Source organism: Schistocerca cancellata, chromosome 6 (genome assembly GCF_023864275.1).
Source record: "Schistocerca cancellata isolate TAMUIC-IGC-003103 chromosome 6, iqSchCanc2.1, whole genome shotgun sequence".
Taxonomy (NCBI): Eukaryota; Metazoa; Arthropoda; class Insecta; order Orthoptera; family Acrididae; genus Schistocerca; species Schistocerca cancellata.
In genome coordinates this window covers 174,091,213-174,235,391 of record NC_064631.1, presented here as the reverse complement: position 1 = coordinate 174,235,391, position 144,179 = coordinate 174,091,213, and the positions used below count along the sequence as shown (strand labels likewise).

Genomic DNA, 144,179 nt, shown 5'->3' with positions numbered 1-144,179 from the left:
AAGTAACTGGCACACTTACCTAATATCGTGTAGGGCCCCAGCGAGCACTCAGAAGTGCCACAACACGACGTGGCATGGACTCGACTAATCTCAGAAGTAGTGCTGGAGGGAAAGCACAACATAATCCTGCATGGCCGTCCTTAAATTCGTAAGAGTGAGAGGGGGTGGATATCTCTTCTGAATAGCACGTTGCAAGGCATCCCAGATATGCTCAATAATGTTCATGTATGGGGAGTTTGATGGCCAGCGGAACTTTAAACCTAGAAGTGTTCCTGGAGCCACTCTGTAGTAATTCTGGACGTGTGGGTCGTCTCATTGTCCTGCTGGAATTACCGACATTCGTCGGAGTGCACAATGAACATGAATGGATGCTGGTGATTAGACAGGATGCTTACGTACGTGTCACCTGTCAGAGTCGTATCTAGATGTATCAGAGGTCCCATATCACTCCAACTCCACACGCCTCACACAACTACAGAGCTTCCACCAGCCTGAATAGTCCCTTGCTGACATGCAGGGTCCATGGGTTCCTAACATTGTCTCCATACCCACACACGTCCATCTGCTTGGTACAATTTGAAGCGAAACTCGTCCGACCAGGCAACATGTTACCAGTCACGAACAGTCCAAAGTCGGTGTCGACGAGCCCGGGCGAGGCGTAAAGCTTTGTGTCGTGCAGTCGTCAAGGGAACACCCGATTGGGCCATTGTCTCCTAAATCCAATGACCTTTCGTAGAATGTTTCGCACGCTGACACTTGTTGATGGCCCGGCACTGAAATCTGCCGCAATTTGTGGAAGAGTTGCACTTCTGTAACGTTGAACGATTCTCTTCACTCGTCGTTGGTCCCGTTCTTGCACGACCTTCTTCCGGCCACGGCGATGTCGGAGATGTTTTACCGGATTCCTGATGTTTGAAACGTCCCCTTAGAACAATTTATACAGGACTGTGCTTAACCTGACACACAATATTTTTAGCGCAACGCAATCTGACTATCAAAAATCCCTGCAAAAGAATGGCCCTGAGTAACATTAAACTATACCTTTCAGAAATCACTTACCTCACAAAAATCTTCATTACTCGAACTACTGCAATACAGCGAGCGCCACTACTGCCAGCTAAATAAAAGATTCAAACTACTGAAGGCACTAACTACTGATAGGGATAGTTAGCAAATGAAAGATATTAATAGAGAACAAACAATGTATTTACCTTAATATTCATAATTGACATCCAGTATTACAAATTATCAAAACTCCGCCATCTCTCTCCCCACATCCACCACTGCTGGCGGCTCACCTCCAACTGCGCAACGCTACGCGCTGTTCACATCCAGCTATAGCAGTTCATGACAACAATGGCAGACAACAATGCAAACTAGCCACAGGCTGCACACAGCACAGCCAGTGATTTTCATACAGAGAGCGCTACGTGGCGGCGGCGTTACCAATATAAGAACCTAAACAGCCTACTTATATAAAGAAAACATAAACAGCCTACTTACATGTTCACGGTACACTCGTGAAATGCTCGTATGGGAAAATCCCCACTTCATCGCTACTTCGGAGATGCTCCCTCGTGCACCGACTGTAACACCACATTCAGACTCACTTGAATCTCGATAACCTGCCAGAGCCATGTTGCACGGCTCGTGTTCATGCGATTTATTGTTTTTCATCTTCTATTATTGTACTGCCGCCTCGTTTTGTTATTCCATTTAGTGGCGTCACTAACTTCCTGCCTTGCTTGCCAGTGAGCGGCAGCTGCAGCGCATATCAATAAGCGCACTGTCTCGTACCATCTCTGGAGCGACCGATAGTATTTCCGGGTCGTCATGTGTCTGACTAGTCAGTCAGTTCGGGACGGACCAGCAGTGAAGTCGGGACGCAGCAGTAGTGAACTCGGGGGACGGATAGCCGATGAGGCGCCGACAGTGCTCGCCGACCGCTGGCGACACACTTGAACTGTCCCACGGATGGAGATTGGAGCGTGACGACCGTTGGTTGGTCGTTCGGTTGGTCGTCTTGTCGGCCGACGTATACTTGGTCCTTTCACCGTTTCCGGGCCTGGGAGTCGGTCGGTTGGCGTGGAGCATCAGGGAATTCTCCGCGGGCTGTAGTTGACTGGGGCCGCTGGAGATCTCAAAATGGTTCAAATGGCTCTGAGCACTATGGGACTTAATATCTTAGGTCATCAGTCCCCTAGACTTAGAACTATTGAAACCTAACTAACCTAAGGACAACACACACATCCATGCCCGAGGTAGGATTCGAACCTGCGACCGTAGCGGTAGCGCGGTTCCAGACTGAAGCGCCTAGAACCGCTCGGCCACATCGGCGCTGGCGGTCTCCACGCGTGTCGGAGTGTATGCGGCTGTTCCCATTGCTACAAGGCCCGTATCTCACCAACCCTGGACATGAACGTTGAGTTTTGATTTAATCTACCAGCAAGTCAAGACTGTTCACATTTTGTCGTTTGGAGTTCGTTGTCCGCCGTTGGGATATTCCCGCGAGCAACAACGTGGTTTCAAGTTGGAAAATTCTAGCCACCCTCCTGTGGAGTTTCACTGTATTTGGTTATTTAAATTGAAGTGCACCAGCGGAATATTCTGCCTTGTGGCTGTTAACGTTCCGGTTACGTTACCTGCCCTGGCCGTTGACGCAAATCTCAGGCAGTGTCGCTTCCTCATCGTGTTGTTGCTGTCCAACACGGTGTTTAGTTTGGCAGCTCCATGTATGATTGGTTGTGGGTGCCAACATCTCCTATGTTGCTCCTTTGAACTCCGTGTTGTGACCTGGTCGGGTGAGGTGGAATTTATCCTGTCGGTGGGTCCGTTGACTGTCGGTTGGTTGGGCTGTCATCGGATCGTGAATGGTTGGACCGACTGCCTGTCTCACCTAAGCGAGCGTTAGTGTTGGAATTGCAGGTCTTCCCTCGAACGTCTGAGCGCTCTTGGGTGTACTGACTTTTTTTATTTGTTCTTGTTGTTTATACTTGTATGGCTTCTAGCCCATTTTTTAAAAATTAAAGTTGTTTCTCCCTTAAGGCGTAAGATTCTTTAGGCCTTCAGTCTATTTTGAAAAACTGTTTCGCATAAGACCTTTGGCATTTTAAAAATTGTAATGTCGTTAAATTTTAAGTGTTGGGCCTTCAGCCGATTTTGAGTTTGAGCTGTTTTGTTCTTAAGGCCTTCAGCCTAGTTCAAAGAGCTGTTTCACGTAAGGCCTTTGGTATTTAAAAAAAATTAATGTTATGGAGTTTTAAGTGTTAGGCCTTCAGCCGATTTGAATTTAGCTTGTATGCTCTTGAAGTGTCTCTAATTCTTTGGGCCTTCAGCCTAACTGAAGAACTGTTGTAAGATAAGGCTTGCCTTTTAAGTTTCTGATTATGCTTGCGTTTTAAGTTATTGGCCTTCAGCCGTTTTTTAATTAAAGTGGCTTTTAGCTGGTAATTAAGTCCCAAAGATTAAACCTGTGTGTTTAAAAAAAATTTTTTTTGGGCTCTTGTAATGTGTGATTAAATAACAAAGTTGTATGTTCGAGTGTAACTGACAGCCCCTTATTTTGGCCTCTTTCCACAATTTAAAGTACCTGGGCTGTCCTGCGGTTTAAGCGGGGCGCCTCACTGCCATTGTAGCAGCAGACACTTGTTTTATACAGGCGTTGCCGACCGCAGCGCCGTACTCTGCCTGTTTACATATCTCTGTATTTGAATACACATGTCTTTACCAGTTCCTTTGGCGCCGGGTTCGATTCCCGGCGGGGTCAGGGATTTTCACCTGCCTCGAGATGACTGGGTGTTTGTGTTGTCCTCATCATTTCATCATCATCCAGGAAAGTGGCGAAATTGGACTGAGCAAAGATTGGGTAATTGTACGGGCGCTGATAACCACGCAGTTGAGCGCCCCACAAACCAAACATCATCATCATCATCATCATCATCCTTTGGCGCTTCAATGTATCATCCTCCGTACAGTCCCGACTTGACCCCATTCGACTGGCATCTGTTTCGAAAAATTAAAGATTACCTTCGAGCAATTCACTTCCATAATGACGAGGCGGTGCAAGCAGTGGAGGGGTTGTAGCTCAGTCAACCAAGTCAAACGTTCTACAGTGACAGTATCAACAAAATCGTCTTTCATTGAGACAAATATGTTCATCGCCGCGCTGACTAAAATACGCAGACATGAATAATAGAGAAGTAGAACGTCAATAAAGTTTGTTTTATTCAAAACGTTTTAAGAGTTTTGACACAATAATTTCGGGGGCATTACTTTTCAGTGCTGCCACGTACGTGAATAAATGTGCCATTTGAACGGATTTTTTAGTTAGCTGAATTTGTGACACCTCCGACAGCAACATGCCGAAGATGAACACTGAAGCGTCAGTTTAACACAGTCAGAATTGCGAAAAATTATGAAGCTGCAACAAAGCATGTCGTCTGCTTTCACCGGATAACATTGTAGGGGTTTTTTAGCGGCTCAGTCACAAGTGGTGGTAACTGCGTCACAAGACCTCCTTCCATGCAAGGGGATCTATGATAATGACCACATGACTTCACACAGCTTTTGGCAGCCACCTCAAGCATATCATCGCCAGCTACGCTAAGCCACTGTCTTCGTCATTGGCGCTGTTACTGGACTTCCCGAATGTGTCTCCGCTCCTGTGAACTTCCACTCTGCCAGCAGCGCTTTATCTCGCCCGATCAGATAAATCTCGCCCACTTTCATGTTGTCATCAGCAGAGCGATAAGATTACCTGTATCTAATGAGACCAGTTTCAAAGAGTACCCTGTTGTAGTGGAATGAATAATACAAGAGCGAGGTTGGAATGAAGACAGGTGAACAGGCAATACACATTACATTGCAGTATATTACAAACAAGGTAAAAAACCGAAGTTTGAAAATTTGTAGCATTTAGGTAGAATCTGAGAAAAGACAGGACAGTCAGGTGACCCTCCATTCGGAAAGTGGGTGCACTCAACGACTCTTACGTGGGTTGTAATTATAGTATTCAAAGAAATGTGACTGACGCCCGAACAACAGGGACTTACGTGCATTGAGAATGGCTAGCTACTAGCCGAAATCTGGATTTGTGTAAAAAAATATCTAAAAAAGGACGACTGATTGTTTCACTCTATCATTTATGACAGGACAGTGTTATAAAAGCAACAATGTGAAAAAAGTTTTTCACACAAATAATGCACGGAAAAGTAAGATATTATAAAGATAAGAAGTATATATGTGAAGAGGTGGTCTCATATAAAATTGATTGTGATCAATGTGTCCAAATTTAAATGGGAGAAACATGAAGAAAACTAGATTAGATTCAGTGAGTGTATTAACTTCAGTCATAATTCTGCTTTGAGTGTCCACCTTGAACAAAACCGCTAACACGTAATATGGGATATAGAAAAAATAGAAAAATCTTAAAGGGGTAACAAAACTTGAGAAACCAATTATCTGGACAATACTTACGATGAAAAGTTAGATAAAATCAAGTTTGAAAGTTTGCTGGTGCTTAAGCCAATGCTCACTAATGAGTTTGACCTATTGTTAAAGTAACATATTGTTTCATGGGTTGGCTAAATAGTATACAGTAAGCTAATGTTTTCTATAGAGTAGCTTTACATTACAATATGCACAATTAACATAACAATGCATAGTGCCTTGGCAGCAAGGTTGTCACCTAGTAAAATTTTTAAATATTTTCGTGGAATATAGTACTGTATACAGGACGATTCAAAAGCAACGGTATACATTCCTTGGGTACAATGTTTCCATCACAGTAAAAATAAAACGATAAACAAAGTTTTGTCTGAAATTGCCTTATTTCACAGTTTTGCAGTAGAGTATGGACCACAAGTGCAATACAAACAAGAGTAAGTTACTTCCTGGCAGATTAAAACTGTGTGCCGGACCGAGACTCGAACTCGGGACCTTTGCCTTTCGCGGGCAAGTGCTCTACCAACTGAGCTACCCAAGCACGACTCACACCCCGTCCTCACAGCTTTACTTCTGCCAGTATCTCGTCTCCTACCTTCTAAACTTGTCCGCGAAAGGCAAAGGTCCCGAGTTCGAGTCTCGGTCCGGTACACAGTGTTAATCTGCCAGGAAGTTTCATATCAGCGCACACTCCACTGCAGAGTGAAAAACTCATTCAACAGTAAGTTAATTTTTCTCAGAAAGCAACGACACGAAAGGGTTCGAAATTCAACTCAACTACGTTCTATACGTTTACCCCAGGACAAGTTCAAAATAATGTCCATGTAGACGAAGACATTGACGTGTTCGACTTCTTACGCACTCAGAATGTTGCAGGCTCCGTTCGTTTTAGTCTGCACAGTCCCAAAACTATTTTCAGTTCGCTACCGTAATTGTGCTATATTCTCAATTGGAACAGCACGCATGAGCTCCTAGAGACGGTGTCAATAGGAGAAGTCCAGGAGATGATCCGGAGATCTGGCGGGCCAAGCAACTGCTCCTGCAGGACCCGCCCACTTGCCGGGATAAGCAACTTTGAGATACTTTCTTACCTTCCTACAGAAATGAGCAGGGGCACCGTCGACAAATCAATACTAACCGATATACAGGCGAACACGACTCGCTAAAAGCCTGTGTTGTCCAGTGGTGTAATGCGTACCACAAATGACACTATGCAGCATATCTCGGAAATAAAGCAGTTGCCGTCAAAACTTTATTTAACATTTTAGCCTTATTTTGATACATTCATTACACCCACGAAGTATGTACAGTTACTTTCGAATCCCCCTATAGTATGACCAGTGTACAAAAATTTTCATTACACGCATTTTAAAAATGGATTTATCTATAACATTGTTCAATGCTTCATTTAATTGTATAATAGGTTTCTACTGTTGTATATTTTCGAGTGGTCCTGGGCACTTAATCCAAAGCAGGTAAGTGAAACTCCTACAGTTTGATACAAAATAGAAACTTTCATCGTATGCACAGTTCTTTTGTTCGAATCTGAAAGATTTGTAAGCGCATTAAGCCCAGGTTCTACTACTAAAAATTATTTCAGAATTAACAAACATCTGATAACAGGTTTATATTTATACACTATTTTTGTCTTTGAAAATACATTGACAGAAAATACAGGGTGGTCCATTGATAGTGACCGGACCAAATGTCTCACAAAATAAGCGACAAACGAAAAAACTACAAAGAACGAAACTTGTCTAGCTTGAAGGGGGACACCAGACTACGCTATGGTTGGCCCGCTAGATGGCGCTGCCATAGGTCAAACGGATATCAACTGCGTTTCTTTAAATAGGAACCCCCATTTTTTATTACATATTCGTGTAGTACCTAAAGAAATATGAATTTTATAGTTGGACCACTTTTTTCGCTTTGTGACAGATGGCACTGTAATAGTCACAAACATATGGCTACAATTTTAGACGAACAGTTGGTAACAGGTAGGTTTTTTAAATTAAAATACAGAACGTAGGTACGTTTGAACACTTTATTTCGGTTGTTCCAATGTGATACATGTACCTTTGTGAACTTATCATTTCTGAGAACGCATGCTATTACAGCGTGATTACCTGTAAATACCACATTCAATCAAAAAATGCTCAAAATGATGTCCGTCAACCTCAATGCATTTGGCAATACGTACAACGACATTCCTCTCAGCAACGAATAGTTCGCCTTCCGTAATGTTCGCACATGCATTGACAATGCGCTGACGCATGTTGTCAGGCGTTGTCGGTGATGATGATGATGTTTGGTTTGTGGGGCGCTCAACTGCGTGGTTATCAGCGCCCGTACAATTACCCAATCTTTGCTCAGTCCAATTTCGCCACTTTCCTGGATGATGATGATGAAATGATGAGGACAACACAAACACCCAGTCATCTCGAGGCAGGTGAAAATCCCTGACCCCGCCGGGAATCGAACCCGGGACCCCGTGCTCGGGAAGCGAGAACGCTACCGCGAGACCACGAGCGGCGGACGGGGGCGTTGTCGGTGGATCACGATAGCAAATATCCTTCAACTTTCCCCACAGAAAGAAATCCGGGGACGTCACATTCGGCGAACGTGCGGTCCATGGTATGGTGCTTCGACGACCAATCCACCTGTCATGAAATATGCTGGTCAATACCGCTTCAACCGCACGTGAGCTATGTGCCGGACATCCATCATGTTGCAAGTTGGTTCAAATGGCTCTGAGCACTATGCGACTTAAATTCTGAGGTCGTCAGTCGCCTAGAACTTAGAACTAATTAAACTAACCTAAGGACATCACACACATCCATGCCCGAGGCAGGATTCGTACCTGCGACCGTAGAGGTCGCTCGGTTCCTGACTGTAGCGCCCAGAACCGCACGGCCACTCCGGCCGGCTCATGTTGCAAGTACATCGTCATTCTGTCCTGAAGTGAAACATCTTGTAGTAACATCGGTAGAACATTACATAGGAAATCAGCATACATTGCACTATTTAGATTGCCATCGATATAATGGGGGCCAATTATCCTTCCTCCCATAATGTCGCACCATACATAAACCCGCCAAGGTCGCTGATGTTCCACTTGTCGTAGCCGTCGTGGATTTTCCGTTGCCCAATAGTGCATATTATGCCGGTTTACATTACCGCTGTTGGTGAATGACGCTTCGTCGCTAAATAGAACGCGTGCAAAAAATCTGTCATCGACCCGTAATTTCTCTTGTGCCGAGTGGCAGAACTGTACACGACGTTCAAAGTCGTCGCCATGCAATTGCTAGTGCATAGAAATATGGTACGGGTGCAATCGATGTTGATGTAGCATTCTCAACACCGACGTTTTGAGATTCCCGATTCTCGCGCGTCTGATGTGCGGATTAGCCGCGACAGCAGCTAAAACACCTGCTTGGGCATCATCATTTGTTGCAGGTCGTGGTTGACGTTTCACATGTGGCTGAACACTTCCTATTTCCTTAAATAACGTAACTATACGGCGAACGGTCCGGACACTTGGATGATGTCGTCAAGGATACCGAGAAGCATACATAGCACATGCCCGTTGGGAATTTTGATCACAATAGCCATACATCAACCGGATATCGACCTTTTCCGCAATTGGTAAACGGTCCATTTTAACACGGGTAATGTATCACGAAGGAAATACCGTCCGCACTGGCGGAATATTACGTGTTACCACGTACTTATACGTTTGTGACTATTACAGCGCCATCTGTCACAAAGCAAAAGAAAGGTCCAATTAATAGATTCATATTTCTTTACTTACTACACGAATATGTAATAAAAATGGGGGTTCCTATTTAAAAAATGCAGGTGATATCCGTTTGACCTATGGCAGCGCCATCTAACGGACCAACCATAGCGTAGTCTGGTGTCCCCCTTCAAGCTAGACGAGATTCGTTCTTTGTAGTTTTTTCGTTTGACGCTTATTTCGTGAGATATTTGGCCCGGTCACTATCAATGGATCACCCTGTGTATGAAAAACCGAGAAGGAGTTCTGCCATATAAACGAGAGTTCGTAGGCGGAAAGACAGTGCCTATTCACATTTCGCACCATTCGCAAAGCAGCGGCATTAGTAGGATTACTGTGAGGGTGCAAATCAGGTTTGCTTTAACTACGCGCTGAAATGGCTCTAATTCGCTGCCAGCGATGGCCATTTGTTGGTTGCCTGCAACCAACCTGTCTGCGTTCTAGAGACTCTGGACCCATACCGAGAGTTGTGGCCTAGGGAGCGATGACAGCCCGAACATTCTCGTGGTTGTACTACGCACCCTGCCTGCAAATTAGGACGTCATTCTTGTGATTCGACATGGTATGCAAACTCGCAGCTAGCGGACGATGGACCTTAGATGAAAGCCACAATGACAGCGTGAGAACGGCGATTCAATTTGAAATGCTCAAATTCCTAACGCTTTTTCCAAAATTAATGAGCAAACATGTTAATAGTAAAAACAAATTAATACTTTCGGTGCAGTAGCAGATCATGCTCTGGGACAAAGGACCCACCCAATTAGTTTCTCCGATCTATTGGCTTTATAGAGATCCAATCGTTACTATGCCACGATGTACGGGTAAGCCTTATAAACTGAAAAGCACACGAACAGCTTCGCGAGAAAGGAAGAAAGATTGAAATTAGATATGTTACCGGCTGTAGGGCTAAATAAAGCAAATAGCTCCAACTCTTCTGCACAACAACCTCCTTGACACGACAACATTCTCCGATCTCAGGAAGCACTCTGATATTGCAAGCCAACTGTTGCGACGACTGTTGCGACGATACATGCAAACAGTTAGACTTGCTGAGCTCGTTTTAGCTTTAGGCTACTCTCTGAGCTTTTATAGCGAGGCCCACGAGAAATACGAGGTGCATTCAAGTTCTAAGGCCTCCGATTTTTTTTCTAATTAACTACTCACCCGAAATCGATGAAACTGGCGTTACTTCTCGACGTAATCGCCCTGCAGACGTACACATTTAACACAACGCTGACGCCATGATTCCATGGCAGCGGCGAAGGCTTCTTTAGGAGTCTGTTTTGACCACTGGAAAATCGCTGAGGCAATAGCAGCACGGCTGGTGAATGTGCGGCCACGGAGAGTGTCTTTCATTGTTGGAAAAAGCCAAAAGTCACTAGGAGCCAGGTCAGGTGAGTAGGGAGCATAAGGAATCACTTCAAAGTTGTTATCACGAAGAAACTGTTGTGTAACGTTAGCTCGATGTGCGGGTGCATTGTCTTGGTGAAACAGCACACGCGCAGCCCTTCCCGGACGTTTTTGTTGCAGTGCAGGAAGGAATTTGTTCTTCAAAACATTTTCGTAGGATGCACCTGTTTCCGTAGTGCCCTTTGGAACGCAATGGGTAAGGATTACGCCCTCGCTGTCCCAGAACATGGACACCATCATTTTTTCAGCACTGGCGGTTACCCGAAATTTTTTTTGGTGGCGGTGAATCTGTGTGCTTCCATTGAGCTGACTGGCGCTTTGTTTCTGGATTGAAAAATGGCATCCACGTCTCATCCATTGTCACAACCGACGAAAAGAAAGTCCCATTCATGCTGTAGTTGCGCGTCAACATTGCTTGGCAACATGCCACACGGGCAGCCATGTGGTCGTCCGTCAGCATTCGTGGCACCCACCTGGATGACACTTTTCGCATTTTCAGGTCGTCATGCAGGATTGTGCGCATAGAACCCACAGAAATGCCAACTCTGGAGGCGATCTGTTCAACAGTCATTCGGCGATCCCCCAAAACAATTCTGTCCACTTTCTCGATCGTGTCGTCAGACCGGCTTGTGCGAGCCCAAGGTTGTTTCGGTTTGTTGTCACACGATGTTCTGCCTTCATTAAACTGTCGCACCCACGAACGCACTCTCGACACATCCGTAACTTCATCACCACATGTCTCCTTCAACTGTCGATGAATTTCAATTGGTTTCACACCACGCAAATTAAGAAAACGAATGATTGCTCGCTGTTCAAGTAAGGAAAACGTCGCCATTTTAAGTATGTAAAACAGATTTCATTCTCGCCGCTGGCGGTAAAATTCCATCTGCCGTACGGTGCTGCCATCTCTGGGACGTATTGACAATGAACGCGGCCTCATTTTAAAGCAATGCGCGTGTTTCTATCTCTTTCCAGTCCGGAGAAAAAAAATCAGAGACCTTAGAACTTGAATGCACCTCGTACAGGCCGCGGCGCGTACATCACGATGGTAGGCCTCACCTCGTTCGCTCGCTCAGCTCAGTCGACTGCTGTACACATGCGTTTCTAAAGTTGTTAACTTGCAGCTGGGTGTGTATGTACTAACGAGTATTGAATCTGAAGTCTTTATTATTACTATTATGAAGTCTTACTGATTACCAGTACTACAACAAAATTTAAGATCAATACTCGATATACACACATCAAAAAAACTTTTGCATCACCTCGGTTCCGAGAGGTCCAGAACCTGTAGAGAAAATTGGAATAGAGATCAACTTAAACATCATTTCCGCTCTTTTTATTTCTCATGAAAACCACACATTGCATGTTGTACCACCTTACAGCGAAACCTTCAGAGGTGGTGGTCCAGACTGCTGTACACATCGGTACTTTTACTACCCAGTAGCACGTCCTCTTGCATTGCTGCATGCCTGTATTCGTCGTGGCATACTATCCGCAAGTTCATCAAGGTATTGTTGGTCCAGTTTGTCCCGCTCCACAACGGGGATTCGGCGTAGATCCCTCAGAGAGGTTGGTGGATCACGTCGTCCATAAACAGCCGTTTCAATCTATCCCAGGCATTGTCGATAGGGTTCATATCTGGAGAACATGCTGGCCACTCTAGTCGAGCGATGTTGTTACCCTGAAGTAAGTCATTCACAAGATGTGCGCGATGGGGATGTGCTATTGTTTGGGACGTTTCGGAGATACCGTCGCCGATAGGATAGCCCCAGGTATCATATCAGTTGGCACCCGTCGCCGGAAAACTTCCAGAGCAAAGTCCTGGCAAAAGCTGTGGTGGGCTGCTAGTCTGTTATGTCAGCACACTTTTGCAGTCACCGTCGGGAGTTGACGGGAAGGATTGGTATTGGCACCTAGGTTTGTGGAGTACGGTAATGGGAGTCTAGACGCAATTGTTGCAAGGCCATGATTGGTGAAAGCTCTATTTGTCGGCCACAATAGGCCGAGTTCTGGCACAAGCGGAGCGGTCGCTCTCTGGGCGCGAAAGAAAATTTACAGAGTTGGTCGCATTCTTTGCCGCTCATCTAGCAGAGTAGTTTCATTCGCTGTTTCCCTTGTCCAGCCACCCGGACAAACTGTTCGCTTTTTTTCGCGCTCGTGCTTCGATCGGTCTCCAGGCAGTGGAGCCGACCACTGGAGTAGCAGCCGTCATGAGCAAGACGCCATGCGCCACACTGTCCGATAACATACACGGCCCCAGCCAGTAGGATATAAGTTGATTTTTTCAGCCGCCAAAAATTGGAATAGAGGTTCCTCAGCGGAAGTATGCGTAGAACCACTTTGCTTCCTTAACTGATATCGTTGTACTGCATCAGATCATCCACTCGTTTATTGATATTGAACATTTCACTTGTTCTCTTTGCTCCTCCTTCTCATAGTATAGAAGCACATTAGATTTCATTAAGTGTCGTTTGTACTAAATTCTTGCCAATACCTCTAACTATTTATACATTTGGTTTACGTAAATGTACATGAGTGTTCCTTGCACAAATTCATGAGCAATTTTGTGACGGTGGTGCTGAGGTCATCGGTCCCTAGGCTTACACACTACTTAAAGTAACTTAAAATAACTTACGCTAAGGACAACACACACATCCTTGCCTAAGGGAGGACTCGAACCTCCGACGGGGGGAGCCGCACGAACCGTGGCAAGGCGACACTGACCGCGCGGCTATCACGTGCGGCTGAACGATTTTGTGTTCCGTTTAAAGAAAATAAATGTAATTGTAAATTTTTAGGACAGCATTTGTCAGTTGAAAACTCACACTTCCCAGAACCCTTTCCCATCACCACTTATTATTTTTGTAAGGGGGAGTTCGATTAATTAATTTAATGATAAATCGTATGAGACGGCAGCCACCACACGTAGAATTTATATCAGGGCCATTGTAAGATCGCATTATACACCTAGTGCAGATTCAGTTTTAAACATTTTGGTGTGTTTTGCATAAAATCGCATTTCTACCTCCTAATTGGCATATCAGTTAAGAGTCCCATGATAACAAGCACGCGGCTGATTTCCAGGACAAGTGAGAAAAATGTAAAACTATCGTACCTACTTACAACTGTAAGGTGGTGCTTATTCTATAAATGAGAACAACTGTGTAAGTTGAAATGACAAGTTTAATGTCGGAAATTTTTAGCGCAAAATTACAGCTTTTACACAGTAACAGCTCGACAACATAAAAACAGCGCAATGGATAATTCATCTCGCCAACATCAAAAAGTGAAGTAATCCTATACACAACACTATTAAATATTAACTCTCTGAAAGAACATTAATCCTAAACACAATAATACGAAAGTTTAATTGGAATTATATTTACAAAATTGCTCCTACACACACGTTATGATGTTGGTCAGTACTACGAAAATCGTCCGATTCCAGTTCAAAGTTCGGTACTATTTAGGATGACAATCAAGTCTACTGTGGATCGTTAGTTATGTGACAGATTTGAGCCCAAGATTACCCAAGGCCGTTCGAATTTACAGTGGACGCAAGCTGGTGAACCAACAAAGTTTACACCTCTGCATGCGGTATTTACCTTAAGCTACGACGAGCTGCTGTCTAAGGTCGCTCTCTCCCACTGAAATTCCTATAAAACTAATCTGGCCTTTGCTGAACTTTCCAGCAGAAACTTTTCCTATGTTTCTCTTTATGCGAGAAAACATGTACTCAGCCCTAGTCTTAGTATGTGGCGATATACGCGTGCATGGTTGGAGCAGCGTGCATATTATAGTGCCCTCTCAGTTCTCGCAAGAGCAATTAACTAATTTGGCTGGTTCGTTTCTTCACAGTTGGAGCTAAAAGTTGCTACAGCTAATCTCTAGCTGGTTTGAGCCGCTGTGAATGCACTGTCCACACAAATTTCTTCTCTGTATCGTACAGAGCGTTGAGCGCTTTGTTCTGCACTTGATGCCAGTTCAGAGAAGAGTCCGTGAAAATTTCTCTCTTATCCTACTCACTTCACAACTTCCTCCCCCACTTGGGTTCATTCGTTCTTCACATCATGGCCTTTTTCGCCCAATTGGAGCATTCCTCCTATTCTATAGAAACTCTCTCTACGAATCGCAATGTTTCTTCTATTAAACTGCGTCGAAACTTCAGTATTTTTCTCCTTCCTAGTGCGTTTCCACCAATCGGACGATTTGTGCCCATTCTAGACGTCTAAAGTACATTGACATTTACTTGTGTCACACTCGCTGGACACGTGATCAACATGTGCCATTGGTTTTTGTTCGTATCACGTTGGAATTCCGAAATGCAGATTTCTAAAGCTTTTTCGCTGTCCCTTTTGCAGATGTGCCACTACACACGGTCCTCCAGCCTCTGTCACCTGGTTGGGGTCTCTGACCTTTCTCCCACACCCCTTTAAGTGGTTTCTGTCGTAACCCCTGCAGCGCGCCTTCGCTACGCTGTTATCCGCCTGGCTTTTCAAACTAAAAACGACTCTCGTTGCCTGTTCCACCTTCTGCTCAAAGCCATGCATTGTATAGGAACAGTGTGTTAATTACAGTCAATTGGCTGTCATCTCTTTTTGCATTACATACTGATAGGCAAATATTCTCATAACCGCCGAATTACGTTAGGTGTCATATGCACCTTCTCATTACAATGTATAAAGCTCTCATGTAAAGTACGAATCTGACCGTTTATTCTTCCACCTTACTCAACAACTCTGGGAGTGCACTTTACAAGTAAGAAAAATGTAAAACTATTGTACCTACTAACGATAAAATAATGACGAATTAGTGGAAGAAAAATGAAACAATATCGCTTAACGATATGTGACGGTAATGTTACGATATCAAGAGGATCTCATTCAGTCTTACTGGAGCCTAAGACAGCGAGGACGAGCACAACAGCCCGCGAACTTAGTTTGAACTGTAGTGCACCCTGGAGATGACTGTCGCTGTGCTACACCATGTTCGAATACCAGTGCTAGGATACCCCTAAGGGTTACTTCCTTTTAGCGTAACACAACCAGAGGAATTCCATAGGACAAGGATGGGTTTCAGTTGTCTTACCTCTAAAGTTACTCTGACACTGTTCTGCAGAATTGTCTTATATTAGATCTTAGTAATAATGTATTGAAAATTCTTGCTCTACACTATGCTTGACGCCAGAAACCATAGCAGTCAACAATAAAATTTAGCTGGGTACATTTGTATGCGACACCATCGTAACTATAGAATTTATCAGAATAAGTTTGGAATCATTTTTTAAAATATAGCTGATTTTGTGTCCTTGCTGCTTCGACACGAGGCCTATATAGATGCAATCTCAAACTGCTGCTTGGACAGTTCCTCATTTATAAATTACACACACTATACTCACTGATGATAGCTAGTAGTTTGCTGTCGTGATCTTTTTCAGTTGACCGTAGTTATTAGGGGCTAATATTCGGTAGCTGCGGCTTACATGAATTCACAGCATGATCGAAATTGGATTCAAGGACGTCTGCACAGCGGCTGCAGCTGGAGGTGGAGCGATGCTCAGGTGCATAGCTCCAGCTACACGGGAACTAACTCACAGCAAGCCTAGGGGCAGGGAGGCACTCCTATTTTAGGAATGTGGGTACTGCTTACTTTGGATCAGAGGAGATTCTCTCTGGTTTCGAGCGGCTAACAGAAGTTGTAAAGGCTGCGAGTCTTGCTTGTAAGATGAAAGCAGAGCTGACCATTTGCACCGAGCGAGGTGGCGCAGTGGTTAGCACACTGGACTCGCATTCGGGAGGACGACGGTTCAATCCCGTCTCCGGCCATCCTGATTTAGGTTTTCCGTGAATTCCCTAAATCGCTTCAGGAAAATGCCGGGATGGTTCCTTTGAAAGGGCACGGCCGATTTCCTTACCCATCCTTCCCTCACCCGAGCTTGCGCTCCGTCTCTAATGACCTCGTTGTCGACGGGACGTTAAACACTAATATCCTCCTCCTGACCATTTGCAGCATAGTCGACAGGACCAATTGCGGACCTTTGGTACAGAGCCGAGTGGAGGGTCTGAATCAGAGGCTCAGACGGTTCTGCGACCGTGTAGGCTGCAGATTCCTCGACTTGCGCCACTGCAGTGGCATTCTGTGAAAAAATACAGGGTGTTACAAAAAGGTACGGCTAAACCTTCAGGAAAAATTCCTCACACACAAATAAAGAAAAGATGTTATATTGACATGTGTCCGGAAACGCTTAATTTCCATGTTAGAGCTCATTTTAGTTTTGTCGTCAACCTACGCTCAATGGAGCACGTTATCATGATTTCATACGGGATACTCTATCTGTGCTGCTAGAACATGTGCCTTTACAAGTACGACACAACAACGGGTTCATGCACGATGGAGCTCCTGCACATTTCAGTCGAAGTGTTCGTACGCTTCTCAACAACAGATTCGGTGACCGATGGATTGGTAGAGGCGGACCAATTCCATGGCCTCCACGCTCTCCTGACCTCAACCCTCTTGACTTTCATTTATGGGGGCATTTGAAAGCTCTTGTCTACGCAACCCCGGTACCAAATGTAGAGACTCTTGGTGCTCGTATTGTGGACGGCTGTGATACAATACGCCATTCTCCAGGGCTGCATCAGCGCATCAGGGATTCCATGCGACGGAGGGTGGATGCATGTATCCTCGCTAACGGAGGACATTTTGAACATTTTCTGTAACAAAGTGTTTGAAGTCACGCTGGTAGGTTCTGTTGCTGTGTGTTTCCATTTCATGATTAATGTGATTTGAAGAGAAGTAATAAAAAGAGCTCTAACATGGAAAGTAAGCGTTTCCGGACACATGTCCACATAACATATTTTCTTTCTTTGTGTGTGAGGAATGTTTCCTGAAAGTTTGGCCGTACCTTTTTGTAACACCCTGTATAATGTGCAATAGTGTAATGTCAATCAACAGCTCCGCCATCACACCAGTAATACAAGTGAAGCAGCAAGAGGGTGTAACTGTAGGTGATCAACTGTCATATAAAAGCCTTTCACACTATTTTCGTAGCACATTGTTGTTGTGGTCTTCAGTCCTGAGACTTGTTTGCTGCAGCTCTCCATGCTACTCTATCCTGTGCAAGCTTCTTCATCTCCCAGTACCTACTGCAACCTATATCCTTCTGAATCTGTTGAGTGTATTCATCTCTTGGTCTCCCTCTACGATTTTTACCCTCCACGCTGCCCTCCAATACTAAATTGGTGATCCCTTGATGCCTCAGAACATGTTCTACCAACAGATCCCTTCTTCTAGTCAAGTTGTGCCACAAACTTCTCTTCTCCCCAGTCCTATTCAACACTTCCTCATTAGTTATGTGATCTACCCATCTAATCTTCAGCATTCTTCTGTAGCACCACATTTCGAAAGCTTCTATTCTCTTCTTGTCTAAACTATTTATCGTCCATGTTTCACTTCCATACATGGCTACACTCCATACAAGTACTTTCAGAAACGACTTACTGACACTTAAATCTATACTCGATGTTAACAATGTTCTCTTCTTCAGAAACGCTTTCCTTGCCATTGCCAGTCTACATTTTATATCCTCCCTACTTCGAGCATCATCAGTTATTTTGCTCCCCAAATAGCAAAACTGCTTTACTACTTTAAGTGTATCATATCCTAATCTAATTCCCTCAGCATCACCCGACTTAATTCGACTACATTCCATTATCCTTGTTTTGCTTTTGTTGATGTTCATCTTATATCCTTAATCAAGACACTATCCATTCCATTCAACTGCTCTTCCAAGTCCTTTGCTGTCTCTGACGGAATTACAATGTCATCGGCGAACCTCCAAGTTTTTATTTCTTCTCCATGGATTTTAATACCTACTCCGAATTTTTCTTTTGTTTCCTTCACTGCTTGCTCAATATACAGATTGAATAGCATCGGGGAGAGGCTACAACCCTGTCTCACTCCCTTCCCAACCACTGCTTCCCTTTAACGCCCTTCAACTCTTATAACTGCCATTTAGTTTCTATACAAATTGTAAATAGCCTTTCGCTCCCTATATTTTACCCCTGTCACATTCAGAATTTGAAAGAGGGTATTCTAGTCAACATTGTCAAAACCTTTCTCTAAGTCTATAAATGCTAGAAACGTAGGTTTGCCTTTCCTTAATCTTTCTTCTAAGATAAGTCGTAGGGTCAGTATTGCCTCACGTGTTCCAACATTTCTACGGAATCCAAACTGATCTTCCCCTAGATCGGCTTCTACTTGTTTTTCCATTCGTCTGTAAAGAATTCGCGTTAGTATTTTGCAGCCGTGACTTATTAAACTGATAGTTCGTTAATTTTCACATCTGTCAACACCTGCTTTCTTTGGGATTGGAATTATTATATTCTTCTTGAAGTCTGAGGGTATTTCGCCTGTGTCGTACATCTTGCTCACCAGATGGTAGAGTTTTGTCAGGACTGGCTCTCCCAAGGCCGTCAGTAGTTCTAATTGAATGTTGTCTACTCCCGGGGCCTTGTTTCGACTCAGGTCTTTCAGTGCTCTCTCAAACTCTTCACGCAGTATCATATCTCCCATTTCATCTTCATCTACATTCTCTTCCATTTCCATAATATTGTCCTCAAGTAAATCGCCCTTGTATAGACCCTCTATATACTTCTTCCACATTTCTGGTTTCCCTTCTTTGCTTAGAACTGGGTTTCCATCTGAGCTCTTAATATTCATACAAGTGGTTCTCTTTTCTCCAAAGGTCTCTTTAATTTTCCTGTAGGCTGTATCTATCTTACCCCTAGTGAGATAAGCCTCTACGTCCTTAAATTTATCCTCTAGCCATCCCTGATTAGCCATTTTGCACTTCCTGTCGATCTCATTTTTGAGACGTTTGTATTCCTTTCGGCCTGCTTCATTTACTGCATTTTTATATTTTCTCCTTTCATCAATTAAATTCAATATTTCTTCTGTTACCCAAGGATTTCTACTAGCCCTCGGCTTTTTACCTACTTGATCCTCTGCTGCCGTCACTACTTCATCCCTCAAAGCTACCCATTCTTCTTCTACTGTATTTTTTCCCCCATTCCTGCCATTTGTTCCCTTACGCTCTCCCTGAAACTCTGTACAACCTCTGGTTTAGTCAGTTTATCTAGATCCCATCTCCTTAAATTCCCACCTTTTTGCAGTTTATTCAGTTTTAATCTACAGTTCATAACCAATAGATTGTGGTCAGAGTCCACATCTGCCCCTGGAAATGTCTTACAATTTAAAACCTGGTTCCTAAATCTCTGTCTTACCATTATATAATCTATCTGAAACCTGTCAGTATCTCCAGGCTTCTTCCATGTATACAGCCTTCTTTTAAGATTCTTGAACACATAACTAATGCAAATCTATCTGCATCCGATACAGGCTGTGGTATACATAGTCAACAACAAAGAAGAAAACCAGCATAAGACATCACTGACTTCGATTTCTAGATATACACTGCTCCCCTCCTTCCCCCCAATTGCCACACCAGCAGCTACAGTAAAAAACGAAGTGTTCTAGATTAATCTAGTTTAAAACTGTTTATTTTTAAGTAACATTTCTCGATGTATGTATGTATGTACAAACGCTTGAAAATGAACAAAACATGTTCGAAACGCGTTGCATTATGTTAGATTAAGCTAAAATAAAAAGTGACTGGTAGCAGAAACCGCCGGCTGGAGTGGCCGCGCGGTTCTAGGCGCTACAGTCTGGAACCACGCGACCGCTACGGTCGCAGGTTCGAATCCTGCCTCGGGCAGGGATGTGTGTGAAGTCCTTAGGTTAGTTAGGTTTTAGTAGTTCTAAGTTGTAGGAGACTGATGACCTCAGAATTTAAGTCCCATAGTGCTCAGAGCCATTTGAACCATTTTTAGCAGAAACTTGAAATAAATGTTTAAAGTTTAGTATCTGACGGTAAATTATACAAGTAACACCCAGCAACGAATTTCCAAAATCTAAACGGTTCTTCCGATTTCGTCGATCAACGTGTCTTTAGAAAGCTATTAGTGTAAACCTAAATTGGTATGAATTACAGGCATGTAACGTGAATAGTAGATGAGCTTTTGGAGGTCAAAGTGGCCGATTACTAACGATCGCCTCAGGCCCTAAGTACTCCACAGTTACATGAAAAAACGGTAGCAGCATGCTTATAAATATATTTATCATCTATGTCTTTGTTCGATATAAACTATTCATGAAGAAATTGGTTAAATATTTACTGTGTTTTAGAAAGCACAGAGACATTAGGCTCCTGGCCTACCTTTTGCTCCGTTTCTGTTGATATATGTTTATTTAATTGTTTATGTATTTAATAATGTGTGTCAGAGCGTGTTTATGGCCCAGCCGTAGGAATATTTATTTAATTTCATGTATTTATCTGTAGATCCAGTATTTCGTATGTGCTTTAATATGTTTCTGGGTGCGTTAACTTGAACACATGACGCGAGCGCTCTAGCCAATCACAGCGCTCGTGAATGAGAACACTGGATGGAGCGGGAGAAGAGCATTGTTTCGAGAGAGGACAGGATAGTGCTGAAGAGTACGGCACTGGACACGGGAGTGAGTGCTGGACGTGGACAATATGGCGCGGCAGACGCACAGTGGCGGGAAAGACTAGGAGTGGAGCAGTTTGCGCGTGATCGCGAGAGACAGAAATGTTTCGGAGTGCCGACCTTTGCTCTTGTGTGATTTCCGTGGCTTCTGCAGTCAAGACGTAGTGTGCGTTTAGAAGTGAATGTCTCGCGAGCTATGTTGTTGTCCATAACTAATTACGTGCTGTAGGAATCTATTGTTTCCCTGTACGTCAACTTATATTTTATTTAACTGCTGGACCATAGACACCAGTAAGTAAGTGTTGCAGAAATACACTGCATTCTCAAAAGTACTTCTAGTATCGTACTCATCATTTAAAGACGTTAAGATAGTACCTGCAGATTTTATTTATTTGCAATATTTCATTTATAAATTTATATGTTACTTTCATAATTCGCAATTGCAGAGTGATAGAAACTTTCGACCATTCGATTCATGTGTGTATTCTTATCGTATACTGTAGACTCAGCAGTATTTGGCTTGTAATGCGGCAACTACGTAGCCCAGCCCCTAGACAATGAAGCCAGCCAAAACTTTTAATATTTCACCGCTGAGTCGGAGGGTGCGTAGTTATTTTGAAAGCCCGCATCATTCAAGAAGGAACGAAAATCAAAGCACCGCAAAAAAGGTAAACTCTTTGCTGTAAACTGTTCGAAATGAGTTGATCTTTTTGGTAACCAGCTCTTATGTTGCTTTAGGATCCATCTCTTTGTACTCTTTAAAGAAAGTGTCGTATGCCTGGTTTTTCTTGTCTCGGTTGCTGTAAAGGTTCAAATGGCTCTGATCACTGTGGGACTTAACATCTGAGGTCAGCAGTCCTCTAGATGGCTCAAATGGTTCAAATGGCTCTGAGCACTATGGGACTTAACATCGGAGGTCATCAGTCCCCTAGAACTTAGAACTACTAAACCTAACTAACCTAAGGACATCACATACATCCATGCCCGAGGCAGGATTCGAACCTGCGACAGTAGCGGACGCGCGGTTCCAGACTGAAGCGCCTAGAACCGCTCGGCCACCCTAGCCGGCGGTCCCCTAGACTTGTTGTTGTTGTGGTCTTCAGTCCTGAAACTGAATTGATGCAGCTCTCCATGATACTCTATCCTGTGCAAGCTTCTTCATCTTTCACTACCTACTGCAGCCTACATCCTTCTGAATCTGCTTAGTATATTCATCTCTTGGTCTCCCTCTACGATTTTTACCCTACACGCTGCCCTCCAATACTAAATTGGTGATCCCTCGATGTCTCAGAACATGTCCTACCAACCGATCCCTTCTTCTAGTCAAGATGTGCCACAAGCTCCTCTTCTCCCGAATCCTATTCAATACCTCCTCATTAGTTATGTGATCTCGACTTCCTGACATTTAAATCTATACTCGGTGTTAAATTTTTCTTCTTCAGAAACGATTTCCTTGCCATTGCCAGTCTACATTTTATATCCTCTCTACTTCGAGCATCATCAGTTATTTTGCTCCCCAAATACACTCCTGGAAATGGAAAAAAGAACACATTGACACCGGTGTGTCAGACCCACCATACTTGCTCCGGACACTGCGAGAGGGCTGTACAAGCAATGATCACACGCACGGCACAGCGGACACACCAGGAACCGCGGTGTTGGCCGTCGAATGGCGCTAGCTGCGCAGCATTTGTGCACCGCCGCCGTCAGTGTCAGCCAGTTTGCCGTGGCATACGGAGCTCCATCGCAGTCTTTAACACTGGTAGCATGCCGCGACAGCGTGGACGTGAACCGTATGTGCAGTTGACGGACTTTGAGCGAGGGCGTATAGTGGGCATGCGGGAGGCCGGGTGGACGTACCACCGAATTGCTCAACACGTGGGGCGTGAGGTCTCCACAGTACATCGATGTTGTCGCCAGTGGTCGGCGGAAGGTGCACGTGCCCGTCGACCTGGGACCGGACCGCAGCGACGCACGGATGCACGCCAAGACCGTAGGATCCTACGCAGTGCCGTAGGGGACCGCACCGCCACTTCCCAGCAAATTAGGGACACTGTTGCTCCTGGGGTATCGGCGAGGACCATTCGCAACCGTCTCCATGAAGCTGGGCTACGGTCCCGCACACCGTTAGGCCGTCTTCCGCTCACGCCCCAACATCGTGCAGCCCGCCTCCAGTGGTGTCGCGACAGGCGTGAATGGAGGGACGAATGGAGACGTGTCGTCTTCAGCGATGAGAGTCGCTTCTGCCTTGGTGCCAATGATGGTCGTATGCGTGTTTGGCGCCGAGCAGGTGAGCGCCACAATCAGGACTGCATACGACCGAGACACACAGGGCCAACACCCGGCATCATGGTGTGGGGAGCGATCTCCTACACTGGCCGTACACCACTGGTGACCGTCGAGGGGACACTGAATAGTGCACGGTACATCCAAACCGTCATCGAACCCATCGTTCTACCATCCCTAGACCGGCAAGGGAACTTGCTGTTCCAACAGGACAATGCACGTCCGCATGTATCCCGTGCCACCCAACGAGCTCTAGAAGGTGTAAGTCAACTACCCTGGCCAGCAAGATCTCCGGATCTGTCCCCCATTGAGCATGTTTGGGACTGGATGAAGCGTCGTCTCACGCGGTCTGCACGTCCTTCACGAACGCTGGTCCAACTGAGGCGCCAGGTGGAAATGGCATGGCAAGCCGTTCCACAGGACTACATCCAGCATCTCTACGATCGTCTCCATGGGAGAATAGCAGCCTGCATTGCTGCGAAAGGTGGATATACACTGTACTAGTGCCGACATTGTGCATGCTCTGTAGCCTGTGTCTATGTGCCTGTGGTTCTGTCAGTGTGATCATGTGATGTATCTGACCCCAGGAATGTGTCAATAAAGTTTCCCCTTCCTGGGACAATGAATTCACGGTGTTCTTATTTCAATTTCCAGGAGTGTAGCAAAACTCCTTTACTATTTTAAGTGTCTCAATTCCTAATCTAATTCGCTCAGCATCACCCGACTTAATTCGACTACATTCCATTATCCTCGTTTTGCTTTTGTTGATGTTCATCTTATACCCTCCTATTAAGACACTGTACATTCCGTTCAACTGCTCTTCCAAGTCCTTTGCTGTCTCTGACAGAATTACAATGTCATCGGCGAACCTCAAAGTTTTTAATTTCTTCTCCATGGATTTTAAACTGCTTAAACTTAACTAACCTAAGGTCGTCACACACATCCATGCCCGTGGCAGGATTCGAACCTGCGACCGTAGCGGTCGCACGGTTCCAGACTGCAGCGCCTAGAACCACTCGGCCACTCCGGCCGGCCTGCTGTAATGCTTAGGGATTACTTGCCATACGCAAGGGAAACTTTTGTACAGCTTTTTGCACTCCGTGAAAAATTCGTGAGACTAGCGCCCCAAGTCTACCATTGCCTTTCGTCACCACACACACTGAAATGACTGTTGGAACCTCTAGCGTCGCCGAGAGTAGACTGCAGCTGAGCGAAGTTTGAGCGATAAGACTGACGTGCGGTTTGTCGGCAGTCTTGGTGTAAACAAAGCTCGAGGTCATCAGTCTATTACAACTAAGTCAGACTTCATTTTCATGCAAGACTGTCAAACTTCTGTCCACAAGTAACGTTTTATTTGACACCTCTGGCACGAGCATGCAAGACAGACGACAAAACGTGAAGTGTAAACCGGGCATCAGAATCATTCTTGGGAACATGAAAAAGAGGGTACGTCTGTACTGCGCGACCTGTCTCTCCATCAGTTCCTTTATAATTACTCCTTTATTTGTCGGTTACCGATTTTCTTCTTAATTATCATTAACTACAATAATCGGTTGGGTGGAGTCCATTGAGCACAGGTGACTGGAATGTTACCTTTTGTTTAGTACAGGGTGACAGTTATTGAGTCATACGAAAAAAAAACGTAAATTAGTTACAAACTACGGCGCGCACACATTTTGTTCGACATATAAACGTCACTACAGATATTAGGATTTGCGTTATGATATGTTCGATATGCCTGCCATCAAAATGGTTCAAATGGCTCTGAGCACTATGGGACTTAACATCTGAGGTCATCAGTCCTCTAGACTTAGAACTACTTAAACCTAACTAACTTAAGGACATCACAGACATCCATGCCCGAGGTAGGATTCGAACCTGCGACCGCAGCAGCAGGGCGGTTCCGTACTGAAGCGCCTAGAGCCGCTCGGCCACAACGACCGGCATGCCTGCCATCACTGGCAATGATGTGGCGCAGACCGATAACGAAATTCTGCATGATCCGGTGAAGTGTCGGAACATCGATGCTGTCGATGACCTCCTGAATGGCTGCTTTCAGCTCAGCAATGGTTTTGGCATTATTGCTGTACACGTTGTCTTTAATATAAGTTTGAATTAAATAAGCCCTTGGTCAGACTTTTTATGCTTTTGGACCAGGTTTCAACACTTCTAAGAGTGCCTTCATCAGAATTTAAATATTTAAAGTGGCCTATAACATAATTACAGATTTATGGTAAAAAAATTTTATATAAAAGTGTAAGTACTGACTAACAGTACCAGAAAGATACTGTACTTATATGTCACGTAAAAGATAAGCCAGAAGGGCTTTAGTCCCAAAAATTTTTAAGAGAATTTATTTTATTCGTGACATGTAAGTACTTCCTCTTTCTTGTACTGTTAGTCAGTACTTATACTTTTATATAAAAAAATTTCTTTTCACATCAATTTGTAACTATATTATAGGCCACTTTAAATTCTGATGAAAGCACTCTTAGAAGTGTTGAAACATGGTCAAAAACACTAAAAATTGTGACCGAGGACTTATTTAATTCAAATTTAATTTATAAACGGTCACTGAACCAAGCAGCCATGTTTAAAACTCTATCTTTAATATAGTTGCACAAAAAGGAGCCACATGAGTTCAGATCCGGAGAATATGTGGCCAATCGAGGCCCATGCCATTGGCCTCTGGGTACCCTAGAGCCAGAATGCGGTCCCGAAAGTGTTCCTCAAGGACATCAAACACTCTCGTGCTCCGATGGCGTCGAACTCCGTCTTTCACGAACCATTACGCGCCGTTCGGTCGTCACCGTGCCATCGAAGAATATCGCACTGATTATTCCGTGACTGGACAATGCACACCACACAGTCAGCCGTTTACGGTGAAGAGACTTCTTGACCGCGAAATGTGCATTCTCAGTCCCACGAAATACGCCAATTTTGCGTACTGACGAACCCATCCAAATGAAAGTGGACTTCGTCGCTAAACCAAACCATACAGCACATACTAATTTCTATCCTGCCCCGCGGCCAACCGTGCAGTTTGAACGTCCTAACGCAAACCGTTCAGAAGTTATGACGATTTTATTTCATATAGTTGAATAATTGTCACCCTGTATAACCGTTGTTCGAACGGATGATTGAACTATAGTTACAACAGTATGGCACGGGATTCGGATAAACTTTCAACTTTAATGAATGCGTTAATCTTAGACGAGATCCACTATTCGCGAATTACGGTTCAGTGTTCTTGTAACACATCGTCTAACAGGCGACCGCAAAATTCATTATACTACTCGGCTACTGCTAGAATTCTTTCTCCGACAGAATTTTCGTTACAGACCTCATCTGCAATCCCCCTTTTAACGACTCACGCACTAGCGAGCGTTCAAAACAAGCAGCCGCAGAACTCGCAGTTGAGTCCACGGACGTTTTAACTCACGCTGTAACAACTCAGAGAGGTTGTATCTGCCCTAATAGTGATCGATATGTAGCAACGGTGACCTCACAACTGCGGCTGTGGCGAAAAATGTCTGATTTTGTATCTAGTATAGCAGTGACAGCGCTTTTCAACTTGCCCTTGCTTATATCCTGCACCACACAGCCGGCGGTACATCGCGCAGTACAGATGTAAAAGTAGTTGCCGTAGAACAAGGGGAAATTCTTCATGTCAGCACAAGTTGTTCTCTACATATCTCTGACATTAAGACACAGTTACTTTGTAGTGGTTTTTGTAATTTAACCTGTCTACATCAGGGGTGTACAGACGTGCTAGCACCGGGGGCTGAAAACCTCTCATTGTGATTACGTAAGGGGTGCAGAAAGAAAACAAAACATAAACGTAAGCAGTTCACATAATTTATTTCATAAATATTAATTTCTTATTTAGAATTTTATACACTGACGGAAAAAATCCCAACCAAGGAAGAACTGTGCGAGATAAACGGAAGCTGCCAGGCGTTTTTCTACACCGGAAAGATGTCTTAGTGACGCCAACCTCTGAAGCCCAAAATTCCCAACTGGGTACTCCAAATGCCCATTTTCTGTGTAAAGTGTCCTCCCTTTTCTGTGTAAAATGTCTCACGGAAAAAAAACGAGCCCGAGGACCGAGAGAGAGAGAGAGAAAGAGAGACAGTAAGTATGACAAAAGAAATAAAGACCTACGATTCCACATGCAGGACGATAAACTGCTAGTAGCGTTTAATGTGCCCAACTACAATATTTAAAAAAAATTTCAAATGTGTGTGAAATATTATGGGACTCAAATTCTAAGGTTATCAGTCCCTAAGCTTACAAACTACTTAACCTAAATTATCCTAAGGACAAACACACACATGCCTGAGGGAGGACTCGAACCTCCGCCGCGAACAGCCGCACAGTCCATAACTGCAGCGCCTTACATCGCTCGGCTAATCCCTACAATATTTACTAGCGCCCTTGCAATACTACATAATGTAATATAAAATCAGGACTTACTTTACTGGAGTGCTTGTTTCTCCTTTCAGTAGATACAGCTTCTACTCCCTCCCTCTTTTAGTCCTTATCGCACGCTTAAACTTTCACTTGACACAAGTTTTTCTTCAAGTAAAGACTGAGATGTTTTTGTTCCGCTCCGTAAGTTGTGCAGTCTATTCAGTTTGCTTGAAACTAAGATCTCACAGCACACATGGAATTTAAGTTCTCACCTCCAGTTCTGTTCCGTTTCCTTGTTTTTACATTACTTGCAATAGAAAATATTCTTTCGGCTTCAACATTAGAATGTGGAAGTGAAAGAATGTGCTTAGCAAGTTTTCTGGCATTTTGAAAACACAGGTGATCCTGGAAGTCTTTCAACTTTGAAAGTTCACTCTACGTACAATCCACGTCCATTTCTGACTCCACGTACAATCCAAGTACATTTCTGAAAGTTCCTTCTCCCTATCCTCAGGCACAAGTGGAAGATTTCTCCATTCAACTGCTAAGGTATAGATCAAATCCTCCAACTTTGATGCAACATACGATATATCCTTTATCTGTGATCTTTTGTCAGCTATTATGCAATATTTGGCTCTTCAATTTTAAGTTTCCAAAAAATTCATCCCGTATAGATAGGCGTTTCTTCGTTTCTTCGGTTGCTGTGCGATATAGAAATAAAGGGATTTAAATATTAGTTGATGAATTTCCTTTTCACACTCTCTAGGGGGAGTATGCAATATCTGTTCACTTTCGGGGCAAAGATACACTGATTCCGATGGGAGATATTGTATTGTGCATTTCAGTAAGGACTCTAGGGTTTAGAAAGTTTTGACCAAATTATCGAAACATATGCATGGAATCTTCTGAAAACTTCTGAATTAATATTTTCATCTGCTGGAAAAGGGCGTTAAAACTGTTTAAGTAAACCAAAATATACCTTAGAAACAACATGTAAGCTTTAGCTAAAAATCACTTCTGCTGACTTTAATTGATCTTAAACAGTTGCTAACTCAAAGTAGTGCAAAAATACATCCCAGTTTTCCAGCAGACGAACAACACATGCATGTACAAGAAGCCATCGTGCACTTTTTTACGTTCGACTCCAAAAACTTATTGAAATTCTAGTAAAATACCGCAGTGCTTTGCACAGCCAGATATGTAGCACGGCACGGAACTTACTAACGCGCAACAGGACCTAAGAATCTTCTCACATGCCTTGCTTGCAACTAAAGCGGATGGATGGTATATACGTTGAGAACAATCAGATTTGGTACAACATATCTAAATGTGGTTATGACAGACTTACAGCTTCTCACCGTTACAGTTGCATTGTCACAAGCCATGCCAATTACATTTGTAAGTGGAATATCCTTCTCTTTCAACATAATCTCCAGACCTTCTAATGAATGCCCTTACTACTTAAATCGATTTTGCTGAAAGTCTTAAGTTACATGAAATCAGCCTATTAAAATCTCTGGTGGAGCCCTTCTTCTTAATATTCAGCGGCTGGCTTGCTAGAAAAGATCTTCACATACGTTATTATTATTAAGCGCTGCATTCAGTTGGGAAAAAATCGATCGTTTTGAACACTTCGTTCAGTTTACGACAGATCTACAATTTCAGATGTGGACGAAGCCTTTTTGGACGATTTCAATGAAACTCAGAGATTGCAGGCTCTCTTCGTCACAGCTGAAACTTCCCAATTAATTACAGGCCCCAGACAATCATCAACAATTCAGACAGAGAACGCATTCGTCATTCACTCTAAAATGAAATGGTCACAAACCTTATTTCTGAGGAAAATTGTATATTGAATCCATTTCCGTACATGTTCCGTTTCCTTCGGATTTTTAGTCTCATGAAATTTACTTTTACAAGTCCTTCTTTCTCTTTGTCTACCCCGCTAGCGGCACAAACTTTCCTGCCTCGCTTTATCGCGAAGAAGAGTAAATAAATCTCCTTTTGCAATACGAAAATCTTCCAACCGATACTTTCCGAAGCTGTTACTTTCTCTCTCTCTCTATCTCCCTTTCTATATCTATAATGACCATGGAGCATACCCCTGTGTACCTCTGTTGTTCCAAAGAATAAACGTACTCGAAAAATACCTTGGCGTCGACGAGCTGTCGGCGCATATATTACTAGAAAATCTGCTCAGATACTTTTCATACGTAAATAAATGTGGATGATTTGATTGACCATTATTAATTATTGCGTGGTAGAGGGTAATTTTCCGTGGGGAGATTACAACCTGCAAATAGGTTTTCTGCCGAGTAGTCTGTCGCATCGAAAGGGATCAGTTCCAAAAGTTGTATTTTCACACGCCCTTCACTTGACGACACATATTTCACTGAAACGCACATACGTGTGCTGTGTGATACTTCCCTCTTCTCGTCCACCAGAACAGAAAATTTAATGTCCCTCAGTAACTGAATCGTTTTATCAGTTTCCTTCTTTGGAATAACATTTTGTAATACCTAAGGTCACCTCTGAAACAATTATGGAATCAGGGAATACTTCTCTTAACGCAGGAACGGGTTGGTCCATGATTGAAAACTCAACAATACGCTCCACGAAAAAAATTGCTTATCGTATTTCAGCTACCTTCACTTTCCGCGCATCCTTGCATTCAGCACACACTTAAAAAACAATCAACAACCCGTTCTGTTACTTATGAGATTTGATCCGCGGTCTATGCACCCCTGGTCTAGATCGCTAAATAAATCTCTTCAATCATATGTTTTATGTTTACATATTTTGTACAGGGTGACATTGAATTATATGAAAAACGTAAATTAGTTACAAATTACGACGTGCACACACTTTATTCAACATGTAAACGTCACTACAGATATTCGGATTTAGGTCATGACGTGTTAGATATGCCTGTCATCATTGGCGATGATGTGGCGCAGACGAATAGCGAAATTCTGCATGACCTCCTGAAGTGTCGGAACATCGGTGCTGTAAATGACTTTTGAATAGCTGTTGTCAGCTCAGTAGTCGTTTTGAGATTATTGCTGTACACCTTGTCTTTAATATAGCCGCATAAAAGGGAGTCGCATGATTTCAGATCCGGAGAATACGGCGGTCAATCAAGGCCCATGCCAGTGGCCTCTGTGTACCCCAGAGCCAGAATGCGGTCCTCAAAGTGCTCGTCCAGCACATCAAACACTCTACTGCTTCGATGTGGTGAGGCTCCGTCTTCCTTGAACCGTATCTTGTGGAAATCAGGGCCATTTATGATCACAAGGATGAAATCATCTTCCAAAACCTTCACGTACCGTTCGGTCGTCACCGTGTCATCAAGGATTATCGAACCGATTATCCCGTGACTGGACATTGTACACCACACAGTCAACTGTTGAGGATGAAGAGACTTCTCGATCGCGAAATGCGGAGTCTCAGTCCCCCAAATGCGCTAATTTTGATTATTGAGGAACCCATCCAAATGAAAGTGGACTTCGTCGCTAACCCAAACGATGCAGCGGTTATTACGAGATGCATTCAAGTTCTAAGGCCTCCGATTTTTTTTCTAATTAACTACTCACCCGAAATCGATGAAACTGACGTTACTTCTCGACGTAATCGCCCTGCAGACGTACACATTTTTCACAACGCTGACGCAATGATTCCATGGCAGCGGCGAAGGCTTCTTTAGGAGTCTGTTTTGACCACTGGAAAATCGCTGAGGCAATAGCGGCACGGCTGGTGAATGTGCGGACACGGAGAGTGTCTTTCATTGTTGGAAAAAGCCAAAAGTCACTAGGAGCCAGGTCAGGTGAGTAGGGAGCATGAGGAATCACTTCAAAGTTGTTATCACGAAGAAACTGTTGCGTAACGTTAGCTCGATGTGCGGGTGCGTTGTCTTGGTGAAACAGCACACGCGCAGCCCTTCCCGAACGTTTTTGTTGCAGTGCAGTAAGGAATTTGTTCTTCAAAACATTTTCGTAGGATGCACCTGTTACCGTGGTGCCCTTTGGAACGCAATGGGTAAGGATTACGCCCTCGCTGTCCCAGAACATGGACACCATCATTTTTTCAGCACTGGCGGTTACCCGAAATGTTTTTGGTGGCGGTGAATCTGTGTGCTTCCATTGAGCTGACTGGCGCTTTATTTCTGGATTGAAAAATGGCATCCACGTCTCATCCATTGTCACAACCGACGAAAAGAAAGTCCCATTCATGCTGTCGTTGCGCGTCAACATTGCTTGGCAACATGCCACACGGGCAGCCATGTGGTCGTCCGTCAGCATTCGTGGCACCCACCTGGATGACACTTTCGCATTTTCAGGTCGTCATGCAGGATTGTGTGCACAGAACCCACAGAAATGCCAACTCTGGAGGCGATCTGTTCAACAGTCCAACCGCGTGACCGCTACGGTCGCAGGTTCGAATCCTGCCTCGGGCATGGATGTGTGTGATGTCCTTAGGTTAGTTAGGTTTAAGTAGTTGTAAGTTCTAGGGGACTGATGACCTTAGAAGTTAAGTCCCATAGTGCTCAGAGCCATTTGAACCATTTGTTCAACAGTCATTCGGCGATCCCCCAAAACAATTCTCTCCACTTTCTCGATCATGTCGCCAGACCGGCTTGTGCAAGCCCGAGGTTGTTTCGGTTTGTTGTCACTCGATGTTCTGCCTTCATTAAACTGTCGCACCCACGAACGCACTTTCGACGCATCCATAACTTTATCACCACATGTCTCCTTCAACTGTCGATGAATTTCAATTGGTTTAACACCACGCAAATTCAGAAAACGAATGATTGCACGCTGTTCAAGTAAGGAAAACGTCGCCATTTTAAGTATTTAAAACAGGTTTCATTCTCGCCGCTGGCGGTAAAATTCCATCTGCCGTACGGTGCTGCCATCTCTGGGACGTATTGACAATGAACGCGGCCTCATTTTAAAACAATGCGCATGTTTCTATCTCTTTCCAGTCCGGAGAAAAAAAATCGGAGGCCCTAGAACTTGAATGCACCTCGTAATTCCTATCCTGTCCCGCGGCCAGCCGAGCAGTTTGAATGCCATAACGCAAACCGTTCGGAAGTGATGACGATTTTATTTCATATAGTTCAATAACTGTCACTCTGTATTTGTATATTTGCTTAGCAAAGAAATTTGTTTAGCGAATTTGACATTTTTGTGAACGGAGGAATTTATTCAGCGATCAAGACAGCTTGGTTCACAAGACAAGTCACAACGATCGCAGACTCATGTAGAAAAATGTTTTTCCCCTTTAATAAACTTTGTAGTTGTGTACGGTACGGTAATGAACCTGTTGTCCGCACTTTGGGAGCCGCGTAGATATTAAAGTGCGAGAACCGCAGACACTGTAGAGGCGTATTTCAGGAAATATCGTTATGTATCAGCTTCTTCACTGCGTGATAACTTTATCAGGAGCGATGGATGGTATCTACAGATATGCCGACGTTGTTAGGTTAGTGTACAGTGCATGTCGCGGATGTTATTGTCTCCAGGTCGACGACGAGCAGAGTTAATGGACGTTTGTATGCAGTTCTTCCCGTCGAGACACACATAAAAGGTGAGCTGTAATTTACGAAGTGGTCTTGAAGAGATGTGAACACAGTTAGCGGTAGTCACATGAACGAATTACTCTGCTTACCATGTCAGGTAAGAAAGATGTGTTAGGTTAACTGGCGTTAAGGAATCTTTGTTTCATCATTTCTCTTGAGCCGTTGGGCTGATGCTTACGAAGATCTGACTTTTAAATCAGTGCGCAGCTAATCGCACGGATGGCGGGGAGATACGCAGCATAAAAGGGCCACATGACACTGCAGCCTATGACAGTCTTCCGCCATTTAAATTTATTCCGTGCGCTTCAGGATACGTGTTGAACATTTAGAGTTTATTTTCACCACAGTGCACCTATGGTGATTATTTCGCCATTTTAATGTTGTCCTAGGGTATCATTAATGGAAAAAGCTGCCCAAAACCTATAGCTTTCCTATAGCACGAATTTATCGAGAGAACTTCGGAAAGAAAGGTAGTGTTTACTTGTTAACATGTACTGAAGGGCCATGAGAAGAGAACTATTGATGCAAGTAGTTTTGGACAGAGATTTGTCGATTCCGCGATGTGTTTCCGCCCGAAATGCATCACTCAGCCAACCTCTTACAAGGAACCCCTTGAGTGCGAGGTCGCAAAAGGCCAATGATATTTATGGCATTCGAAGCCCCACATAGTCTATCATGCAATCACAATATGGCAACAGGAGGCGGGACTGGATGAATCCAATGGTGAGCACAGCATGAAGCTACGGAGCGTAGTCAAGCTGTCTAGACGACGAGCAACGCACAACAGTGCTGGAGCGCTTGTGGTGTTGATACAAAGCAGAGCCATGGCAACGACAAACATAGCAGTATCTCCCATCTACAGGAGCAGTTGCGGAAGTTGACATTTCGTCAGAAAGGAACATAAGGAATTTCACAGACTGAGAAAGAAGCGGCAAATGAAGTATTAACATTTCTGCAAGACGAGTCAGTAGAATGTGTGATGTGTACGCTAGACTATGCGAACAATTTATATGAAGAGAATAACGATGACGGTACGTGCTTGACAAGTGAAAGTGGTATTGAACAGGCGTCGAGCCATATAGTTCATCATCGTTGTCGGCCAGTGAGTCACAAGTTTACAGTGAAACGTAGTAAAGGACAATCGTTGTCCACGGAGCGCGTGCTAAAGATAATTACATACATGGAAGATCATCCGTAGCATAGTTAAAAAAACGATTATTAACAGATTTAGAATAAGACCGCAGCAATATGACAGTGTAGCGTATAAGAAAAAGTACGGATATTCCGTGGAGGGCAAGACGCAATTTTTACAAAAACTGGTGTTTGCGCGTTTCAAGGATGCTTGATACAACCTGCAGGATGTGCATGATAATGACCTACTACATTATACACATAAAATTGCACGCGACATAGGATTACAGTGATTTCAGGGCAAGCAGTGGATGGCTGCTTAACTTCAAACAGTGCTGCAGAATTGGAAGAGGTAAGATAACGAAATATCAAAGAAAGCGTCGACTTGATGATTCACAGCAGACTACAGAATCGTCGCGAAAATCTGTAGATGTGATAAACAAGCTTATCCCATTGTTCATTTAGGGATTTGTTTTCAATTCCAATCAATGAGGATTTGAAGAGAAAATTTGTAATGAAAGGAACCCTTGAAATTATAGGTACCAAGAATGTTGTCCGCAGCTCGTGGTCGTGCGGTAGCGTTCTCGCTTCCACGCCCGGGTTCCCGGGTTCGATTCCCGGCGGGGTCAGGGATTTTCTCTGCCTCGTGATGACTGGGTGTTGTGTGCTGTCCTTAGGTTAGTTAGGTTTAAGCAGTTCTAAGTTCTAGGGGACTGATGACCATAGATGTTAAGTCCCATAGTGCTCAGAGCCATTTGAACCATTATGAACCAAGAAAGTTATTTCAAGACCGTCTAACATCGATGCCTTAACGCATTCGCATACAATTATACCGACTGTTAACATGGATGGTAAATAGGCTGGGAAGTTATTTATTGTGCTACGAGGAGTTGGAGGTGCTCTGCCCCCTGCGATTCTTTCTCGTGTGCGTGATCTTACAAGGGCAGTAGGGAATATTTACGTCACAGCAAGTAAGAGGGGGAAAATGGGCGTTAAGAGAACAACTATGGTATGAGCGCTGCTTTTGGCCAATAGCTGTTCCGGATACCTTGCTTTTGCTTGATTTATGGTCTGGCTGTAAACATCATACCAATTCTGCGCAACTTCAGAGCAAACTATCCCTCCTGAAAAGAGTGTGACATTGCAGATAGTACCGCCTGGAAGTACTGGACAAATTCAGCCTCTGGATTTGTTTTTTTACTGGTCTATAAAACGTATTATCGCAATATCTGCAGCTATGTCTTAAAGGATAGTCACTTTCACGATAAACTCCACGCCAACCTGCTTCGCTATTCGCTTGCATGCCATCACATTCCATCAGTTCTCAACGCCACGTTACACCGAAATGATTCCATATGCGTTCTTTAAGAGTAGAAACCTAGCTGAGTGTGCTGCACGGTTTGTGGCTCCCAGGAAGTTCGCCCTCGATCCTGATGGTGCGAATCTTTGTGATCACTGTGATACGCTATTTTTCAATCGGTGTAAACACTGCGAGTTAATGGTTTGTTTTGAACGTTTCTTGAACGTCAACGATGTCGATTTTGTGAAGTTTAGTACATACATCCCATAGAAAGTTGATCTCTGCACCTTCTGGACACTCATTTTCTGTCGCCCACCTGATGCAATGGTGTGTCATTAGCACCTAATATTTGTCTTGTCATAGCTATTAACAAAATACTTCCAAATGAGCCTTACTAAAGATTGAACTTGCGACCTCGCACTCAAGGGATTCTTTGTTAGTGAAACTACTCTAGTCGAGATGCACATCGAGTTTCATTATTACGCACGATACGTCCAAGGACCCCCCCATGAACCATGGACCTTGCCGTTGGTGGGGAGGCTTGCGTGCCTCAGCGATACAGATAGCCGTACCGTAGGTACAACCACAACGGAGGGGTATCTGTTGAGAGGCCAGACAAACGTGTGGTTCCTGAAGAGGGGCAGCAGCCTTTTCAGTAGTTGCAAGGGCAACAGTCTGGATGATTGACTGATCTGGCCTTGTAACAATAACCAAAATGGCCTTGCTGTGCTGGTACTGCGAACGGCTGAAAGCAAGGGGAAACTACGGCCGTAATTTTTCCCGAGGGCATGCAGCTTTACTGTATGATTAAATGATGATGGCGTCCTCTTGGGTAAAATATTCCAGAGGTAAAATAGTCCCCCATTCGGATCTCCGGGCGGGGACTACTCAAGAGGATGTCGTTATCAGGAGAAAGAAAACTGGCGTTCTACGGATCGGAGCGTGGAATGTCAGATCCCTTAATCGGGCAGGTAGGTTAGAAAATTTAAAAAGGGAAATGGATAGGTTAAAGTTAGATATAGTGGGAATTAGTGAAGTTCGGTGGCAGGAGGAACAAGACTTCTGGTCAGGTGACTACAGGGTTATAAACACAAAGTCAAATAGGGGTAATGCAGGAGTAGGTTTAATAATGAATAGGAAAATAGGAGTGCGGGTAAGCTACTACAAACAGCATAGTGAACGCATTATTGTGGCCAAGATAGATACGAAGCCCACACCTACTACAGTAGTACAAGTTTATATGCCAACTAGCTCTGCAGATGACGAAGAAATTGAAGAAATGTATGATGAAATAAAAGAAATTATTCAGATAGTGAAGGGAGACGAAAATTTAATAGTCATGGGTGACTGGAATTCGAGTGTAGGAAAATGGAGAGAAGGAAACGTAGTAGGTGAATATGGATTGGGGCTAAGAAATGAAAGAGGGAGCCGCCTGGTAGAATTTTGCACAGAGCACAACTTAATCTTAGCTAACACTTGGTTTAAGAATCATGATAGAAGGTTGTATACATGGAAGAACCCTGGAGATACTAAAAGGTATCAGACAGATTATATAATGGTAAGACAGAGATTTAGGAACCAGGTTTTAAATTGTAAGATATTTCCAGGGGCAGATGTGGACTCTGACCACAATCTATTGGTTATGACCTGTAGATTAAAACTGAAGAAACTGCAAAAAGGTGGCAATTTAAGGAGATGGGACCTGGTTAAATTGAAAGAACCAGAGGTTGTACAGAGTTTCAGGGAGAGCATAAGGGAACAATTGACAGGAATGGGGGAAAGAAATACAGTAGAAGAAGAATGGGTAGCTCTGAGGGATGAAGTAGTGAAGGCAGCAGAGGATCAAGTAGGTAAAAAGACGAGGGCTAGTAGAAATCCTTGGGTAACAGAAGAAATACTGAATTTAATTGATGAAAGGAGAAAATATAAAAATGCAGTAAGTGAAGCAGGCAAAAAGGAATACAAACGTCTCAAAAATGAGATCGACAGGAAGTGCAAAATGGCTAAGCAGGGATGGCTAGAGGGCAAATGTAAGGATGTAGAGGCTTATCTCACTAGGGGTAAGATAGATGCTGCCTACAGGAAAATTAAAGAGACCTTTGGAGATAAGAGAACCACTTGTATGAACATCAAGAGCTCAGATGGAAACCCAGTTCTAAGCAAAGAAGGGAAAGCAGAAAGGTGGAAGGAGTATATAGAGGGTCTATACAAGGGCGATGCACTTGAGGACAATATTATGGAAATGGAAGAGGATGTAGATGAAGATGAAATGGGAGATACGATACTGCGTGAAGAGTTTGACAGAGCACTGAAAGACCTGAGTCGAAACAAGGCCCCCGGAGTAGACAACATTCCATTGGAACTACTGACGGCCTTGGGAGAGCCAGTCCTGACAAAACTCTACCATCTGGTGAACAAGATGTATGAGACAGGCGAAATACCCTCAGACTTCAAGAAGAATATAATAATTTCAATCCCAAAGAAAGCAGGTGTTGACAGATGTGAAAATTACCGAACAATCAGTTTAATAAGCCACAGCTGCAAAATACTAACTCGAATTCTTTACAGACGAATGGAAAAACTGGTAGAAGCCGACCTCGGGGAGGATCAGTTTGGATTCCGTAGAAATGTTGGAACACGTGAGGCAATACTGACCTTACGACTTATCTTAGAAGAAAGATTAAGGAAAGGCAAACCTACGTTTCTAGCATTTGTAGACTTAGAGAAAGCTTTTGACAATGTTGACTGGAATACTCTCTTTCAAATTCTAAAGGTGGCAGGGGTAAATTACAGGGAGCGAAAGGCTATTTACAATTTGTACAGAAACCAGATGGCAGTTATAAGAGTCGAGGGACATGAAAGGGAAGCAGTGGTTAAGAAGGGAGTAAGACAGGGTTGTAGCCTCTCCCCGATGTTATTCAATCTGTATATTGAGCAAGCAGTAAAGGAAACAAAAGAAAAATTCGGAGTAGGTATTAAAATCCATGGAGAAGAAATAAAAACGTTGAGGTTCGCCGATGACATTGTAATTCTGTCAGAGACAGCAAAGGACTTGGGAGAGCAGTTGAATGGAATGGATGGTGTCTTGAAGGGAGGATATAAGATGAACATCAACAAAAGCAAAACGAGGATAATGGAATGTAGTCGAATTAAGTCGGGTGATGTTGAGGGTATTAGATTAGGAAATGAGACACTTAAAGTAGTAAAGGAGTTTTGCTATTTGGGGAGCAAAATAACTGATGATGGTCGAAGTAGAGAGGATATAAAAAGTAGACTGGCAATGGCAAGGAAAGCGTTTCTGAAGAAGAGAAATTTGTTAACATCGAGTATAGATTTAAGTGTCAGGAAGTCATTTCTGAAAGTATTTGTATGGAGTGTAGCCATGTATGGAAGTGAAACATGGACGGTAAATAGTTTGGACAAGAAGAGAATAGAAGCTTTCGAAATGTGGTGCTACAGAAGAATGGTGAAGATTAGATGGGTAGATCACATAACTAATGAGGAAGTATTTAATAGGATTGGGGAGAAGAGAAGTTTGTGGCACAACTTGACCAGAAGAAGGGATCGGTTGGTAGGACATGTTTTGAGGCATGAAGGGATCACCAATTTAGTATTGGAGGGCAGCGTGGAGGGTAAAAATCGTAGGGGGAGACCAAGAGATGAATACACTAAGCAGATTCAGAAGGATGTAGGTTGCAGTAGGTACTGGGAGATGAAGAAGCTTGCACAGGATAGAGTAGCATGGAGAGCTGCATCAAACCAGTCTCAGGACTGAAGACCATAACAACAACAACAACGTCCAAGGAAGGACGCAAGTAGAGCTTGTTGAGCAACTGACTCTCGTGAGGCTGATGAAATACGTGGTTTGGAAAATGTGAGTCGCCATACAGACTGCAGACCTTGGAATGCATTCTGTTACGGGCTTGCTGGTCGTGAGTGAGCGGAGTCGAAAAGAGTATTAGTAGATGAGGTGATGCCGTATTCTAGATGACAAAATACTATCAAATAATTGCAGTCTGCTCGCAGAAATGTAGCCCTTTGTATTTTATTTTGTGTATCTTAAATATTATTACGATACTGTCTGCACAGCTAATAAAACACAACTGTTCCCTATGAGAAACACTTCACTTCACTCATAGAAAACATCGTCAGTGGTCGTAAAATTTAACCGTTACGAATTAGCTAGGGCCCTTTGTTAAGCTGCTGAACTGACGTTATTTTGTTTACTGCGTTTTCCTCGTCTATTTCTCACCTACCTCCACAGCGCAGTATATTCATAAGTTCAACACGCATCATCTTTATAAGCATATTTCCGCCTGTTTTCTGTTTGTGGCACTACGAATTACTTGATTATTATGCATTCCCTCAAAAATCTGCATGTATTAGGATTTTCGCTGTTCCATTCGCGTACGGAGTGCGGGCAGAATGATTGCTCAAACGCCTCTTTGTCAGCGTAATATATCTTTGCGTTCGTGTCCCCTAGGGGAGCAAAACCTAGGTTTTATTGTATTTCAATATTCCTCACTAATTCGGGTTCGGGAAACTTTGTAAACAGGCTTTTATGGTCAAGTTGGCGTCTATCTACGAAGGCGTCGAATAAATAACTCAGCACATTTTTTTTCTTGGCCAGTTTAGTTTGAAACAGGGGAATTTGTAGTGAGACATCGTGAAGTATTCCCGCCTCAGTCCCTATAGTTTGACGAATTTCCGATAGCTTGCGGTGCTATACTTTGCCTTCAAGATGGCGTTAAGAGCGGAGGTGCGCTCCAAGCAGAAAACTGTCGTTTGAGTTTCTTTTAGCATATATTTATAAGTACTTGCAGAATGTCTCCGGAGACGTGGCAGTGGACAAAAGCACGGTGAGCCATTGAGCGAGGAGTCTGTCATCATCGTAACAGGGATTAGTGTGAATAAAACGGAGAATATACTTTATACTTGGAATTCCGGGGAACATTCTCAAGTTCGTGTGAATAAAGCGAGTCTGAAAATATACTTCGCCCGAGAATGTTCTCAGCATGAGTAAGAGGGTGAGAAAGTTGCTCAAATATTCTCCGATTTCGTATGAATAAAACTAGAGGCGCTTCTTACAAGCGGAGAACATTCTCCGTTTTCGGAAGTGAGCTTCGTTAGCATACTTCGAGACGAGTAAGTCCTATTGAGGTCGTGTTTTACTGTGTTTTTTTAGTAAAAATGAGAGAATTTGTGTTGCTTGGAGGGAAAAAAAATACACTGCTGTCCATTAAAATTGATACACCAAAAACAAATGCAGATGATGAACGGGTATTCATTGGATAAATATATTATACTAGAACTGACGTGTGATTACATTTTCACGCAGTTTGGGTCCATAGATCCTGAGAAATCAGTACCCAGAACAACCACCTCTGGCCGTAATAACGGCCTTGATACGCCTTGGCATTGAGTCAAACAGAGCTTGGATCGCGTGTACAGGTACAGCTGCCCATGCAGCTTCAACATGATACCCCAGTTTATCAAGAGTAGTGACTGGCGTATTGTGACGAGCCAGTTGCTCGGCCACCATTGACCAGACGTTTTCAATTGGTGAGAGATCTGGAGAATGTGCTGGCCAGGGCAGCAGTCGAACATTTTCTGTATGCAGGAAGGCCCGTACAGGACCTGCAACATGCGGTCGTGCATTATCCTGCTGAAATGTAGGGTTTCGCAGGGATCGAATGAAGGGTGGAGCCACGGGTCGTAACACATCTGAAATGTAACGTCCACTGTTCAAAGTGCCGTCAATGCGAGCAAGAGGTGACCGAGACGTGTAACCAATGGCACCCCATACCATCACGCCGGGTGATACGCCAAAATGGCGATGACGAATACACGCTTCCAATGTGCGTTCACCGCGATGTCGCCAAACACGGTTGCGACCATCATGATGCTGTATACAGAACCTGGATTCATCCGAGAAAATGACGTTTTGCCATTCGTGCACCCAGGTGCGTTGTTGAGCACAACATCACAGGCGCTCTTGTCTGTGATGCAGTGTCAAGGGCAACCGCAGCCACGGTCTCCGAGCTGATAGTCCATGATGCTGCAAACGTCGTCGAACTGTTGGTGCAGATGGTCGTTGTCTTGCAAACGTCCCCATCTGTTGACTCAGGTATCGAGATGTGGCTGCACGATCCGTTACAGCCATGCGGATAAGATGCCTGTCATCTCGACTGCTAGTGATACGAGGCCGTCGGGATCCAGCACGGCGTTCCGTATTACCCTCCTGAACCCATCGATTCCATATTCTGGTAAAAGTCATTTGATCTCGACCAACGCGAGCAGCAATGTCACGATACGATAAACCTTTATCAAAGTCGGAAACGTGACGGTACGCATTTCTCCTCCTTACACGAGGCATCACAACAACGTTTCACCAGGCAACGCCCGTCAACTGCTGTTTGTGTATGAGAAATCGGTTGGAAACTTTCCTCATGTCAGCACGTTGTAGGTGTCGCCACCGGCGCCAACCTTGTGTGAATGCTCTGAAAAGCTAATCATCTGCATATCACAGCATCTTCTTACTGTCGGTTAAATTTCGCGTCCGTAGCACGTCATCTTCGTGGTGTAGCAATTTTAATGCCCAGTAGTGTACGTAGCCCGAAAAAATAATGAAGAGACAAACTGTAGAAGTTTATATGGGTTTAACAGTAAAAACAATATTTGCCTGGTGAACTTCCCGAAAATCATGAAAGAAACGGGTGACCTTTCGGACGAATGGAAAACCAAAACTTAGCAGACCGAAGTTTTCAGAATAATGTACGAGAAGGTTTAGGTATACTCCAGACAACCGTGTCACTGAAATTTTCAAATGTTCATCATCATATCTTCTCACAGCATAAGTCATAAATTTTGTTATGCTAGAAAAAAGTAGGCAGATAAGTAAAACTAATAATTGGTTTATTACAAACCTAGGGTTTTTCTCTCTCTCTTTTTTTTTGACATAATGTCTTATGGGATAACCGCAATCAGTGAATTTATAATGTTACTTAAAATCCGTCTTGATTGCCAATTTTTTTTTTATTATTCATATGACCGGTTTCAGTTCATACAGAACCATCTTCAGATCTGATACTTCAGTTACAGGAGTAGCCCGTCCAAATCCAGCAACTTTCACATGCTACGTCACATCCATGTGACTTTTAAGTGCCTGGCTGAGGGTTCACCTTCACAATTCTCTATTATTCCTATCTCGTATATTGCGCGGAAAGAATGAACACCTATATGTTTTCGTACGAGCTCTGATTTCCCTTATTTTATCGTGGTGATCGTTCCTATGTAGGTCGGTGTCAACGAAATATTTTCCCATTCGGAGGAGAAAGTTGGTGATTGGAATTTCGCGAGAAGATTCCGTCGCAACGAACAACGTGCTTGACGAGGTTCGAACCTTCGACCTTCTACAAAGCAAGTTTGTTGGGTTGGTTGATTTGTGGGAGGGGACAAAACAGAGAGGTCATCGGTCCCATCGGATTAGGGAAGGATGGGGAAGGAGGTCGGCCGTACCCTTTTAAAGGAACCATCCCGGCACCTGCCTGAAGCAGATTTAGGGATATCACGGAACTAAATCAGGAGGGCCGGATGCGGGTTTGACCGGTTGTCCTCCCGAAAGCGAGTCCAGTGTGCTAACCACTGCGCCAACTGGTTCGTTACAGCAGGTTTGTGCACTAACAAATATGCACTGTGGAAGTTCACAGCAAAGGTTTATTGTATTTGTGACTGGTGTGCCAGGAGCAACGAATAATTGGCAACCTTCAAAAATTCGGCTTCACGCAATGTCGTGCAAAGCTTATCTAATGTAAGCCGATCTCTGTGACTATAATAACCGTATAATAAATGAGGCTGAATCGCGTCTTGTGCGGAAGGATACAGTAGTGTTTGGTTAGTGCTTAGTATGAAACTTGTGTATTTAGTTAGCTCGTTAGCATAGTTTTGTGCAAGCGGTCACGCGCGCGTGCGTGTGTGTGTGTTTGTGTGAGATGAAATACGAAATAAAAGAGCCAGAACCAGGATTTGAGATCCAAACATAGCAAGAAAGAAAGCCGGACAAGGACCAATTGTAGTAGCAGTTCAAAGACCTTGTAAAAAATAACTAGACTCACTGATGGCGCTGCAGTCGCGGGATAATTTGAACATTCGCCTGGACGCCATTATAGTGATTGTAGTCTGATGTGTTGAGTAGTATTGTTGTTTACGAAAACCCTGATTCAACGTTGTATATTTGTTGGGCCGTACATACAGTATCTGTTACTCGTAATTCTACTGCCTGTACGTTCCAATCAAAAGAAGTACAATAGTGCAGAGTTGTGCAGCGATTAATTGTACAAATAAATTCGAGAAAGGAACGATACGTTTCACACGTGTATTGATATTTTAAGTTGTTTTGTATGTCAGTGCACTTGCTTAATAAATGTATTTGTAATACGGTATTAGCATAATGTCTGTGCACCTATTTGCAGGTTTCCTTTCTCAAAACCACAGCTGTTACAAAAAATGGTTACACGATGTCAGGAGGCAAGATTTCCGACCGACAGAATACCATTTTATATGTTCTGATCATTTTGAAGAAAGTTGGCTGATCGGTAGTGTTTTTATGGTCTAGATTAGGTTGAAACTTGATAATTTGGTCGTGAGTTGCCGAAGGACTATGCCATATATAACGCACTTCTCGTCGTAAAATCTAAAGCAAGGTAGAGTCAGAAAATATCTATTAATATACTGGGCAAAACTTCTAGTATTTTGATGCATTTTGCGTACATCTGTCGTAAATGAACTACGAAAAATGCTAGGGGTCCAGCACATAACTTTCAGCTACAACAGATTCCATGTAGTACGTAAGATAAATTCATGAACAGTGACTAGTTGCTATTTGTTCATAAATTAAAAAGTATATTGTAGTAACGTATTTAAATGCGGCATTTTGTTTGTGACCTAACTCAAGGGAAGGCATTTTATAACCAAAAGCGATGTATAAACATTCGAACTCCGCGCGTCAGTTTACCACTCTAATGGCCGCCGGCCAGCTATTCAATTTGTCCGCTCTTCACAGTCGACCACTCGTGCGGTTGTGGGGGCCTGTAGCAGTTCGACAACGGCGAGCGATTCGGGCGTGACCTTGACCGCTCTGATTGGAGGAAACGAGCTCCAGCGGGTGAAGTGTCAACCACCAAGTCAGTTTAATCGGACTACAAACGAAGTTACACCGGCGTTCTACCCCACGCCCCTCCTCCATCGAGAAGACAACTCGTCCAGCCATGGACAATTGGTATCAAAATCGTGAAGAAATGATTTACTCTTTAATTACGGCTAGACGCCCAACTTGGTAGTCCACCGCGCTTGTGGCGTGTTATCTTAGCGGCGCGAGGTGCGTGTTGTTTGTTTCGGCGCCCAGACTTCCGTAGCTGGCGCTGTAGTCGCTTCAGAGTCCGCGCGGCCTTCGCAGCATACTTTCTCTGCAGTTCCGGCTGAGATGCCGTTCGCGACGTGTCGTGCATTCCGCTGCTGTCACGTGCTGGCCGAGGTTTTCGTTGCAGCCGTCGTGATGATGCTGCCGCCGTGACGCCACATCATCATGGCGTAACTGTCGCCTGTTCCACCTGCGGGGCAGTCTTCGATGCCATCCCTCGGCGTTGTCCGACCACGTCGACACAGCCGTCGTCGAACGCCTTATCCTAAGTAAGTGCCCGACCATTTGTAACGGTGTCGACAGCGCGTTCGCAGTCTTCAGCTCTGGGTGAAATCAGCTCGGCGAACTCGTCATGACTCTGACCGAGCAAGCTACAAAATTAACTGAAAAAAAAATGACGGATGGTTTTAATGAACGGTGTGACCGACGTTACGCTACCTTTCACGGGTCAGCCACACGAAAATACATTGGGCTGATGCATAAGTTCGTACCGCTTTTCCCTAAGTTCAATAAACACAACAGATGTACATAACGCAGACTTTAGTCATCAATAATATATTCTCTTTCACTATCTACAACAGTCTGGCAATGATAGGGCAACTTTTCGATTCCCCAAACTGTATAAATCACTTGGTTTTGAGGCGAAGAACTCGAGCCATGTCCGAAGCCCGTTTACTACATCTACATCTACATGGATACCCTGCAAACCACTTTTAAGTGCCTGGCAGAGGGTTCACCTTCACAATTCTCTATTTCCAATCTCGTATAGCGCGCGGAAAGAATGAACACCTGTATCTTTCTGTACGAGCTCTGATTTCACTTATTTTATCGTGGTGATCGTTCCTCCCTATTAAGTCGGTGTCAACAAAATATTTTCGCATTCGGAGGAGAAAGTTGGTGATTGGAATTTCGTGAGAAGATTCCGTCGCAACGAAAAACGCCTTTTTTTTAATGATGTCCATCCCAAACTCTGTATCATTTCTGTGACACTCTCGCCCATATTTCGCGATAGTACAAAACGTGCTACCTTTCTTTGAACTTTTTCGATGTACTCCGTCAGTCCTATCTGGTAAGGATCCCACACCGCGCAGCAGTATTCTAAAATCATCTGGAAAGGAAACTGAGTGAAGCTTGTTCGGTAGTGAGAGGAAAAGGTGAAAATCTGAGGGCTCAAGAGAATGTGAATAAGTTGCGTGCAGAATGACTTCTCAACCCAACTCCCGTATACTTTTTTTACAGTCTAGCAGAGTGAGTGGGGGGGGGGGGGGAGAGAGGAGGTATAGTGGAGTAGCTCACTTCACGTAGTCTTCCTGGTCGTTGTTCTTGGATTACGTCTGCAAGACTTCTCAGTTGTTGATAATAAGAGTCCTGAATGATGGTTAAAAAAAACAATGACCTGAGATCATCAGTCCCCTAGAACTTAGAACTACTTAAATCTAACTAACCTAAGGACATCACACACATCCCTGCCCAAGGCAGGATTCGAACCTGCGACCGTAGCGGTCGCACGGTTCCAGACTGAAGCCCCTAGAACCACTCGGCCACTCCGGCCGGCTAATGATGGTTACATCTCTGGAAAGCAATTCGTACTAGACCACACCGTTGCTGTACCACCAGATAAATAACATTTTTTGTGGATGTGAACAGGTCTTTTTGCTATATAGCTAGAGAAGGAGGCCGAAATGCACGCGTCAACTCACGCAGGTGGGCGGTAGGTCTGAAACAGGATACGTAATGAATGCTATAAAGAAAAGTAGGTAACTGCTGGAATACTCAACTTTAATCCATCATTTGTATACAGCATTCTTGATGATACAAGTGAGACTCTCTCTAGATATGGTTAATGGCGCCTTGCTAGGTCGTAGCCATGGACTTAGCTGAAGGCTATTCTAACTGTCTTTCGGCAAATGAGAGAAAGGCTTCGTCAGTGTAGTCGCTAGCAAAGTTGTCGTACAACTGGGGCAAGTGCTAGTACGTCTCTCTAGACCTGCCGTGTGGTGGCGCTCGGTCTGCAATTACTGACAGCGGCGACCCGCGGGTCCGACATGTACTAATGGACCGCGGCCCATTTAAAGCTACCACCTAGCAAGTGTGGTGTCTGGCGGTGACACCACACTTTGTACGGCGAGTTTCTTCTTTCTTCGGATCCTGCCATTCCTTTCTTTTCGTTATGTTAGCCCAAAGGCACAATTTCTCATCACCAGTAACGACACAGGATAGGAATGATCGGTGTTGTTCATGAGCCAATTGATGACGAGCAAGCAGAGATGCACAAATGGTCACCCATTGATTTTTGTGATTTTCGCTTCGAATATGCGGTACCCATTCGCCCAATTTTTAACCTTCGCCAATGCATGCAAATGTCGCACGTTGGTGGAGTTACCAGAGTTCATCACATTTTCCAGTTCTCGAGTACACTGGCGGGATCATTGTGGATGAATGCGCTTAAACGATCTTCCTCAAACCTCGAAGGTCTTCCTCAACGCGGAGAATCGCCAATGTCGAAACGACAGTGATGTGTGTTATGTCCTTAGGCTAGTTAGGTTTAAGTAGTTCTAAGTTCTAGGGGACTGATGACCTAGAAGTTGAGTCCCATAGTGCTCAGAGCCATTTGAACAACAATGTACGTAACTAAAACTCTCTCCAATTCTGAATATAAGCCGGAGAACTTTAGTCCTCCACGTTTGTTTAGTTGATGTTGGTCTAACAGCATGACAAGCGGTTTAGGGAAACATCGCTCGTTCTCAACCACAACCACACCCCACCTGTTCCTCGTGTAGATGCAGTAAATAGCGGACGATAACCGGCTGCCGGCCGTTGTGGCCGTGCGGTTAAAGGCGCTTCAGTCTGGAACCGCGTGACCGCTACGGTCGCAGGTTCGAATCCTTCCTCGGGCATGGATGTGTGTGATGTGCGTAGGTTAGTTAGGTTTAATTGGTTCTAAGTTCAAGGCGACTGATGACCTCAGAAGTTAAGTCGCATAGTGCTCAGAGCCATTTGAACCATTTGATAACCGGCTAAACTGAACGGAACGGTACCGAACCTGAATGAACACATCCCAAAAGTGACGCAGAAGATATGATCTCCAGCAGGCGTAAAAATTCGGCCCACTTATTCTCGCCGTGACCTATTTGGCATTCTGGCACGTCAACGCCGTCGCCTCCAGGGTCTGTGATTGGGGATGGAATACTGGGCCGCAGCAAAATTACAGAACCGCACAGAGTGTTCACCACCAACGACAGTGTGCTCAATTGCTTAATTCAATTTTCCAAAGTTATTGCCTCGATCACTGGAGGAGGGGGAGGGGAGGAGGAGATTGGTGTTTAACGTCCCGTCGACAACGAGGTCATTAGAGACGGAGCGCAAGCTCGGGTGAGGGAAGGAAATCGGCCGTGCCCTTTCAAAGGAACCATCCCGGCATTTGCCAGAAGCGATTTAGGGAAATCACGGAAAACCTAAATCAGGATGGTCGGAGACGGGATTGAACCGTCGTCCTCCCGAATGCGAGTCCAGTGTGCTAACCACTGCGCCACCTCGCTCGGTCGATCGCTGGAGTCGCAGCTTTCCCTGTAGCTTCGAAATGATCATTTTTAGGTGGCTAGTTTCAATCTGTCTTAGTAATCCCCGGTTCTGGTTCCCTGGTTCAATGTGATTTTAACATGCTCGCACATATCTGCTCATCTAATTTCAGGCCAGCCCAACTTTTACTAAATGTGCAAATGCATGGATACGAGATTCTGATTTTTCATACAGAGAAACTGCAGTGTGCAGATTATGAAGGTCCGAGTAACGACGATATTGTTGCAAGATTCGTCCTTTCAGAGAGACAAACATGGAGTAACGACGATATTGTTGCAAGATTTGTCCTTTCAAAGAGACAAACATGGCCAGCGTAAAAGTTTACACATTATTTCACTCCGCATGAATTTCTGACTTGTTATCTTGTTTTTAAATTACTGAGACAGGGAGTTAGTCGAACGTTCGTAACAAGTTCTAACATTACACTGAATAGCTGTGATTCAAAAAATTCATTAAAAACCCTTGTTATAACATCATTACGTATTAGAATCACTCGTTTTGCGAAACTTCTGGCTAAAATATCATTCAGGCACGATGCATTCATCCGTCACTGAACTCACTAATGCACGCTGCATTCTGAGTAGCAGAGAAGAAAACGCTCTGAATGCAATCGTCCTGTTGCACATGTCTACCCATGTTTCAAGCGAGCTTGGTGTGATATCACGAACGGCCAAATAGGAGCCGAAATTACCACAGCGCCTTGCTTGTATGTTTCGAGAAGTATTACAAGGAAGCGCCAACGCAGGTGCACCATCGCTTTTGCAGCACAGGAACTAGCGGTCGGTTCAGAAGAAAGAAAATACGCACTGTTAAACAGATGCTATATTATGATTTAGTAACGAATATTTGTGACCCACACCACGACGTAGATGGCGGCTGTCAACTGAGCAGGCGCTACACCTCCACAAACGCTAACTTTATACAAATAAAGAAAGTTTATTGCGGTTGTGTTTGTTTGTATTCAATTTTAAATAATGAATAATCCGCTGTACTCCAGAGAGACATGTTCTCAAATATTACTATTTGCGACTTCACGACGCATATGTTTAACAGAGCACGCAATGCATGCATTGGACTCGCGGAGAACACGCCCCTGTGGCGTATCACTGTCTCATAACTTTTATCACCTTAGCGTAGCTAATGAGTTCCGTGCCTGTTGCCACTGCTGTACGACTGGATTCGTGATTCAGAAAGGTCACAGCTCGTAGTAATAGATGGAAAGTAAATCCGGCGTTCCGCAAGGATGTGTTATAGGCCCTCTATTGTTCCTGATCCAAATAACGACGTAGGAGACAATCTGAGTAGCCCTGTTAGATAGTTTGCAGATGATGCTGTCATTTACCGTCTTCTAAAGTCATCAGATGACCAAAACGAACTGCAAAACGATTTAGATAAGAATCTGCATGGTGCGAAAAGTGGCAGTTCACCCTGAATAAAGAAAAGTGTTATTCACATGAGTACTAAAAGAAATCCGCTAAATTTCGATTACGCGGTAAGTCACGCAAAAAAATACTTACGGATTACAGTTACAAACTAACTAAATTGGAACGATCACATAGATAATGTTTTAGGTAGAGCAAACCAAAGACAGCGATTCATTGGCAGAACACTTAGAAAGTGCAACAGGTCTACTAGAGAGATTGCTTACACCACGCTTGCCCGCCGTATTCTGGAGTATTGCTGTGCGGTGTGGGTTGGGTTGTTTTGGGGAAGGAGACCAGACAGCGAGGTCATCGGTCTCATCGGGTTAGGGAAGGACGGGGAAGAAAGTCGGCCGTGCCCTTTCAAAGGAACCATACCGGCATTTGCCTGGAGTGATTTAAGGAAATCACGGAAAACCTGAATCAGGATGGCCGGACGCGGGATTGGACGGTCGTCCTCCCGAATGCGAGTCCAGTGTCTAACCACTGCGCCACCTCGCTCGGTGTGCGCGGTATGGGATCCGCATCAAGTGCGACTGCTGGATGACATCGAGAAAGTTCAAAGAAGGGGAGCTAGTTTTGTGTTATCGCGAAATAGGGGGGGGGGGAATAGGGCCACAGACATGATACGTGAATTGGAGTGGCAATCATTAAAACAAAGGCGTTTTTCGTTGCGACTTTTCCTCAGATTGCGAAGACATTCTGTTGGCACCCACCTACTTTGAGAAAAATGATCAATAAAGTGGGAGAAATCTGGGCCCGCACAGAAAAATTTAAGTGCTCGTTTTTCCCTAGCGCAGTTCGCGAGTCGAACGGTAGAGAAACAGCTTGAAGGTGGTTCATTGAACCCTCTGCCAGGCACTTTATTGTGAATAGCAGAGTAATCACGTAGATGTAGATGAAGTGTGGTGAGGAAGGACATAACTACTCCAAAGCAGGATGGTAAAGGCAGAAACCACAAAATAAAAAGCGAGGAAGGCGCGCACTTAGCCGTGCCGCAATTCCAAAAAAGCTGCGCCAGGAGAAAGAGAGATGCAGTCAAAAAACCGCCTCCTCGCCCCCCACCTGCCTTACCAACAATAAGGTGTTTAACTGCTTTCTGGGAACTGTCTTAAATGCGTAATTATGTAATTGTATGTTTCTAACGTGCTTTTTTTTCCTCTTGAGTTTCAGTAGTCTTTCATAAAAACGGAAATGAATATCATATAATTTGAAAGCCTGCTAAAAGGCTCCATTTAAGTCATGTGATGCCTGTGACGTCAGTGGCTAGTTCGCTGCCATAGTACTAATTCGGCCGGCCGCTGTAGCCAAGCGGTTCTACGCGCTTCAGTCTGGAACCACGCTGCTGCTACGGTTGCAGGCTCGAATCCTGCCTCGGGCATGTATGTGTATGATGTCCTTAGGTTAGTTAGGTTTAAGTAGTTCTAAGTCTAGGGGACTGATGACCTCAGATGTTAAGTCCCATAATGCTTAGAGCCATTTCAACCAATACTAATTCACTTCGATGTCTTGTTTTGGAATTTACTGTAGAAATACATCTCTAAAAACTGCTGAAATGTTGTTTTTAAATGTTCCAGAGAATGAGAAATGCGTATATGTGGTTGCACTCTACTGGCAAATTGCCACTTCCAGTTAACATTACTTTACCTGCGTGACAAGCTCTCCCCCTCCTGGAAGGAAGGATAGCGTTATTCTTCAGAGTTTAACTCATAGCAAAAATTGTCGTTTTACCCAACTATAAATAAATTCTACGGTAGTTCAGTTGTTAAAACCGTAGCGTAGACCGTTTAATTTTAGATGATGATGTCCATAATACATCGCTGGTTCCCCAATGCGAAAAAATATCTCAATTTACTTGTAATACGGCCCTTCAGTCCTTTCATACGAAAACCAAATCACAATTACAAAACTTCACCACACCGATCAGGAACAGAATATTATTGTTTTTTCCTTGGCGTTTATACGCGCTTACTTTTACAATAGCTTTTCACACACGTGACGTTCAAACAAATATTTTCTACATCTACATCTACATCTACATGGATACTCTGCAAATCACATTTAATTTCCTGGCAGGGGGTTCATCGAACCACCTTCACAATTCTCTATTATTCCAATCTCGTATAGCGCGCGGAAAGAATGAACTCCTATATCTTTCCGTACGAGCTCTGATTTCCCTTATTTTATCGTTGTGATCGCTCCTCCCTATGCAGGTCGGTGTCAACAAAATATTTGCGCATTCGGAGGAGAAAGTTGGTGATTGGAATTTCTTGACAAGATTCCGTCGCAAAGAAAAAGCCTTTCTTTTAATGATGTCCAGCCCAAATCCTGTATCATTCCTGTGACACTCTCTCCCATATTTCGCTATAATACAAAACGTGCTGCCTTTCTTTCAACTTTTTCGATGTACTCCGTCATTCCTATCTGCTAAGTATCCCACACCACGCAGCAGTATTCTACATCTACATCTACGTGATTACTCTGCTATTCACAATAAAGTGCCTGGCATACGGTTCAATGAACCACCTTTATGCTGTCACTACCGTTCCACTCTCGAACGGCACGCGGGAAAAACGAGAACTTAAATTTTTCAGTGCGAGCTCTGATTTCTCTTATTTTCTCGTGATGATCATTTCCAGTTAATGTCACTACATTTATAGTCAATGTGACCACATTTCTAGTTACTGTGACCACATAGATGTTACATTAGAAGAAACAATGTTTTTTTTATCTTTTTACTGCCCAGCTAGGATCCTTACTGTTTAAGCTTTTTCAAGTTTCATCGTCTTACACAAGATGAAGTTAAGTCTGCTTCAGACACGGACGTTAGTTTCCACTCACAAACAGCTCAGCCCTTACGTTTGCGTTAACTGCATGTTGTACATGCTTTATATCTCACCGCATACAAAACCCCATGGTCCTACACCCCATTATGCTGAGGCAGTATGGTGATATCTTCAATAGCAGCAATGCTTTCCAGAAAACGGTAATTGTCTGAAAGCAAAGTAGATGCATTATTCTCATTTGTCCATTTCTCAGACTAAAATTAATGTGAAGCTATATACAATGCGTCCCACAATCGAAACAACTACTACTGTGAGTTCTTGCTTACACTATTTTCGCATTTCGTGTAAAACTTTCAAAGATTCGAACCTGTGTTCTTCTTATCCGTAGTTAGACGCGCTATCCATTACGCCATAGAACCCGTGTTTCTTCATGGACCTCTGCTAAGTATTGCGTATAGTGGAAATCAGCACAAAGATTTGCCAAGAATAATTTTATTGTGCTTTGGGTCGTTTCATGACTGATAGTCGAAAATGTAGATATAAGATGCGGACCCATTTACTAAAGTTCCAAAGTTCCTCAGTTTTGAGCGGGTTTAATGGTATTGCAGAGAGCAGGGAAAAGAATGTCCTTCCTTGCAAATATCGCCGCCCTAAACGAGTAGAGCATAAACGCATCAATTTGCGTAAGGTTTCCACTATCAGCTTTCACAAAAATCTTTTCTATTGTTACTTAAAGGTGGTAAATGCGTTTTCCATCGCTAAATAGCTAAATTATTTGCAGAAAAAGCTTCGCCTTACTGTAGTCTGTGACGTCACCATAGCGTTTTCAATCACGTGACCAACTCTTGATATTTAATGATTTTTAAGCTTTAATTACATCAACAGATTTTTGAGAGAGTATTGACCGTAATAGCAGTTTGAATATTATAATCACTGCGAATAACAACAATCCGAACCATATTTGTAACATAAGGAAATACCCCAAGGTGTAGCCTAGCCGTCCCCGACAGCCACAGCACGGGCAGAAAAATGTAGCTTGTCTACCACGCAATGACTATGAGGCCACAGAAATTATAAGCGAAGCTGGTGAACACTCTGTGCGGTTCTGTAATTTTGCTGCGACCCAGTATTCCATTCCCAATCACAGACCCTGGAGGCGACGGCGTTGACGTGCCAGAATATAGGTCACGGCGAGAATAAGTGGGCCGAATTTTTACGCCTGCTGGAGATCATATCTTCTGCGTCACTTTTGGGATGTGTTGATTCTGGTTCGGTACCGTTCCGTTCAGTTTAGCCGGTTATCGTCCGCTATTTACTGCATCTACACGGGGAACGGGTGGGGCGTGGGTGTGGTTGAGAACGAGCGATGTTTCCCTAAACCGCTTGTCATGCTGTTAGACCAACATCAACTAAACAAACGTGGAGGACTAAAGTTCTCCGGCTTATATTCAGAATTGGAGAGAGTTTTAGTAGCTACGTACAATGTTGTTCAAATGGCTCTGAGCACTATGGGACTCAACTTCTAAGGTCATCAGTCCCCTAGAACTTAGAACTACTTAAACCTAACTAGCCTAAGGACATCACACACATCCATGCCCGAGGCAGGATTCCAACCTGCGACCGCAGCGGTCGCGCGGTTCCAGACTGTAGCGCCTAGAACCGCTCGGCCACCCCGACCGGCGTACAATGTTGTAGTGCTGATATTGATGTATTGTAGGGTGTAGTATGTGTCTTTTTGTCTTGTGTCCTAACATTCAGCAGAATAAATTATTAAGTGATTTTTCGTGGTTAGCACCATTGTGGACGATTTTTCTATGGCTTTTGGTTATAGTTGTTCTCCATCTTTCAGTGCAAAATTACTTTACCCACATTTTATATGTATCTGCATTTGAACTGCGTGTAACTAGCTGTCGATGATCCTTCTGTATGGCAAGGTTAAGAACAGTTTTTCAGCATCTTGCCTTTCCATTTCTGGGAGATATAGTTCAAACCATGTTGGATGTTCCTCTGACGTCACCTATGTTTAACTATGTTCGTAATGCTGTGTCCGTTTGCCGCGCTATGATCTGCTTTATTTTGTATAATTGGAACAGAGACTACTACTGGCAGTATAAGCCACATTGTCAACGAACACGTGGAATGTATTATTATGGAGAGAATAATTGAAGAAGCACCAAGAGTGCACTCACATTTTGTTTACTGTTGTAAGGACAGAATATCGTGCACAACACACGGATGCGTGCGGCAGAATACATGCAGATATATTGTCACGCTATGGAGATGCTTAAAAACGACTATGCATCCCATTGCGTCGCATAGATCTTAGTTTCGCTCAGTGTCATGATTCTTGGGGACATGTGCATCCTAGGTATATACATTGAGTTGAGATTTAAGATTATTGTTTACTGAGGTTATTGAGTGAATGTTGTTGGTCGGACTCTTTGTATTTTTATATTTTGTAGCACTACGTAGAGTTGTTGATGCTTTATTATGAACGGAGAGTTTTCTTGCCATTCTCGAACTTGAGCTCAATAAAATATACTGTTGAAGACTTAGTTAAGCAACATTGGTACACACATTGTAATGTCTTATACAGAAAGGTAATGGTAACGTATTTTTCGCAATGGATTTTTCCACCAGAGGCCTAAACCTTACGCATGACTTACAGTGTTAAGGCGCGTTTACATTGAGCTCAGAACATGTTTTGTTCGGAACATTGTGTGCAACTTGTCCCCTCAACATGTTGGCAACATTGTTCGTTGTTCGCATTCCCGTTTACATTAGCGACCAACATTTCTACGTATTCGCATAGTCTGCTGCGATGAACTGGTAGGTTACTTTGTGTATTCACATCAAGAGATACGCTATGTCAAGTGAAGAGGAACAATTAATGACATTTGGTGCTGCATTAATAATACTTAACGAAATTAACAGACGAAGAAAACGACGTAGTCGTCGTTGGTGGACCAAAACATACTATAGAAGACGTGGCGGGAATGACATGCTTTGTGAGCTGAATAACTTTCGTAACTTCGCTAGGATGTCACCGTCAGATTTTGAAATGTTGAATATTATAGGACCAGTTGTTTCAAAGAAAGACACAAATTTCAGAAAAGCAATCCCTGTGAACCAAAGACTTGCTGTTACTCTTCGTTTTCTGGCATCAGGAGACTCCTATCAAATCCAGCCATATCTCAAATAGTTCCATATCATCCAGGAAACGTAGATATTTAAATCCAAACCACTTCGCTTCGTAAAGTGTGTCAGTACCACATCCAGATTTTTTACTTTCCTCTATTTTTCTTTTCTCTCGTCGGTACTGAGACAAGAGAGATTTAATTTTTTTGTCCACGTCTCTGCTGCTTGTGACAAGCGCCGCAGCAACCTTTTGCAATGAATCATGTTTGATTTTAGTGTTTTTGTAACCTGCGCAATGTACATTCCACAGGCACTCCTCTGCCTCACAGAGCGATATCAATTGGAAAATGTTGTCTCGTGACCACTCCATTTCAAATAAAAATGAAGGGACATAAAATAAACGCACCACTACACTCCAGCAGAACAACCACCAAAACACTCACTCAGAGCAAACGAATACTAGCGCTGCGTAGCTGAATTTACTGGTGGTAGGCCACGAACAATGTTTCTTTGATCTCTACCGACGCAGCCGTGGAACATTGATTTTGTGTTGCGAACATCGGTAGTCCATTACTAGCCACTAACAATGTTGCGAACAATGTTGTGAACAATGTTGCGAACTCAGTTTAAACGCGCCTTTACAGGTCTCTCCACGAAAGGTATACAAACGAGGAGCTGAAGTTTTCAGAAAATGTGACAATGTCATTACATCGATGCACTGGTATTCTCGATATACATCATCGCGTGAGTGAATTTAGACTTGTAATGAATTTTGTCGTGTATGAATTACAAATTTACTACGTAGTAAGTACTAAAGCTGTTTTATTTTATGTTTGTTGATGTCATATTATATGAGTATGATAGGAAGAGTAGACTTTGAGATGTATTTAGGAGAGTAATATATTTTTCGCTAGTACCAGAGCATCGTGTTTCATAAAAATGAAATCACTGGAGCCTATAGTCCATTCACAGTATTTCCAAAAATGTTCACATGTGTATGAATTCCTAAAGAACCAAAGTGCTTAGGTCATCGGTCCCTAGACTTACACACTACTTACGCTAACTTATGCTATGAACAACATAGCGAAAAGCGTTGTTTACGTTAGAAGCCGCCAGTTGATTACTTAACGATGTAAGAAGTACAAAGAAACCCTTGTTTTAAATTTGTTGCTATAGATCGAGCGAAAACGTTGTATTGCCGCAAAATTTATGGGGAAGTTTGAGTTGCGCTAGACGCCAATCAAACAATGTTATTACGAAACTCAGTCCAGGGCTCCGCATCGCATCCATTACTGTTCTCTTGCCCACCAGGAAAAACACGCCGGTTTGCGCACGAACACCAGCTCTTGCAACAGCACATCACGTGAGAGGAAACTTTGCGGAAACTGACAGATATACACGCCGCTTACTTAGGCCATCTTAGCAGGCCAGCTGACGCTCCACGATCGCTGGAGCCTGTAGTTCACTCACAATATTTCCAAAAATGTTCATACGTGTGTGAATTCCTAAAGTACCGAACTGCCAAGGTCATCTGTCTCTAGACTTACACACAACTTATGCTAACTTATGCTAAGAACAACATACACACAGTGTTTCCAGTAAAACCACGCCTGTTGCAGTAGTGTTTCAGCGTTAATTCACCCTGTGTTTTGCTATCGTATTTGTGGAATGTTCCGTAATCCAGGCATATCACAAGTATTGTAACTTCATTCCATATTGTTGTATCGTGTACGCTTGTCTCACCTTACGTAGTGAGCTATAATCTTCTACGATGATATTTTAATTATATATCTTCACACCAGCTCTACACTGACCTTGTTTATCGGCTTGACAAAGCAGCCATTTACGTCTTTGATTTAATCCCTAAAAAATGGCTCTGAGCACTATGGGACTTAACATCTGAGGTCATCAGTCCCCTAGAACTTAAAACTACTTAAACCTAACTAACCTAAGGACATCACACACATCCATTCCCGAGGCAGGATTCGAACCTGCGACCGTAGCAGTCGCGCGGTTCCGGACTGAAGCGCCTAGAACCGCTCGGCCATCACGGCCGGCTGATCTAATCCCTATGCTGAAACATACACACAAGAGATCTGATATTCATTGATACTGCCGATGTTGTACAAGGAATTTCGGACTCTGTTCATTAAATGATCATGTTGAGTACAAGTGTGCCCACAGGGTCACTTGGCGTATTAACTTCGTTGCACACACGCTCTTACCGGAAGTCTTGATCAGGTTTTGTGAGTAGCCTAGCTTTATTTTGGCATAAGGCCATCCAGTCTGCGCGATTTGTATGCGAAAGAGAACGATTATACAGCAAACTACGATTACCTACTTTGAAAGCACTTTAGCCACAGTTTATAGTCTCATTCTTTGTACCAGTAGCGGTTTGTGGTTTATCAAGTAGTGCTTTGTGAAGAAACACGTTAGGGTATACTTAACCCCGGCCGAGTTACTGAAAGCGTAATCAAGCGCGAACTAGTAAGAGAGCCATTCCGCCTGGCCGAGCGTACGTCACCTCGCTGCACAGTTACGGCAAACAGCTGCAGTGGAACCCGAGTGGCAACACTGCCTTGACCTCGCCCACTGCTCCTACATCAGCGCTGACGCCGCTGTTCCTATCTCCGGCCGCATCCGCCGTTGTGTTGCAACAACCATTCTCAATAGCCAGCAAACGCCCCAACGACACCTACGCCGAATAAAAACTAATTCATTTTCTACTTTAATAACTTTACGTTGGAAGTCATTAATACTTCTATTCTACAACAACTTTAACTTATAACAAGTTTGTTTGCGTGGCCATTCCCCGCAGCAAGCATAGAAATGCGTTTTATCTACAAAACAAGTACTTTAACTTATTTTCCACTTTTCTAAAACCGCTATTACCTTACATTCCCAAAAGTTATTACTTCTAATACTTCAAGAATAAACCACTAGGCATGATTTACTGCTATCACAGCATCGAAATATCTGAGAATACGAAACTGAACATGAATATCTTGCTGCCAGCGAGATCCAGATACAGTGACTCACGTGGTTATACGGACAGACATGATATTTGCCTTCGTATTAGTGATTTCATTAATAATAAAGCACTGGTATAAAGTAAATACTAGTTCCTGTAAGAAATATAAAAACAAAATGCCCATCGTACTTCGAAAGAACACCGCAAATACAAACATAGGAATTGAAAACACGATCAAAAACAAAAACCAATATTGCACAAAATTATTCGGACACCTTTCTTTCTACCTACGGTCCAAGAGTTCAGTATCTGGTACACACTCCTTTCATCTTAATTACTTCTCTGAGACCCCTTGGAATGCTCTCCACTAATTTCTAGGTGTACTCGGGAGATTTCTGCCTCTCTTCTCGCAGTCTGTGGGCGAGCGGTTGTAGGTGCTTCAGTCCGGAACCACGCTGCTGCTACGGTCATAGGTTCGAATCCTGCCTCGGGCATGGATGCGTGTGATGTCCTTACGTTAGTTAGGTTTAAGTAGTTCTAAGTTCTAGGAGACTGATGATCTCAGATGTTAAGTCCCATAGTGCTTAGAGCCATTTGAACCTTTTTTATTGGTGTTTTCCTTAATTCTTTATCAGTTTTGTCCCAAAGATCCCCAATCACATTCAAGTCGGGTGATTGAGTGGGCGATAAAGGACCTTTCGACAGTTAAACAATAACAACATCTTCACATTCCGGGCCGTGTGTTTCTAGTCGTTGTCTTGGTTAAGCTTAAAATATTACTCAGTCCTCATGCTTTCGGCACTCATTTGCAGACTGTCCCTCAGTATTTTGAGATACTGAAAGTGGCTCATTTTACCTTCAATAAAAACCAATTCACCAACTCCATTCACCGACATACTTCACAGTTGCTTTGAGATTTTTCTCTTGAAGCTCACAGAAAAGTCCCCATCGCATCCCACTTAGATTTAGTGGTAAGATGGCCCCAGTGGATAGCCCGTCGTAAACAGAACACAGATCAAGCATGAAACCAGGAAGAAGTATGCTGAACTGTGAAGAAAAAGTAAAATAGAAACAGTGAACGATCCGAGAACAAAAAATGCGATGAAGAGCAAGCTTTAACAGCAGCAGTGTCGTGGGTAAGTTGTCATGGACTGCCAAACAGGCGAGCCGTCTTCAAAACTGCCTTATGCCTTTTTCTTCATATCATTATGAACTGTCGGTCCGGTCATTGAAATGTTTGTTCTCTTTCTGTAGTCTTGGCAGTTGTCATACTATACATTAATTACATGTGATAAGAATATGTTGCCGTCGCAAGTAAATCTGCTGAATAGTGACAGATACCACATAGACGTCTCACGGAATTAAAAACAACAAGTAAACGGGTGTGAACTATGTTATAACAAAGGAATTCAAGAGTCAACCCTTCCAAAACGAAACGCAACTTCAGAAATTTATCTTTTTATAGAGCACAAAGAAACTGCATGTTTGTAAAACTGTTGCACTGATTTGCTGCGCAGCTTATGTAACAAACTATTATGGTTTCCGATTTCCTTTGGAATGATCACATTAACATTCATGCGAACACCTATATCGTGCAAAGAGGCATATCTCACTTACCAGTCGTACAAAATAGATGCGCTGATAAGATTCCTATCACATGACACGTACTGTCACTAATGCCACGTATGACACACCAGACGTGTTTCCCGGTGGAGGATCCGGTTTAACAGTCGCCTTGCAAGGGGCGATTCTAGAAGTTGGTCAACTGTTAATTCTTTATCTGATTTTAATCTGTGTTTTAATGTTTAATACCTTCTGTTGTTGATTCTGCACTTGTCAGCCTATTTTTATGCTGCTGCATTTGTTACTCTCTGTTGCGGTCACAATACATTGAAAGTGTTTTATCTCCTTCATCACGCGTGGTGTCTGTTTCGTAGCACATCTTTCGACAGAACACCACTCCTATCTAAACAAAGTACTCTATAGGTTTACTACTTTCAAGTAACGAAACGAAGGCAGGCTGCCAAAAGAACATTGCTGCGAACTCCGAAAAGTCCTTTTACATGTCAGGAAAATATTCTTCCATATAAGTTTCACACGTAAACAGTTAAATTGTTATCAAAGGGGTTTGAACGCAGGGCCTTTGGTACACCGACCTCAAGCTCCTCCAACTTTTTTTGTTGTGTAAGTAGTTTTTTTTAAAAAACCTACTTTTTTTAAAAAAAAAGCCTACTTACAGTTGCATTTGTTCGGGCGTACGTCCCATGACACTCGTTCAAGTTCATCAATGATCCATTCTCTTTTTTTTTATTGTAGAGGGCAGCTAACCCTCTGACCGAACACGCTGAGGTACCGTGCAGGAACCAATTCAACATCACGAGATCTGCTAATCAAACATTCACAGATACGCTTTTCCTGTCCTTCGTTGTTCTGGTGTTACTTTTAATTACCGTTTACGCACCTTCTACTGGACGATAGCACATATCACGAACTAAGTCGGTGTTTTGGTTGATACTATGTCGACGTACAATGTTTGGTACGGATCTGAGTATGACTTCTGGAGGTTTGGATGTAAGTAAAAAGCTTAGCTCTCTTAATCAGTTTTTCAGTGTACGTGACTTTGTTTTAACAGGCTTTCGCGCTCGTGGCAGTGGTAACATGTTTACCTGCGTTGTTTCATTGTTGAGATACGGATAGAATTCGTGACATATCAAAAAATTTCCTTCCTCATGATATCTGTTGCATGATAAGATAAATTAACTTCAGTTGAAGTAAAATCCATTTCCTGCAGGCTACACTATTGTAACTTACTCGCACGCCAGAGCTAATGCTCTATAATCTGATTTTGGGTTTATGAAGGAGAAATACTTTCAAGAACACTAACAAATGCACCGATTTACTGCAAAGTCTGCTTCGCAGTTTCAGGGTGCATGTCCTACTCACACTTCAAAATCTTAAAAGTTATAATAATAGTGATAACCAGTTTTTGAATAATGATGTGTACAAAATAGACATTATGTTGTGGAGAAACCAGGAACGGAATTTTCCGCTAATGCAACTGAGAATAATGTTGCTACGGAACAGAGCAATGGTTGCAAACTGTATATACTCTAATCAAAATATCCACGGGTGTACTGCCGGTCTACAGTGTCCAGCGGGCACAATATTTCGGCGATCATACATGTCGCCATCATCAGGTGAACTGACGGACTGAGCTCCTGGCGGCGGCCGATTTAAATACCCTCCGCTGTCCGCGCCCCGCGCCACGGTCGCGCGGTGGAACAGATTGCGACGGCGTCTGAGATGACGTCGGAGTGATGGCTCTGTCCGCCGTGGTCGTCACAACTATACGTTTGCTCGATTTACTCTTGATTAACCCAATCGCTGGTTCCCAAGCCTTGCTAAGATTATAGCCACAGTCACGGTTTATGAGGTCGTCATTGGTGCGAATTTCGATGGCCTCTCTAACAACGCTGTCCCAGTATCTCGACGTCTGTACCAGAATCCTCGTGCGTTCATACTCCATAGCGTGATTTTCCGACAATGTTGAGCGACTGCCGACTTGCTCGTGTACATGTCGAGTGTGCCTCTGGTGTTCACAGCATCGATCCTCGACGGTACGCATCGTCCGACCACAATGACACGGAATCTGTTACACGCCGGCCTTCCTCAAACGCCGGCCGGTGTGGCCGTGCGGTTAAAGGCGCTTCAGTCTGGAACCGCGTGACCGCTACGATCGCAGGTTCGAATCCTGCCTCGGGCATGGACGTGTGTGATGTCCTTAGGTTAGTTAGGTTTAATTAGTTCTAAGTTCTAGGCGACTGATGACCTCAGAAGTTACGTCGCATAGTGCTCAGAGCCATTTGAACCACTTGAACCTTCCTCAAACCGAGGTCATCTTTGGCGCTCCCCACCAATGCACGAGTTTTATTCGGAGGACAAAACACAGCGATTTTCCCCGAGAGTGCGTCTGTATATGGAATAAACGCAGTGCCTACTTCCTCCCTCGTGATTTCATCCATCTCCACAGGTTGTGCTGTAGTGGTTGGGCGGAGAGCACGTTGAATCTGCCACTCTGAGTACCCATTTTTTCGAAATACAGGTCTCAGATGTTCCAATTCCTGGGGTAGACTCTCTGCGTCAGAGATAGTGCGCGCCCTATGTACTAGAGTAGGAAGGCCGGCGTGTACCAGATTCCGTGTCAAAGTGGCAAGTCGTATATTGGTCAGACGACGCGTACCGTCGAGGATCGATGCCGTGAACACCAGAGGCTCACTCGACATTTATACGAGCAAGTTGGCGGTCGCTCAACATTGTCGGAAAATCACGCTATGGAGTATGAACGCACGAGGATTCTGGTACAGACGTCGAGATACTGGGACAGCGTTGTTAGAGAGGCCATCGAAATTCGCACCAATGACGACCTCATAAACCGTGACTGTGGCTATAATCTTAGCAAGGGTTGGGAACCAGCGATTGGGTTAATCAAGAGTAAATCGAGCAAACGTATAGTTGTGACGACCACGGCGGACAGAGCCATCACACCGACGTCATCTCAGACGCCGTCGCAATCTGTTCCACCGCGCGACCGTGGCGCGGGGCGCGGACAGCGGAGGGAGCGCGCCGCGGGCGGAGGGTATTTAAATCGGCCGCCGCCGCGACCGAACCCAGTTCTCTCTGAGCAACCATAGCGTACGGATCTCCTTACCGTCATGTTCACAGGAGCTCAGTCCGTCAGTTCACCTGATGATGGCGACATGTATGATTGCCGAAATATTGTGCCCGTTAGACACTGTGTACCGGCAATACACCCGTGGATATTTTGATTATAAAATACGCCGGGATAAACTCAGAAATTGTTTATACTCTACTCCTTTTATTCGATATAGCGGAAGGAAAGGAGGCAGGTTTGGATTAAGCTTCCCTTCGAGTATGGTGTCATATGTTCGGACTGGCGAAATATTGGGAAGGAAATCGGCCATGTCCAATTAAAAAGAACCATCCCAGAGTTCGCTTTCAGCAATGTGGGGAACTGCAGAAGACATTTATCTGCTTGACAGATATAAGTGGTGCTGGCGTTACAATTGCTCTGGCACACCAGGCTGCTAATGTCTGCTACTCCTTCGTGTCCCTCGTTAGTTACCCTCATCACAATGTTTGCTAGGCCTGGTCCAAAGTCCTTTCCAGTATAGGGTCCCGAACCCAGTTGCTGGACAGACTCACTTACTGGTAGTCTTGGGAGGCAGATGAATACGAGTATACAGGGTGTTACAAAAAGGTACGGCCAAACTTTCAGGAAACATTCCTCACACACAAAGAAAGAAAATATGTTATGTGGACATGTGTCCGGAAACGCTTACTTTCCATGTTAGAGCTCATTTTATTACTTCTCTTCAAATTACATTAATCATGGAATGGAAACACACAGCAACAGAACGTACCAGCGTGACTTCAAACATTTTGTTACAGGAAATGTTCAAAATGTCCTCCGTTAGCGAGGATACATGCATCCACCCTCCGTCGCATGGAATCCCTGATGCGCTGATGCAGCCCTGGAGAATGGCGTATTGTATCACAGCCATCCACAATACGAGCACGAAGAGTCTCTATATTTGGTACCGGGGTTGCGTAGACAAGAGCTTTCAAATGCCCCCATAAATGAAAGTCAAGAGGGTTGAGGTCAGGAGAGCGTGGAGGCCATGGAATTGGTCCGCCTCTACCAATCCATCGGTCACCGAATTTGTTGTTGAGAAGCGTACGAACACTTCGACTGAAATGTGCAGGAGCTCCATCGTGCATGAACCACATGTTGTGTCGTACTTGTAAAGGCACATGTTCTAGCAGCACAGGTAGAGTATCCCGTATGAAATCATGATAACGTGCTCCATTGAGCGTAGGTGGAAGAACATGGAGCCCAATCAAGACATCACCAACAATGCCTGCCCAAACGTTCACAGAAAATCTGTGTTGATGACGTGATTGCGCACCTGTGTGCGGATTCTCGTCAGCCCACACATGTTGATTGTGAAAATTTACAATTTGATCACGTTGGAATGAAGCCTCATCCGTAAAGAGAACATTTGCACTGAAATGAGGATTGACACATTGTTGGATGAACCATTCGCAGAAGTGTACCCGTGGAGGCCAATCAGCTGCTGATAGTGCCTGCACACGCTGTACATGTTACGGAAAAAACTGGTTCTCCCGTAGCACTCTCCATACAGTGACGTGGTCAACGTTACCTTGTACAGCAGCAACTTCTCTGACGCTGACATTAGGGTTATCGTCAACTGCACGAAGAATTGCCTCGTCCATTGCAGGTGTCCTCGTCGTTCTAGGTCTTCCCCAGTCGCGAGTCATAGGCTGGAATGTTCCGTGCTCCCTAAGACGCTGATCAATTGCTTCGAACGTCTTCCTGTCGGGACACCTTCGTTCTGGAAATCTGTCTCTCTACAAACGTACCGCACCACGGCTATTGCCCCGTGCTAATCCATACATCAAATGGGCATCTGCCAACTCCGCATTTGTAAACATTGCACCGACTGCAAAACCACGTTCGTGATGAACACTAACCTGTTGATGCTACTTACTGATGTGCTTGATGCTAGTACTGTAGAGCAATGAGTCGCATGTCAACACAAGCACCGAAGTCAACATTACCTTCCTTCAATTGGGCCAACTGGCGGTGAATCGAGGAAGTACAGTACATACTGACGAAACTAAAATGAGCTCTAACATGGAAATTAAGCGTTTCCGAACACATGTCCACATAACATCTTTTCTTTATTTGTGTGTGAGGAATGTTTCCTGAAAGTTTGGCCGTACCTTTTTGTAACACCCTGTATATGGAACATCAGAATTACAATGCACAACAGAATTAAAGGATGACTTTTTCGTAACCCCTTAATTGACTCCGACTGCGACGCTTTGGCTCAAAGGTGCTTACAACCCTCCTCTGTAATGGTAGAAAACCTTGGCGCCCTGCGACGTTTCAAACAGCAATGTGTCGATACATGTGAAAAAAAAGTATACAGCTTGGACGTCTTTGTGAGCTTTAAGTAGGGTAATGATGCCACATTCGGACCAAATTTGAACGTAATTCTACCAAACGCCGCCGTGGACGTGTTACACGATGAGAGGGTCGTCATAACCCCTCTTACCAACGCTTCACACCTCCTTTCGCTATCTCTGTGATGGAGGTCAGAACTGCGACATCCGGCGTTGCGAAAGCGCTTTTTTACTACGGGTGGCCGAAGAAAACGTTTCAGATACAGCACCGCTCAGAATCTACACAGAAGGGTATATAGGGCGTCAATGAACCTGCACCTATTCCTGAGGCGTTGGCCCTCACAATTCGCTGTCGAAAATGAGAGTTCGGAGTGCGACGAGCAACAGCAAGATGTTCTTCAGATGTTTTGACACTATCGCTCATTTCACGTCTTCTCTATGGACATTGTGGTGCTTCATCCTCATTGAACCTGATGGCATCCGTTTGGATCGCAACGCGACCGCAGTTTTTGCTCTCGTTTACAGGTTGGAACCACTAGGGACCATTCAATCAAATTCGACGAAATTTGAAAGTGATTCAAAGAAGGAAAGCGTACTTACGCTTTTCCAACACTCCAGTTTCTCGCCCTCTTGTGGCGTGATCTCACCGGAGTGCAACGTTATCATGTCCGTGAGTAAAACAGCAAAGGGACCGTTTAAGAGGCTTCAGTTCGGCAGCGCCCTCGGTGCCACCCACACGCCTTTGTTGAGCACGTTAGAAACATACCTTCATAAAGTTGGACACCAAATCAGCCCCGCAGCTGCTCTAGCGCTTGTGAATTGGGCAACCCCTTTGACACACCTTTGGTGGGGTTTGCCTACCCTCAGGCGCTAGAGGAACCGTCGGGCTCCATTGGTCAGTTTCTGACAGGCACATTTGTAACGTACCCAACGAAGCTGCGTGGGTGGCACCGCGTTGTTGCCAAACTGGGGGGTGGGGGCTGTCTTACCCCTTTGCCGTTTTATTCACGCACCTATTGATGTTGCAGTCCCTCGTGATCACGCCACAGCAGGGTGGAAAATAGGATGGCTAAAAGAACGTAAGTACCCATTGCTGCTTCGGTTGCCGTTCAAATGTGAACGGTTTGAACGGTGCCTAGTGGTTCCAGCTTGTACACAGGAGCAAAAATTGCGGTCGTGCTGCAATCCAAAGGGATGACAACACGTTCAGGAAAGATGCAGCCCTACAGTGTCCTTACAGAAGGGCTGAAACGTTCGAGGGTGTTAGCAGTGTCAAAAGACGTTCGAAGTCCGTGGTTCCGCGTAGCGCCCCAGTCTGCTCTCTCATGATGTCTACTGAGGTCGCTGATATGGAGTACTTGGCACTAGGTGGCAGCACAAATCACCTAATATGAATAACGTATGTTTTGGGGGTGTCCGAATACTTTTCATCACATAGTGTATCTGGGATGCCTTGCAACGTTCTGTTCGGAAGAGATCTGCATCCCTCGTACTTTTACGGATTTATGGACAGCCCTGCAGGGTTCATGGTGTCAGTTCCCTCCAGTACTACTTCAGACATTAGTCGAGTCCGCGCCATGTCGTTTTGCGGCACTTCTGCGTGCTCGCGGGGTTCCTACTCTATATTAGGCAGGTGTACCAGTTTTTTTCTTTCTTAAGTGTATATTATCGTACTGATTAATTTGAGTCCGGATCGTTGTGCCGTGTGTGTGTGTGTGTGTGTGTGTGTGTGTGTGTGTGTACGTGAGCGGGCTGGGGTAGGGGACGGTTGAGGCTTGGCGACGGATATCGGCCAATTACTCCAAAAGCATGTTTATGTTTTTATAAGTGTAACCTTCAAAGATATACACAAAATGTGGCTTCGTGGTGGGCTACGTCAAACTATAGTCCAAAAATATGCGTACCCTTTGTCCGTGCTTAGCCTCCATCGTACCGGCTTGCTGAGATCATCTTGAGTAATACAAGACGTAGCGACTGTAGTACACGCTGGAAGACATGGTCATTAATACAATGTGCTGCTTTTCAATCTTTCATCTATATACCAAGATTTGTCAATCGACAATAGAACATCCTACATCGGAAGCTAGAAACGAGAAAAATAACAGGAAGTTTTCTTCAACTTCGTAACAGTGTCATCTCCACGATTTGACAGCAGATACAACACTTGGCACGGAGAGATAGCATTTCAAAATTTCGCAGCACTCTGATACGGCAGCTCGGCAACATGTCAAACTGGACGCACGAGCGCTGTCGTTGCTCGATTCTAGGGTTTTTTTGCCTGTTCACGGTGTCTGTTATCCAGTCCTTTTAGTTTATATTTCTCAGAAGAAAACCATCCAGGCTCCAGAGAGTTTCTCTCTGGCTTCAAAGTATCTCTGATTGCAAATATACACATTAATAAATGTTAGGAAATATTAAATGTTGAAAAACATTTACACCAGTGTCATAGCCCCTACTAAGCTACCAACAGCGTCCGCATATGTCATTATTACAAGAAAAATAAATGTAGAGACATTTTGCACCCTAAAATGCAGATCGTCTCAATCTCCAGCGCACGGAAAGTGGGATACAGCAGTCAGTCATGTCGAGGTGGGCAGGGTCCTTCGTTACCAAAAGTGTAAACGTATGGTCTTTTCTTTCTTCACGTTCTTCATTTAGGATCCATGGACATGTCACACGAGTGTAAGAGTCCTCGTCACAGCCAATCAGAAGCACCTGTGCCCAAGAAGTCCTCTCGGAGCATCCTCTTCGTGTTGGTGTTCCTTTAATATTGCATCAGCTCCGTCGTTTATTCTTTCGTAACGGCGCGGTGGGCAGTGGTCATGATGTTTTGACTTATCAGTGTCTGTGTATTTACTAGAATGGTGACTTTGTCACACCTTTATTAAATAATTATCGTGTTTGGTTTGTTTTTAGGTCACAGCCTGTGTCTGAAGTCGTGGTACACACTGAAATCGCCGCACCACAGTACCGTAGCGCGCCGACACAGAAGCCAAAATAGCGCTGCCCATCTCCACTTTTTGCATTCTGGCCCTAGAAGGGCCAGAAGTTTAAATTTGCTTCTTTTGCCGAAACACAACAGAGTTTATACACGTCCGAAAGAACAGATACCATCTTCATATAGATAAGGCTTACCGGCCAATGATCTTCTTCTTTGCGGGTGCACTCACATTGCCCGAACTGCTACGGGAATCGGTAGATTGACTGCCGCGACTATTGAGTATAGTGGGCAGGGGCACTACAAATGTAGTATATGGACAGTAAGTTGGAAGTGTGGGCCCCACGGGGAGCGTGCCAGAGATAAGTCACTGCAGTCGCACAGTCCTCTGTGTCCTCGGTTTCTCAGTCGGGTAGAGATCTCTGGTTCGAGTCCCGGTCGGGGCACACATTTTCAACTGTCCCCATTCACATTTATCAAGCAGTGAAAGGTCATTGCAATTTCATTCACTAACCAATTGTGCAGTCATAGTTGTTGGAGAATTCTGAAACTGTGGCTTATTAAGTGAGGAACTAAAGAAAATTAAGGTAAATACCTTGTGAAAAAGCACGTCCTCGGTACAGAAATAATCCTGTGATGTCTCTACTTATGCTGTTGCAAAACCCACAGCACTTCTTGTTTCGCCAGCTACCGATCGCCCTTAAAAATTACATTCCTTCATTGTAAACGTCTGTAGTTAGTGGAATGCATGGTAGATAATGAAGTTTTGCCTGGTAACTATGTGGCAAAATGTTCTCCTATAATTTACCAATGTCTCATTTCAGCATCTCAAATCGTTTATGAAATATGAGAGATGTTGTGGTTATTTCGTTCTGGCTTTATTGCTGACTCGCGCAATCGCAAATAAGTGAGCTACGTCAGATCAGTTTTCTCCAGACTAGTAACAGATAGAGATCTCTACCCAAGTTTCAATATCTTCGCTATATTTCATATTACGTAGTATGGATCAAACACAAAATCATGGACCCCTATTTTTCATTGCAAACTTATTCGAATTCCACGCAGTGTTTTACTTAACTGCATACATCACAATAACTATGACCATTAACGAAATGATGGGCATGCCATCATGAAGTTCACATATAAAGCTATAAACAACGCAAAAATAAATTTTTTTACCGAGTAATTTTCTGTAAACTCGTTTAAGAAAGACTGCAGGGCGTGAACCTCGATTCTGTCATCACAGCGCGTCGCCGACTGCCCGATAGGGAGCAAACACTGTTGGCCTCCCATCCCTTACAAACAAATTATCTCGTCCAGCGCACTGGATGAAAACTGGTAACTGCACAGCAGCCACCGTATCCTGCGCGGACTCTACTGGGAATCGAACCCGGGTCCTTCGCATAGAAGTCACTGCTCTGACCACTCAGCTGCGGAGGGCGACCTAATGTATGAATGAACTGTGCTCTTTTGTTTGGTCTCACCTAGGGTTGTGCTACAGTACTGCGGATTAGGGATTTCAATGTGTACCAGTATTGTGAGCGTATACTATCAAAGGGACAATCTAAGACAAAGACAGCCCATAAGAAAATTGGCAACACTGTACCCTTTTCTTGCAGGTGGAGGAGCCATAAGAAAATTGGCAACACTGTAGCCTTTTCTTGCAGGTGGAGGAGCCATGGAAGAGGGAGAAGAGCGCAGAGGGACTCTGGTAGACGACATGGTGGCGCTAATGTCGTCTGGGCACGCTGCTGACGTCACCATCATGGTGGACGGCTTCTGGCTGCCCGCACACAGAGCTGTGCTGACGGCGCGCAGCACTGTGTTCGCCGCCATTTTCCGAGAGCAGGTGCTGGAAGTTACTGGCGGCAGCATCACTGCCATCGATATGAGCCACGAGGTGCTGGGGCAGCTCCTGCAGTTCATGTACAGCGACGAAGCGCCCCTGCTGGAATGTGTCGCCGCAGAGCTTCTCGCAGTTGCCGACAAATACTGCGTGTCCCTGCTGAAGCAGCAGTGCGAGGAGCAGATGATTTTCGGACTGACCGTGGATAATGCTGCAGACAGCGCCGTCCTCGCCTTTGAACATACGTGCCCAAGGCTGAAGGCGGCGGCCATCAACTTCATCAGCTCGCACTATAAAGAAGTTATGGCTACAGAGGGATGGACGAACGCCCTGCGGCACCACACTGAAGTCAGTGTGGAGATCTGTCGTCTGCTGGGGGACGCTACAACTCTAGAGGCAGAATGGTATGACTTTCTGTGTGTGTGTGTTTTTTTTTTTTTTTTTTTTTTTTTTGCTGTGAGCTATTCCTTGTTTTTCATTTTTTTTATCGCAATAGCACAGTTATGTAACGTACTATATCCTTGTGCAGCAGCGGCAAGGTTGCAGAGATGTTTAAATTGACAATAGCGCAACTCTGTAGGGTGGGGCCTGATGATACAGCACACCCAGAACAAGTCCTTGCTACACAGGTGTCTGCGCCGGTCTCGGTGGCCGAGCGGTTCTAGGCGCTTCAGTCCGGAACCGCGCGACTGCTACGGTCGCACGTTCGCATCCTGTCTAGGGCATTGGTGTGTGTAATGTTAGGTTTAAGTAGTTCTAAGTCTAGGGGACTGATGACCTCAGATGCTAAGTCCCGTAGTGCTCAGAGCCATTTGAACCATCTGAACAGGTGTCTGCATGAGATTTAGAAATTCTGTTGGCGTTTGACCAGAGAGTTGCATCACAGCAGTCGTTGGAATGAAGTAATCAAATATGCTTTTTACAGTAAAGTAACATTTAAGAAAATCATTCAGCATCTCACACTGGAAAATATTATCAACATTTTTAGTTAAATACTTCAGCTGTAGTTTTTACTATGACATTTTACTTCAGCATATCCACTTGTCCTGTTACTCTATAGTGGTATTCAGCTTCGCCCCGATAGCTGAGTGGTCAGCGTGACGGATTGCCGTCCGACAGGCCCGGGTTCGATTCCCGGCTGGATCGGGGATTTTCTCTGCTCAGAGACTGGATGTTGGGCCCTGCCCTTACTTCTCCAAACGTACATAATTGGGGAGACTCCGGCGACCTGGCTGGCCAAGGTAGGGTTTGCCAAGCACGAACACAATGAGCAGAAATTGTCGCCATGTGCAGACAGCAACCATCTTACTGAAATGTAGGCCCAGGATGTCTTATCATGAAGAAGGGCACAGAATATCATCGACGTATAGCAATGCTGTAAGGGTACCACGGATGACGACAGAAGGGGTCCTGCTATGAATTGAAATGATGACACTCCAGACCATCACTCCTGCTTGTTGGACCATATGGCGGGTGACAATCAGCTTGTTACCCACTGCTGTCCAGACCATCTTCAGACATGCCTTTGCCGCTCATTTCGAAGCGGGACCCATCGCTCTAGTCAAAGAGATCCCAGGCCGAAGACGTATCTGGACGTGCACCGGACACTGGAGGCATCTGAATTTGTCACCCGCCATACAGCCCGACAACCAGGAGTAATGGTATGCAGTGCCATTTCTATTCATAGCACGACTTCTTTGCTCATCTGCGGCACCCTTACATCACAGCGGTACGTCGAGGATGTTCTATGCTCCGCTTTGTTGTCCTTCATGGCAAGCCATCCAGGGCTTACATTTCGGAAAGATATTGGCCGCCCGCACACGGGGGGATATTGTATTACTTGTCTTCGTGCTTACCAAACCCTATCATGGCTAGCACGGTCGCCACATCTCTCCAAACTAAGAATGTTTGGAGCATTATGGGTAGGGTCCTCCAAGCATCTCGAGATTTTGAGGATCTAACTCGCCAATCTAGCATGTGGCACCATATAACACAGGAGGACATTCAAAAAGCTTAAGAATTAGTGCCAAGCCCAGTAATTGGATGTATAAAGCCTAGGTGGGGGCCAACGCGATATTGACTTACACAGTTTGTGAACCTCTTTCTCTTGAATAAATCATATATTTCGTCCGAAATTGTAATCATTTGTTTGTCTGTATCTGCACATCACATCCGCCGACTTCGGGTAATTTCTTCGTGGTGCGGCGTTTTTCTTTCTTTCTTTCTTTCTTTTTTTTTACGTCGTATCGAAGATAAGAACATCAGACTGGTAAAGAAAGAAAAGCTTTCCTAAATGTTTAATGTGAAACCATATGCCATAAATTTGTGTGTCAGGTAGTCTTAACTGAAAGAATTTGTCCGGAGTGTAAATTTCTATGGAAGTGAAACATGGACAGCATACAAAATAACCAAGATGAGAATATGACTGTTTGAAATTTAGTGCTGCAGAGCAATGCTGAATGTGAGTACATCGAGTCACTAAAGAAGACGAGCTTTACGGCAAAATTTAGATAAAGGAAGGAGTAAGCTGACAGACATTCTGAGGCATCAAGGAATAGTCATATGTATAGGAGGGAAGTGTCGAAGTAGTAATACACATTGTTGTTGTTCTTGTTGTGGTCTTCAGTCCAGAGACTGGTTTGAAGCAGCTCTCCATGCTACCCTATCCTGTTCAAGCATCTTCATGTACAAGTACCTACTGCAACTTACATCCTTCTGAATCTGCTTAGTGTATTCATCTCTTGGTCCCCCTCTACGTCTTTTACCCTCCACGCTGCCCTCCAATACTAAACTGCTGATCCCTTGATGCCTCAGAACATGTCCTACCAACCGATCTCTTCTTCTAGTCAAGTTGTACCACAAATTCCTCTTCTCCCCAATTCTGTTCAGTAGTACCTCCTCATTAGTGATGTGATCATCTAATCTTCAGTATTCTTCTGTAGCACCACATTCCGAAAGCATCTGTTCTCTTCTTGTCTAAACTATTTGTTGTCCATGTTTCACCTCCATATGTGGCTACACTCAATACAAAAACTTTCAGAAAAGACTTCCTGATACCTAAATCTATACTCGATGTTAAAAAATTCTCTTCTTCAGAAACGTTTTCCTTGCCACAGCCAGTCTGCATTTTATATGCTCTCTACTTCGACCATGTCCGCCGCTCGTGGTCTCGAGGTAGCGTTCTCGCTTCCCGAGCACAGGGTCCCGGGTTCGATTCCCGGCTTGGTCAGGGTTTTTCACCTGCCCCGAGATGACTGGGTGTTGTTCACTGCCATTACAGTCGGAGGAAGGCAACGGCAAACCACCTCCATGAAGACATTGCCTAGTACGGCGGTGCGGGTCTCCCGCATCCTTCCCCAACGCTCTCTCAAGAAGCATGGGACTTCAGTCCATTTCCCTTTCGACCATCATCAGTTATTTTGCTCCCCGAATAGCAAAACTCATCTACTACTTTAAGTGTCTCATGTCCTAATCTAACTGCCTCAGCATCACCTGATTTAATTCGACTACATTCCATTATGCTCGTTCTGCTTTTGTTTATGTTCATTTTATTTCCACCTTTGAAAGACTGTCCATCCCATTCAATTACCTTTTCAGGCCCTTTCCTGTCTCAGGCAGAATTACAATGTCATCGGCAAACCTCGAAATTTTTATTTCTTCTCTATGGATTTTAATTCCTACTCCAAATGTTTCCTTTACTTCTTGCTCAATATACAGATTGAATAACATCGGGAACAGGGTACAAACCTGTCTCACTGCCTTCCCAACCACTGCTTCCTTTTCATGCCCCTCGACTCTTTATAACTACCATCTGGTTTCTGTATGAATTGCAAATAGCCTTTCGTTCCCTGTATTTGACCCCTGCCACCTTCAGAATCTGAAAGAGAGTATTCCAGGCAACATTGTCAAAAGCTTTCTCTAAGTCTACAAATGCTAGAAACGTAGGTTTGGCTTTCCTTAATCGATCTTCTATGATGAGTCGTAGTGTTGCCTCACGTGTTCCAACATTTCTACGGAATACATACTGATCTTCCACGAGGTCGGCTTCTACCAGTTTTTCCATTCGTCTGTAAAGGATCCCTGTTAGTATTTTGCAGCTGTAACTTATTAAAGTGATAGTTCGGCAATTTTCACACCCGTCAACACCTGCTTTCTTTGGGAATGGAATTATCATATTCTTCTTGAAGTCTGAAGGTATTTTGCCTGTCTCATACATCTTGCTCAACTGGTGTTAGAGTTTTGTCAGGGCTGGCTCTCCCAAGGTTATCAGTAGCTCTAACGTAATGTTGTATACTCCTGGGGCCTTGTTTCGATTCAGGTGTTTCGGTGCTCTGTCAAATTCTTCACGCAGTATCGTATCTCCCATTTCATCTTCAACTACGTCCTCTTTGCCCTCCAGTACATCGCCCTTGTGTAGGCCCTCTACATACTCCTTCCACCTTTTTGCTTTCCCTTCTTTGCTCAAAACGGTTTTCCATCTGAGCTCTTGATATTTATACAAGTGGTTCTCTTTACTCCAAAGGTCTCTTTAATTTTCTTTTAGGCAGTATCTATCTTACCCCTAGTGATATATGCCTCTACATCCTTACATTTGTCCTCGAGCCATCCCTGCTTAGCCATTTTGCATTTCCTGTCGATCTCATTTGTGCGACGTTTGTATTCCTTTTTGCCTGCTTCATTTACGGCATTTTTAAATTTTCTCATTTCATCAATTAAATTCAGTATCTCTTCTGTTACCCAAGGATTTCTACTAGCCCTCGTCGTTTTGCCTACTTTATTCTCTGCAGCCTTCATTATTTCATCTCTCAAAGCTGCCCATTCTACTGTATTTCTTTCCCCCGTTATTGTCAATCGTTCACTAATGCTCTTTCTGAAATTTTCCACAACCTCTGGTTCTTTCAGTTTATCCAGGACCCATCTCCTTAAATTACTACCTTTTTGCAGTTTCTTCAGTTTTAGTCTACAGTTAAAAACCAATAAAATTGGGTCAGAGTCCACATCTGCACCTGAAAAGTCTTACAATTTAAAACCTGGTTCCTAAATCTCTGTCTTACCATTATATAATCTATCTGAAACTCTCCAGTGTCTCCAGGCCTCTTCCAAGTGTACAGCCTTCTTTCATGATTCTCAAACCGTTAGCTATGATTAAGTATGCTCTGTGCAAAATTCTACCAGGTGGCTTCCTCTTTCATTCCATAACCCCATATCATATTCACCTACTACTTTTCCTTCTATTCCTACTATCATATTCCAGCCCCCCATGACTATTAAATTTTCGTCTCTCCTCACTATCAAAATGATTTCTTTTATCTCGTCATACGTTTCTTCAGTCTCTTCATCTGCGGAGCTAGCTGGCATATAAACTTTTACTACTGTGGTAGGCGTGGGCTTATGTCTAAGTTGGCTCCAATAAAGCGTTCACTATGCTGTTCGTAGTAACTTCCCATTATTAAACCTCTCCTGCATTACCCATATTTGACTATTTATTTATAACCCTGTATTCACCTGACCAAAAGTCATGTTCCTCCTGCCACCTAACTTCACTAATTCCCACTATACCTAACTTTAACCTATACATTTCCCTTTTTAAATTTTCAAACCTACCTGACATTCCACGCTCAGATCTGTAGAACGCCAGTTTCCTTTCTCCTGATAACCACGTCCTCCTGAGTAGTCCCCCCCCCCCCCCCCCCCCGGCGATCCGAATGGGGGACTATTTTACCCAAGAGCACGCCACCATCATTTAAAGATGCAGTAAAGCTGCATGCCCTCGGTAAAAATTACGGCTGTAGTTTCCCCTTGCTTCCAACCCTTCGCAGTACCAGCACAGCAAGGCCGTTTTGGTTAATGTTACAAGGCCAGATTAGTCAATCATCCAGACTGTTGCCCCCGCAACTACTGTAAAGTCTGCTGCCCTCTTCACGAACGATACGTTGGTCTGGTCTCTCAACAGATACCCCTCCGTTGTGGTTGCACCTACGGTAAGGCTATCTGTATCTCTGAGAAAGTAGGAGTACGGTGCAGTAGTTACGCAAACAATGAGGTATTGGGTAGACTAGCGTGGTGAGTTGCAGGGAGCCACTCCTGGACTGAAAACGACAACATAGCGAACTAATATCTACGATTTCCAAAACTCACATATGCATATAAAGTCATACATTAATAAATAACGGAAAGAGAAAACTACGCTTCGTGTATAAAATCTCTCAGCCTCAAATATGATGAATGGCGCAGTTTCTGTTAAAGGCCTTACCTGTAGTCTTTAGCATCCAGTCTCGCAGAGCACTGACAGATGTTGAGATCGATAATCAGTTCCGTCGATCTACAGTAGCATTCATAACTATCAAAAATGCCATGTTTTTACAAGGAAACCGTAGTTCTTTCATGACCTGTTCAAATGTTTAGGCAGCACTTTTTCATGGGTTGCCAGATCCTTAAGCTTGTACAGCGTTATGGTTGAAATCTTCTCTTGGCATCCATTTTTCTCTCACGGTTCCTCCATGGAACATTTGGCACTCCAACAGGGAAGCATTTTTCCATATAGGCCTCGAGACTCCATGCGGTAAAGTGGAGCGTTGCCTAAGAGGGAACTGGTTGAAAGTTTTCTCCGTAGTGTGGGAGTGTGAAGCTTATTCCATTTTTACTATTTGGCATTATGATGTTAGAAGTACACATGGCGTTAAAGGTACAAGTGCAGGTATTGCGACTATTGTTAGTTGATTCTTCTCTGCATCTATCAGTTGTCCTTCAAATACATCACATAATTTACTGTCTGACGTTTTCTTCACGGTCGTCGCTGCACCACTAGGCTGGCTACGCCTGTCAGTATAGACTGCTTTACGTCCTTGCATCCACACGTCAACATCTTACCTGCTGCCCAGGGGGAAATAAGCATTAAAGGCTTGCTCTTGTCATTTGAACTAGGAGGTACTAATCAACCTAAAATCGTACTACTCCTAAAAGCTATGGAGTGGAGACTCGTTTAACTGCACCAACTGTTGTCTGTCATAAGTCGTTTCGATAAACGAAAATTTGGCTAATTGAATGTTGGAAGAAAACGATTTTTGTATTATTAACTCTAGAAAGGTAATCTATGTCGGCTCTATATAGTTGCTTTTAGAAGGACTGTCGCCAGCCTCGGTAGCCGTGCGGTTCTAGGCGCTTCAGTCCGGAACCGCGAGACTGCTACGGTCGCAGGTTCGAATCCTGCCTCGGGCATGGATGTGTGTGATGTCCTTAGGTTAGTTAGGTTTAAGTAGTTCTAAGTTCTAGGGCACTGATGACCTAAGATGTTAAGTTCCATAGTGCTCAGAGCCATTTGAACCATTTGAACCAAGGACTATCATACAGTTATGTTTGTACGGTTAACACATAACGAAAGGCGTTTATTTAAAACAACAGAAACAAGCATATGAAAATCAAGAAAAAGTGTTTATCAGAGTAGAGACACATTTTCGTACGTATGTACATATTTTCTTAAAAATCACTCAAATACTGCAACGTTAATCATGAAATACCTAATAAAAATCACACAGGACGGTCACTGTAATTTAATTTTGTTTAAAATATTTGATAATTGTCATTTGACGTAAACAATTTTTTCTCTTCATTGCTATTACAGCACGAATTCGTTTTAACTGTAGTAAACTAATGGTATCTGTCTGTTTGTTTTTCGAACCATTTGAAAGTTGTTTCCCTAACATTCAATGCTTCCGCATGAGATGCTCTTGCATTCTGTTCTTTACCGCCGGCCGGTGTGGCCGTGCGGTTCTAAGCACATCAGTTTGGAACCGCGTGACCGCTACGGTCGCAGGTTTGAATCCTGCCTCGGGCCTGGATGTGTGTGATGTCCTTAGGTTAGTTAGGTTTAAGTAGTTCTAAGTTCTAGGGGACTGATGACCTCAGATGTTAAGTCCCATAGTGCTCAGAGCCATTTGAACCATTTATTTTCTTTACCTAATTTTCTTCTGTTTCATCTTCTTGCAGTTCCTTCCGTTCATTTGCCAGCAATATATTTTGAAAATTTTGTCATCCGAAACAATCTGAAAAAGCTTGATCATTACTGTCACAAGTGAGTTACTCATTCGTATTAACTGCATCACATTCTTGGCATTTTTATGTCATTAGCTCAGTTAGATCTCCAAAAAAGTATCATCCGTTTTGGTTATTAAATTTCCGTGCTCCCATTTTAGCAATCTGTTCTAACCGTTGTTTAAAATCTTCCTTTCAGTCAAATCCCACGCATCTAAAACCATGTAAGAACACTCCTTCAAATTCAGTCGCTTGAAAAATGACAAAAGTCTTCTACGTCATTTTCATCAACACACAACAATCTACGTAAAAGTTATTTTCCAGAAAGTCGTTCTCATGTTTCAGTAACACTTTGATTCATTCGTTGTAGCAAGGATGTCTCATTAGTAGGCAAAAATTTTAGTGTAAACATTCCATTTTCTCTCTCTAACGGTTCAGCCGAATGATGAGTTGGCGCAGTATTCAGTAAAAGCAGAATTTTTTCTTTGTTTACCAATTTCGTTTCGATTTTTTTTTACTTGAGGGATAGAAGTGTTGTCATACCAGTCAATGAATATTTCGGTGTTCAACTATGCACTGTTTTGGTTTTTATAAATTAAGAAACCCTGGTATTTTTGAAGCAGCTGGGATTTTTGGATTTTCCAATGAGGTGCAAAGGCATTTCATGGATCCCGGCAGCGTTTGCATAGACTAATATTGTTATTCGCTCTTTACTAGTTTTGTATCCTGGTGCTGGAATTTCACATCGAGAACTTGAAGATTTTAACAGTAATGATTTACAGTTTACTCCAGTTATTTAAGTGTTGCAATAGTCATACTCATTTTCATACGATATTTTTAAAACCATCTTTAAAAGAATTTGCTGAATCTACATCAGTTGACATATTTTCACCCTGAATTTCCTACTCGGGAATTCCGTGGCAACCATCCGTTACTCCCCACAAACGATTTGTCACTACCTATACTTTTATTTATCTGTGCTGACTTCTCGCAGAGCAAAGGCCTAGATGTTGGTTGTCCAGTTGATCGTTTTTGTGGAAACCAACAATGAAAAGATTGTTCCAAAACTTTAATTTTTCTGTTTGGTCATCACTTTCCGATGTTCTCCCGCGTCTTCGGCATCAAGTTTGCAAGTGTACTTCTAAACTGAGTAGGATTACTTCTTAATATCGCTTAGCCGACGAACCTAAACTACGCATTTCGGATAACATACGACCATTTGCTTTCTTTTTTAGTGAATCTGTAATGTTTATTTTACACTGAAGAGCCAAAAAGCTGGTACACCTGCCTAATATCGTATAGAGCCCCCGCGAGCGCGCATAAGTGCCGCAACACGACATGGCATTCACTCGACTAGTGTCTGAAGTAGTGCTGGAGGGAACTGGCACCATGAACCCTGCAGGGCTGTCCGTAAATCCGTAAGAGAACTCTCTTCTGAACAGCACGTCGCAAGTCATCCCGGATATGCTCAATAATGTTCTTGTGTGGTGAGTTTGGTGGCCAGCGGAAGTGTTTAAACTCAGAGGAGTGTTCCTGGAGCCATTATAAAGCAACTATGGACGTGCGGGGTGTCGCATTGTCCTGCTGGAATTGCCCAAGTTCGTCAGAATGCACATTGGACATGAATGGGTGCAGACAGGATGCTTAGTACGTGTCACCTGTCATAGTCGTACCTCGACGTATCAGGGGTCCTATATCAGTCAAAAATGGTTCAAATGGCTCTGAGCACTATGGGACTTAACATCTGTGGTCATCAGTCCCCTAGAACTTAGAACTACTTAAACCTAACTAACCTAGGACATCACACACATCCATGCCCGAGGCAGGATTCGAACCTGCGACCGTAGCAGTCCCGCGGTTCCGGACTGAGCGCCTAGAACCGCTAGACCACCGCGGCCGGCTCCTATATCAGTCAAACTGCGTTCGCCCCACACTATTACAGAGCCTCATCAGCTTGAACAATCCCCTGCTGACATGCAGGGTTCATGGTTCATGAAGTTGTCTCAATTCCTGTACACGTCCATCCCTCGATCCAATTTGAAACGAGACTCTCCAACCAGGCAACATGTTTCTAGACATCAACAGTCCAATGTCGATGTTGACGGGCTGAGGCGAGGCGTAAAGCTTTGTGTCGTGCAGTCATCAAGCGTACACGAGTGAGCCTTCGCCTCCGAAAGCACAGACCGATGATGTTTCGTTGAATGGTTCGCACGCTGACACTTGTTGATGAGATGATGATGTTTGGTTTGTGGGGCGCTCAACTACGTGGTTATCAGCGCCCGTACAATTACCCAATCTTTGCTCAGTCCAATTTCGCCACTTTCCTGGATGATGATGAAATGATGAGGACAACACAAACACCCAGTCATCTCGAGGCAGGTGAAAATCCCTGACCCCGCCGGGAATCGAACCCGGGACCCCGTGCTCGGGAAGCGAGAACGCTACCGACACTTGTTGATGGCCCAGCTTCGAAATATGCAGCACTTTGCAGAAGGGTTGCACTTCTGTCACGTTGAACGATTCTCTTTAGTCGTCGTTGGTCCCGTTCCTGCAGGATGTTTTTTTCGGACGCAGCGATATCGGAGATTTGAAGTTTTACCGGATTTCTGATATTCACGATACACTCGTGAAATGGTCGTATGAGAAAATCTTTTCTTCATCGCTATATCGGAGATGCTTTGTCCCTTCGCTCAAATGGTTCAAATGGCTCTGAGCACTATGGGACTTAACATCTATGGTCATCAGTCCCCTAGAACTTAGAACTACCTAAACCTAACTAACCTAAGGACAGCACACAACACCCAGCCATCACGAGGCAGAGAAAATCCCTGACCCCGCCGGGAATCGAACCCGGGATCCCTTCGCTCGTGCGCCGACTACAACACCACGTTGAAACTCACTTAAATCTTGATAACCTGCCGTTGTAGCAGCAGTAACCGATCCAACTACTGCCCTAGGCACTTGTATTATATAGGCGTTGCCGACCGTAGCGCCGTATTCGGCCTATTTACATAATAAGGATGCCTATATCAGTTTCTTTGGAGCTTCAGTGTGTCTTTAAGCGATAGTACCAATCCTTTGACACTGTTAAGCATTGACGCGACACGGTGCAACGATTGACAATTGTCAAATTGAAAGAATAATGGAACGCGTGGGGCAGAGATCGAGCGGTCTGTGCGGACGGATAATGTCAACGTGACCCATGTACGGACTAGACTGCAAAGATATTTGCTCGTGGTTGACATTCCGGATAATCGCGAATCCGTATAACTGAGGTCCCGATAATCAAGTCTCCACTGTAATTATTAGTTTGCAAATGAAGTAAGTGACGATGTAATGTTGTTAAGTACATTGTCCTCAGTCAGCAATGAAAATATCTGCACTTTTCCCCTTAACATCCCATATGATTATGGATGGGACAGCGAAGCTGCACGGTGTAGTTCAATGCAGCACCACTGCGTAAAGAACGCACCACTTCACATGCAGTACCTGTACTAAAGAATATGTTGATGCAGCGAATACAGAAACAGATCAATGAACCAGTGACGTCAAAGATGTCTATGCCGTTATTTTTATTACCAAGAGAAAGTTGAGCTCACAAGCAAGAAACAGCAAATTGGGTGGTTTATAGGGGTCTTCATGTAGTTGTACTAAAGCACTGAGCCGGCCGGTGTGGCCGAGCGGTTCTAGGCGCATCAGTCTGGCACCGCACCACCGCTAAGGTTGCAGGTTCGAATCCTGCCTCGGGCATGGATGTGTGTGATGTCCTTAGGTTAGGTAGGTTTAATTAGTTCTAAGTTCTAGGGGACTGATGACCTCAGATGTTAAGTCCCATAGTGTTCAGAGCCATACTAAAGCACTGAAACACAAACGGTGTAACGTCTGTCAGAGACGAAGCGAAAAACTACAGCGGAATTCCACGCACCGCCTTACGTGTTTTCATGCACCGATGTTTAGGCACGCAGTTTAAAACTTTACCGTAATCAAGGAGTTCAGGGTAAAAGAAAGGACCTGCGTAACCACTATCATTTACTGTCAAGATTCCGTCCCAGTTCGGAATTGGCTGCATGTACAGGAAAGTAATACCTCCTGATTTGAACAGTTATCTGATTTAAATGTTAGGTCAGTAATGCCTCTGTCGTGTTTACGTTATCGGTGCGTACAGCCCGTAGTCTCTTGACGGAGTTTATGACATAATATTAAGATTTTGATATTGACTTCCGTCTTAAAAAAGCAGACGCATCAGACGTCAAAATGAAAAAAAGACAACCATACAACTACACGTAATTTTATGTATTCTTTTGCGTTACCCGATCTAAATGTACAGCAAATTAAGAACGTTCTCGACTAGACGAATTTCACTTTATTGGTAAAACACTATCCCATGTGATTCTGTAAACGCATAATGACCTCTGATAGTGCTTCATCAGTACATACTAGCGCAGCAGCAATCACCACGAACGTGATTTACGAATAAAGCGAAATGTGTTTGGCGAATAGCTTTCTTAATCAGCAGAACTTTTAAGAAGAAACTCAAAAAATACAAGCCTTTACAGTTGCTGCAAAATATTCCATACAGCTACCAAATTTTGGGAATTCTGCAAATTTTCTACTGTGGGCATCCACGGCTATAGAATTGAGCCTTGATAAGTTGGACTGCTTCGCGCCGGATTAGCCGAGCGGTCAGGGGCGCTGTAGTCATGGACTGTGCGGCTGGTCCCGGCGGAGGTTCGAGTCCTCCCTCGGGCAAGGGTGTGTGTGTTTGTCCTTAGGATAATTTAGGTTAAGTAGTGTGTAAGCTTAGGGACTGATGACCTTAGCAGTTAAGTCCCATAAGATTTGCCGGCTGGTGTGGCGGTGCGGCTCTAGGCGCTTCAGTCTGGAACCGTGTGACCGCTACGGTCGCAGGTTCGAATCCTGCCTCGGGCATGGATGTGTGTGATGTCCTTAGGTTAGGTAGGTTTAAGTAGTTCTAAGTTCTAGGGGACTGATGACCACAGATGTTAAGTCCCATAGTGCTCAGAGCCATTTGAACCATAAGATTTCACACACATTTGAACATTTGAACAAGTAGGACCACATCAGCAATAAGAGTTCGTCTAGGTGGTCACTGCTGACCTTACGTTGTCGCGACGATGATAAGCCTAAGTTTTCCTGTATCAGGATGATGTTCCCTGCATTCTGATGTATTTTATAGTGGACTACCGACCTCTTGACGGTTTTATCACAATTGGACAAAGAATGTCAGGTCATATACTGCTTTTCGTTTGGAATAACTTAAGAAATAAATATTTGCCCAGAAGATATTGCTCTAACGCCACAAAACTAGTTGGATCAGAAATAAAGATTTATCATACAGCTGAAGCGGTATTATTTATCGTGGTTCGGGAATTCTGTTTGCTACTTTTAACCCACTTTTTCAAATAGCCTCAGACCTTTTCCGTAGGATTGAATAGTGGAAGTTTGTGGTAAGATCCTATGGGACCAAACTGCTGAGTACATGGGGAGGGGGGGGGGGGGGGAGCCGCGCGAACCGGGACAAGGCTCCTCGTACCGGGCGGCTACCCACCGTGGCCGTATGATTGATTTGGATCACTTGGAGGATCAGTCGACGTGCGGCAGGGTGCCTCAGAGCTCGCCGAACCAGGTCACAACTGAAATCATCGCGGAAGACGAGAGTGTCCTCAGTGTATACACTGTAAGTCTCGTAAACGTGGCCAATAGTGAAAAGCCTGAACAACCATCGTTTCAGCTCGGACAGCTGATAGACATGCAGGAAGAGAATCATTCTGGGCCTGGAACCGACTCCAGTCCCATGACCAGCTGCGGCAGGTTACTACACTCATGCTCCTAAATTAAGGATAACTGCAGAATGTGGTGCCACACAACGTGGCACTACACAAAACTGACGCTAATAGCATAGGCACATAGGGCACACACACGAAACAGATCCGTCAGTCCACGGTATTGGTGATAAGTTCAGAAAACCGTCCCGAAACACATGGCTGGAGAACGCCCCTGTTTCCTGTGCATGTACCCAGACATCAATATGGGATTTGATCACCATGCACACGTACACAGGCCGCACAACGGGTTGGCATACTGTGGATCAGGTGGTCGAGCAGCTGCTGGGGTATAGCCTCCCATTCTTGCACCAGTGCCTGTCGGAGCTCCTGAAGTGTCGTACGGGTTTGAAGACGTGCAGCGATATGTCAGCCGAGAGCATTCCAGACGTGCTCGTTAGCGTTTAGGGCTGGAGAACAGGCAGGCCACACCATTCGCCTGATATCTCATGTTTCAAGGTACTCTTCCACGATGGCAGCTCGGTGGGTCCGTGCGTTATCATCCATCAGGAGGAAGGTGGGACCCACTGCACCCCTGAAAAGGCGGACATACTGGTGCAAAATGACGTCCCGATACACCTGACCTGTTACAGTTCCTCTGTCAAAGACATGCAGGGGTGTACGTGCACCAATCATAACCCCACCCCGCACCATCAAACCACGACCTCCATACAGGTCCCTTTCAAGGACATAAAGGGGGTGGTATCTGGTTCCTGGTTCACGCCAGATGAAAACCCGGCGAGAATCACTCTTCAGACTATACCTAGACTCGTCCGTGAACATAACCTAGGATCGCTGTTCCAATGACTATGTACTGTGTTCTTGACACCAGGCTTTATGGGCTCTCCTGTGACCAGGGGTCAGTGGAATGGACCTTGCAGGTCTCCGGGCGAGTAAGCCATGTCTGTTCAGTTGTCTGTGGCTGCGGTAATGTCCCGAGCAAGGCTATCTGCAGTACTCCGTGGACAACTGCGGGCACTGATGGTGAGAGATCGGTCTTCTTGTGGTGTTGTACACTGTGGACATCCCGTACTGTAGCACCTGGACACGTTTCCTGTCCATTGGAATAGTCGCCATAATCTTGAGATCACATTTTGTGGTACACCTGCTGTGTTTGACCAGGCACCAGTCTCCCTAGTATGCTACCCCTCATAACGGCATCAATATGTGTTCTTTGAGCCATTTTCAACACACAGTCACCATTAGCAAGTCTGAAAACGTCTGCACGCTTACTCACTGCACCGTACTCTGACGTGCACCAACACACCTCTGCGTATGTGGACTGCTGCCAGCGCCACCGTGCGACGACCGCAGGTCAAATGAACAGCATGGTCATACCCCGAGGTGATTTAAACCCGCAAACCGCCCACCGGAGCGTTGTTTCACCATTTATCAGCATTATCCGTAATTTATGAGCATGAGAGTAGTTGAGGACCCGTGGCGCGAACAAGATGATCGAGTTGGTCCCAGATATTCTAGGCTGGGTTTTAAATCGAGGAGCGTGAAGGCCAGGGAAGTATGGTAAACTCCTCTTGGTACTCTTCGAACCACGCACGTACACTGAGAGCTGTGTAGCACGTATTGTCCTGCTGGTGGATGACATCGTGCCGAGGAACGACAACCTGCATGTAGGTGTGAACGTGATCCCCAAGGTGTGATGCACACTTATGTTGATTCATTATGCCTTCCAGAATTAGGAGATCGCCCAGGGAATATCCTTCGGCCTGGACCATTCCGAAGATTATTGCTTTCAGGCGTTTCACACCGTACACGCCAATGGCCATCTGTCCGTTGGAACATAGGACGTGGTTCATCTGGAAAGGCTACCTGTCGTCACTCAGGAAGTTTAGTTGCGGTATTGGTGTGTAAATTCCAGCCATCGTCGCTGATCAAGAACAGTCAGCATGGTTGGATGAACTAGGCACTTGCTGCGACATTCGTTAAAAGGTGGTTGAGGAGACACTGTTGGTAGCCTCTTGATTCAACTGGGCAGTCAGTAGCTTAAGAGTTGCATGTCTATACGCCCGTACACGTCCCTGCAGCTAACCTTGTAATGAATGACCTGTGGTGTACCACAGTTGCTTCGGCGCTGATTTTGGAATGTGAACAGTTTAAAAACTTAGCCGTTTCAGAAATGTTTCCACCGTTGGCCCTAAAGGCAATGACCAGACGTCAGATAAATCGCTCCGTTTCCGCATTACAAAGACTGCACTGTTTTCCGCGTCTCTCTTGCCCTGACAGGCTTTGTCTATCCTCCACTGCTAGTGCTGCTACCGTCTGTGAGTGGTTATTGCACGTTGACTTCGACCGTAGGCAGTGATCACATTAATGTGACTGGGCTGTGTGCATCATAGAGATGAAGGAGAATGAGAAACGCTAGATCATCGAGAATCTTGAAATAAATTTGGTGGTTCGTGTCCACGATAACTTGAATGAATGGCTCGAAGTGGTGGAATGAAAAACTCTCAGGAAACAGCACTGAACCACCCCCGGCCTCACCTACACCCTACACACACTGCAGGTTGAACGCCTCATTGGGCTGCCTCTGCACTCGTCGTCTTTCATCAGTCGAAATGAGGTAAAAATCTGTCTTTGTTTGATCACAGTATGGATCTCCAGACAGCTGCTTTACAGTTCCTGTGTTGTTTGGCCCATTGAAGACTTGCCACCTGACGTATCAGGTGCAATCGCCTTTTGTGAGATATCTGACTCCAAATTTCCATCGCATGCATTTCCTCTCGCATTGAATGCTTGGAAATTGGTGGAGCATCTACATCTACATTTATACTCCGCAAGCCACCCAACGGTGTGTGGCGGAGGGCACATTACGTGCCACTGTCAGTACCTCCCTTTTCTGTTCCAGTAGCGTATGGTCCGCGGGAAGAACGACTGTCGGAAAACCTCCGTGCGCGCTCGAATCTGTCTAATTTTACATTCGTGATCTCCTCGGGAGGTATAAGTAGGGGGAAGCAATGTATTCGATACCTCATCCAGAAACGCACACTCTCGAAACCTGGCGAGCCAGCTACACTGCGATGCAGAGCGCCTCTCTTGCAGAGTCTGCCACTTGAGTTTGCTAAACATCTCCGTAACGCTATCACAGTTACCAAATAACCCTGTGACGAAACGCGCCGCTCTTCTTTGGATCTTCTCTATCTCCTCCGTCAACCCGATCTGGTACGGATTCCACACTGATGAGCAATACTCAAGTATAGGTCGAACGAGTGTTTTGTAAGCCACCTCCTTTGTTTATGGACTACATTTTCTAAAGACTCTCCCAATGAATGTCAACCTGGTACCCGCCTTACCAACAATTAATTTTATATGATCAGTCCACTTCAGATCGTTCCGTACGCATACTCCCAGATATTTTACAGTAGTAACTGCTACCATTGTTTGTTCCGCTATCATATAATCATACAATAAAGGATCCTTCCTTCTATGTATTCGCAATACATTACATTTGTCTATGTTAAGGGTCAGTTGCCACTCCCTGCACCAAGTGCCTATCTGCTGCAGATCTTCCTGCATTTCGCTACAATTTTCTAATGCTGCTACTTCTCTGTATACTACAGCATCATCCGCGAAAAACCGCATGGAACTTCCGACACTATCTACTAGGTCATTTATATATATTGTGAAAATCGATGGTCCCATAACACTCCCCTGTGGCACGCCAGAGGTTACTTTAACGTCTGTAGACGTCTCTCCATTGATAACAACATGCTGTGTTCTGTTTGCTAAAAACTCTTCAATCAAGCCACACAGCTGGTCTGATATTCCGTACGCTCTTACTTTGTTTATCAGGCGACAGTGCGGAACTGTATCGAACGCCTTCCGGAAGTCAAGGAAAATAGCATCTACCTGGGAGCCTGTGTCTAATATTTTCTGGGTCTCATGAACAAATAAAGCGAGTTGGGTCTCACACGATCGCTGTTTCTGGAATCCATGTTGACTCCTACAGAGTAGATTCTCGGTTTTCAAAAAAGACATGATACGCGAGCAAAAAACATGTTCTAAAATTCTACAACAGATCGACGTCAGAGATATAGGTCTATAGTTTTGCGCATCTGATCGACGACCCTTCTCGAAGACTGGGACTACCTGTGCTCTTTTCCAATCATTTGGAACCTTCCGTTCCTCTAGAGACTTGCGGTACACGGCTGTTAGAAGGGGGGCAAGTTCTTTCACGTACTCTGTGTAGAATCGAATTGGTATCCCGTCAGGTCCAGTGGACTTTCCTCTGTTGAGTGATTCCAGTTGCTTTTCTATTCCTTGGACACTTATGTCGATGTCGGCCATTTTTTTAGTTTGTGCGAGGATTTAGAGAAGGAACTGCAGTGCGGTCTTCCTCTGTGAAACAGCTTTGGAAAAAGGTGTTTAGTATTTCAGCTTTACGCGTATCATCCTCTGTTTCAATGCCATCATCATCCCGGAGTGTCTGGATATGCTGTTTCGAGCCACTTACTGATTTAACGTAAGACCAGAACCTCCTAGGATTTCCTGTCAAGTCGGTACATAGAATTTTACTTTCGAATTCACTGAACGCTTCACGCATAGCCCTTCTTACGCTAACTTCGACATCGTTTAGCTTCTGTTTGTCTGAGAGGTTTTGGCTGCGTTTAAACTTGGAGTGAAGTTCTCTTTGCTTTCGCACTGGTTTCCTAACTTTGTTGTTGAACCACGGTGGGTTTTTCCCGTCCCTCACAGTTTTTCTCGGGACGTACCTGTCTAAAACGCATTTCACGATTGCCTTGATCTTTTTCCGTAAACACTCAACATTGTCAGTGTCGGAACAGAAATTTTCGTTTTGATCTGTTATGTAGTCTGAAATCTGCCTTCTATTACTCTTGCTAAACAGATACACCTTCCTCCCTTTTTTTATATTCCTGTTTACTTCCATATTCAGGGATGCATTGACTGTATTTAGTGATAGCAGCAATACTTGTCAGTTTAAGGTTGGATAACAAGTAGACTGTTTTTGTTCTACTGATTTTCTTGGAAGCACTTGAGGTAAACAAACATTTAGCTCAAAACCCGAAGCTGGTTCTAAATTATCAATTGCAGCTAAGCACATCTCGACACAATGACACATGTTGCAAAAAAAAATTAAAACACAATAGCATTCCCTAGTCCTTACCTTTCTTACCCCACAACCTTCAACAGTATAAGTTCTAATACTGTGTATTTTAACCATGTGCTGTATTTAATATTGCCCATCGCATAAAATATAATTCACTATGTAAAACGTCGTTGCACAACATACGTCACTAGCGCTCAGTTACATGCTTCTTAGCCGATATCACTACCTCACAAACTATGGAATCATAACTATATAACATATAATACTGTAAGATTGTGCACTTTAATTATTGTGTATAACATTGTCCATTGCCTGAAGTTTAATTTACAATGTTAAACATGTTTGTTCCACAACATAAATGAAAAGTGCTCTGTTGAACAGTTTGGCAGCCAGTGTTAAGGCCTCATAATCATTTAAACAATAATAATGTATAGTTTATTTATTGATTGTGCTTATTATTGTCCATTGTCTAAAGTGTCATTCCAACATCAAGAAACAAGTTCAATATACAACACTGTATGCAAGCGGATTGCATCTTTGCTTGTAATGTTTGATTACCCAAGAATTGCAGTCCTTTTCTGACGCTAGTCAGTTTCTGTAGATGACCCTATAATTCGAAAACTAGTTCAAAAAAAATAAAAATCAGTAGAACAAGAAGTTTACCTGTTATTTTACCTTACACATGGAATTGTTTTTCCAAGAAGTAGTGGAAGAAATACTTGTCAGTTTTGAGACCAGTTGTCGTCGAAAGGATGTGTCATTCATCTGCAGCCCCTATTGATTAAGATTCTTCTACGACCACAGTTCTTAGGCTGTATTGCAGAACTGCGAGTGACACATGTTCCCTTACGGATTCGATGCACAGTCCATGATGATACTCCAGAACATTATTGAGCTTCATTTTCAGTATGGTCATGGGCACGTCCGAACATAATAGTTAATTTCTACTGTTCTTTCATCTCTCCAAGACGACCCATCGTAATATGCTGATTGCGAGCAAGCAGTTGATGGGTAGACACTCACCACTTCACTGCCGTGAGTTACATCAGCGATGAGAGGTCACATGATGGCCTAGTACGAGTTCTCGACCACTTACAGCGCTGCAAAGAGACTAGTGTGCTCTTTCGAGTGAGTGAAAAGCATTTTGCCTTGTGAGTTTATGCGTGGGAAGCATTTGGGGACTATTTACCGCTAACCAACAACCAGATCATTTTCAGGAATAAGGTGAGTTTCACAATGGTTGCTGGACTACATCATAAAGACAATACCACATAGCTACAACGCCTGTGTTCCTGCTATCAGCATCCTGTTTAAACTGATTTGTTGTTCTGTTTTTCAGACTTCTTGTTGATGATATGTTACTTTGTTTACAGAATATACATTGCCTGATCAAAAGTATCTGGACTCCTCTGTGTAATGAGGAATTGACCTCTTGATGTCACAAGAGCCGGCCGGTGTGGCCGAACGGTTCTAGGCGCTTCAGTCTGGAATCGCGCGACCGCTACGGTCGCAGGTTCGAACCCTGCCTCGGGCATGGATGTGTGTGATGTCCTTAGGTTAGTTAGGTTTAATTAGTTCTAAGTTCTAGGGGACTGATGACCGCAGATGTTAAGTCCCATAGTGCTCAGAGCCATTTTTTGTCACAGTGTTGTGTTGTCAGTACGCAAGAATGGGTCGGTCAAGAGAGCTCAGCGACTTCGAACATGGACAAGTCACTGGACTGCACTTGACTATGGAGTCCATCAGCAAGATTTCAAACCTTACAATGCTGCCCAAGTCGCCTGTTGGTGATATGTTTGTGAAAAGGAAACGCAAAGAACAACCAAGGCTAAACAAAGACCAGGCAGCCTGTATGTACAGGCGCCCTGTGAACGAGCACTGCAGAGGGCAACTGCAAAAAATCGCCTAAAAACAGCAGAGTTCCAAAGTGCTTTAAGCATTCAAGCTTTGACAATGACTGTTCGTAGCGAGTTAAAGACAGTGGGATACAGTGACCGATCAGCTTCTCATGAGCCACACATTTCTATAGTCAGTGTTAGTGGCACTTGAAGTGATGTAAAACTCGACGCCATTGGACAGTGGATAATTGAAAACAAGTGATTTGGAATGATGAATTGCGCTAGAGCTTGTGACAATTGGTCGGAAGGGTTCGATTTGGCGAATGCCTGGAGAAAGTGCCTGCCATCGTGTGTAGTGCCAGCAGTGAAGTATGGAGGAGATGGTGTGATTTCCGCGGTTAGAGTGTAGTCCTCATATTGTACTTCAGAAAACTCTAAATGTGGAAGCCAATGAACACACATCACAGCATTTTGTACTGTGTACAGTAGTGAAAGAGTTCGGACATTGTTTATATGAGCATTACAATGCACCCTGTCGGAGCAGTGTCTGTGAGGCATTCGTTCGGGGACGATAACATTCCTAAAATGGACTGATCTGCCGATTGTTCCGACCTAAAACCAACGAAACACCTCTGGAATGTCAGAATGATGATTTATCTCCAGACACCAGAGTCAAACATTAGTATCTCCTCGGGTTTCGGCTCTTGGGGATGAATGGGCTGCAGTTCCTCCATAGACAGTCAGACACCTCTGCTGTTGCAGCTTTCGAGCAGTCACTAACCGGTGTCCAGATGCTCTTGATTAGATAATATAGGTAATTGTGGACTTTGGACGAATGCCTTATGATTAAGTTTTTTCCTTCTTGTGTAACCATGATGAAATCCTGTTCCAAGAATATGCTCAGTAAGATTTCCTCGGTTTACAAGCTGCGCCATTTCGAATGAAACACTCGAACTTCCGATGGTTGTCTCCGCCATTGTCATCAGGAGTTGATATCACTGACTGCCGGCCCTGGCACGCTGTTCTGATCTATGTAGCAGTGATGGCAGCATATAGAACTTTCCAGAGAGGGCGGGAATGGCGCATTCGCGGAAGGCAATTTGAACTGTTCCTAGCGGCTCCCCCCCCCCCCCCCCCCCCGTGGCACCGAGTGACGTCACATGCCGCGAGCGCCCAGCGCCACGTTTGAAACTGCTGCTCCTGCGTCCCTACTAGCGTCAAGCCTACGTCTTCGCTTTCGGTCAATGTACAAAGCTCATCCCCATGCCCTACTGATTGGGCCTCTGCTAAAATTATTGTTATTTATTTTAACTTCTGTCGCTTCTTTGAAAACAGAATCCCAGTATGAAGCTGTTTGATCCAAATCTCTCGTTTTTTTTCACACAAATTAGATTTTATGGCCGTTTTCTAGGCAATGTTCACCCACGACCAACTTCTCACGTTGTCTTTGATTGATATGTCGTGAATGCTTTGCACAACGCTTAGCAACAGTGCGATTGGCTTGACTTTGTAAATGCTATCACATTCACGGGAAACGCCCTATATTCCAGGAACTAGAAGAGCTTCAGGGGATAGGTAAAATAAAGTGAACACATGTACTTACTTGGGAATGATTTATTAATATGAAGTTGGACCCCCATTTGCCCGTAATAGAGTTGAGATTGTTCTTGAAATACTGGCATGTGATTCTATAGTCTCAGTAGAATGTTATGCCATTCTTCGACCAGAAGGTCTTCTAACTCCTGTAGTGACGAGGGAGGCGGAAATCTGCTCCTGACTCTGTGCTCCAAAACCGCCCATAAGGATTCGATTATGCACAAGTCCAGGAACTATGCTGGCGAGGGAAGACGTTGCGCCGGTCTGAGTGACCGTGCAGTTCTAGGCACTACAGTCTGGAGCCGAGCGACCGCAATGGTCGCAGGTTCGAATCCTGCCTCGGGCATGGATGTGTGTGATGTCCTTAGGTTAGTTAGGTTTAATTAGTTCCAAGTTCTAGACGACTGATGACCTCAGAAGTAAAATCGCATAGTGCTCAGAGCCATTTGAACCATTTTTGAAGAAGTTGCAGTTCAGTTGCGTGCTCCTCACACCACGACGGTACTGTCCTAGCTTTGTGAGTGCGTGCATTGTCGTCCTGAAATATGACATCATTATTGGGAACAATGCTTGAATCGTAGGGAGCACCTAAACTAAAATGTTCACATAATCGTTGGCTGTAACACGGCCTTTGAGAGTAATGATGGGACCAGCAGAATACCGTGATAAGGCTGCGCACACCATCACAGTTCCACCTCCCTGCTTAACCATCTGAGACTTTTATCCATTGTGGATGTGGAACACTGCGACTGTGGTGTGAAAAGGTTTTCAGAAATTACTGCAACCAGTCGCCTTTTATGTAGATGTATTTTATTTAACCATGACCGGTTTCGAGCTGCCTAGCAACTCATCATCAGATGGTATATACATTTAGTGCTTTTTTGTACCCATTGTGTGGGTGGTTGAGTATCTGTGGAGATAAATCTTTCTGCAGGTATATATATCTCTTTTAAGACGTATTTTTAAAACCATTGTGTCTTGTTTTTCACAATTGCACAAGTTAAAACTTCCACTAGATGTATATTACTTTTATGAGGCACTGTTGGAAACATATATCTTGTTTTTCGTAAACATCGCTGAACACACTTAGCCACAGATACGAATATTCGTATCTGTGGCTAAGTGTGTTCAGCGATGTTTACGAAAAACAAGATATATGTTTCCAACAGTGCCTCATAAAAGTAATATACATCTAGTGGAAGTTTTAACTTGTGCAATTGTGAAAAACAAGACACAATGGTTTTAAAAATACGTCTTAAAAGAGATATATATACCTGCAGAAAGATTTATCTCCACAGATACTCAACCACCCACACAATGGGTACAAAAAAGCACTAAATGTATATACCATCTGATGATGAGTTGCTAGGCAGCTCGAAACCGGTCATGGTTAAATAAAATACATCTACATAAAAGGCGACTGGTTGCAGTAATTTCTGAAAACCTTAACCATCTGAATCAAGCAATCAGGATTGTAGGCTTCTTTTGGCGTTCTCCAGACGTAAATCCGGCCAGATGTTGGAAATAGTAAAAACGTTGACTCGTCGGACCATATGAACTGTTTCCACTGATCAGCCGTCCGTGATTTATGCTCCTAAGTTTTACGCTTCTTTGCGGTGGTTGACGTCACTAATGGTTTCGTTATAGCAGCTCGTCCATGAATACTCGCTTTATGTAGTTCTCGGCGGACAGTGTCGATAGATACGGGGTTTCGACGATGGCTATTCATCTCTGCAGTCACTTTAGCCGCCGTAGTTTTGTGTTGTTTTGACACCATATGTGTTAGCGTACGACGAACTGTGTCGTTTAGTGTTGATTTGCGCCCACTATTACGTTTACACGATGATGTCTTTCCATCTTTTGTACAGGCTGTCATGACTGTTGAAACAATTGCTCTTGAAACATACAATAAGTTGGCTGTCTTCGTTACTGATGCTCCAGCTAATCGGGTACCAGCGGTTCTGGCGCTACAGTCTGGAACCGCGCGACCGCTACGGTCGCAGGTTCGAATCCTGCCTCGGGCATGGATGTGTGTGTTGCCCTTAGGTTACTTAGGTTTAAGTAGTTCTAAGTTCTAGGGGACTTATGACCTCAGCCGTTGAGTCCCATAGTGCTCAGAGCCATTTGAACCATTTAATCGGGCACCCACAATCTGCCCTCTTTGGAACTCTGTTAGGTGTTTCCTTGCACGTTGACCTCGCCCTCTGAATGCAAATACTAATACTACTCGTAAACAACCTGCACTGATGCCTAGTCCGTACTGAACACGCACAGTCCAGCGCGACGTGTGCGTTGTTAACCGTCAAACACAACCATTCCGTGACTAAGAAGTCTTTCGTGACGGAGTCCTTGCATAAAAAGTTCTCGGTTTACTTGCCGCGCCGCGTCAAATTGGGATAAAATCCCGAACTTTCGATGACTACCTCCATCATCTTCGTCAGGGGTGAAACTGACTGTCGTGGACTTTTTTTTTTTTTTTTTTTTTTTTTTTTCCTTTATTGAATTCCCCCCGAAGGGTCGTGGACCGGTGAGGCTTCTGCTTTTATAAGCAGTGGACGGCTTCTCATTGGCTGGATGACGTCACGATGAAAACAGCGCGTACGGAGGTGGCGGCCTCTATGTCTTGTTTGCGCGCTTAATCCAGCGTTGCTTGCAGCGCCATCCATCGCAACAGGCGGAGAACAGCGAGGAATGTAAGAAGTCTCCCTCTGCGCTCTTTCTTTATCAACTGCGCGCTTCCATGCATTGCTGAGTGTATACCCGAAGTCTCTGTTGAAATTATTTTCACATAGTCTAGTTTCAACTGCTTCCCTGATGACAAAGACCTGATAGTTTGAAGCGTGAGCAATCTTTATTTAACAAACTGTGCTAAGCCACCGCTGATTTTTCTAGATACCTGTACTTCAGGTGACGCTGATGTTCCACACAACGATCGGCAACATTTCTTATTGACTGACCTACGTAATTTTTGCCACACTCGTAAGGAATGCTGTAAATTCCCGGTACTCTCAGGCCGAGATTATCTTTCGCGGGTTGCAACATTTCCTTAATCTTCCTGGGTGGCCGGAAGACTGGTCGGATTCCCTGCCGGCTCAGGACTCTGCCGATCTTGCTGGTCGTTGCACCGCAGAGTGGTAGCCCCGTGATGTGTTGGTCCTCTTGATCTGTTCGCACAGCGTCCTTGCTAGGTTCTTCGGCAGAGTAGATCTGATATCACGATCGAGAATATCCATTTTTTTCTGAATACCTTCGTCAGATGGTCAACCTTGGAGCCGAGATGATCCTTATCCGAAATAGTCCTTGCTCTTTGTACCAAGGTATTCAGCATAACTTTCTTCTGAGCTGGGTGGTGAAAACTGCGTGCGTTTGGATATAAATCTGTATGCGTCGGTTTTCTGTACACAGAATGTCCGAGACGTCCATCTGATTTTCGCTCCACCAGCACATCTAAGAAGGGTAACTTCCCATCCTTCTCCACCTCCACTGTAGATCTTATGTTCTGAATTATACCATTCAAATGATCAACAAACTGCTGCTGTGCCTCATTCCCATGTGGCCAGATTAAAAATCTATCGTCAACATTCCTGAAGAAGCAGGATGGACGTAAAGGAGCACTGTTCAACGCTCGTTCTTCGAAATCCTCCAGGAAAAAGTTAGCTATGGCTGGTGACGCTGGCGAATCCGTGGCTGTTCCGTCAGTCATTTCATAATATTTTCAAAAATGTTCAAATGTGTGTGAAATCTTATAGGACTTAACTGCTAAGGTCATCAGTCCCTAACCTTACACACTACTTAACCTAAATTATCCTAAGGGCAAACACACACACCCATGCCCGAGGGAGGACTCGAACCTCCGCCGGGACCAGCAGCACAGTCCATGACTGCAGCCCCTTAGACGGCTCGGCTAATCCCGCGCGGCCATAATATTTTCCACCATACAAAAAATAGGTGGTCGTCAAAGTATGCAGAAATAACTTCAGTATTTCAGGAGGTATGTACTGAGACCAGTGTTCCGGCCTGCCTCCAAGATATAAGATATATCTTTCACACCGTTAAAGACAATACACAGGGATAGGAAAAATAATGTGAACAGTTTTAATGTGTCTTCCATCGGTACCTTTGTAAACAAAGAGACCACATCTAGGCTGATCATGATGTCATTCGGACCTATCCTGATCTGATTTATGTTGTCAACAATCATTTTTGAGTTATTAATATGATGGCTACAGTGGTCTACTATAGGTGGTAATAAGTATTTTGCCAACCGATATGTAGGAGACTCAATAGCACGAACAATAGGTCTCAAGGGGACCCCATCCTTATGGACCTTGGGTAGACCGTATGACCTGGGTGGCCTTGGTGCTCTCGGTCGTGGATTCTTGACTAGTTCTTCTGGGAGGCCAGATGTCTTCAGGAGCTCCCCTGCCTTCCTGCTAAGTGCTGCTGTGGGATCCATTTTGTATCCCGCCTGGAGGGCGGCGCGTGGGTAGGAGCAGGACAAGGTCATACACGTCGGTACTGCAAATACAGTTAAAGCACCTTTACTAGTGTGTAAACGTATGCAGACATATTACATAACTTTTGGTGATGACACGTAGGTGCGACGTTGTGGCCCCATCGTAACTGATGCAAAGTCTCAGTAGCAAACTTAGCTGAAGCGATGTTTCCTGGCTGTCTGCACCTGATGAAACGGGGTCAATCTCCAGTGGTGCTCGTAGAGCTGAACAGCGCCTGCTAGAGGGCGCTGTCGTCGTTGTCTGTCGTAGTGCCAACTTAGCTGGCAGCTACGCCGTGGCATCCTAGCTATCGATACCATAATCCCGTTTAAGTATCCGGTACGTGATATCTTCCAATAATACGGCCACTTTCTTATGATAATCGGTGGCATTGAGGATAACTGTGGCATTCCCTTTGTCGGCTGGTAGCACAGCTAACTCTAACCATCCCTTTACTACCACTGTTCACATTATTTTTCCTATCCCTGTGTATTGTCTTTAACGGTGTGAAAGATATATCTTATATCTTGGAGGCGGGCCGGAACACTGGTCTCAGTACATATCTCTTCAGGACGCAAGTAGGCAAAACCGCGCATCATTTTCCCCTCCCCCTCTCAAAATTTGACACACTGTTGGTGGTTTTCACAGTGTGTAGATCGCACGTAGCCATAGTATGCTGTTAACGCAGATACTGGTTACTCCTGTGGAAGCACAGCTAGACTGTGAGATCTTCCAACTTGGTTTACGGATAACACACATGGATACTGCATTTCTGGGCACATTGAAGTAAATGCTGGCTTCAAGGGGATGGTTTAGCAATGTGTTAAACTGGTTTCTCTGCTCGCACTGTCGTATCGAGGAGATTACAAAATTGTAGTTCCAAACCGTGACTCCTCTCCAGTAGTTATCTGTCAGGAAAAGCAGACATTTCTAACTGCCCTACTACCTCGTTTACGATTCTACCACTGGCCTATTTTTGAAGATCTGAACACAATCTGTAACGGCTAGTTTGCGAGACAGGCAACCGAGGCACAGTGGAACTGAATCCACGAGTCGAATTAACGACCTTTTTATATGAATGTCAGCCATTTTGTTATTTTTTTATATGCGATTTCCAATATGTTTTAGGCGAGAGCTTGACTGTTTTTGCGGTATCTGTGTTTATAAATGCAATATAAAACAGTTAAAACATGGAATGACATAGACCAGAGTTTACATAAATTGAAGGCAGATTATTATATTAACATGGCTTTGTCGTGTCACGTAAAATATCTCAAAAGCTTGTACATAACGATTTTAGTAAAATATAGGTACTACTGGAGTGTTTCTCCTAGAATGTAAGTCATTTCGCTTAAATGATACCGGTACCATTTTGGTAACTTTCCCCAAATATGTTAAACCTACCTATTCCTTTAAATTATTATTGATGGTGTTGGATGATTGAAGAGATGGAACTGCGTGTTCAGGGCTGTAAAATTATCATACATATCAAAAAATAATATTACATGAACTATAATTTTTAATTTGTAAATAAGAATACATAGCTGGACCAGGAAAATAGAAAACTTGGTCTACGGACGCCACATTTGCTTTTCTTATGCTTCCGGCATTGTTCTGTTCGAGGTACCATTAGATTATATAGTAACTTCAGAAATAGATGAGAGAGTTATTACATGGCATAGTATCTTGCTAGTAGTTGCCCCACGGTATGGAAGGAATGCAGAACACCGTGTTAGCCCCGGCAGTCACTAATCTCAATGTTGTGTACACAGTTCAGCGTAGTCAGCGCGTACACAACTTTCCCATTAGAGCGCGCCCCGCTAAGCACAACAGCGCAGGCACAGCGCTCGTCCGTCTCCGCACTACGAGATGGCTCTGCCATAGAGACGGACCAAATTCTGCTTCCGCCGATCCGCGTATTAATATGTAATGCAGCCAATGAGATTGCTGCTAACGTAGAACCTTTTCTCCTCGCGGATCACACTCGCGCAGTGATACCTGAACACGCAAGGTATTATAACGAGTGTACAGACCTCCGATTAGTCAGTCTGCATTTGTCTGCAACAGTCTGTACGAGTTCTACATTTGTCTGTACCAGTCTATAGTCAAGTTTCAGTTAGTGTCTAATAAGATTACCATATTCCTGTACATAGCCATGAAGATAAATGTATAGACACTTTGGTCAAGTATCAGAGATATATATGAGAATAAGAGTAACGTACCAAGACCAAAGGAACTTGAGATTGTCAATTGTAAATAGCATCCAGAACCAAGGTAAGTAATTTTTATGTTTGTTATTATTTTAATAAATGTGTGTGAAAATTAATCAAGTTATGTTTAAAGTTGGCCTCCGTCAATCTGCTACTCTGAGCGTGCAAGTGGCATTTCTATCGTCTGACCTAACGGCAGAAGATAAACACGCCACGATAAGACCCCAAGACATATTGCTGACACTCGCCTACTTCGTTAGAGCGACAAGTCAAATAATCTGATGGTGTGTGTACTGAAGGTCTTACAGTAAGCACATTACACTCGACGCCTCATGACGACGGCGGAGACAGCTAGCGAAAGCTGGAGTGTCGTATTCGAAATGACACGGCTCGTAAAGCGAGAAGATTTTATTGAAGCATGCTTCCGAGAAAGACTCAGAGTTAATGGGTATGTTTAACTTTTGTGGGCGGATATAAGCGTGAGCTAGTGCGCTTGCTGTACCCTCACTAGCGGCGCATCAACAAGGCCGTTATTTATGTCTGCAGCGAGACTGAAGAACCAGCAGAGGGGGAAGATGCCGAGGGCAGGCTGGCGGGCGACCTGCTGGCGCTGCTGGCTTCTGGCGTGTGCAGCGACGTCACGCTCATGGTGGGCGGGGTCGCGCTGGCCGCTCACAGGGCGGTGTTGGCGGCTCGCAGCCCCGTCCTCGCCGAGAAGCTGACCGACCTCCCGGGCGGCATCCTGCACGTAGCCGGGGCGCCGGAACAGGAGGTGCGCCAGGCGCTGCGCTACGTGTACAGCGACCAGCTGCCGCCCCCGGCGAGCATCACAGTCGAGCTCTTGGCACTCGCCGACGACTACGGGCTGCGTGTTCTGAAGGAGTACTGTGAAAAGCACTTGGCAGACGGCATCACTGTTGACAACGCAGTGTCCGTGGCCATCGTCGCCATGAAACACTCCTTCACCTCGTTGAAGGACGCCAGTCTCGATTTCATCGGGGACAACATCTTCGAGGTGATGGGCACAGCCGGTTGGGCTACAGCGATACACAGTGAGCCGGAGGCTGTCGCGGAAATAAGCAAAATCGTGTCAGCGGCACAAAGGTATGGCTATTTCCATTTTGGGTGGTCGATCCCCTCTACACTATTTTACCTACACACAGGAGGCAAAAGTCATGGGATAACAATAAGCACTTACACAGATGGGGGTACTATTGCGTGTACAAGGTATAAACGGGAAGTGCGCTGGTGGAGCTGCCATTTGTACTCAGTTGATTCATGTGAAAGGCTGTCCGACACATATTTTCATCATTACTAACTTTACGACATGAGCGGGTATACAATGTGAAAGGCATGTTACTACAGGGTGTTTCAAAAATGACCGGTATATTTGAAACGGCAATAAAAACTAAACGAGCAGCGATAGAAATACACCGTTTGTTGCAATATGCTTGGGACAACAGTACATTTTCAGGCGGACAAACTTTCGAAATTACAGTAGTTACAATTTTCAACAACAGATGGCGCTGCAAGTGATGTGAAAGATATAGAAGTCAACGCAGTCTGTGGGTGCGCCATTCTGTACGTCGTCTTTCTGCTGTAAGCGTGTGCTGTTCACAACGTGCACGTGTGCTGTAGACAACATGGATTATTCCTTAGAACAGAGGATTTTTCTGGTGTTGGAATTCCACTGCCTAGAACACAGTGTTGTTGCAACAAGACGAAGTTTTCAACGGAGGTTTAATGTAACCAAAGGACCGAAAAGCGATACAATAAAGGATATGTTTGAAAAATTTCAACAGACTGGGAACGTGACGGATGAACGTGCTGGAAAGGTAGGGCGACCGCGTACGGCAACCACAGAGGGCAACGCGCAGCTAGTGCAGCAGGTGATCCAACAGCGGCCTCGGGTTTCCGTTCGCCGTGTTGCAGCTGCGGTCCAAATGACGCCAACGTCCACGTATCGTCTCATGCGCCAGAGTTTACACCTCTATCCATACAAAATTCAAACGCGGCAACCCCTCAGCGCCGCTACCATTGCTGCACGAGAGACATTCGCTAACGATATAGTGCACAGGATTGATGACGGCGATATGCATGTGGGCAGCATTTGGTTTACTGACGAAGCTTATTTTTACCTGGACGGCTTCGTCAATAAACAGAACTGGCGCATATGGGGAACCGAAAGGCCCCATGTTGCAGTCCCATCGTCCCTGCATCCTCAAAAAGTACTGGTCTGGGCCGCCATTTCTTCCAAAGGAATCATTGGCCCATTTTTCAGATCAGAAACGATTACTGCATCACGCTATCTGGACATTCTTCGTGAATTTGTGGCGGTACAAACTGCCTTAGACGACACTGCGAACACCTCGTGGTTTATGCAAGATGGTGCCCGGCCACATCGCGCGGCCGACGTCTTTAATTTCCTGAATGAATATTTCGATGATCGTGTGATTGCTTTGGGCTATCCGAAACATACAGGAGGCGGCGTGGATTGGCTTCCCTATTCGCCAGACATGAACCCCTGTGACTTCTTTCTGTGGGGACACGTGAAAGACCAGGTGTACCGCCAGAATCCAGAAACAATTGAACAGCTGAAGCAGTACATCTCATCTGCATGTGAAGCCATTCCGCCAGACACGTTGTCAAAGGTTTCGGGTAATTTCATTCAGAGACTACGCCATATTATTGCTACGCATGGTGGATATGTGGAAAATATCGTACTATAGTGTTTCCCAGACCGCAGCGCCATCTGTTGTTGAAAATTGTAACTACTGTAATTTCGAAAGTTTGTCTGCCTGAAAATGTACTGTTGTCCCAAGCATATTGCAACAAACGGTGTATTTCTATCGCTGCTCGTTTAGTTTTTATTGCCGTTTCAAATATACCGGTCATTTTTGAAACACCCTGTATATACATAACTAGGTCTAGACAGGGACTTAGCATCTATTCCACAATGCCAGGTCTTGTAAGCGATGACATCTCGGTTGGCGAATGATTCGAGTCCAGGTAGAGAGGCATTCTCACATCGGACAATAGCTAGAGTGAACCATCCACTTCCAGTACTCCCTGTGCCAGCATCAAGACTGAACTCGACATACACGGAAAAAAAATCGGTCCATTCTATGTCACACTTTGTGCCGTTCCATTTGTGCCAAGTTTATTTTCGAAGCTTATTATGTGTTTGTAGACAGGCATGCGGTGGCGACGTTGACGATACACACGTCGACGAGGCATAGTGCTTCAATGCTGTTGCAGACAGAGCTCACAGCGGAATGATTCCGCTGGCGGGCACTGCCCGCTTATATACAGAGCAAGTGACCTCGGTTACGCAACGCACCGATAACGATATGCACGTATACAAATGGGGGTAGTATTGCGTATACAAGGTATAAACGGGAAGTGCGCTGATGGATTGTATTCAGGTGATTCATGTGAAAGGCTGTCCGACACGATTATGGCCGCACTACGGGAATTAACAAACTCTGGACGCGGAATGGTAGTTGGAACTAGACGCATTGGACATTCTACTCCGAAAATCGTTAGGGAATTCAATATTTCGAGATCCACAGTGCCAAGAGTGTGTGGAGAACACCACATTTCATACAACGCAATGCCTGATGGCCTTCACTTAAGCCGGCCGGTGTGGCCGTGCGGTTCTAGGCGCTTCAGTCTGGAACCGCGTTACCGCTACGGTCGCAGATTTGAATCCTGTCTCGGGCACGGATGTGTGTGATGTCCTTAGGTTAGTTAGGTTTAAGTAGTTTTAAGTTCTTGGGGACTGATGACCACAGACGTTAAGTCACACAGTGCTCAGAGCCATTTGAACCATTTGAACCTTCACTTAACGACCGAGAGCAGCGGCGTTGCCATATGTTGTCAGTGCTAACAGACAAGCAACTCTACGCGAAATGACCGTAGAAATCAATGTGACTCGTACGACGAACGTATTCGTTAGGACAGTGCGGCGAAATTGGGCGTTATTGGACTATGGTAGCAGACGACCGACGAGAGTGCCTTCGCTAACAGCGTCCAACCGATGTGGTCACAGGTCGAGTTGCTGCACTGCAGGCGATGTCGTGCTGTTCTGATCAGATGAGACCCGATTTCAGTTGGCAAGAGCTGACGATAGGGTACTAGCGTGGCATAGACCCCACGAAACCATGTGCCCAGGTTTTCAACGAGCCACTGTACAAGCTGGTGGTTGTTTCATAATGGTGTGGTCTGTGTTTACATGGAATGGCCTGTGTTGCTGACTGGAAATAGTTATGTTCGGCTGCTTGGAAAACATTTTCAGCCATTTACAGACATTTTCCGAGAAATATCACTGGGCCACAGTTGTTCGCGACTAGTTTTAAAAACATTTTGGTCAATTCGAGCGACTGATATGACTACGTGATCGCCCGGCGTGAATCTCATCGAACATTTATGGGAGATAATCGAGAGGTCAGTTTTTGCACAAAATCCTACACCGGCACCAATTTCGCATTTCTGTAGGGTTATAAAGGCAGCATGGCTCATTATTTCTGCAGTGGACTTTCGACGACGTGTTGAGTCCATGCCACGTCGAGTTGATGCACTACGCCGCGAAAAAGGAGGTACTACGTTAAATTAGGGGGTATCCCATGACTTTCGGCACCTCAGTGTAAACAAGCTGAAGCTCAGAAAATTTCAGGGGTTTTCCACGGAATTTCTGTATATTTTAGTGTAAGGGATTTTGGTCTCAGGTAGCTCCTTAAAGGGTACAGGGTGTTTCAAAATGAATATACGAGTTTTAACTCTTTGTAGCACATTTTACATTCACCTTACAATTATAAATAATACACCAAATGGAAGAGACACACCAACAGTTTTTCTTACAGTTATTCAGTGTGAACACCGATCACACATCGACTCGATAGGCGAGTTGTTCCGAAACCTTTGAAACGTCCCCTTTTGAAGAATTGTATACGAGACTGTGCTTAACCTGACACACAATATTTTTTAGCGCAACGCAATCTGACTTTCAAAAATCCCTACAAAAGAATAGCCCTGACTAACATTAACCTATACCCTTCACAAATCACTTACCTCACCAAAAATCTTCGTTACTCGAACTACTGCAAAACAGCGAGCGCCACTACTGCCAGCTAAATAAAAGATTCAAACTACGGAAGGCACTAACTACTGATAGGCATAGTTAGCAAATGAAAGATTTTAATAGAGAACAAACAATGTATTTACCTTAATAGTGTTGAAAAACCATAATATACATGTTCATGACATCCAGTCTTACAAATTTCCAAACTCCGCCATCTCTCCCCCCACATCCACCACTGCTGGCGGCTCACCTCCAACTGCGCAACGCTACGCTCTGTTCACATCCAGCTGCCGCTGCCCAACACTACAATGGCAGACAACAATGCAAACTAGCCACAGACTGCACACAGCACAGCCAGTGATTTTCATACAGAGCGCTACGTAATGTTGCCAATAAGAAAACATAAACAGCCTACTTACACCTTGATCAATGTGTCCGGCGTAACTGTTATAATAACACTGTTCCTAAAGTCGGATAGATCAGCTGGTATCGGAGGCACACACACATGATCGCGTCAGATCGTGTGTGAACGTGGAGGTCATGCATAAAATGCTATCAACCGGCCGCTGGCGCCCGACCCACCGGTAGGATACAACGTCGCTCAACCAGTCGCGTACTGAGTTATGACAATGAGGCGGCGCACTAGCTTGCCCGCAAGTAAAGATGTGTCGTTCAGCTTCTTCCCGTTGAGGCACGGGCCATAGCTGTAGCACGTCAAGATAAGAAACATCAGTTACAGTTGATTCACCGAAAAAGAAAGACCCATAACTTCCCGCGGGGACATTTCTTGGGGCTAAGCGTGAAAGACTCGCACTCGTCAACACGTCTTTCAGTCACTGTTCGTCACTCCATACTCTTCTCCATTGCGCACAGGTATACAAACAAAACTGTTTGAGTTGCTCTTTCGTTTGGTGTATTATTTACAATTGTAAGTTGGACGTAATAAATGCTACAACGCCTTAAAACCGACATGTTCATTTTGAAGCACCCTGTATTTATGCAATTACGATTATTCAATTTGTCACGCCAATTCTTTTGTTTCTGTGCAAGTATCTTCATAACAGTCAAAAAAACCTGTAATAAACCATCACCAGGATGTACCACCCAAAGTACTGTGATGAAAAAGTACTGTGATGCGTTTGCTGTCGCTCCACTGATCCTTCAGCGCAGTGTCCCTGCGTCGATGCCTCATAAGTAACCCTATCCATCAATTTGAACCTACAACACTCCCAGTGAAGCAAACCCAAGACAGAAGCGAACATTACTGAATGAAAGCCTGAGGGCGTAGCATCGATATTTACACGGTTCTGCAGATAATTTTATTACAGTAAATATACAGATACAATTTGGGGTAAGAAATCAAACGAAATGCAAATCCTTTGCAGCGAGCCACCAGGACCACAGGTTCGTGGTATCAAAATACCCAGAAAATATCCCCGAACAACCTCTGGAAACCTATCGGTGGCGTTCAGTTTTTTCTTGTATATGGGTTGGACATAATATTCACTAACGAATGGGAAAGTTAGAATACATGGGAGGAATGATGTGAAAGAATCCAAACTCTCAGACAGTGTTAAACAATGTACTATAATTTAAAATGGATGTAATACAGTCCGGTTAAAGTATTTCGTCTTGACGTTGATTTTCTCAAAGAGAAATGTTCTCAGAACTTAATATACTGTAAGCTACTTTTGATGATTTGTGAGGATTGGCGAATAAGTAAGCCTTACAATATGCTGTCCACCTGCGTAAAAGAAAGTCATGCGTCAAGCTCATTGAGCGAAGAATAGCGAAACGCAATGAATGAAAACTTTAATGCAGTTGCTAACACAATAGCGTGTATCACCCCATTCTGCTGTCATGACATACCGTAGCTAGGTCACCATAAGACACGGAACGATTTGAGGAGTCATCCTTATTCATCTTCACTAGGCTAGAACCCATTAAGATTGAATGGAGCAGGATCCAAGAGACGTAAATCTCTTTCAGTGGCATACCGTATGTGCTGAACACGACAGTTATTAGCTTACCTATGCAGGACTATCCAAGCAACATGTAGTATTGCGCAAACAATTCTGGCCTGATAAGGAAGGAATGGGACGAAGGAAGAATAGGGTTTAACTTCTCGTCGACATCGAGGCCATTAGAGATGGAGCACAAGCTCAGAGTATTTCAAGGTTGGGGTAAGCAACTGGCCGTGCCCTTTCAAAAGAATCATTCCGGCATGGGATGGGACGGTACACTGCTTTGTTGATGGTGCAGGAGGCTTGTGAGATGCTGAAGGGGAACACGTGAATACACATGAATGTAGAGAAGTTCACCGCAATGTTCATAGTAGAGAGACAATGGCAGGCAGATTGTGGGCCTCATCCTCATCTACCACACATCGATACACTTACTACCTGCAGACGAGTGCTGTGATATCAGGCAATAACCATGAGTTCATGGGTTTTTTGAAATGCTCGTAGCCTGCCGTCGGCGTGTACGAAGTCATACTGTGACTCAACAGTCTAGACCAGGGGTTTCCGAACTTTCCCTTGACGGAACATTTTGAGAATCCTTGTACTTTGATGGGACACCGTGCTTATTTTAAAGGTTGATAGAATTTTAAGATACGAGAAAAATAGTTTTATCCAGGTATTCCTTAAGTTTTAAATCATAAGTAATAATTCAGAAATCACGTAAAATTAAAAAAAGAAAAAATGAAGAAAACCGCATGTTATTTTTATTTTTTCACGGATCACTTATTCACCCGCCACGGAACTCCAGTATTCTGCGGACCACGGTTTTGGAAGCCCTGGTCTAGACGATAGTTTTCCATTTTCAGGCATGCAGTGGTTACGTTCCCGCACCCGTAACAGATTTGGCACTCTGTGACGTGAGGTGAGCAGTGATAGATGCAGATTGTGATGGTGTGGCTTCTCTAAACAACAGCAAGAGGTAGTCCTTGGTAATGTAACTGCTTAGCCTTTGTTGTTATTCAGAACTGAATCTGCATTAGGAAGGTGAAAGGACGACTTAAATTTTTTTAGAATGATTCAAGGAAATTCTGTGCACCTACAAAGGGTATTACGTACTAGACGCTAGTGCGACAGTGCTAGAGTATTGGTCCAGCATTTGGAGCCCTTCTGAAGTAGGCATGCGAGTAGAAATTGAACGATTTCATTGAAGCGCTTCTAGCCCTTACGAAAGTGTAACAGAAATGCGTGGGGAGCTGAAATTGGAAGCTTTATAAAAAGGCGACGTTTTTTTTTGTAGAACGTTATCCGTGTATATCACGCCTAAGGACCGTGGGAACAAGATCAGAGAGGCATAAGACAGTAATACAGGGTGATTCAAAAAGAAATTGTCTTTTTTATTACAGACATACTATAAAAGAAACACATTGCTCATGACACTGGATAGAGGTATGGTGAAAGTCTTGATACTGCTGCCTTCTTGTTTGTTCGTAGCAACATAGCGACAACACCACAAGAGAAATGATTTTGTGTGTTGTAATCTGCAGGAAGCCGATCCATTGTTCAAGTGCAACGTGCATTCCGGCGTCGATTCAACAAGAAGCCGCCTCGGTAGAAGTAGATTTATGTCTGTGTACAAAATTGTTGGAAGTTGGTTGCATGTGCAAAGGGAAGAGCGCTGGTCGGCCACGGACGTCTGATAAAAGTGCCGAGCCCGAGATGCGTTCACACGAAGCGCTCAGACGCCCGCAAGACGTGCAGGCCACGAACTTCCTCAAACAACGGTGTGGCTTGTAGTGAAACGACACCTGCATATGAAACCTTATAAGTTGCACATGCTGTAGCAATTGCGTCCAGACGGCCATAACAGAAGGTAGGAATTTTGCTTCCCAATTCTCCAGTACGTGGCAGAGCTCACTTTTTCGAAACGACTCATCTTTTCGGACGAGTCGACGTTTTAACTGTAGGATCAAGTACCCTGACGTCACAGAAGTCATAGGGCTGTGCATTATCAGAGCTGAAACGGTTTCCGACGTCATTGTCGCCACATGACGGCAATTAACAGACTTTGAACGCGGAATGGTAGCTGGAGCTAGACGCATGGGACATTCCATTTTGTAAGTCGTTAGGGAATTCAATATCCCGAGATTCACAGTGTCAAGAGTGTTCCAAGGATGCCATGTGCCAGGCGTTACCTCTCACCATGGACAACGCAGTGGCCTACGGCCTTCACTTCACGACCGAGAGCATCAGCAATTGCGTAGAGTTGACAGAGAAGCAACACTGTGTGAAATAACTGGAGAAATCGATGTGGGACGCACGAGGAACGTAAACGATAGGACAGTGTGGCGAAATTTGGCTTTAATGGAGACGGTTGGCTTTGCTAATAGCACATCGCCTGCAGCGCTCCCCTGGACTAGTGACCATTTCGGTTGGAGCCTAGACAACTGGAAAAACGTGCCCTGGTCAGATGAGTCCATATTATAGGCGGTAAAAGCTGATGGAGTGTGGTACAGACCCCACGACGCCTTTGACCCAAGTAGTCAACAACGCGCTGTGCATCTTGATGGTGGCTCCATAATAGCATGGGCCGTGTTTACGTGGAATGCATTGGGTCTTCTAGTCCGACTGAATCGATTATTGGTTATGTTCGGCTACTTGGAGGCCATCTGCAGATATTCATGGACGTCATGTTCCCAAACAACGATGGAATTTTTACGGATGACAGTGAGCCATGTTACCAGCCCACAGTTGTTGCAGTTGTTGGTGCTTGGCGTGAAGAACATTCTAGGCAGCTCGAGTGAATGATCAGGCCACCTAGATCGCCCCTATATGAATCCGATCGAAATCTTACGGGACGTAGTCGAGAGGTCAGTTCATGGACAAATTCCTGCACCAGCAACACTTTCACACACACACACACACACACACACACACACACAGGTTGCATGGGCCAGTATTACTGCAGGGTACTTCCAACGTGTTGTTAAGTGCTTGCCACGTCGAGTTGCTTCACTACGCTGGGCAAAATGAGATCCGACACGATAGTAGGAGGTATCCTATGACTTTTGTCATGTCAGTATAAGCCGCCATAAAGTAAGAATCTGCTGGTCACAAAATCATGGCGTCATCGTCGAACATTCAAAAGGTTCACCGAAACAGACTGTAAACAGACTGTGATTCGTGCCGTTTCTATTCACAAAGTTTATGGTGCTTTCTCTTTTGCGGACGAAACTGTGACAGGGATGTTATACTTGGACATGCTGCAAAATTAGTGGTTTCTTCAACTTCACGGAGATTCCAATGATTTCATTTTTATGCATCACGGCACCCTGCTTCACTTTCGCCTTGAAGTTGTCTTAAAAAACCGCGCTTCGCAACATTCGATTGAAAGAACTGGACAACAAGATCTTGTTCATTGCCCTTGGCCTGCCAGGTCACCAGGCGTTACACTTTACAGATTCTTTTTTTTATTTCTGTCAGGGGTACATAAAAATCAGAATCTTTGTCCCACACATGGCAGCTACACTTGCAGAGCTGAGAAATAGAGTTGTTGAAGTTGTCGATTCAATAAACAGGGACATGTTGATTTGTGTGTGGAATGAAATGGGCCACTGTTCGGTGTTTTTCAAAAATACTTCAAATGGCTCTGAGCACTATGGAACTTAACATCTGAGGTCATCAGTCGCCTAGACTTAGAACTACGTAAACCTAACTAACCTAAGGACAACACACACATCCACGCCCGAGGCAGGATTCGAGCCTGCGACCGTAGCAGCAGCGCGGTTTTCGATGTTTTTCGAGCAACGCATGGTGCTCATGTTGAGTCTGTGATACAGTGTCTGTGCGAAAATGAAACTTTGAACATTCCTCCAACCAGTGAGATGGGCGATGTGTTTTATCTCTCACAGTTTGTTTGAAATCTCTCTTTATTTTTGAATCGCCCTGCATTTCCCTCGCTCAATACTAAAATAGAGTGGAACACAAAATCATTAATACTACTGCCACGAATTGTATAGCCACTTGTAGAGTATTGGAGTGTATGTGCTCTCCAGAAAAACTATTTGTGTTGGTCAAAAGAGCACACTGGTCGCTTTGGAGTGCTACAGATGACCAAGCCCTCTGAAGTGGGGTGCGTGTGCCAGTCATTTGAACGGAATCATTGCAGTAAAAAGGACGATGTGGAAACGTGATAGAACACTGGAATGGAGCTATCATGTTTGGACGTACCCAGGCCCAAACGTTGAAAGAAATTTCCCGATTTGTTGGTGTAGAAATGCGGACTGTCCAATGTGACTACAAGGAATGGTGTACCACTCGCGGGTGCGTAATGCGGTGTAACAGCAGAGTTCGTTAAAGGATGATGACCGGGACTAGTGACGAGCGTCACGTCCTGTCGATGACGTCTGTTTTAAAGTCGACAGTAAGGGATAGTTCTCATTGAGGCGACGTGATACGTGGTACGGTACATGATGCGACTCGCGGTACGATACAGAAGCAGCCCACGTTGCTGGAGCATGTAGAGATGTATACGAAGTGACATAACAGGCTTACACTGGGACGACAGTGATACAATAGCAACGTAATTCTCTGTCCTGTCGCACAACACAACACGCAACTGTATCATATGATACGTGAGAAGGGAAACTGCAAGTCGTTTGATGCATCTCAAAAATAATTTTATACAGAAGAAATGCTACATCCATATATTTATTTTACTTCCAGCAATACTTTTAATTTTCATACGCAAAATTAAACCCACTGTTTTGAGATTTTGCATGCTTTCCACTATGCAAACTTTCTCATTTGATTTCAAGGAAATCTAAGAAGAGGAAAATAAATTGAAGATGTGAAATGAAATTTGTGTTAGAGATGGCATTGCACTTGTGTAGTCCGTGAAGCAGTGTTAGTTATAGGGCTGTGGTGGTGTAATGGATAGCATTCCTACCTTGTAAGCAAGGAGACCCTAGTTCAAGTCCTGGTGTGGCACAAGTTTTAATTGATTTCTTTAGCTTCTATCATAATCGTAGATAAAGATGAGAAATGCCTTGAGGAAAATTTAATTATAAGATCTGTAGATCAAGGAAGCTATTTAGTAAATGAGGTTTTCGTATTTTCACAACTTGATAACGATTTGGTTTCCGCTATTGCTCATAGCTATTGTGCTGTTTCAAAATTAAGCCAAACACAGCACATACTTTGAAAAGCTTGCAATAAAAAATGCAGTCGCTGGTCAGTTTACGTTTGGTGCATTTTAGGTCATACAGTGCTACGCACAAAATGTAGCTAATGTATCGAAATTGTTTTTAAGACTGGAAGGAAAGCCATACCGCTTTCCAGTCTCGAGTAAATACGTGATATATTCAGAAGTTGTCTGCGACGATGCTGGCAGCAACGCACTGAATGCGAGCTATTGTCGCCTGCTGTGTCTTGTTGCTTGTTGTATCGCTCTTGTGGAAACACGAGTGTCGCACAGATAAGTAACTATTGGATAGCATTGCGTGTCGTATCGCTCCAGTGAAAATCGTGCCTAACTGCTGCTGACTGAGCATGCACACTGGTCTCAACCCATGTCCGAATGAACATTGCAAAGGGAAATGTAAGCTATGGACATTTGGAATCTGGTATCACAAGGAACATCTTTATTTATAGCACCACATAAAAATGGGCTTCTGGTGTTGACGGCTGTGTCGCGATTTTTTCCTTTTCCAAATGAGGCATGGCGTCGTAATACACGTACAGCCAGGTGAGGGTTTTAAACTGTGGGGTGCAGGGGGTGTAGATCACGCTGGAGGTGACTCTGTGACCTTCCTGGTGTGTTTTTCGTACGACAAGTTGGGTCCATTCAGGTTAATGTGAACGTGAATCAGGAAGCTCATTTCAATGTTCCCGCTGACCATGTGTTGCACATTCTTCTACATCTTCAATATAAATATGCTGTTGACCCTCCAATCTTCCATGAAGACCGCAGCCATGTTCATAGGTCTGTTCGCCTAGATTTCTGATTTGAGGAGCATTCAGAAAACCTATCACATCTCGCACCACCCGCTAAATCAGCCTGTTGTGACCCTACAGAAAAATGTCTGGGACTACTTGGAATTGTGAGTGAAACCTCACATCAACTTCTAAACTTAGTCCAGCTTCAGAGCAGAAGAAAGGGATAGGAAAATAAGTAGCTTAGCTTAAAAATTCAGGCACATGTAGTTCTATATGTAACGGTTCATTGCTGTAACCAGGGAACTGGAGTATGATAAAAAATAATAACCAAATGCGCCACAGTTGGTCGTTCTACGAGATGTTATCAGCACTGAGTAGCTCTTCAGCTGAAGAAAATTTTCTACTTTTTTTCCTTGGTGAATTGGGGGTCAGTAACAGTTTGTTCGGTGCGCTTGTGTAGATTGAAACGCTTAGTTACAATTCGTTCCGTGTTAGTCGATGGTGACCACTACTATCAAAACAGTTACCGGAGCCAATGTCTTTCGGCTGCGTGTGATTCCTCCATGTCAAGGTACTATATGTATGTCATTGACTCAGTGGCTTGTGGAACAACCTATTCCTAAATGGCGTTGGAGACAGAATGTCACATTGGCCAGGCACCAGAAATCTGGCTGCGCCGCTGTTTTACGGCATGCCTGTTTTGGACTGGAATATCACACCGATGGTCAGTACAAGGTCTGCCGTAAAATCAATGACGTCATTCGCTGAACTATTCCGTATCTGTAGTGACAGGAGTAATCTCCCCCACACAGCTGTTGCCTCTAATATAGTTGTGTGGGAGTGTGTATGTCTTCATCTTCAACGGGTGCAGCACCAGTGTGTGAGTGAATTAGAACAATATATCATACAGTGACGTTACAGCACGGATCTGCCCCCCTGCGGGTTCGGGGGTTAGAATAGACCCGCGGTATTCCTGCCTGTCGTAAGAGGCGACTAAAAGGAGTCTCACATGTTTCGGCCTTATGTGATGGTCCCCTCTCGGGTTTGACCTCCATCTTTCTAAATTATTCCGAAGAGCGAGCCAATTGGGGAAGGGCGCCTTACATGGTGCACTGTATCCGTCGTGCAATTAGACCTTTAGCCGTCTTTCTCGTCGTTGCAATGGTGTCCCGCTCGTTTTCGATCTCTTGGGCGATTCCCACACTGCACTCTGCAGCGTTTCTTTTAACTGCGACGACGACCTTGGCCATTTTTTGCACCTAAGATCCAGCACGGTAGCCAGTCCGTTGTGGTGGGGCCGCCATGTACCCTCTTGGTTGTAGCCCCCTGACAACACAGGGATCGCTCTACTGATGCCTGCGCCGTTAACTCCCCACGTATGCCAAGGAGTAGATGCCCATCGCCCCGGGGCATCGGGACTCCCGGCAATGGCCATCCTGCCAGGTGGCCTTTGCTGTGGCTGGGTGGCGCCCGTGGGGAGGGCCCTTGGTCGGAGTAGGTGGCATCAGGGCGGATGACCCGCAATGAAGCGTGGTACATCATCTCTCGCTGGTGGGCCACCACCAGCAGTCTCTAAGCGATCGAGGTCTAACCTCAACGGCAGGAAATACGATCCACGATCATTTCCCTCCCTGGCCACTCCATGGGAGGAACGTATGGCAAAAGAAGGCAGTGGAGACTATTCACCCCGGTTCCTTGTGTGTACGCGAGTTGATGGGGAATCGTTTATGTCAACCAAGCCCCAGTTTTTTGTGGAGCATTTAGAGGACAAGTTCGGGGAGGTGGAGGGCTTGTCCAAGATGCGCTCTGGTTCTGTGCTCATCAAAACGGCATCCTCTGCCCAGTCACGGAGGTTGCTCAATTGTGACAAGTTGGGGGATGTTTCAGTTAACATCACGCCGCATAAGAGTCTGAACATGGTCCAGGGTATAATATTCCACAGGGATCTTCTTCTGCAGTCCGACGATGAATTACGCGCCAACCTCGAACGACGAGGTGTTCACTTCGTCCGGCGCGTCCATCGGGGTCCGAGGGATAATCAGGTAGCCACCGGTGCCTTCATCTTGGCCTTTGAGGGTGATGTCTTACCCGAAAAGGTTAAGGTGATGGTTTACCGTTGTGATGTGAAGCCATATATCCCTCCTCCGATGCGGTGTTTTAAATGCTGGAAGTTCGGGCACATGTCATCTCGCTGTACTTCCAGCATCACGTGTCGGGATTGTGGACGTCCTTCGCATCCTGATACTCCATGTGCCCCGCCTCCTATCTGTGTTAACTGTGGAGAACACCATTCCCCCTGCTCGCCGGACTGTAGGATCTTCCAGAAAGAAAGGAAGATAATGGAATATAAGACCCTGGACCGCCTGTCCTACACCGAGGCAAGGCGGAAATTTGAGCGGCTACATCCTGTGCCAATGCCAACTAGTTATGCCGCTGCTGCAACACCAGTTCGATCTCAGCTCGGTCAGCATTCACCGGCCCCCTTGGTTGTGGGGGGCACTTCACTCCCTGTTGCTCCTGCTCCATCTACTTCAGGAGCAACACTACCCCAACCACCGGGGACATCTGTTCCCCCTTCACAGCCGGAGAAGCGTGAGCCTTCTTCGGCTCCTCTCGCTCGGAAGGGGTCCCTTGGGGCCCTCCCATCCCAGGCTTTGCCCAGTGCCAAAGTGGACACCCGCAAGGTTGTCAAACAACCACCGGTCGCTGGTCGTAGGGCGTCACGGTCGTCTTCAGTCCCAGAGACTGACCCAGTGAGGCCCTCCCAGCCAGAACCACCTAAGGCTCAGCGCGCAAAGCAGTCAAAGAAAAAGGCTCCCAAGCTTCCTGAAATTGCGGTGGCACCTGTCCCACCGCAACCTTCTCCCTCTGCATCCGAGGATGAGGTGGAGATCCTGGCGTCCGCTGAGGACATGGATCTCGCCAGTCCCTCGGATGCAGTGGATAGCTGTTGTCCAGGTGGTGACTCAGTAGCAGCAGGGGCCCCGGAGGCGTAATCTGCCCCCCCAGTCCGTTCACGCCTTTCCCATCCATGGCTAATACCATCCTCCAGTGGAACTGCAGCGGTTTCTTCCACCATCTAGCTGAGCTCCGCCAACTTCTCAGCCGTCATCCTTTCCTTTGCATTGCTCTGCAGGAAACTTGGTTTCCAGCAATGCGAACCCCCGCCCTCCGTGGCTATCGGGGTTATTTTAAGAACCGAGCAGCTTATGAAAGGGTGTCTGGTGGCGTCTGCATCTATGTCCTTAACTCTCTTCACAGCGAGTTTGTACCTCTACAAACAGCTTTAGAGGCTGTCGCTGTTCGGGTGTGGACGCCACAGGCTATCACCGTCTGCAGTATTTACCTTCCACCTGATGGTGTTGTCGCACAGCATGTCCTGGCTGCTCTGATAGCCGAACTGCCGCCACCTTTTTTGCTGCTGGGTGATTTCAATGCCCACAACCCTCTATGGGGTGGGACTGTCTCCGATGTTCGCGGTCGGGCCGTGGAGCATGTGTTGGCTCAGCTCGACCTTAGCCTCTTGAACACCGGTGCTCCCACGCATTTCAGTGTGGCCCATGGCTCGTTCTCGGCCATCGATCTCTCTATTTGCAGCCCTGGCCTTGTCCCATCCCTCCACTGGAGAGTGCACCCTGACCTGTGTGGTAGTGACCATTTTCCCATCTATTTGTCACTGCCCCAGTGTCATTCTTCTGGGCGCTTGCCCCGCTGGGCTCTCCACAGGGCTGACTGGCCAGCTTTTACTTCCGCTGCAACCATTGAGTCTCCCCCACAGGGTGACATTGACGAGGTGGTTCGTGTTTTAACCACGTCCATCATTTCAGCGGCCGAGGCTTCCATCCCCCGTTCTTCTGGCCTCCCTCGGAGGAAGACTGTCCCCTGGTGGTCGCCGGAGATTGCTGAGGCTATTCGCGACCGTAGGCGGGCTCTCCAGCGTCATAGGCGGCACCCGTCTCTGGAGACCCTCATCGCCTTTAAGAGGCTCCGTGCCTTCGCCCGCCGTCTTATTGCACGGCGTAAGCAGGAGTGCTGGGAGAGGTACGTCTCCTCCCTGGGCTCCCGTGTCTCGTCCTCGCACGTATGGTCCCGGATCCGGCGGATTTATGGCTCCCAGACCCCTATGGGTGTCCCTGGGCTCTCCTTGGACGGCGCTGTCTGCACGGACGCTGCCGCCATTGCTGAACGGCTAGCCGCGCACTTTGCTCAGAGCTCTGCGACTGCTTCCTATCCCCCCGCCTTTCGCTCTCTAAAGGAGCGAGCCGAGCGGACGCCGTTCTCATTCCACACGCGTCATTCTGAAACATACAATGCTCCTTTCAGCGAGAGGGAATTCCTCGCTGCCCTCGCCGATTGCCCTGATACAGCACCAGGACCGGACTGCATCCACGCACAGATGCTGAAGCATCTCTCCAGGGACTGCCAGAGACACATTCTCGCGATATTTAATCGCATTTGGAGCGAAGGCGTGTTCCCGTCGCAATGGCGAGAGGGTGTTATTGTCCCCATCTTGAAGCCCGGTGCGGACCCACTGGCGGTGGACAGCTATCGTGCCATTACCCTCACCAACGTTTTGTGCAAATTGCTCGAACGTATGGTGGGGCGGCGTTTGTGTTGGGTCCTTGAGTCGCGCGGTCTCCTCGCTCCATCCCAGGGTGGCTTCCGCCGGGGCCGGTCTGCAGTGGACAATTTGGTACGGCTGGAATCTGCTGTCCGTACGGCCTTTGCCCGACGTCAGCATCTCGTTGCCGTGTTTTTCGATCTGCGGAAGGCGTATGACACCACATGGAGGCACATTGCATGAGTGGGGTCTTCGTGGTCGGCTCCCGGCTTTTCTTCAAAGCTTTTTATTGCACCGCTCTTTCCGGGTGCAAGTCGGTGCCACCTCTAGTTCCTCTTACATACAGGAAAATGGGGTCCCGCAGGGCTCGGTGTTGAGCGTCTCCTTATTTTTAGTGGCCATTAATGGTCTGGCAGCAGCAGTGGGGTCGTCGGTGTCTCCTTCTTTGTATGCCGACGACTTCTGCATCTCATTTAGCTCCACGACTACGGGAGTCGCCGAACGCAGGCTGCAAGTCGCCGTTCGCAAGGCAGCATCATGGGCTCTGACTCACGGTTTTCAGTTCTCTGCACCCAAGACTCGAGTAATGCACTTCTGCAGGCGTCGGACGGTCCACCCTCATCCTGCACTTTACCTCGACGGCCACCTGCTTGAAGTGGTGGACACTTGCCGCTTCTTGGGACTCGTGTTTGATGCCCGGCTCACATGGGTTCCTCATGTTACTCAGCTGAAGCAAAAATGCTGGCGGCACCTCAACGCCCTCCGCTGCCTTAGCCACACGTCTTGGGGTGCAGATCGCTGCACGCTGCTGCGGTTGTACCGAGCCCTTGTGCAGTCCCGGCTTGATTATGGGAGCCTGGCCTATGGGTCTGCGTCCCCCTCAGTGTTGAAGTTGTTAGACCCCATACACCACTGTGGGGTTAGGCTTGCCACTGGCGCTTTTCGCACCAGCCCCGTGGATAGTCTACTGGTGGAGGCCGGGGTTCCCCCGCTGCGAATTCGCCGCCATCGTCTGCTCGTCGACTATGCTGTCCACGTTCATTGCTCGCCAGATCATCCCAATCGTCGCCTGCTTTTCCCTGCTATGGTCCTCCATCTGCCCGAACGGCGACCTAGGTCTGGGCTTTCCGTCGCTGTCCGCGTTCAGTCCCTGCTGTCGGAATTGGGTTCATTCCCTCTTCCGCCTCCCTTCCGGGTCCGTGCACCTACGCCTCCCTGGTGTTTGTCCCGGCCATCCGTCCGTCTGGATTTGGCACAGGGACCTAAGGACTCGGTTCCGCCTATGGCCCTCCGTCGCCGTTTTCTTGCTCTCCTCGCCTCATTTTCGGACTGTGAGACTGTCTACACTGATGGTTCCCTGGTTGATGGTCGCACTGCCTACTCTTTTGCTCATGCTGCTCATGTTGAGCAGCGCTCCTTGCCGGCTGGCTGCAGTGTTTTTACTGCAGAGCTGGTGGCCATATTGCGCGCTCTTGAGCATATGCGTTTCTGCTCAGGTAGGTCCGTCGTCATCTGCAGTGACTCCCTGAGCAGCCTTCAGGCCATCGACCGCTGCTATCCCTCCTCTCCTCTGGTGTCCTCCATTCAGGAGACTGTTTCCGCCATTGCCCGTTCTGGTCGTTCGGTGGTCCTGGTTTGGACGCCCGGTCATGTTGGCATCCCAGGGAACGAACGTGTAGACAGGCTGGCCAAAGGGGCGATCGACGCCCCGGCTTTGGAGGTCGGCCTTACGGCTCGCGACCAGCAGATGGTGTTGCGCCGTAAGCTGATTGGGGTGTGGGCTGCTGAGTGGCGTGGCATGACAGCCCCGAATAAACTGCGGGCTGTCAAGGGGACGACCGATGTGTGGCGTTCCTCCCTGCGGGCTTCTCGCAGGGACTCGGTAGTCCTGTGTCGGCTGCGCATCGGCCATACATACCTGACGCACGGCCATCTGTTGCGTCAGGAGGATCCCCCCTTGTGTCGGTGTGGGTCCCGGCTGACGGTCGGCCACATTTTGCTGGAGTGTCCTCGACTGCGCACACTCCGGCAATCTTTTAATCTCCCGGGCACTTTGGCTTTGATTTTATCTGACGATGCCTCCATGGCTGATGCCGTTTTAAATTTTATCCGTGGTAGTCCGTTTTATGGTTCGATTTAGGGAGGTCCTGCACCTTTCCTTTTCTGTGTCTTTTGTCCTTGTGTCTGTTGCTGTTCTGGTGTGCCGTGAGATGGTTGGCTCTTTCCCTTTTTTGTTCTCGTGGTCAGTCAACCAGTCTCCGGCCGTCTTCCTTTCTTCTGTTTCTTTCTGTCTGGTGTTCCTCTGTCCTGTTCTTGTCTGTAATGTTTGTTGCTCCATTTGTGTTCTTTTAGCGCCTGGGGGGACGTCTCCTCCCCCTTTGGTTTTTACCTGCTCCGTGGATTTTCGGCTCGCCTGATTTTGGAATGGGGGACTGATGACCTTCGCTGTTTAGTCCCCCTTAAACATCCCAACAACCACCACCACCAGCACGGATCTGAATGGTTCTGTTACAAGGCTGCATATGCAAATTCACTGGTTCTGGTACTGATTAGTGGGTACCAACGATGCAGTGCAACTATATTATCTAATAGTCATGGGGACTAGAATGCGGTTGTAGGGTAAGAAGTAGAAGAAAGGCTTACGGGAGACTTGCTAGTGAGAGGTGAAAGTCTAATTGATATCTGCAGTAAATTTCACCTAGTAATAACAAGTGGAGGAGTTGAGGGAGACACAGGAAGATAAAAATAGTTCAAATGGCTCTAAGCACTATGGGACTTAACATCTGAGGTCATCAGTCCCCTAGACTTAGAACTACTTGAACCTAACTAACCTAAGGACATCATACACATCCATACCCGAGGCAGGATTCGAACCTGCGACCGCTGCAGCAGGGCGGTTCCGGACTGAAGCGCCTAGAATCGCTCGGCCACAGCGGCTGGCCACGGGAAGACTTCAGTTAGATTTCATAAAGGTCAGGTAGAGATGCCGAGATCAGATATTGGATTGTTAAGCATACCCTTGAGCATATATAAACCCAGATCGCAATTTAATGATGACGAAGAGTAGGCTTAAGTTTAAGAGACTAGTCAGGAAGAAACAGTGCGCAAAGAAATGAGATACGGAAGCAATAAGGAATGAAGAGGTACACTTGAAGTTACGTGGCTATAGATACTGCGATATTGAAAAGCTCAGTGGGCAGTAAATTTGAAGATTAATGGACATATCTAAAAAGGACAGATACAGAAGTTAGAAACAAAAACGTAGGTACTAGGAATGTAGCAGCAAAGAATCCATGGATAACGGAAGACATTATTAAGTTGATCGACGAAAGAAACGTGTACACAAATTTTCAGGGAAATTCAGGAATACGGAAATACAAGTCACTTAGGAATGTAACATGTAGGAAGTGTAGGGAAGCTAAGGCGAAATGGCTACATGAAAAATATGAAGAATTCGAAAAAGAAATGATTATCGGAAGGACTGACTCAGCATCAGAAAAGTAGAAGCAACCTTCGGTATAATTAAAAACCAGGGCGACAACATTGCAATGGGGATTCCACTGTTAAATGCAGGGGAGGGAGGTAATAGGTGGAAGGAGTATCCTGAAGGCGACTGTGAGGGGGAAATCTTGTCTGATGACATTATAGAATAAGAAACAGCACTCCATAGGGAAAAGAAGGGCGGGGGTCCAGTACTAGAATCAGAATTTAAAAGAGTTTTGGAAGACTTAAGATCAAATAAGGCAGAAGGGATAGATAACATTCCATCGGAATTCCTAAAATCGTTGGGGGAAATGGCAACAAAACGACTATTCATGTTAGTGTGTAGAATGTATGAGACTGGCGACATACCATCAGACTTTCGGAAAAAATCTTCTGTACAGTTCCGAAGACTGCAGGAACCGACAGGTGCGAGTATTATCGCACAATCAGCCAAACAGCTCATGTGTCTAAGTTGCTGACAAGAATAATATAATGAAGATTGGGAAAGAAAACTGGGTATCTGTTAGATGGCGATCAGTTTCGGTGTAGGAAAGGTAAAGGCACCAGAGACGAAATCCTGACGTTGCACTCGACAACGGAAGCAAAACAGAAGAAAAATCAAGTCATGTTCATAGGATCTTTCGACCAGGAAAATGCGTTTGACAATATAAAATGGTGCAAGATATTCGAAATTCTGAGAAAAATAGGGTAAGTTATAGAGAAAGATGGCTGATACGCAATAAGTACGAGAGCCAAGAGGGAACAATAAGAAGACCAAGAGCCAAGTCCTCAGATTAAAAAGGGTGTAAGGCAGGGATGTAGTCTTTTGCCCCTACTGTTCAATCTGTACATCGAAGAAGCAATGAAACATATAAATGTTCAAGACTGGGATTAAAATTCAAGATGAAAGGATATCGATGATAAGATTTGATAATGACATTGGTGTCCTCAGTGAAAGTGAAGAAGAGTTGGAGGATCTGCTGAAGGGAATGAACGGTCTGATGAATACAGAATATGGTTGAGAGTAAATGGAAGAAAGACGAAAGTAATGAGAAGAAGTAGAGATGAAAATAGCGAGAAAGTTAACATCAGAATTTCTGATCCGAAGTAGATGAAGTTAAGGAATTCTTTTACCTAGACAGTAAAATAACCCGTGATGGACAGAGCAAGGAGGACATAAAAAGCAGACTTCCATGTGGAAAAAAAGGCGTTTCTGTCAAAGAGCCATCTGATACTATCAATTTGAGGAAGAAATTGCTGAGATTGTACGTTGGAGCACAGCATTGTATGGTAATGAAATATGAACTGTGGGAAACTGAAACAAGAGAGAATCGAGCTTTTGTGATTTGGTGCTACAGAAAAATACCGTATTGAAAATTAGGTGCTGATTAGGTAAGGAATAAGGAGGTTCTCTGCAGAATCGACGAGGAAAGGAATATATGTAAAACACCGAAAAGAAGAAGGTACAGGATGATAGGACATGCGTTAAGATATCAAGAACTAACTTCCATGGTACGAGTGGGAGCTGTAAAGAGTAAAAACTGTAAAGAAAGATACAGATTGGAACACATCCAGCAAATATTTGAGAACATAGCTTGCAAGTTCAACTGTGAGATAAAATAAGAGGCACAGGAGAATAATTCATGGTGAGTCACATCAAACCAGTCACAAGACAAACTACTTCTGAAAAGCCTCAAAGGCCCAATGGCAGCGCCAGACTGTTGTGTCATCCTCAGACATTATGCATCACTGGATGTGGACATGGAGGGGCATGTGCTCAGCACACTGCTCTCCTGGCCGTAGTCAGTTTATGTGACCAGAGCCACGGCTTCTCAGTCGGGTAGCCCCTCAATTGTCCTCACAAGGGCTGAGTGTACCCCCTTTGCCAACAGTATTTGTTAGACTCGAATGGTCACCCATCGAAGTGCTAGGCAAGTCCAACAGTGCTCAATTTCAGTGATCTGACTGAAACCAGTGTTACTACTTTGGCAAGGCCGTTGTTTGTCAGAAGACTGATAGACTGATGACAAAAAAAGGACTGCCATTTTGCCCACGTGACTGTAGGCTTGTCACAAGTTTTTGAGCCTCAGCTTTCGTATAAATTCACATTTATACTCCACAGGTTACTTCATGTTGGGTGCAGAGGGTGACTTACTTACCACTGACGTTTCCCTCGTTTCTCGTTACATTCAGGAGCAGTGCATAGGGTGTCGGACATCTTTGTTAATTTTCCTTTTGAGTTCTTGTGGTGTTACTTCCATAGAAACTTTCATACACTAAAACGTACACTGACGGACCAAAACATTATGACCATCTACTAAATAGCTTGTTGGGACATGTTTGGAACGCAGTACATCATCCATTCTGCGATCCTCTGTTCTACAGTTCGTTGGTAAGCTTTTGGAGGTATGTGGCAGCGGATGTCTGACCACAAGTCATCTAATTCCTGCCAATAACAGGCCGTTGATTTGTGTATGTGGTGATGGCGCCTTACAGCGATCCAAGTGGGTTCCATCAGACTCATATCAGGCAAATCGATGGCCAATACACCAACATGAGTTCACTGTCATGCTCCTGAAACCACTGTAGCGTGTTTCTGGCTCTGAGACATGTGCAATTATATTGTTGAAAGACGACATCGCCGTCGGGGTAAACATGAAGGATGAAGGTTTGCAGGTGTCAGCTTGTTTTTTATTACAACCACAGGCCCCAAGCACACGCAGGAGAATGTCTGTCATTGCATAATACTGTTCCCATCAACCTGTATCCGTGGTGTGGTGCACGTTTTGAGCCACCATTCACCTCGAAGACGGCGTTTATAGAGATAACCATCTACCTGGTGTAACAAGAAACATGATTCATCTGCCCAGGTGACAAGTATCCATTAATTCGTGGTGCAATCCCACTGATCCTGTGACCACTGCAACTGTAATTGACGCTATCGTTGGGTCAGTGTGAAACATGTAGAGGGCGTCTTCTGTGGAGACCAATGTTCTAAAATGTACTCTGAATGGTGTTCTCCAAAACACTTGTGCCTGCTCCAGCATCCTCCAAACTTCACATTCTGTGTAGAGTTGTGGGCATCCAACCATTTAGCGCCCCATGGTAATATCACTGCCCTTCCACAATTTTCATAGATGCTCACGACAGTAGCAGTTCCACATTCAGCCAGATTCACCGTTTTCAATATACTCCTTTACAGCCCATGTCGCCATCAGGCGACATCCAGCCTTGCAGTGGACAGTGTTCATAATGTTTTGTCTTATCAACGTATTTCCTTAGAAGTAAAATATCATGTTCCACATGTTTAGTTTCAAAATGTTACAATATAAAGGAATATTTTTATGAAACCTTCCTCTGCTGTTACACCTCCTTAAGGATTGAATTTCGTAATAACACTGAAACATGTATGTTTTAAATTTCTAACTGAAAAACCAAACACAGATTTTGAGATATTTAGTTACAAATACATGTTCATAATGAAATATTTCCATAAAAAGTATCATCCACTATTTTACCCCCTTAGGGATTGAATCACCTTATTTTTTATTCTATCTGAGAAGCCAGACACAGATTTTCTTAGATTTAGCTTTAAAAATATTTTGATAATTAATTTTTATCCCTTATTTCATCCCCTTATGGGATGAATTTCGAAAAAACGCTGAAACATGTGTTTCTTTTTTATTTTTTTTTTACTTTCATGCAAGAGGTCAGATATCAGTTATCAAAGATGTGGCTTTAAAAATACTTCAGTATTTAACAACAATTTATTTACAAAAAGTCACCCAATAGTTTATCCTCTTAGAGACTGAATTTCCAAAAATGTTGAATCACATATTTCTTTATTTCTGACCAAGAAACTAAATACCAGCTTTCATAGTTCTTGTTTGAAAACTGCCTAAATAGTGATATATTTTGAAAGTACCCTTGTCCCCTAATTCACCCCCTTATGAGTGGAATTTCGAACAGTTCCTTACTATCTGCCTACAGTAAAAGGTAAAAAATCTCTCCAAATTGTAAGGTTTCTATTCTTAGTGGTTTTGACTGGGCAATGAGGAGTCAGTAAATCAGTCAGGTCTTCTATCACCCCCTTAGGGGTTGAATATGCAAATAAACTGAAACACAATTTTTTATTTGTAAATGAGAAGTCAAATTCAGATTTAAATATGCTTTCATAATGGCTTTAAATATACTTTCATCCCCTATTTCACTTCTGTAGAGGTTGAATTTCTGAAAACATGGAAATGTATATATATATAGTGATGTGCTTTCAAACAAAATTTCTCACTATATCACCCAATAGGTTCTAAATTTCCAAAAATGCTAAAAGACACATTTCTTTATTTCTGATCTAGAATCAAAATACCAGTTTTTATAGTTCTAGCTTCTAAATTTCCTTAATATTAACACATTTTCAAAAAAACTGCTGTGCCCATATTTCATTCCCTTAGGGATAGAATTTCGAAAAATCTCTTCTTGAACAGGCCTGCAGTATAAGATCAACACTCTCCAATGTCAAACTTCTATCCTTAGCAGTTTGGTCTAGGTGATGATGAGTCAGTCAGTCAGGATATTTCCTTTTATGTAATGATAATAATAATAATTATAATTTTTCATTATGTAAATATAGGTTGAGATTTACAACTAAGTATTGAATTAATACTTGCTATTAATCAAGGTGCATGCCAAAAAATTGCTGTTATACTATAAAAAATTAATCCACATCAGGAAAGAGGAGTTGACAAAGGCACATGTAAGTGCAGCAAATTTTGTTTATCAAAAATGTCATAAAATATATTTGTCAATTTCTTTTTATTCAAAAGAGAGGAATAAAACACAAAACACACACACACACACACACACACACACACACACACACAAATTTCAAATGTGAAATGTAACTAATTAATAATAGAGAATGAGAACCCTTTCACTAACAATGAACTTAAGTTATAATTATTGTAACTTCTTCACACTATATATCAACCCAAAATTATTTAGGTCAAATAGCTACCAGAAAAGGAGCTTTCGGCCATCTGTTTATACTTATATGACTAAAAATTATAAATATCTTTTTTGAAGTAAGTATAATTGTGTTTTTTTGCATTTATAGTCTGTGAGCAATAACAAAATAATTGGGAATATATGGCATAATATTTCAAAGCCACCTTTTTAATTCATAGTGCTTCCTTTTTAATACCCTATTATACCAAGAATAGTAGACCTTGTAAGGTCATAAACACACTGATAGATCTCTTCATTAAGTTATTTAATACATTTGGAGTCACAAAATGTGTTTGCACATTTCTAAACCTGGGTCTTATAAATTCCTTCCTTTTTAAGTGTCCATTTAATAGAGAAAAATTAGTTACACCAAATTTGGTACAAGTCAAAAACTACATTTGTTTGCAATTCATAGAATTAAAATACACACCAAATGGGTCACAGATTTTGCTCATCTTACGTAAAATCATAGTGCACAGTTATAAGTACCAAATACTGATTATTTACAATGCTCCTCACGTTTTTACAGGAAATTGCAGAATTTTACAATCGAACACCATACAAGAGTGCCAGCTGTCCAGCAGCATATCAGTGTAATCATTTTTCTCCTAATGTTCCATAGAACACTTGTTTCACTAAAACAAATCATATTTCTACAGAATAGTATGATAATGATATTGAAATTCACCACAGATGTACTGCAATGATTACCATTATTACTCTAGGACATATTTATGCAACTTAACAAATTTTGAAAACTATTAAAAAGTGATATTACATCATTTTAGTTACTTCATTGATAGCTTTAGAACAAAACTCCAAACATTCCAATGAGTAAAGAATATTTCATTTCTTATGCAGTGCTGCATTGTTTGATGTCTGATATGTTTATATAAAAAGAAGTTTATGAAGAAATCTTAAAAAGCTAACTTCTGTGAATAATTTTCTTAATATTACAAAGCCCAAAAAACTTAACTAATACACTGTCTACTTGGTTCCCTTATATTTTTACCTCAACATCATACAATATCATTTTGACCATAAATACTGTGTGATAATGAATGGCCTAATCATTATTAATACTAATATTAATATTTTTTAAGGTTTACTCTGCATTATTAAAGTATGTTTGCTTAAGGACCTGAAAGAAATTTTGTACAAAAACATCTCATCAGCTAATGAAACTACAAGGTAGCCTTCAACCTTGGTCTTGATAAATATATGGCTGGCCACGATGGCCGAGCAGTTCTAGGCACTTCAGTCCGGAACTGCGCGCTTGCTACGGTCGCAGGTTCGAATCCTGCCTCGGGCATGGATGTGTGTGATGTCCTTAGGTTAGTTAGGTTTAGTAGTTCTAAGTTCTAGGGGACTGATGACCTCAGATGTTGAGTCCCATAGTGCTCAGAGCCATTTGAACCATTTGATAAATATATTCAAAAAAATATATCACATATATTGTCAGTCATCACACCATTTCACAATATTTTTAAACCATGCAAGTAGGTGTACTGCAAAATTTTATTGCTTAAAATAGTAGCAAGAAAGCGAATGTTTACATTGCAAACATTTCTCCAGGTCAGTTTGATTTAATAATTACCATGCAGTGCATCAATTCAATTTATGATGACGTAATGGTAACTCAAATAGATAGTGACATCATTTGAGTGACCTTAAGCTGAAAGATAATTTTAAAAAAATAAGGCACTACCTTTATTTCCATAAGACAGTGTGCCTAATCCTTGAAAACAGAACACGGTAGGGATTCAATTGATATTGTCATCTATAATTATCAAATACCTGAAAGACAATTTAAAAAAAAATAAGGCAAGATAAATTTAAAAAAATAAGGCACTACCTTTATTTCCATAAGACAGTGTGCCTAATCCTTGAAAACAGAACACGGTAGGGATTCAATTGATATTGTCATCTACAATTATCAAATACCTGTTACAAATGAAGGGTCATCAAGTATGAACTCTTGACACTGAAAACAAGATCAATGAACATTTACAAAAGTATAAACAGAGTTCAACCCTGTCAGAGATTTTGCAAATTGTTGTAGCCAGTTTTTGTTTTCCATTAGAAACTTGGCTCCAGAATCTTCCAGAAATAACATAGGTTAAGCGATAAATAATTGCATGAGAGGAGACGAAAATTGATAATGTACATGTCGCAAGCTGGTGACTATAGCCACTGCTGTGCTGGATGACACACAGAACATGGCAATATTGGTGAAAATCATTGAAGATTATATGTAAGGGACATAGTACAAATGAAAGCAATCTTTGATTCTTGTTAAAATATCATTTCTCTCATTTACATGCTATTTTATATAAAGTCAGTACTAAGTTTACAAGTTGTATGAGCATAATCAGACATCATGTCATGATGAAATAATGTTCCAATACATGATGTTGAGGGAATAATTTCATACTTGCATGACTGTTGCATTGACTGTTGAAGAACTAGTTTTGTGGCCTCTCTGAAAACAAGAATTCCCATCACAGCGCCCAATGGACACAAAGATAATTATCAAAAGCTGATATGATTATTGTGTATCACATTATAGATAATATCTAAAATGTGTTTATTTGACTCATAAAATAAAGAAGGAAAATAATAACTTTTTCCAGATTACAGCTGGAAAGTTGTGGAGAAGATAGTAGCGAAGACTGAGATAGAAAGGGTAAGTTTTGGTAAAATCATATGGTTTAACTGATGCAATAATAAACATTATTCTGAAAAGAGAAACTCATGTGTCATGTATACATCGTTTTTCAGAAATATGGCGTTTTGCTGGTAGGTACACTCCACAGCTAAGGTCAGTAACAACCCAGAATGGGCAGCTTCAACAAACAGAAGTAGTCCAAGGGGATAGCCATCAAGCTGGTGGATCAGGACATGCAGAAAGCCTTTGGAATCACCTGGCAGAGGACAGATGAAGAACACTCTAGCTGGGAACAACTGATAAAAATGTACCTCAACATGTGATCTGAAGAGACCCAATCATATTGTAGGAGAAATGGCTGCTGATCATCATGAGAAATCGTCATTCTCAATGTGATATCCATTTTTGAATGAAGGACTCTTCCTGACTTACCTATGTTTTCCGATTTTCAGCTGTATGTTTCCATTAGACCATCGTCTGGGTCTTTTGATATCTTTTGGAATAAATATAATTTCCTTGTTTGATCTGCCATCCATCACATATATTCGATTGTTGCTAGTAAAAATTCAATTTATTGAACCAAAAGTACCTTACTGTTCATTTACATTCTGCATAGTTTGTCACTGCCTTCAACTGAGATAAGAACAAAAGCTTATCAACTGATTGAATGAAATCAAATCATTTTTAATTTATGCAAATTTATGTTTGAGGTTATATTTGTATAATATTCTAGTATAGTAATGAAATTTCTATTCGTCCTTCAATTCAATTAAAATTAAGCTTAGCTGTTGATTGTTGAAACAGACATGCATTCAAAGCAAACAGTACAGTATCCTCCACAAGCTGTAGGTTGTTCAAGCAGTTATCCATAACTTCTAATTCCTCTTTTCTATCCCATTTAAACAATGTGAAATCCCTCTGCCCCCTAGTGCTGTTAATTTTAGCTATGGTGATACGACATCTCCTGGTGTGTCTCCTCTTTCAGTTCCGAATTTCCTTCTATACGGATGAAATTCGAGGTGTGACAGTAACATAATGGGACTGATACTGTAGAATATTTTATTTAAAAAACATACATGTGTAGTTATTGTCACCCTCAACATACTATTCTCCTTTGTCCCTACAATGCTCCTTGTGAATGTTCCATCAATGTAAACAGTGGTGGAAATCTTTCCCTGTGAGCTCCAGACTGAAATCTTGTTCCTTTTAACGCAGATTTGATCTTGCGGAATAGATAAGTCACTTGGTGCTAGATCAGACGAATAAGGTAGGTAATCTAACACTGAAATGCTGTTCTTTGCTAGAAACCTCTTTTAGCCTGTGGATTGTCTTGATGTAGAACCCATGACCTGTTCTTCCACAGTTTAGTTCATTCTATTATTCCCTGTTGGAGTTGAGCAAGTACCGCAAGGTAGTAATGTTGATTAATAGTGGGGATACACAATTCTATGAATATTGAAAAATAAGGCAATCATCATCACTCTGAATCTTGATTTGCTAACTGGAGCTTCTTTCACTTTCAGTAAAGTTGGCCCTTCCACTGTATGGATTGGCGCTTAATTTCTGTAAGTCAAAAACCAAGATTTTGTCACATGTTTTCACCCTTTCCAAGAAAGTAGGACATTTTCAGTGGTACTCAGGTTGTCAGTACAAACATTTTCACCAACTTCTTTTTGTTCATCATGTGAATCTTTGGAACTAGTTTTGCTTAAACTTTTGTCACATTAAATTGGATATGAAAAATTTGTATTAGGTATTCATCAACAATTACTACAGTTCCAGCAATCAATCGAATATTCAACTGATGGTCAGATCGAATCCTATTGCTTACTTTTTGATATATTCATCTGTTTTTGATACTGACAGGTGTCCTAGTCGTGAGACATCTTCAGCATCTTAGAAACGGTTGAACTACTCAAAAACTCATGTACAACAGAAACAGTGTTAGCCTCGTACTTCTTTTAGTGAAAGATACGTTGCAATAGCAGTTTTTCGAAGTTATATGTGAAACTTCAGAACAATTACTTGCTCTATTAGTACAGTTATCATTTTTCTGGCAAAACAAAGTAACAGCTCTTACACAAACAAAGGCAATGGCCACGCACAATGTCTGCAGACATTAGAGATGATGTATTCGACTTAGACAGTATCTTGGTTAATAGCTACTGGCTATTCATCTTCAGAACATGTGTGTCCTGTTATTTTGTAGCCACACCTCATACTATGGAATCTGTGTTCTTCAGCATATAAACAGAAACTAAATCACATCTGGTTTCTCAAAGGATATTAGGACAATATTCCTACAAAATTGCTAGTTGAAAATAATTTTCTATTTTTAGATTACCTTTATTTCAAAATCACCATTTTTTGTGACATGTTTATAATATTATTTTCTAAGATTATTAACTTATTACTCGTATTCCATAGTACATTTCTTCTGCTTTTTTCTGACTCCATCCATGACAAATATGCCTCTTTCAAGCTTTACATTTGCTTTTCCCTTCATTTATGAATATATGATCACTGGCAATTTGTAATTGGTTTGAGTAATGTCCTATACCACTCTTTTATTGATTGATAAAATAAAATAAATTTAATTTTGTTTTACATTTGAGCTTGATAAGGCTATTTTCTGTTCTTCTCTTTGTTTCCGAAAATACAAGTATGTTAAGGAAATGCATGTGATATTTTAAGAAAATGCAGTAATTTTGTGTCATCTGTGATTTATGTTAAGTATGATTTCTGTTATTTCTCATGTATATAGTGTTTCCCATCCAAAAATCGATTTATTGTTTTGTTATACCCCTAGTTACCATTTGTCATAGTTTTTTTTGTCATTTATCAGTTTTTATAACACACACAGTCGTCTCCTACCTCCTCATTAGAATGTGGGTACATTGGGCGAGAGACTTCTATGATTTTTATAGAGTATTTTCGTTTCATTTTTTAAACTCTTGCTTTCTGTTTCATATTCCTTCAATATCTGTAACAGGATTGTTTCATTTCATAGTATTAATATTTTCTTAATATTAATGTAATTTTTGTACTATCAGAACTATTGAAGGTGTATAAGTGTTGAACAATTTACCATTATTTGGAATTTGTAGTTACATTAAGTATCAAATATTCTTGAATTATTTTTATGCAACAATTACATACAGAATATTGTTTGATTACCACACACAAAAGACTTGATTAAAGCACTGGATTTGGCCACAACAAATGACACACTCTTCCAACACTAAAGTCTCACAAAATGATCAGTAACAGATTTGTTTGTACCAAATGAGTGGTGAATTATGTCATCACACACTTATAAGTAATGAGTTTTTGTATTGATTTAAAACTGCTAGCCAAAGAGTATACTGTATTTGTTTGATTCTTAAAAAGAATATCATAGATAACTATTGCATTGTCACATTTATTTAGAAAATGCATTTATGACAGTTATTTACTAAACTGTCACTGACAAATGAAACCACATTTTTTATAATTGTTTATAGAAATGATTTAGAATTTTCTATTAACCTCTAGAAGTTCTTAGACAGTAGAGAAACTCTTTTCATCTCTAACATGCTGTTAGTCTTTTGTTTTCCTTTCCATATATGGGACAAGTAGCTTCATATAATATTGACCAGTTTCTGTTTTTTTGTCTGTGATATGATTAATCTGTCACATAGTAAAAAACAGAGCAAGTTTTCAACAATTATTCTGGTTTCGCTGCTTGTCAATATTTCACTGAATATAATGATTTCTTTTGGTAAGGACTGCACCTTCCCTCATTTGCAATGTCATTGATTTCCTGCTGTTTCTGTGAAGATTGTAATGGAAAAAATAATACTTTTTGTCTGTTCATATATTTTATGTAGTCATTATTTTATAGGAAATGTCGATTAATGGCTCTGAAACTGATTTACTGTCTATAGACCTAACCATATATACAGGATCTGTTGGTTACTGAGGACAGTGTACTGAGCAGCATTACATCACTATTTATGTCATTTGGAGATGAGTGATTATAGCCATTACAAGTCATATGATTTTATGAAACTTCCTGGCAGATTAAAACTGTGTGCCCGACCGAGACTCGAACTCGGGACCTTTGCCTTTCGCGGGCAAGTGCTCTACCATCTGAGCTACCGAAGCACGACTCACGCCCGGTACTCACAGCTTTACTTCTGCCAGTATCTCGTCTCCTACCTTCCAAACTTTACAGAAGCTCTCCTGCGAACCTTGCAGAACTAGCACTCCTGAAAGAAAGGATATAGCGGAGACATGGCTTAGCCACAGCCTGGGGGATGTTTCCAGAATGAGATTTTCACTCTGCAGCGGAGTGTGCGCTGATATGAAACTTCCTGGCAGATTAAAACTGTGTGCCCGACCGAGACTCGAACTCGGGACCTTTGCCTTTCGCGGGCAAGTGCTCTACCATCTGAGCTACCGAAGCACGACTCACGCACCGGTACTCACAGCTTTACTTCTGCCAGTATCTCGTCTCCTACCTTCCAAACTTTACAGAAGCTCTCCTGCGAACCTTGCAGAACTAGCACTCCTGAAAGAAAGGATATAGCGGAGACATGGCTTAGCCACAGCCTGGGGGATGTTTCCAGAATGAGATTTTCACTCTGCAGCGGAGTGTGCGCTGATATGAAACTTCCTGGCAGATTAAAACTGTGTGCCCGACCGAGACTCGAACTCGGGACCTTTGCCTTTCGTGGGCAAGTGCTCTACCATCTGAGCTACCGAAGCACGACTCACGCCCGGTACTCACAGCTTTACTTCTGCCAGTATCTCGTCTCCTACCTTCCAAACTTTACAGAAGCTCTCCTGCGAACCTTGCAGAACTAGCACTCCTGAAAGAAAGGATATAGCGGAGACATGGCTTAGCCACAGCCTGGGGGATGTTTCCAGAATGAGATTTTCACTCTGCAGCGGAGTGTGCGCTGATATGAAACTTCCTGGCAGATTAAAACTGTGTGCCCGACCGAGACTCGAACTCGGGACCTTTGCCTTTCGCGGGCAAGTGCTCTACCATCTGAGCTACCGAAGCACGACTCACGCCCGGTACTCACAGCGTGAGTCGTGCTTCGGTAGCTCAGATGGTAGAGCACTTGCCCGCGAAAGGCAAAGGTCCCGAGTTCGAGTCTCGGTCGGGCACACAGTTTTAATCTGCCAGGAAGTTTCATATCAGCGCACACTCCGCTGCAGAGTGAAAATCTCATTCTGGAAACATCCCCCAGGCTGTGGCTAAGCCATGTCTCCGCTATATCCTTTCTTTCAGGAGTGCTATTTCTGCAAGGTTCGCAGGAGAGCTTCTGTAAAGTTTGGAAGGTAGGAGACGAGATACTGGCAGAAGTAAAGCTGTGAGTACCGGGCGTGAGTCGTGCTTCGGTAGCTCAGATGGTAGAGCACTTGCCCGCGAAAGGCAAAGGTCCCGAGTTCGAGTCTCGGTCGGGCACACAGTTTTAATCTGCCAGGAAGTTTCATATCAGCGCACACTCCGCTGCAGAGTGAAAATCTCATTCTGGAAACATCCCCCAGGCTGTGGCTAAGCCATGTCTCCGCTATATCCTTTCTTTCAGGAGTGCTAGTTCTGCAAGGTTCGCAGGAGAGCTTCTGTAAAGTTTGGAAGGTAGGAGACGAGATACTGGCAGAAGTAAAGCTGTGAGTACCGGGCGTGAGTCGTGCTTCGGTAGCTCAGATGGTAGAGCACTTGCCCGCGAAAGGCAAAGGTCCCGAGTTCGAGTCTCGGTCGGGCACACAGTTTTAATCTGCCAGGAAGTTTCATATCAGCGCACACTCCGCTGCAGAGTGAAAATCTCATTCTGGAAACATCCCCCAGGCTGTGGCTAAGCCATGTCTCCGCTATATCCTTTCTTTCAGGAGTGCTAGTTCTGCAAGGTTCGCAGGAGAGCTTCTGTAAAGTTTGGAAGGTAGGAGACGAGATACTGGCAGAAGTAAAGCTGTGAGTACCGGGCGTGAGTCGTGCTTCGGTAGCTCAGATGGTAGAGCACTTGCCCGCGAAAGGCAAAGGTCCCGAGTTCGAGTCTCGGTCGGGCACACAGTTTTAATCTGCCAGGAAGTTTCATATCAGCGCACACTCCGCTGCAGAGTGAAAATCTCATTCTGGAAGCATATGATTTTATGTTGGTTAGTAACTCCTACTACACATGGAAAGAGCAAGCCCTTAATGCTTACTTTCACCTGGTCAATAGGTCAGATGTTGAAGTGTGGACACACATTTGCAAAAACGGCTAGTCTATATTGACATGTGTATTCCATTTAGGTGTGCAGTATGATTGTGCAGAAAGCATCAGATGATAAGGTATGTGACATGTATGTGGGAATACTTTTTGATACAGAAATAACAATCAACACACCTGTACATTAAGGTACCACATATAAAAATATCTGCACCTATACCCATTACACCCTGCATGTCAAGTCTATGACTGCATAAATGATTGCAGAAGCCTGGTATAGCAAGGTAAACCACACACAGTTAGTGACAAGTGTGAATACTCAGTTTTAACAGACATATGTTGTTAAAAGACATTCACTTAAAGGAAAGAAGGGCAAAGACATATAAGAAAATCTCTTATAATAAAACTGAGTGCTACGAAATATCAGTGCTTTATTTCATATTATAATACAAAGGAGAATGAAAATAGGATTTGAATATGACAGTGGCGCCACTCCCACGTGTCACCCCCTCCCCCCCCCATATGCACAAGTTCCACCCCCCCTCCCCATGTGCACACGCATGGTGCCCCCCATTCAGCTAAAGAAGTGACTAAAAAGATATTGACCAAGTGCAGTGTGCACAAATTATTACAGTGTCTAGAATTCATATATTTTATGAAGTATTTTGATTAAATTCCATTAATATTTATATTGTCTACTATTGGGGAACAAGGCATAAATTCAACATATGTTTGTGTACTGTAGAATATATTGTTCAATGCTACAGTTTCCAGTAGATTTCATCGTGATGCTGGGAGATTCTAAACTGAAAGAAGACTCAAGGAAGAGGACTGTCTATGATCAAAGAAATTCTTGATTGTACTAGAGGAAGCTTTCAGATTTGTAAAGTGAGAAAATTAAGGTACATTTTCTAATGGAACATAATTATCTGAGTGATGCTTGGATCTTTTTTCTGATGTTACTACATTGTTTATCTGTATTGCAGATAAGCTTCAATTACATAATGGAAGGAGTTGGTAGAGAGTGTGAAAGATGATCTGAAAACATGTTATGTAAGACTGAGCTAACATATAAGTAATGCATCGACAATAAATAGTAAATTATAAGGATGTAGAATAATAACAGCAGCCATTCACAATAGGTGATTTCATATCATGTGTAGTTTGGGGCTTGTGCCTATCTTCAGGTGGTTTACATTAAAATATGTCTCTCTATGCTCAGTTTTGGAGATCACTGTTTAAGTAAAAAACAAGTAATATAATGATGACTAAAGACACACAACTGAGGCAGTTGGAAGTGGCTATGTGAGATATGTTGTGAGATATTGTCATACATACATGCAGCTGGAGTAACCACATTATTTATGCAGTACGTTTATCACATATACTTTTTTACAGAAAAACTCGATTCTTTTTACACATTACCTTTATATTAGTCACCATAGCAATTACTTCTTCTTCCATATTGTGTCTTTGATACAGTAGATTTTAGTAACTTCAGAAGCACATGCACTCACAACATCCAATGTGTTTACAGAGGAGAACACAGGTTGTAGCCAAAGAGCTTAGATCTAAGCAGCACAGAGATGTTACACAGAGAGAAAAGTGCAGATATTACAGTTTGTGAAACTGAAATTATTACATGTTTATGGAACAGCACTGTGAGTTATAAAATATAGAATAGTTGCTGGGAAATAATATATAGTTAAATGATCATTGTAATTTTTTGTTATGAGGGGTAATGAATTACAGGTTTCATTTTTAAAAAAATTCTCAAAGATGTGTAGAAATGACTTGTTTATCAGGTCTGCTGCTTCGTTGAGAATGGGATGTGATGAGTTGGAGCTGTGAAGTTGTATAAATTTCAAGCTCTTGAAGATTTATTTTCTTTTATTTTCTAACAGTGTGTAGTATCAACAGGTTGTCTTTAATGGTTGTGGATGTGTGGCCATCTCCTTTCAGATGTGTCACAAAGGTGGAGTTACCAAAGTTATTTAACTGGAAGGGGTCCATGTGTTCTTGGTATCTTATAGTGAAATGTCTTCCTGTATGACATATGCAGAACTGTAGGCAATTGTCAGATGGAAGTTTGTAAACACCTGCCAAAGCATATTTGAGTATCAATGTTATGAAAAAGATTAGCAACTAGGTATGAAATTTCTCCTATAAAAGGGATGCGAGTAAATATGTGTGTTCTTTTGAAACTGGTTTAGGAGGTGTACAACCTTTCATTTTGATTTTGTTGTGAAGTTTGTCAGTTACATGTGTGTTGCATCCATTCCTGTGTGCATTTCCTTTGAGAAGTTAATTTCTTTTTGTTGATCAAGAGAACTGAGTGGATGTTTATGGATACAATCTAATGTAGATCTGAAGAATGTCATTTTTATTACATTGGGTGACAGGAGAAGTTGGTTATGCCTAAATCACTGCTAGTGTGTTTTTGGTTGAAAGGCTCACTTGTTATTTACGTTAGAGATCGTAAGATCAAGAAAACTGATTCCTTCATGTTCCACAGTGAAGTTTGTTATTGTACATGCTACTGAATCTGGAAGTTTTTCAGTGTCATAAGTTGTACCATTTGCAGGATAGTGGCATCGCCAACGTAACTTTTATAATAAATTATTTTGTGTTTAGGCAAACGTTCTGGCCTGAAGAATTGATTTGCTATGTGAATGATGCAAATGTATGCAAGGATTCATGCTAAACTACTGCCATTTGCAAGACAATCTTCTTGTTTGTAAATTTTGTTGTTGAAAGAGAAACAAATATGTGGCAGGATTAGTTCTAACAGTTCAGTGAGTTCATATATCTAAGTCTTGGACAACTTTTTGTATTTTAATAGGGTGTTTTTAATCAACTGGATTATGTCATAAATAGGTATGATAGTGTGAAGGTTTATCATGTTCACTGAAGCAAATTTTGTCACCCTGTGGTATTAGCACATCTTTGATATCTTTTATAAGATCATAGCAATTCTTAATTGAAAAGGTCTTTTCATAAGTATAAAAATTGCTGAGAATGTTTTTAGCATCTTGTTGATGAAATATACAATTTGTTGATTTAACTATAGAGTATATATGACAATTTGGCTTATAGATTTTTCATTCTGAACATTGTTTTAGTGCTGATGGGTTTGTGCCAAGGCATTTTATTGCAGCATAGTCAGATAACAGGTAATCAAAAGATTTCAGTATTTCTTTAGCTGGGATTGAATAAATTTCATAAATTCACTTTTGCAAGTCATCTGAAAGAACATGGACATTCAGCCAAAAACCATTAAAGACAACCAGTCAGCAAAGGAAAGAAAATGAGTATTCCTGAAGAGCTTGAAGCTGACATCTACAGACCCAGCTCATCACACCGACTGAAAAGGGTACAATAATCATTTAATCTGACATAATTTGTCAGCAACTATTTTGTATATTATAAATGACATTGTGGTTCCATAATCATTATCAGTTTCATTTCCTGTAGTATCTGTATGTCTATATATGTGCAGCATCTCTGTGTTTCTCAGCTCTAATCTCCTTTACCATAACCTCTGTTTCCTTATGGAAACATGGAGGATTTTATGAGCACAGGTGCTTCTATAGTTACTAACATCTATTGTATCAAAGATATCATGTGGAAGTACCGATAATTGCGATATTGACTAGTATACAGGTAATGTGTGAAAAATTGACATTTTTATTATTAAAATGTGATAAATGTAATGTGAAAACAACGTGGATACTGCAGCGATATGTATTTCCTGTAATATCCTATAATACGCCACTTACCAACTTCCAGTTGTCTCAGTTGTCTTTATTTAGTCATCGTCAGATTGAATGTTCAAATAAACAACGATTATCTCCAACATTAAGCATGGAAACATGTATTTCAATGTAAACCACCTCAAACCCAAAACCAGACACATGTTAAGTAAAATGGTCGTTATTGTGACTGGTAGCGTTTACTATTCTACACCCTATAAAGGAGCAGTCAGGGATTTCAGCTTATATCCATTATGTATAAAATTCAAGTACAAATTAAACCTGAAGTCATGCAATCAGTTTATAATTGTTTGTATTTAGGCCAGCTGAAGATAACTATGGGATTGACAGGGAAACATAAAATAGAGAAGAGTAAAAGTGCAGTTGAGTGCTTTTGGTAAACAATATTGTTTTCAAAATTAAGTGTCCTATATGTCTGGAGAAACAGGATACTCTCAGAATGTTACCAGGTTTGGTTTTTGAGTGTGAAAAATGGATGAAAAACTCAGGTCCCTGAGCAGACAGTGGAGCGATGCATTATGGAAGTTATCAGGAGTGACATAAATACAAACCATGGCTCAGGGAACAGAGTGGCAGGGAATATGACTAGAGCGAAAATTAAATCGTTGTGGACAGGACATTTATCCAAGTGATGTTAGGATTTATGGCCACAGAAGTATGGAGAAGAAAACTTAGTCGTGACCTAATGCAAGGTGCCTGTAATGTATTACAAACCATGTAGGGGCAACATGCAGATGTTTGATTGAAGAGTAAAATGCATGGAAAAGTCCATAGGATGCCTTTATTCAGCTGCTGTTGGTAAAGAGTAGCGATACATCCCAGTGTGCAAGTTGAGGAACTTCTGAACTTATCTCAGATGAATAGTTGCAATTTTTTAGACAGACGCAATCTTTCTGTTTGAGTGATCCTATCACCTTGGAACTTACTCTTTTGTTACTCCTGCAGCTCTACCACTAATGTGCATGTTGTGGACTGATGAGTATAGCAACATCTTATTTCCTTTGTTCTTTAACACTAACACATATTTTCAGTTAAGCGATATTTTGTCTAATTTGTGATTAGGGTTTTCTCCACTCATGGGTTCTCTACACTATGAAGCAATGGTATGTTACGATTTCAGGCCGCTTCAAGAATCAGACGAAATCAGTGTGGCACTTTCCGCAGTAAATTTCAGTAATCAGCCTTTCCCAGTGCGTACTCTAATCACTACAGGGGTCTTTCAGTAACTTCCATCAATAAATTGCTCCTCCTTATTCAAAAATTCACGAATAACCTCAAATACAACTGTTTCTTTCATTATCAGTCCTTGTAGGTTTTTCAGGAGACAATGTTCGTACTTAAAATGTGTAACACATAAGAGCCACAATTTTTTCTGGTTTTTCTGATAAACAGGCGATACAGATCAAGACCGAAAGTGAAAAACTTTCTAAAGGTGATGACATTATATATGAAATTACAGCAATATTCTAGGACAACATGAGCTATGTTGTATGGATTCTGTTGGTAGCTCATCTGTAGATTTCTCGACCTGGAGGCTGAGAGAGTAACACAGGTACACATTATGCTCTGCAAATGGGCCTATGCTGGAAGAATACATGTGGAATGCAAATTTCTTCACCGTGGGATATTCAGTGATCTACTGAAAATACACGTCTGGGAGACCAGTATGAAAAGGAATGGATACAATCGACGTTTGGATCCTACATTGGAAAGATGGGTTAGACTCACTCAGAGGTGAAGAGTATATAGTAATATCTAGAAATGCTTAGACCACTGGCGATGCCTAATATGAATAGGCGAAACATGTTAGTGAATGTTGTGTCAGCTACTGTGGCGGACAGCGCAGACACAAACAAGGAAGAAGAGAAGATGCAATGGCCGGCAGCAGGAATCCAAAATTATCTGTTAAAACACTTTGATATTAGGACACTTTATTTATTAAAAGAAACTAAGTATAACTTAACTTCTCTTGATTCCTGTGCTTCCTACAAACAGTTACTTATACAGGTATTTACTACTTACAGAACTCAGGGTAAGTATCGTCTTCCTAATACTCAGTATTGATGCTCTGAGAGACTGCGACTAAACTGGTCTGAACAGTGATGGACGGCTGGTTAAGTCAGCATTGATGGGGGTACTGAACTCTGTCTTCCTGGAGGTGTAGCACTGCCCTCTCTTTCCACTGGCTCTTGAGTCAGCGGCTTCTTGATGCCGGTTCGCAGGAATGCGCTAGTCAGTCTGCAGTGCATTTTTTAGGAGTACACATTACTACCCTCCAAAATGCCGCGCTATTGTCGTGTAGGGAGCCATCTTACGATAATAGGGCGGGGGGGGGGGGGAAGAGGGGGGGGGGAGAGAGAAGAAGGCAGGAACCTGGGTGACGTGAGGAGCTGGGAGCTGCAGCTGGGACCGATGCAGAGACCCTGGACCCATCCCCAGAGCCGTCCTGCGCTCCGAACGAAACGTCGGTCGAAAAACCCCCGGAAAGTCTCTCACTCTCTTCCTGAACCTATTCGACAAAAAACGGAGAGGGCAGCGATGACGATAGCAGTATGTGATGACGACGACGAGAGAGGCGCAGGGTCCATTACGGGTGCCGGGGCGAGTGCTAAAAAGTTGAGCAGCTGTAGTGGCGAAGGTGATGAGTCCAGCTTCATTGGTTCCACAGGCAGTGCCGCTGAGGCACCTGGGGGCTGTCGCATCGGCGCAAGATCCCGGTAGGATGCGAATCTGGGGACAGAAAATCTGCAGAAGAATCTCGCAACTGATTAGCACAAACCTGGTTTCGATCTCGGAGCAGCAACCCAGCAGGACATTGAATTAAATTCATGCAAGTGCCCAAATTTCGAAGAATCGATCGACTCTCCCAGCGTCTGGTGCGATTAAAAACTTTCGAAACAATAAAAGCATTAGGCACAAAGCGATATTTGCGGAACGTGGGAGGCGCCATACACTGTAGTTGGTGCAGCAGCTGGAGCAGCGTGCGGTGACGCCTGTCATGTAGAAGCTGCGATGGACAGTCATGGGGCTGGGAGCGGTACATTGTGAAGAAGAGCAGAGGCGCTTGTTACCGTGTGTGAGAGGCATGTAGTTTGTTGATCTGTTGCTTCAACGTATGCACAAATCGTTCAGTTTCTCCATTCAGTTGAGCATGAAGTGGAGCATTAGTAAGGTCAGTGATAACACTGGCTGTACAAAAATGTTCTTAGTCCTGAGAAGTAAATTGTAATCCATTGGCCGGCGAGAGTGGCCGAACGGTTCTAGGCGCTACAGTCTGGAACCGCGCGACCGTTACGGTCGCAGGTTCGAATCCTGCCTCGGGTATGGATGTTTGTGATGTCCTTAGGTTAGTTAGGTTTAAGTAGTTCTAAGTTCTAGGGGACTGATGACCTCAGAAGTTAAGTCCCATAGTGCTCAGAGCCACTTTTTTTTAGTCCGTTGTCTGTAACCAGAACTACAGGCAAACCTTCCAAGCAAAAAATGGATGACAGTCAGGTTGGTACTACGTGACATAGTGAAGTTCTTGGGCACTGCAAACAGAATTTCGCTAAAAGAGCCCACAACAATAATTCAACGAATGGTCAAAAGGGACCAGAAAATATGCACTCACTGCCACAGAGATTGAGACTCTGGCCAAGCGGAAAATGCACAAAAGAATTTTGAATGTTTTTCACTGAACGAGGCCAAGCAGTACGGATGTAGTGTAACAAAAAGTTCAAGTCAGGGTTTGCTTCTGTGGCCTGAGCAATTTTCCTATAGTTCAGTGGAAAAGTCAGTAAAACTTCACTGCAATGCGCATCGATCTGACAACAAGATGTGGCAGTGGCTTCGAATTCAGAATCAGGACCAACAAGAAGGCGAGAAAGGGCGTCAGCATGTGCATGCTGTGACATGGACCGGTACAATATGTCTTACTAATAACTGTGGCACTAACAAAGACCAACATTGCAGTTTCTGAGCAGTGTGGCGCGGAACATGTTTGGTTGGAGGAAACGAAGGCTGAAGTGCCTTATGGTCCGTCACTAGGCAAAACTTCAGGTCAAACAGATAGTCGTGAAACCTTCTCACTCCACAGATGACTGCGAGCGCTTCCTTCTCGACTTGGGAATAGTTACGGTGAGCTCTTAGTCAATGACTTAGAAGCGAAAACAATCGGCCACTCGTGTGAACCAAATCTGTGCGAGAGCACAGATACAAAGAAGTACCCACTGCCAAAACCACAGGCTTAACAAAATCGAAATGAACAAGGTATCTGTCACTCAACAAGGCATTTTTAAGTTTCTGGAATGCATATTGACACTCCTTGGCCCAAACAAAAGGCACATCCTTCCGGCGCAAACGATGAAGTGGAACTGTTGTCTGGGTTGCATTGGGTATAAACCGAATATAATGTGTCGAATTCCCAAGAACAGATACAATTCCGACACGTTCCGCAGGCCAGGGAAGTCCCAGGTGGCCAGCAAATGTGATTGAAGGGGATGAACACCTTGGCTATTTAGACCATGGCGTAAGTACTGAATATCAGACTGGAAAAGGCAGCTGAAAGTAGTTGAAAAAGCGAACGAAGATTACTGATATGTTACTCCGGTTTGCGTCCGGACATCACAATATCGTCCAAGTAATGTGAACAGAATGGAACTTTTGCAGTAAGCTGTTCTAAGTAGAATTGGAATATGCAGGGATAGAACCGCTGCCAAAGGGTAGGCGAAAAAATTTGAACAACCCTAGATGTGTGTTTACCACAAGTACTTCCTGAAATTACTTAACTAATGGAATTTCCAAATGTGCATCATGTAAATCAATTTTTGAAAAATAGCGGCCTGCGCCCAAACCTGTCAATTAATTCCTCAGGACGAGACAATGGAGAACTATCAATTATTGTTTGTGGATTTAAAGTCAACACAAAGACGAAGTCTTCTAGAAGGCGTTGGTAAGATTACTAAAGGAGAAGCCCATTCACTAGCCTGGATAAGAGCAATAACACAATTGTCTTATCGTTTTTTGAGTTCACTTGCAACTGTGTCTCTGAGTGCATGAGGTACGGGACGCAACAGAAAGATCTGGGTTGTGGATTGTTCAGAAATGGTTCAAATGGCTCTGAGCACTATGGGACTTAACTTCTGAGGTCATCAGTCCCCTAGAACTTAGAACTACGTAAACCTAATCAACCTAAGGACATCACACACATCCATGCCCGAGGCAGGATTCGAACCTGTGAACGTAGCGGTCACGCGGTTCCAGACTGTAGCCCCTAGAACCGCTCGGTCACTCCTTCATTGTAATGAGTCTTTTGGTTTGAAAGCAGAAACAGAAAGTACATTGTCCGGAACGGAAAGACCAAGCAAATCAAATGAATTTGACCCAAAAATATTTTCAGTCAAACACA

The 144,179-nt window shown here is 43.9% G+C and overlaps 1 protein-coding gene across 1 annotated transcript; it reads left to right on the top strand.

The window, feature by feature from the left end:
- Nucleotides 1–45,380: 45,380 nt before the first annotated feature.
- On the top strand, nt 45,381–131,253 carry LOC126191024 (TD and POZ domain-containing protein 3-like). Its single transcript, XM_049931723.1, has 5 exons — nt 45,381–45,611; nt 70,851–71,433; nt 100,673–101,230; nt 128,783–128,835; nt 128,931–131,253. The coding sequence occupies exons 2-4, from the start codon at nt 70,862–70,864 to the stop codon at nt 128,823–128,825; spliced, it is 1,173 nt and encodes a 390-aa protein (XP_049787680.1). The 5' UTR covers nt 45,381–45,611; nt 70,851–70,861; the 3' UTR covers nt 128,826–128,835; nt 128,931–131,253.
- Nucleotides 131,254–144,179: the final 12,926 nt, after the last annotated feature.

Excerpts from the sequence above, each read along its gene's own strand:
- LOC126191024 (XM_049931723.1), top strand. The coding sequence starts at position 70,862 with ATGGAAGAGGGAGAAGAGCGCAGAGGGACTCTGGTAGACGACATGGTG. Across the intron at positions 71,434-100,672 it reads ACAACTCTAGAGGCAGAATG|CGAGACTGAAGAACCAGCAG; the intron begins GTATGACTTTCT and ends TTATGTCTGCAG. Across the intron at positions 101,231-128,782 it reads ATCGTGTCAGCGGCACAAAG|ATTACAGCTGGAAAGTTGTG; the intron begins GTATGGCTATTT and ends AACTTTTTCCAG.